We start from the raw sequence: 144,179 nt of genomic DNA, 5'->3' as shown, positions 1-144,179 counted from the left end.
TTAATGTCATTCCTTAATGTTAAAAATATGAGTATTTGTCATTTGGTATATCAAAATATCATCTCAAGTTGCCCACAAGAACCTTCATCCAAACATTTTACCTTGGTGAAAGAGTGACGACTTCTCAGGTCTGTCTCTGGAGGCATCCCAGTGCCAGAGAGATCCATCTTCAGAACAAGTGAACAGGTGATCTGGGTTGGATGGGTGAAAGTGAACTTCCCACACTGTGAGATAAGAGCCAAGGTCGTTAAACCAACATCAAAACCCTACCTCTAGGCATATCGTCCATTAACCTCCATCAAACACCTTCAAACTCCAAGCCTGTGATAAAAATCAAAGGCTTCAGTGTCAAAGAGAAGGCATAATATAACGCTCCAAATGGCTGAAACATGTAGATAGGATAAAGAGGTCAAGTAAATCTACTCGTGTATCGGGCCAGCAAATGAATGAACATAAACACTAGTCATCTGACCTACTGCTTTTTTATATGGAAGAGTATTGGGTTGGCCAAAAAGTGTGTTCAGGTTTTTCCATATCAATTTATGGCAATTCGAACAAAGTTTTGGCCAACCCAATATGACAATGGGATAATTCTGAAAAGATTTTTTGAAAATTGCTAAGTTCTTTCATTTGCAATTTCTATGTCATTAGTATTTGAAAGTTTTATTATTGGAAAGGGAGAGAGGGAAGACCATAAAAGCAGTATACAAATGAAGTTAGTTCTAAGAGGCAGAGTCCAATTTTGGCTCATGCCAAGACTCTGCTCTGTATCACAGAAATAGCAACTAGCTCTCAACAAGCCAAAACCTGGAAAGGCTTCAAGAATCTGGATCCAGTTTCAGATGGAGGACTTTTAAGAAGCCAACTTGGGATTGGGGGTGCCTCAAGCTCTAAACATCAAGGGAACTTTGTGTGCCAACAGACACCTGGGAGCCAAGGACTGGCCAGGGCTCCTCAGGAAGTTATCTGCAGCATGAAGGTAAAAAAAGGAGTCTGTGAGAAAGGCTTCTGTGATCCTGGGTTAGATAGGCTTACAGAGGCAGCACAGAAAGCACCCAGAGTGTCATATAGAAAGTGCAAGGCACATGTTTGCAAGCTGGCATTTTCATTCTGACAGTTACCACAATTAAACATGCTGCAGAACAAAAAGGTGACCTTCCTCCGGAAAAGAATGTATTCTGGATGACTCTCTGTGTAAAGTACATTCATGCTGTTTCACTAAAACAAGGTAAAACAGAAAAGCCTAATAGAACCATTGCAGGCTGCCCAAATCTAGACACTTACGTATTTATATACTTTCCAATTAGAAAACAAACCTCTAGCCAAGAGTCAAGATGAATCGAAATACACTACAAGCCACTAGTGTGTTCTGCTTAACAATACAGGCTGGCATTTAAAAATAGGCTGGTGAGAAGAGCTTTGAAAGTTTATAATTCTAACTACCACTGGGTTAGCAACAACAGACTCTGATGCATACCCTATTCATCCCCCCCCTTCCCCCCCGCCCCGCCCCACAGAGCCATACCTAGAAGAGGGAAACAGTTTCTATTTGCTTCTTATATATAATCTTAAAAACTATTTATCTTCCCCAAGTATTAATGACGTGAAACTTTAGCTTCGAAGTTACAATACTGGTATAACATTTGCTCTTCTACACTTTTATTCAAGCATTAATACCAACTTTTCCTAAGACAGAATTTAAAGCTATAATCCACCCTGACCTGTGGTGATAAAATGAAACATTTCTGTTCAGCAAAACATCTCCACTAAAATAAAAAAACAAAAAAAGCATGAGCCTATATCTTTTGTTCTTGCTAAAAGAAAAAAAAAAGGTATAATAAGAAATTGAAGAACACACAGACTGGCAAATATTAAAAATAACAACCTGCATTTTGCATGGGAAAAGTGCATTCTGACATACTGGGTATAACAATATAAACTGGTTATTATTTTTATGTAGAACAATTTGTCAACATGAATCACAGTTTTAAAATTATGCCAACTTTTTGACTCATCAATTCTATTTCTAAAAATTATCCTAAAAAATAAGCACATAAAGATAAATATATATGGATAATCACTACAGTTTTATGTATAACAAACATGTTAAAGAATGTAAATGTCAAATAAAAAAGGAGTTAATTATTATGCTGCTGCGACTGCTAAGCCGCTTCAGTCGTGTCCGACTCTGTGTGACCCCAAAGATGGCAGCCCACCAGGCTCCTCCATCCCTGGGATTCTCCAGGCAAGAACACTGGAGTGGGTTGCCACTGCCTTCTCCATTAATTATTATAAATCTATACAATCCAGTCAAAAGTTCTGCTGTAGAATGATCCATATGTATCATTTATGGAAATCTGCTAACACTACATTGTATAGCTCACCCGCCAAAAACTTCATGTATCTTCACAAGACTTACTTTCAGCTTCATGAGCCTTCAGCAGAGACACAGGCATTGTACCTTGTCTAACATCCCAAATACTCAACATTCCATCCTGGCCTCCAGTAGCTACAACGTGCTGCTGGTTGGGATGTCGATCAACACAGTGGAGTGGCACTCGGTCACCAGTCCTTTAATGGGAAATACAATGACTTCAAACAGTGGTAAAGTGTAATTAATCATTGACTAACCCATGAAACAAGTGTCATCCCATTAACTAAATGATAATTTTGTGGCTGGAGCTACTGGGTAAACTTCAATTATGTCAAAAACCTGACTACATTAAATATGAAAGTGAAAGTGAAGTTGCTCAGCTGTGTCTAACTCTTTGCGACCCCATGGACTGTAGCCTCCAGGCTCCTCTGTCCATGGGATCTTCCAGACAAGATCTCTCATTAAATATACCTCTAAATACTAGAATTCTGAGGGGGAATTAAAGGCTAGAGTTATTCATTCTCTCTTCAATTTGGACATAAATGGAACAAGAAAATTTGATGGTAAGATATGCAAAATATTTCCATTTCTTAGCTTTTCTTTTTTTTCTTTTTTCTTTTTTCCATTTATTTTTATTAGTTGGAGGCTAATTACTTTACAATATTGTAGTGGTTTTTGCCATACATTGACATGAATCAGCCATGGATTTACATGTGTTCCCCATCCTGATCCCCCCTCCCGCCCTCTCCATCCCATCCCTCTGGGTCTTCCCAGTGCATCGGCCCTGAGCACTTGTCTCATGCATCCAGCCTGGGCTGGTGATCTGTTTCACCCTTAATAGTATACTTGTTTCAATGCTGTTCTCTCAGAACATCCCAACCTCACCTTCTCCCACAGAATCTAAAAGTCTGTTCTGTACATCTGTGTCTGTTTTTCTGTTCTGCATATAGCGTTATCGTTACCATCTTTTAAAATTCCATATATATGCGTTAGTATACTGTATTGGTCTTTATCTTTCTGGCTTACTTCATTCTGTATAATAGGCTCCAGTTTCATCCATCTCATTAGAACTGATTCAAATGAATTCTTTTTAATGGCTGGGTAATATTCCATTGTGTATATGTACCACAGCTTCCTTATCCATTCGTCTGCTGATGGGCATCTAGGTTGCTTCCCATTTCTTAGCTTTTAAAAAGCATTATATATCAACTAAACAGCATACTTCTTACTTCTACTCTGTCTTTTTTAATGCTTAGTTTACATATATATTTTTCAGTTTGACACATACTATTATCTAGAGAAGGGGAGACTGCACACATAGAAAGGGGATTTCTGTTAGAAAAAGTATCTTGGACCATATTTTCCTCCCAATCACATCGAGAGTGTATTATTTCACTATTAATAGGATCATCTGATGAGCAAAAATAAGTGCCCCATTAATTAATATACACCTCAAAGAGAAAATATAAACTTCTGAATCAATACTACAAATATTTATTAAATGCAGCAAGGTATTATCAAGCCCATCAAATTATACAATTGACCTTGAACAACACGGGTCCACTTACATATGAGTATTTTTCAATAGTAAATGTACATTGCAACATGATCCGAGGTTGGTTGAATCTGGGAAGATAGAACCTTCGGTACAGAGGATTCCTGGAATACGGAGCGCTGACTATAAAGTATACATGGATTTTCGCGTGTATAGAGGTTCAGTGACTCTAACCCTTATATTGTTCAAGGGTCAACAATATTTGCTTTATCAAAGTTAATCAGAAATTACTCTTAACATGCAATTAAAATACAATATAGCTTATAAAGTTAGTTGCTACAAGTAAACAAATTTGTTTTACACTATTGAAATTACAAATCAAAACTTACAGTGATAATATCTGAGTGGGCTCATTTCCTTGTTGTCTAAAATCCCATATTTTTAACTGTCCAATTGAATTTACTGTAAGAATCTCAGGAGTTCGAAGGAAGGTTACAGCGTGGAGTGTACTGCTATCTGCATTGTCTGTAAATCAAGAAAACCGCAGGGTATGTTAACAGGCCACCACTTTTCAATGAATACCTTAAACAGCCTTCTCTGTTGACTGAAAGATTATAAGTGAAATTTTAAATAAGTCACAATTTTATTTCTATGGAAAAATATGGGAACATATGTTAAAATGGACTCTCCTTTGGTAGAAAAATTATATTACTCACACGACATCTGAACTGTTTTCCAAATAGAGGACTAAGTTTTCACATATTTCTCTGTTTCCACGTAAGAGTACTACCCTCCATTTCTGAGATAGCTGTCCAAGTCCCTTTATAATCCAATTTTATCTCCCACCACTGCTTCACCCTAGACAACCTAGACAGCATATTAAAAAGCAGAGACATTATTTGCCGACAAAGGTCTGTGTAGTCAAAACTCAGTTTTTCCACTAGTCATGTATGGATGTGAGAGTTGGACTGTAATGAAAGCTTAATGTCGAAGAATTGATGCTTTTGAACTGTGGTGTTGGAGAAGACTTGAGAGTCCCTTGGACTGCAAGGAGATCCAACCAGTCCATCCTAAAGCAAATCAGTCCTGAATATTCATTGGAAGGACTAATGCTGAAGCTGAAGCTCCAATCCTTTGGCCACCTGATGTGAAGAACTGACTCATTGGAAAAGCCCCTGATGCTGGGAAAGACTGAAGGCAGGAGAAGAAGGGGGTGACAGAGGATGAGATGGTTGGATGGCATCACTGACTCGAAGGACATTGAGCTTGAGCAAGCTGCAGGAATTGATGATGGACAGGGAAGCCTGGCGTGCTGCAGTCCATGGGGTCACAAAGAACAACTGAACTGAACTGCTTCCTCCAGAACCTTCATTCTGTTGGGCCAAACACCACAGCTTCCTACAGAGCTCATTCTGACCCTATATTATTCTGCTGACTCATCTCAAATAGATTCATCTTTATCCTTATCAGCTCTCTCTTCTGCCATGAACTTCTTCCTGTTTGCTTTAATGGTCCTTCTGTTTTTCCTAGTGTGTCTAAGCTTATACATCTTTATTTAGTATATACTTAAAGACTTTTGTTTTGTGACCCTCCTCCAAACTGTCACCAGGCCAGCAGTCTTGCAAAGCTAAACAAATGGTATTCCTCAGAACTAAAAATAATAACAATACAAAAAACTGATTCATGGGCTCAATTCATAGAAGTTCTAATTCAGGAGGTCTAGGGTGATGGGCTGTTAAAAATCTCCTCAGGCAAGTCTGTACAAAATATGGTTGAGAACTACTACACTAGTCAGACATGACTTAGCAACTAAGCCACTACCACTGCACTAAATAATCCTTCTAAAACATGATGTGGGTACATTACCCCTTTGCTCAAAAACTTTCAAAGGCTCCTCAGCCGCCTACCTAAAATATGTATTAGATTCTTCACAACCTGACTGCAATTTACCTTTCTTGTTTTGTCTCTCAACTCTCCTATACAAATACCTAAAGTCAGGTCAGACTACACTTTCTGTCATTCTCTGCACAGCCTTACCCTGCCTCTATGCTATTCCCTGTATCTGGTGTGCCACTTCTTAGTATTATTTATTGTCTAGAATCTAGATTAAATGAATTGCCCTGCCCCTCAATTCTTTATCCGAGAATTCCTTCCAACCCTCCTCCCCACAAATTTCTCTTTCTTCTAGTCAGTCCTTCATACAGGCCTTATCAACATACTATCTTGATAAAGAGATCCTGCTTTGTATATTTCTAAATCCCTCAAACATTAAACCCCTGGCATTGCACATGGGAGGTGCTCAATTACTGTAAGATAGACCAAAGAAAGATGATTTTTCTTACCTATAGTTCTTACAGCTTCCTTGTGATCAGCTCTGAAGAGATTTATCCGGCCATCTTCTCCAACTGTAACAATTTCTGGGTTGTTGCACACAACACCCGTGCATGGTGCATTGCTACAGGAAGGACTGCCTGGACCTGTGTGGTAGTGAGCTGCTGTCCACTGCTGGCTGACTGACAGGGTCTAGGTGTCAGAAATGAGGCTATGATTAATGAAAGCAAAGCTCCAAAAAATTAGCACTTTCCCCACCTAAACTATTATTTTAAAACTGTGTCTCATACCTTTCTAGAAAAATAGTACTCTCTTCCCTTTGTATTTCCAAGTATTAAGGTCTAGGAAATACTTCCATTAAAGCTCTGTATTCACCAGATTAGATTCAAAATAAACACCGTTTAATAATATCCCATACTTATCTCAAACTAAAGAAACAGTTTTTAAGTATCAGGTAATTATGTGTTCAAAGGCAACTTTAAATTCTTAAGGGAACTGACCTACATTGAAGAGATAAATCTCTGCAGGGCTTTCCAAATGACTCTGTTAAGAATAACATTTAACTAGATCTGGGTCTTATACTCACTAGGTATGCCTATTAGTAAGATGACCTTTATTAATATCCAAATCTAAATAAGCATTCTCTTCCAGCAACTTAAAACTGTTACTTCAAGTGGGGCTATTTTAAAGGATTGCCCTTACCACTGTGCTCTGAAGGTCAGCACTCTTAGCCTTTGACATACAAGGACGGCATTGAAAAAGTGTAAAGCCTTCATATAGTGTGTCTTTCCTTCTAATTAAAACCTAGGTTCTGTCCACAGAAGGAAAGCAGCTGTTCCTGCTCCCTCTCATGATGCCTGAGCTAGAAAGTGCTCTTTCTTCAAACAACCAGAGGAGGATCTTAAAAGAGAGTTACAGATAAATTACTTGCCAGAATACCATACTGTTACATTCAACCTAAGAAAATTGAAGAGTTACCCAATTTCAATGAAAGTTCACACAGAAATGGTTCTAGAATTAATCTACTAAAACATGGGTAATACAATGACATTTCCCCCTCCTTTTTATAGTTTTTGAGACTATAAAACTTAATTATTATTTGTCATTATTAAGTACAGCCTTCTCTAAACCTTCCTAAAAATAATTAAAATGCAAACTGAGTTTTCAAACAAAAGTTCTTTACCCGGTTATTTGGATGGTGGAGGAAAACTGTCACACATCCTGTTGATGAAGCAGCTACAATTCTTTCCTGGTCAAGAAACTAAACAGAAAATTCCTGCATGTTATAAATTCATAAATATCAGCAGGGAGGAAGCCCATTTGTCTAACTCAGTTAGCAGTGTAACAATTTTAAAATGCAAAGGGCCTACAGATGCTAAGCAAATAAAATGTGAAAGTCAAAACTGCTATACAAATAAAAGTATTTTCATGAAGAATAAACAACAATAATTTCCCCCTCCCCAAACCTGTTCATCTACAATTGATTTAATTTTGTACAACTACCATAAAGGTTTAGGAGAGCATAATTCCCAGGATCAGGCAGCTTTCCACAGAAGAAAATGCAGGGACTCTGAAGCCTTACAGATCAGAATTTGAAAACTTAATTCCATTCCCACCACTTATTACCAGCTTTGAAACCTTGGCCAACTTAAGTTCTCCAAGCCTTGGTAAACTTGTAAAATGAGAATTCAAAAAGCAAAAACATGTAAAGTGCCTTGTACAGTATTTGTCACATAGTCCATCCTCAAAAGATCTTAGTCTCAGTTTTCTCATAAGAGAGAACAATACTTGATTCACCAGCATCCCATGAGAATGAAATTAACTTATGTAAACACAGCCTGGCACACAGTAGATGGTCAATTAAACAAACAAGCTACGATCAACTTCACATCCCCTTCCCCAGTGCTGATTCTGCCATAACCAGCTATATGACGCTGGCAAATCATAACCCACAGAGAACTCAAGTTCTTGTAAACCCAGGGTAAGACTAGACAAACTTTAAAGTCCTTCACATCTCTCAATGTATTACTCTCAATTTTTTAAAAGTTAGCTTTTGGATATTACAACAGACGTACTTGTAAATCCATTACATCACCATGATGTTTGATACTGCACAATAATTGATGGTCTCCTTCAAATCCTCCATCAGAATCCAAGCTTCCAAAATCTCCAATAGACCACAGTGAAACATAGTTTTCCTGAAAAGCAGAAAATTTCATCTTGAGATGAAATATACGTCAAACTCCCCAAAACTGAAATGTGCACTGTCTTCAATCAACCCTGCTTTAAAAGCATCCCTGGCAAACGGCGGCCAAAAACACAAGAAACGAGGCCACTGATGGCTCTCAGGTATAAGGCGACCGAGCGTGAGACATGCATTCGCGAGACAGAGAACCGCGCGAGGAGCTAGGAAACCGGAGTTCGCGCGCTGACGGCCGGGGGCGCGGTCCCTGGAAGGAGTTGGCAGGGAATCCCGGCCGGGCGCAGGGGTACCTCATTGTCCCAAGAGCCCGTGGCGAAAGTCTCCGCTGTCTGCAGGCTCCCTGGAGGTAATGGTCGCCAACGGGTCTTGCTGATTTTCTGTGACACAAACTTAGCATAAATTTCCTCCATGCTGAGAGCAACCCAGGCAGGCACAGCACGAAGTACAGCGCGCGCCACTCAGTCCCGCCCCTTCTCGCTGAGCCCTGATTGGACCGGAGCTCAAGAAGGACGGTGGCTGCAGAGAGACAATTCTCCTCAGTCGGCAGTGCGGGAAAGAACAACCCGACCCCACAAGCAAAGAAGATACGGCGCCCTTCCTCACCCTGGCGGGTCTGAAGCAAGGCAAGAGCATGCCCGTCCTTGTGCTATAGGACCAGCTTCTAATCTGCAAAATCGGTATAGGAACACAGAGACAATACATTGGCGCAAAAAAAAATTTGTAATGTAAAGCCAATTTAAGAGCAAAAACAATATAAAAGCAATGCAAGAGAAACGAGCCAGTAGCCACACCTAAGTAGGCTTGCATTTCACCACGCATAGAAAAGATTCAAAATCCTTAAATTCTCGTGGAATTACGTCCATTAATGTACCAAAGTATTATTCAAAACCTCTCTTTCCTTTCCCCCCAAGCAAGTCCTTTTCTTCAGTGCTAACACACACTGTCAGAAACTGGAGTTGTAATTCTGAAGACCCCCCAGTTCCAATTTTGAGTCCCAAACTGACTAAAATATTCCCAATATTGAAGTAAAGAATGCTGCTTCGGTTATTATCGCAGAATCCCATGAAATAGTTAATATATAAGTATATTTTGGATTGGAAATATATACATATATACTTACATAGACACAACATTTGCCAAAGTCTGGTTAGAAGTAAAATTTGAGCATTGTTGCTGACGCAATAGCATCAATGTCCTTACATAGGTTTGTTTCCTTCCTTAAGTTTATTGGGACTAAATGATGACTGGATCCTTCCAGTCTCAGTTCTGATTAGGAGTCAGCAAGTTGGATTCTACTGGCAATGTTCCTTGTCAGTTTCACTCAGTGTCTTGCATAGCTGATAGCAGCAAAGCCGGAGTCCAGTCTAATGGTGGAATTTGTGAGGGTTAAATAGCTAAAAACGCACACTTGTCTTAGGAGAAAAACATAGTCGCCATAGGCTACTGTAATATTTTTAAGCAAGTGCATTTTCCTAAGGAGAAACGCATTCTCGGTGCTTCACCCTCCAAGCCGTGTCTCAGTATTCTTCCACTCCCCGAATTTGTGCTTTAGAGCTGAAACAAATCAGGGTCCCAAAGTCTCTGCTAACCAGACACTAAATGTACTTGTCAACTAGAGCCTGGAGTAACTCGGGTTAGAGAGGACGTTTGCCCTCCGTTTAAGATATTCAGGCTCCACCATAGGGAGCTCTGACTCTATTGGGTTGGGTGAAGGCAGGACGGAGGAAGCCCACCGTTTAACAATCTGGACAGCTATAGGAGCAGACCCGCCACTCGCAACAGCTGACCCAGCGGCGACTGCAGAGCCACTGGCAGCCTCGGAACCACACCCGCCCTGCCATCCCGCCACCGCTCTCGGTGACCAGAGCCGCAGTGAGGCACGCGGCCGACCGCGCTGGGGCCCACCCCGCCTGACCGCAGGGCAAACCCAAGCAAGGAGGCGCTGCGCAGCCCGAGGCCTCAGAAAGGCCACGCAGTGGCGGCGGTGGCGCTGACTCAGCGAGGCCAAGCCGCCAGTCTCAGGCAGCCGCAGCAGCCCCTCGCGCGGGCGGCGGGGCGCGAGGCCACCCCCGCCTCCGGCCCCACCCGGCCGCGCCCGAGGCCGCGCGGCGTCACAGAGCGCATGCGTGCCGCGGGGGATGCCGGGAGCGCGCAGTGGCGGCAGCAGCGACGACGGCAGTAACAGCGGCGGCTCCAGCGGGGACGAGAACGGGGCGGTGACCGTGTGGGAGGTGGTCTCACTCTTGGGGAAGCTGCTGGGCACCGTCGCCGCGCTGAAGGTGGTTCTGTACCTGCTCCGGGTGTGCTTAGCGATGGCCTGGAAATCCGGCGGCGCCAGCCACTCGGAGCTAATCCACAACCTCCGCAGTAAGTGCCACCCCCGCCGGGTGTGGGGCAACCGGGGAAGGCCAGGCCTGGTCCAGGTCCCCTGGGGCCTCCCGGGACGTTCTGTCTACTCCCCGTGCCTGCTGGAGGGCTTCGGCCCACGGTTGCAACCGCGGTCCCGAGCAGCAGCGCTGGCGATTGCCTCCCCCGGGACCTGTCACTCATCGGCGATGTGGACTGGAATCAGAGAAGGAGCTCGGGGCAGCTGCTCGTGGGGCGGGGGCAGGCGTCTGTCCGCGGGCCTGGGGGACGGGGCTGGGGGGTGGGCGCACGGGTAGTGGGGCTGTCACTCGAGTCCGTCGCCTCCCGGTTCAGGTCCAGCGGGCGAGGGGCGCGCCCTGGTTGGGGGTGGGGGGAGTGGGATATTGACCAGGCCTCCGAGAGGCTGGAGCTGGAGCTGGGAGGACCCCGCCCTCGACCCCCGCGTCCTCACACCTACTCTTCCCGTCCTAAATCGGTCTAGCTGCAAGCTTTCTCGCCTATTCTGCCTCCCCCACCCCCCGCCCTCCGTTTTTTCCCCTGGCGGGAGATGCCGCCGTCTGATACTGGCGAGGGGAGGGAGAGGAAGATGAGAGTTGCTGTCACTGCGGATGCTGGGAGAAATTTCTGGGACGGCTGTCCAGTGGCAAGCTTCGTAGGGAGAAAGGAGGAAGGATGCTCTCCTTGAGAGACTTGTGTTTCAGGAGCCTTCAGAGGTCCTGGAGATCCAGGGAATGATTGTGTTCTGTGGCACGTTTTCACTTTTATCAGGGCCATCGTATGCTTTAAAAGCTGTGTATGGAAGTTTTATTTACACCGTTCTCTTTGGTTATTGTATTCCTTCCTCTGATGATAATTTTAGGGTGGGATGAGTGCTGTGTCACTTTCTTTTTTTAAATTGAACTATAGTGTCGCCGTCTGGTCGGGAGACCAGAAGAACCGCAGTCTATAATACTGTCTCTTCGGAGAAATTTACAGCACTCTTTTTTGCAACTGACTTTGCAAATAATCACAATCTTGCCACGTGGTATTTTTAATTGTTATAGGTTGTTTAGCTTTTCGTGTGTCGTGTTTCGGAATTCGATTTGTAACCTCCTTGAGGGCCGGGACTTTTTTCTCTTTTTTTTAGTATCTTTGAATCCCTTCATCTTAATTATCATTACTTTTTAAAAAATAAATGCCAATTAAGTATATATTATATGCTTGGATCTATGCTAGGAATACCAAGGTTAGTGAGAGAAATAAGTAACATTGGCTGGCACATGGCCAGTACTTAATGTTAGTCATTTGTTTTTTGTGTGTTTTAAGAAACACAATGTTCCAAAGTTAGAGACTGTGTCCTTAGTGTTTAGTAAAGAATGTTTGAGGAGGATATGGAACCCCACTCCAGTATTCTTGCCCTCCAGAGAATCCCATGGACAGAGGAGCCTGACGGGCTACAGTCCACGGGGTCCCAGAGTCCGGACATGACTGAAGCAACTTAGCTATATATGTATGTGTGTATATATATATATATATATATATATGTTCAAAGAATGTTTATGTTTAAAAGCCCTGTCTAACATTGCCAGTATTCAGTTTATGGAAGGATACTTGATTGGAAATGGAAACTTATGTGCAGTGGCAGTGTTAAGAGTGATTTAGGTTCGAGTAGACCAGAAGTTCAATATGTTGTAAATATTTTAATAAAACTTCTTAAAATTATCTAGTGCCTACGCACCTGAAACATTCTGTACTTGAATTGTGATTAAGTAATTTTCCACGAGCAGGTTATCTCAGTAAACACTTGGCTGTGGCAGAAATTTGTAATCAATCAGGCTCTTGAAGACTCTCCTCTTTGGGCCAAATTTGTAGTAAGCCAAAACTAGATCTTTTCCCAGTGGTTTTGTAATTATTTTTAATGTATTTCGTTAAATGTATTCTTAGCTGAAATTTCTAAGACTGTTTTCCTGTCAGAAAATTTAATGAGAAATATTTAACATACATGGATGTTGATATTTAGTTCTATACTAGTTCTATGATTAATAAGAGGAAATAATGTAGGTAGATTGTTTAGCCTTTTTCATAACACTTTTGCAACTTTAGCTTCAACTTCTAGATGAATTAATTTGAGCCAATAGATTTCATATTTATTTAATAGTTCACTAATAGCACTAATATTTGCTCACATAAAAATTTCAGTTGGCATACATTGAAAAATTCTCACTCTTTCCTGGTAATTGCACCACTGGGTATTCTTCCTCACTTAAAGGCTTCTAACTGAATCTGTAGAAAAAGATTAAAATGTGATAACGCTGATACTGAAGTGAATATGGATCTGCAAATTGGAAGAGGAAGCAAATTACAGTTTTAATTTTTTTACTCAAATAAGGTTCATGATTGGTTTCATTTTAATATTTTATATTAATTTTATTGAAAATGCCTACTGAGGTTTTTCTTCTACAAGACATGATAGAAGTATGATTTCACAGTTGATATTTATAGATTATTTTAGATTGTAATGATACATTCATAATACCTCAGAGCTTATGTTTGTATTGATAACTGCTCTAAAGTGACTGCCAACCCTGGTCTAAAACTTGAGTATGCCTCAAAATCTGCTGGGTCACCCAGAGAGTTCATTAAAGCAAATTAAGACCAATTGCTGGGGCTCAAGATTTCACATTTCCAACAAGTTCCTAAGTAATACGCTGCTGTTGGTCTGCGGACCATACTTTGAGAATCACTGACATAGAGAACTGAAAATTACAAGACTAAACCCTGCCAGTGTTTCAGTTGAATCATTTTTATACTTTGAAATAAAATTTTAGGAAAAAAAATCTCTAGCAGAGCTGCCCAGCAGAGCTGCCTGTAGCGTCAATATCTGTGCCGTTCAGTACGGTAACCACTAGCTGCATGGGGCATCGAGTGTTTGAAATGTGGCTAGTGCAACTGCGGAACTGGATTTTTGTGTTATTTAAATGAACTTTGATGCCACATGTTGGACATCACGGGTCTTTAGAAATGGAAAATAGATACTTTATGACTATAGACTGATAATGTGCTCATGAAATGTTAATTCAAAACAACTGAGAGCCTGTTTAATCCAGGGAATGTGACAATTAATGTTTACATTAGAGTTTATTTTCTACTTTTATTGGGATAATTTTATGCCATGGTGAAAGGAAGAGAAGGGGACAGGAGTGGATGAGCTTGAGAAAGGTTGTCTGCTAGAGCAGGGATGTCCAAACCAAAGTGTTTGTGAAAGATTAATTCTGACTAGACTTCAAATGCTGTATTGGTCACTTAAAACAATGCTAATAATTGTTCTTTTACCAATTTTGTTGTTGTTGTTGTTGTTAAAAAATTCAGTCCACTCCCCTAACGCATCAGTGATTTCTAAGTATATTTCGTTTGCAACCCTGAGTATGTCATTTGCATGTATAATGTATGTATAATTTGTGGAAACAGTCAACTGACATTTGACTGTCTTCTATGTGCCAGACACTGGGGATTCAGCAATGAGAAGCAAATATCTGTTCTCTCTTGAAGCTTACTTCTTGTGGGAGCAGATAAAGAAAATATATGTCACATGATAAGTGGCAAAGTAGGGAACAAGGATAGGGAGTATGGGGTGGTAGGTTTGCAGCTATAGGGGAGAAGGCCTCACTAAGGTGTCATTTGAGCAAAGATTTGATGAAGAAGAAATTCAAGTCATGCAGATAGAGCTGGGGGACAGGCATTCTAGACGGACAAAATAGAATGTGCTAGGTTTGGATTTGGGGTGTAGGAGAAAGACTGGAGCCAAGGATATGACACAAGGTTTTAGACCTGGGCAATGGGAACGATTGACCATTTTCTGAGTTGGAAATAATAAGTGAGTGAGCTGCAGGGATTTGGGGATGGGGTGTGCTAGGAAGTGTGGGAGAGCAGGAGTTTATTTGGGGAAATGTTTGGTTTGAGTTGCTTAATAAAACCTTAAAGTGAAGACCCTTAGTAGGCATTTAAATTTTTAAGAATTTTTAGTTTTTATGTCCTTCTTTATTTCTACAAATAAATTGAAATCATTTTCTTATTCTGTTTGGAGTGTCAGTTCTTATCCACTAACAGCATAACTAGTGGAAAAGAGAATATTAGTTTTATCATGTGCATTCATGGGCTAAATGTAACCAGGTAATAAAATCCTAAGTGACTTTCTTTTGGAAATTTGGGCCTCACTTAGAATCCAAAAAACACTCCCTTGTTTTAACTTACATCATGTCAGTCTTATGGTTACATCCTAGTAAGTAAGCTTACAGTGTATTGACTAAAATTTAATAGAAAAAATTTTGAGGAAGAATTTTAATATCAGTTTGTCTACTTAAATTTAGCTAAAATTAAAAACTCAGCCCTTCAGTCATACCCACCACATTTCAAGAGCTCAATAGCCATATGAGGTTAGTGGCTAGACTACTGAACAGTGCAGATGTAGAACATTTCTATCATCATAAGAAGTTCTTTGGAGCAGCACTAGATCTAGATGATAGATTATATTACATTCTATTCAATGTGATCTTAGTTCTATTGTGCTGTCCCACATATTTTTATTAGCATTGCACTTAGTTAAGACCAACACACTTTAAGCGTAGCAGTGAAATACCAAAGATTTTCAGACAAGAGTGGTCAAGATAACAAGTGCACCAGGATCTCATATGATGATTTGATGAAATGGAGGTTGTTTGATTTAGCAATGAGAAAGCTAAAGAGAGCAGTAGTGTTTATTTTAAAATTAATTTTTATTGGAGTAGCTTTACAATGTTGTGTTAATTTGCTGCTGGGCAACAAAGTGAATAGTTGTACATATATCCCCTCTTTTTTTGGCTTCCTTCCCATTTAGGTCACCATAGAGCATTGATTAAAGTTCCCTGTGCTATACAGTCGATTCTTGTTAGTTATCTGTTTTATAGTGCGTATATGTTTTGCAGTGCGTATATGGCAATCCCAATCTCCCAGTTCATCCCCTGCTCCCTAGTAGTGTTTACATATTTGAAGGAAATCATGTAGTGAAGGGTCAAACCAGGACAGATGGGAGGCAGATTTTGACTCATTATAAGGAAGTATTCATAAAGCAATCCTAACAGAGTTTTGGCTTTGAAAAACTGTTTTCTGTCACTGGATATGTTGAAGCAAAGAATGATCGACCATTTCATTGTAAGCAATATTGTGGAAGAGATTTGTCCTCGGCTTTCACTATATAGTAGACCTCTGAGGACCCTTCCATATCCAAGATGCTGTCATTTTAATCACTTCATGGTTTGCATGAAATCATGTGTGGGGAGTGTATGTATGTGTGTGTATGTTATAGGAGAGAGCCAGAGAAGTTAACATTTGGTTACCTATATTTTATAGAGTTTTGCATGACATTTTACTTTGTCAGAAATGTAAGGAGTCCAAGGAACATGCTCTTTTGAGAAGTAGTGTCAGAACAGATAACTGTGTATCTATTAAGTGATAATGGTTTAGAGAAAGAGGTATTTTTAATAATCTCTGATATTTAGATGATATGCTTTATCATAACTTGGTATCACTTAAAATTTTTCTTTGATTATGGTTTATTATATAGCTTAAATAATATAATTTAAAGTTAATCCCTTTCAGACTTTCTGTACGGAGAGTATCTCAGGTTCTACTTACCTCCTTTCAACGCCTAATTGTTCTAGATTGGAAGTAAAAGGGAACCATTTTGTTGATTTCTTACTGTTCTCCCTGGCATTTTGTTAGTGGGGAAGATATAGAGAGTAGTTGATTAACAAATGCTCAAGTCATAAAACTAATACAATAATGTAATAGTTCTTTTTTTGATATTTAACTCTGTAACAAGTTACAGAAACTGTTTCTATGACCTGAAATCCATCTGTAGCCTGTTTTCTTATCTGTGTGTTCAGTGCTTCATACCAGCACCAGATCTGTCTTTTTTTCCCATCTCTGCCAGGATTGCTTCCAGTCTTTTGTTCTCCCAAAGAAATCTTGAAATAGTTATCGATTCTTTCAGATTGTCCCGAGATTAACTCAGTAGTTATTACAAATGCCTTTCACGGTCAACCCTTTCACCATATTTTCATTGACTGTACCCTAGCCTAGGCTCTTAGTTCTTACTTGGAGTGATATGCCTCCAAGTGTCTGATTAGTCATCACACTTTGAATTTCTGTCCCCTAGCTTCATGCTACGCCTTACACTGATTGTCTTAGTATACTACTCTCTGTTTTGTCACTGTTCTGCCAAGATTTCTGTTGCTCACTGTACCAAATGGAGATGCCTCTTGCTTAGCTTTCAGGCCTTTTAGGGGTCTTCTGCAACCTGTTCCCATACTCCAACTCCAGTCCTGTTGTTCAGACTGATCTCATTTTACACATACAAAGTTTGTCTCCTGTAACAATCCAAGTGTAAGCAAGCAATTCAGAGTTAATATGATAGTTCTATGGTCTTGGAGACCTGGGCTCCTTTTTTCTCGTTGTGACCCCGAAAGTCTTTCCCTTGTCTACAAAGTCAAAGTTAATTTGACTCTATCGATAGTTCTGGTCTTGGAGACCTGGGCTCCTTTTTTCTCGTTGTGACCCCGAAAGTCTTTCCCTTGTCTACAAAGTTGAAGTTAATTTGACTCTATCATTTCCATATTCCAGCTGGTGGGAAGAAAAGTGGGAAAAGGAGAAAACCCACATTCCTTTTAAGGGCATACATCATTTTTTCCTGTGTTCTCATTGGCAAGAACTTAATTGTAAGGCTACATTTAACTACAGAGAGGCTAGATAATGCCCCCAATTCTACCACTGTGAAAAAAACAGAGACCCTGTCACGTCTTACATCTTGCTCACTGGAGCCTCTAGTGAACACTTTTAATTGCGTTTTTGGGTCTTCTGGTGATTGTCTTCATGTCTCTAAATAATATGCTTGAACTGCTATTTCTTGATCAGCTTTAGACATCATCTACTGACTTCTTGCCAAGATGGATGAGTATTTACACCCTTTTAACTTACTCCCTTCCCCACATACAGTTATATTGTAATTTCTGCTTCCTCTTTTGTGGTTCCCTTTGTAACTTTGAGTAATATACTTTAACCTCAATTTTGTGTTCTTTAATTTATAAACTGACACTGTAACTCTTCCACTTTGTAAGAAAGGGTGCTTATTTTTCAACTTATTGGTGGCTCTTTTACATTGTCAAAGTTGATAACATTTCATTTGGTTCTGAGCAGTAAATCTTCTGCACTCTATTAATTTTTAAGGATTGAAAATTAATAACCATCATCACAAGCATTAATGACTGGGTGGGTACTTCTCTGAGTACGTAGTGTGCTGTGAGTTTATTCTCTGCTCTGTTTTCTAATATCACAGACCCCTCTCTACTGTTGAAGAGGAATAGTCAAATGTTTTTCCTTTTTTTTTTTTTTTCTTTTTTTGCTGTATGGCTAGTGGGATCTTAGTTCCCTGACCAGAGACTGAGAGTGATGAAAGTGCTGAGTCCTAACCACTGAACTTCCAGGGAATTTATGTTTTTCCTTCTTTTACACTTTTATCAGTTGCTTGAAATCATGCCACAGTTTACAGTTCTTATATAAATTATGACTCTTGTATAGGGTTTTTGTCCTTTTCCTGGAATTTATTTCCCTTTTTACCCTTCCTTATTCCTCAAGTTGAAAAGAGAAACAAATACCTTCTTAACATGGGTCTAATTTTTTCAAGTTTTTTGTTGTTGTTGTTTATAGCTTGGATTCTGCATTCTCCTTTCTGGATTCTACTAACTTCTTATTCAGATCAACATTAACCATTGTTATAATTATTTAATTGGGGCCCTTGATCCTTGGGGTGCAGGAAAATTGAGTGTGAGTGGTTCTAAAACTGCTCACTAATTCGGAAAACCTAATAGTAATTGCATGTTTGCTTGTAATTAGGCTGTACGAATGAAGGAAACGTTGCTTTGCTGTTCACTAGGAATATCGCAGGGCGCTGGCAGTTGTGTATGTCAGATTGTGAAAAATGGGAAAATGATTTAGTAGCTTAGTAAGCATAGCTTGCTTTAGGCATCTTTCAAAATATGGAATCCTGGGAAAAATCAAATAATAACCTTGTAGTGGAAATTTTGGAAATCACCTACTCATAGTCTAAGAAGTCTTTATCCTGAGCCTTATGTGTTTAGCTTCTTAATAAATTACTGGTGACATACTTTTAAAACCTGTTAGTTTTTTGGTGTGTGTGTGAATTCTGTATCCCTCTATAGATTAAGAAACCTACCAAAGAAACTCAGGTAAGTTTGACAGATGTATGTTATCTAGCTTAAGGGAAGTAATCTCTTCAATATACTTGATTTTTAGAATGTGCTGGTAGCAATGTGTTTGATTTTATGTATCACAAATGTTCATTTAGAGAAGAATGTGTGAATATAATGGTAATTGGAAGTGTTGAGTGAGGCTGCTTAACCTGAGAAAGATAAAAGCATGAATGATCATGATTTGTTTAAATGTGTAAAAAGTATTGTTTGGATAGAAAGTTCAGTATATTCTGTGTGACTTTAGAGAGTAGCATTAAGGGTTTATGTAAGTGAGTTATAAAGAGGGAGATTTCCTCTTAATATAGGGAAGTATTCTGATAATTGGGCTTCCCTTGTGGCTCAGCTGGTTAAGAATCTGCCTGCAATGCAGGAGACCTGGGTTGGGAAGATGCCCTGGAGTAGGGAAGGGCTACCCACTCCAGTATTCTGGCCTGGAGAATTCCATGGACTGTGTAGTCTATGGGGTCTACTGTATAGTCTGTTGGGCACGACTGAGCAACTTGCACAGTTCACACAATTCTGATAATGTAGCCTAAATGCGAAATGGCTGTTTCACATTGTGCAGCTCTTCAAGTAGAGATCATGGTACCAATTTACGAAGAAGTTAGACTTGATGACCCTTCTGACCTTGAGGGTCTGTGAATTAGTGTAAGTCACTAAGCTATCTGAACGTGGTAGTAGCAGTACAGTGGCGTGGCCAACAGGAATCTGACGTCTCCGTTTCAGTGGCCCTGCCCCTCATCTGCTCTGTGACCCGGAACAACTTAGTCTTTCTGGGCTCAGTCTTACTCTCTGTAAGATGGAGTAGTGATGGTGCTTGCTTTATAGGATTGTTAGAGATAACGTAAGATTGCTACATAGTTCCTAAGTTCATATCTCAAAAGAGATAGAATGTGTAATGTGCTTAGGGTTTTGTCTGGCCTGTGGTAAATATTGAGTAAATGATACCTCTCTTATTACTACTCTGCTTTTAAAACTTTTTAAAAAAATGCTTTAACTGTTTTAGTAGCCTTTACAGGTGGCTTGCCTGAGCTTATTTATGTAGAAACAGTACTTTCTAGTTGGGTTAATGAATCCAAATTTGTAATATTTTTAGTTGGAAAATGATTTGTATCTTTACCAGTCTATGACTATTTAAGTGTTTCTCTAGTTGGTATGCCTTATTTGCTAGTTTTTAAAACATTCTTTTGTTATTTGGACAGTGTGTATTTATACATTTTATAGTGTCCTTAAACTACCTTTTCTTATGCTTAGTATTTCTTATGTTGGTATTTCTTTCTAATACTGTCTGGTCAGTCAGTATTAAGTGATATCCTTTGATTCCTCAAAACAGGCAATGATCTAATTCTGCTTTTCCCTTTTTTTCCTTTTCCTGTTGCTTTTAGTTGCATTGTTTCTACTTTGTCAGAACATAAAACATAAGTATTATTATCCCACTAGTGTCTGTTTTAAAAATTGATTGCTGACCTGGGCCTTCCTTGCTTTGTGAGGGCTTTCCCTAGTTGCAGTGAGTGGGCACTGCTGTTCATTGCAGTGCACAGGTTTCTCATTGCGGCGGCTTCTCTTTGTTTTTTTTTTAAACAGCTTTTGGTCTTTTTTATTTTTTGGTCTTTAAAAAAATAATAATTTATTTATTTGTTTTTGGCTGAGCTGGGTCTTCGTTGCTGTGCAGGCTTGTCTCTGGTTGTGGTGCGCAGGGCCTCCTCTCTAGTGGCAGTGCACAGGCTTCTCGTTGCAGTGGCTTCTCTTGTGGAGCGTGGGCTCTGGGGTGTGCCGGCTTCAGTAGCTGCGGCATGTGGACTCAGGAGTTGCAGTTCCTGGGCTCTAGAGCCACGGGCTCAGCCGCTGTGGCCCGTGAGCTCAGTCGCTCTGGGGCATGTGGGATCCTCCTGGAACAGGGATCAAACCCACGTCCCCTGCACTGGCAGGTGGACTCCCATCCACTGTGCCACCCGGGAAGTCCTCCACTAGTGTCTTTACCCTTTTAGTCTTCCTTTTTAAAAAAAACAAAAAACTAAAACCAGATTTTATTCAGTAACAATTGGAATAGGGGAAAAGAGCCATCACTTTAAAACTGGTCTTAGTTATCAATACAGTGTGAGTGAGTGGGGATTTATAGTCTAGGAGCAGGGAGGGGATCAGTGGGTGGAAAATTACATCAGGAGTAATGGGTGTTCTGGCTAAACCAATTTGACAGGATCCTTCTGGAGGCAGGCCAATCCACCCTTTTAATTTTAACCTTTGCTCTACAATTGGACATGTGTACTTTTCTGAGGTATCCCTGGTAATCACTTCGTTATTTCTTAGGAAGGACATGTGTGTTTAGCATTCCCTGAGTTCTTGCACATTTAAGACTTTTTCCCTATAACCTTGATAATTCGAAGAACAGTTTTGGCTGCAGTTTTAAAAAGTCAGCTTTATTGAGACATAATTTATGGAAAAATTCACCCACTCCAGTGTTCTTGCCTGGAGAATTCCAGGGACAGAGGAGCCTGGTGGGTTGCTGTCTGTGGGGTCGCACAGAGTCGGATACGACTGACGCAACTTAGCAGCAGCAGCACCAATTTTAAGACCACGATTTGAAAATTTTGACAAATACAGTTGTATAACCACCACCCTAATGATATAAAACAGGAGTGAGCAAACTACAGCCCACAGGCCAACTCTGGCCTGCTGCCTGTTTTTAGAAATAAAGTTTTATTTGAGTACAACTGCACCCATTCGTTTATGTCTGTTGTATAGCTGTTCTTGAACTTTAGTGGCAGAGTCAAGTAGTTGCAGCAGAGACTATATGGCCTTCAAAGCCTAAAATATTTACCATTTGGATCTTAACAGAAGTATGCTGCTCTTTGATACAGACCATTTCTTTCACCTACAGAGTTTTCTCATGCCCTTTTGCAATTAATCTCCTCCTTTCACCCCCCAACCCCTAGCAACCCCAGATCAATTCAGCCTCTATGTTTTTGACTTTTCTGGAATTCAGTATATTAATAGATGGAATCACATGGGGTAAAATCTCCTTGCCTGACTTCTTTCACTGAGGTTAGTGCTCTTGAGATTTGTTCGTGTTGTTGGGTACATTTACAGTTTCCTCCTTTTTAGTTATTAACTTGCACATCCTTTCCTTGAATTTCTTGAAAATGCTGCTCCTTCATTCTTGCTTTGCTTTGAATGTTGCTCTTAAGGAAGCTAATGGTTGCCTTTTTTTTTTTTTTAACTCTTCCTAGGTAATTTGTTTTTTTTGCCTTGAGAGTTGAATTTTTTTTTCTTGTGTTAAAGTCTGATAGTATTTTCTTTTCTTCTCTCTCTCTTTTTTTTTTTGGCTGTGCCATGTGGCTTGTGGGATATTAGTTCCCAGACCAGGGGTTGAACCCAGATGCCCTGCAGTGAAAACACTTGAGTCCTAACCACTTGGCTGCCAGGGAATTCCCTGATAATTGTGTTAGTAGATGTCTTGGATGTTGATGTTTCTGGTAATATTTACTTTCTGTTATGTTTTCTTAGAACATAGTATTGGTATGTTTAAACAGCTGAAATATTTTGTTTGCATGTTGTCTTGTTTTTACAGTAGCTTTGACTGGAGTTAGTTTCTCTTTTTCCTATTTTTAAGCATTTTATGCACACAGTTCAAGAGTACTTGCAGTTTCTTTAACGGATAATGATACTGGTAATAGTGGTGAGAAAAGGGGAGGATCCGGTGTATCTTGTTGGTCCTGTTTCTGTAGGATCCTTCACTTTCTTCCTTCTCTCCCTTCATTGCCGTATCACGCGGTGTCATCCTTTCCCTGCCTGTATGGTTCTCTCTCAGGAGCAGTACTTCTTATGGTTGCCATTTCTGGCCCCACTAAATTTTAAAAATAATTCTCTAATTTAGATGGTAAAATTTGGTGACTTTTAGTGTATTTACAGGTATGTGCAACCATTAAGGTGGTCAATTTAATATTTTCATCACCTCAAAAAGATACCCTGTTTTGCCCTCCTATTCTCCTAACCATAAGCAACCACTAGTCTACTTTCTTTCTCTATAGATTTGCCTGGTTTGGACATTTCACTAAATAGAATCATACAGTATGCCATCTTTGCCCCTGAGTTCTTTCACTTCTTTAATGTTTTCAAGAGTCATTTGTGTCATATGGTCTTGCCTTCCTTTTTGAAAAACTTATTTCTCTTGGTCCCTGTAACAGTATGTCCGATTGATTTTCTTCTGCCTCTGTGGCTGCTCCTCATCATAACTTTGAAGGCTTCAGTTCCTTTGCATTTCTCTTAAATGGACACTTTTGTTTTTCTTCTTTGTGTACTTTTTCCCCTGGCCACTTTGCTTCACTTCCCTTGCTTCGGTTGCCATCTGTACAGCTAGTCATTTATATCTCTAATCTAGATTTTTCTCCTGAGCCCCAGATCTGTTTGTCCAACTGGCTGCTATGTATCTCCATTAGTATGGTCTATCGCTCCTCCTAAATACATAGCTTCTCCTTTTTCTCCTTAGCGAATGATGCGTCTCTAGGATTTCTCAGACCAGTATATGACACCAGCAACTCAAACATTATCCCCCTCCCACCTTCAAAGCTAGTCAGTCAAGTATACATTACCTACTAAATATAACTCAAGTCCTTCTTTTCTTCGTCCTTACTTTCATTATTAAAGACCAGACTGTGGTCACCTGAGCCGTCGCGGCAAGTGTGCTCTCTTCCAGTCTGGTCTCTGCAGTGTGGCCAGAGTAATTATGCTAAACTACTAACTACATCTGATCATGCCACGCCCGACTTAAAGTATTGCCTCATTCATTTCAGAAAATGGAATCATCAAGACAGATAAAGTGTTTGAAGTAATGCTGGCCACAGACCGCTCCCACTATGCAAAATGTAACCCTTATATGGATTCTCCACAATCAATAGGTAAGTTTTGGATTTTTGAAAATGTCACATATTTTACTCATTTGCTCTCTAATCTTTGTAAGTAAAAATAGACCATTTTCCATTTTTTACCTTGCTGATTCATTTTAATAAATTGTTGTTTATGAAGTGTCTTTTCTATTTTCTTAAAGGAGATATGTAAGAATTTTATAAACAATTTCTTAAAGCATCCTTTAGATGAAAACTTACAGTTTCTATTTTCTTGAAGGATATATGTAAGAATTCTATAAACATTTCCTTAAAGTGCACTTTAGATGAAAACTTAGAGTTTAAGATGTGTGCTGAGTTTTCTTTAGGGTCTCTAATGTTGACAAAGGTTGGTTTTTGCAGTAGCAGAAAATTCTAAAATTGGTATTGAAGGGGATGTGTAGCTAAGTTATTACTGACTTGTCTGCTTCACTTGCCCTGAGTTTTCTGGTTTGTGCTTGTTTTTAGAAAGTGCCATATTTAACTCCTTCTCCTGAAGCAGGCTTTGCTGAACTGCTGAGCCTTGGCAGTGGGCGCCTTTGAGGCTTAGGAGTGCCTCAGGATTCTGTCGGCCAGCTGCCATGCTGCCTTCTTTTGGAAGTACTTTAACGGTCAGCAGAGAAGATCCTGGGGAGCTTCTGAACCCCGAAGGCACCTGCTACCACCGCTCAGTGAAAATTGCTTCAGATGCAGAAGCAGGTAAATAAGTCTTGAGAAAGCAACACTGGAAAAAACTAAAAGCTAAAACTAAAAAAAGATTGTTTTAATTAACATTAGGTGATAGTGTAAAGAGTAAATGGAAGTACTTTATTGGTCTCTTAAGTTCCTCTGGTTGCTAGTTCCAGTTTTCTTTTTAAGGTGTCAAAAATATGAAGTAAGTTACTTTGCAGTGATTTTGCATATTTTATGGTATATGGAAGCTTATTTTCTTTTTGTGAATCTGAAGGGAAAAACATCATAAATTTATCAAGTCAATGAAATTCTTCCTTAACTAACTATATGGGGGAAGAAATTTTTAGAAATAGTGGGACTGTTGTACTGAGCACAAATAGCCTTTGGCATGATTATATTTTCTAATTTTAACTGTGCATGACAGTATTTTGAAGTACAAAATACTTTTATTTCTTGAGATCATAAACGTGAAAATAATTATTGTGAAAAACAATGTATGGATGCTAGAAAAGGAATGACATGGAGCGTTTCACGTGTTTTTGCAGCTGAATGTATCAGTAGTACGTGTTTTTGCAGCTGAATGTATCAGTAGTTCTCTTCTTCTTTTGCAGGATTCCAAGCAACAATCAGTGCTCCACACATGGTAAGTTAACATCGGTCATTTGGGTACAAATGGATCATGTTTTTCCTCTTCAGAGTGCTTTCTTCAGTAAAAACGGTTATAGGAACATTTTAAACTTCTAGTCATAATCAGTTTTATTATTTTATTTGTAATGAATTAATTATTAATACAAGATGTGTAGAAGGAACTCTTTCTGGTAGAAACGGTCATTAAAGTTTTTGGTGGTTGTCATTAATAGCTAATCATGTAAAAAGTGGATATACAAAGTAGTTATTTATTTAGTGATGAGTTAATTAAGGGAAAGAATATTTTAAAAGTATAGAAATATAATGGCCATGGACTTCCTTGGTGGCTCAGTGGTAAAGAACCCGCCTGCCAGTGCAAGAGACACGGATTTGATCCCTAAGTTGGAAACATCCCCTGGAGAAGGAAATGGAAACCAACTCCAGTATTCTTGCCTGGAAAATCCTGTCGACAGGCTACAGTCTATGGTGTCGCAAAAGAGTTGGACAAGACTTAGCAGTTAAACAACAAATGACATTTTTATGTTTAACATTTTGAGGAACTGCCAAACTGTCTTCCAAAGTGGCTACGTCATTTTATAGTCCCACTAACAATGTATGAGGGTTCTAATTTCTCCACTTCTTTTCAACACTTGTTATTGTATGTTTTATTTTATCCATCCTAGTAGCTATGAAGTGGTATCTCATTGTGGTTTTAATTTGCATTTTCCTAATAATAATGATGAGCATCTTTTCATGTGCTTATTCACTATTTCTATATCTGCATTTAATGAACCTCAAAGTCATAGGTTTGAAAGTAACTGCATTTCTGGAATATTTTCCAAAGTCTTAATTACAGAAGAATATGAAATGATGTCCTGGTAGCAACGAGCATATGTAGTATCCGGACATTGAATCCCAAATACCACTAAGAGAAATACTAGAGCTTCATGGAGAAGTGACTAAATTTCAGAAAGTGAAGAAGTAATTAAAGTCTACTGGGGTATTATCAGGAGGACATGGAAGCAGATTTAAAGAGACTCCCAGAAGCCAAATTGGAGACCATTTGAGAATCAAAAAATGGTAGATAATGAAGACAATGGATTGTAACAGAGTGAATTCAGAAACAAAAGTCTGTGAGTCCATAGAGACTAAAAAAAACAGAAAAAATAGCAAGATGGAAAAGATGAAAAACAGAACTCCAATTAATAAATGTGGAAAGAATAATAGAATTTTAAAAATCAGTTCTTTGTAATTATCAGTGTAGTGGTTGAATTAGACAAAGATCATCAATTAATCTAAACCATTAAGAGGAAAGTTGTTGGGGAACAAAAAACATCCTTGTAGTCTCAAATTATTATTTGACATGTTACAAAGAGATAGCTATGCCCTGAAAAATAGAGTGATCTAACAGTTGCTACATTTACTGAGTTGTCCAGCTAAGCAAGTCCAGTAGTGAGATGGCTCAATGTTGTGTGCATCCTGGTATGATGCAGTGGGAGGTGCTCTGCAAGCCCTGTGTGGTGGTCTTGCTAAAGTTCTTTGATGTAAATTTAATGATGTGGAAATTGACACATCTAGAATGTGTGGGTAGGATGTTGGACAGTTGGGCAGGCTTTTAAAAGGAGTTAGTGCTCTGACAGACAAAGAAAAGTGGTGGATGGAACAGAAGAATGGGGGAGAATATTCTGGAATTGGTAGTTGCAAAGCATGAACTTTGGATTGGAGGGAACAACTGTAAAGGAGATTTGGGGGACAATTGCCGAAACTTAAATGTGGTGTGTATGTTGATACTTTGTTGTTGTTCACTCTAAGTCATGTCCAACTGTTTTTGAAACCATCAGCTACAGGCTTCCCTCCCGTGTTGATACCAAACATGATTTTCTTGAGTGTGGTAATGAAGATGTGGTTGCAAAGAAAAATGTCCTAGTTTGCTTTTTTTGGCAGGTATATACATGCTAATGTATTTAGAAGTGTGGTATTATGATGTCCACAGCATATTTTCAGATGGTTTGATAAAATAGTATGGCACAATAGAAACAGTTGATGATGACATGAGGAGAAGAGGGTGTTATGTGTATTTCCTGTGGGTTTGAAATTTTTTGTGGGCTTGAAATTTTTCATAATTATCAAAAATGAGTTTTTTAAAAAACTTAAATTTTAGAGATGAGCATGGATTATCCAAAAGAATATTAACTATAGTGATAAAAGCATGAAAAAAGCTGATAATTGCGATTGAAGACCTTGACATTTTAAATCTGAATAGGATTTTAATAATAGCTTAGCATACCATCCTTTAAAAAAAAAACAACAAATTTTATACAAACCTAGTACTGAAAAAAAATTCCTGGATTTCTTTTGGTGTTAAGCTGGGACAGTACTGCCTATAAAATAGGGATTGACACCTTAAATCCTTTCTAGTCCTTTCATTTTTGGACTCAGGAAAGTCCAGCAGTTATAGGAGTTATTTTGTTTCTTTAATTACTTCAGCCAGATATGATACTTGTTATATTATTAATGGGTTTGTTAAACTTTCAGGGGATACTGATTGTTTCAAAATATCTGATAAAAGTTACAGACCTTCCTGAAGAAAGTTCACAAACTTTCTCTTAGAGATTCCATTCTTCATCTGCCTAAGAACAATAGCTTTGACTAAATCAAATGTTTCTAGTAGTTTCTTCAGTAAAAGATAAACCAGTGTGTCTCATAGAAACCTCCTTAATTAACACTTCCTTGTTCCACTGGTTGATGTACATAATGATAATGCAAAGATAGTATCCCCCTCTATCTTTTTGAAACATCAAAGAAAGATAAGGTTAGTGAGGGATTTTTGAAATTTTTGAAACAATCTCAAACTTACAGAGTTTGCAAGTATATTATCAAGAACCTTTCTTTCTTTACTCCATTTGAGCATATGTTCCTGAAATGATGCTCCATCACTCTTGAATACTTCAGGATGGTAGTATATTTCCTATAAAGGACATTCTCCTATACAACCACAATATAGCCATCAAAACCAGGACATGAATATTGACACGTTACTACCATTTAATCTTCAAACTCCTTTTACATTTTTCCAGTTATCCCTATGATATCCTTGGGGTGTTTCGCCTTGGGTTTATCCTGTTTGGGACTCTCTGGGTTTCTTGGACTTGGGTGGCTATTTCCTTCCCCATTTTAGGGAAGTTTTCAGCTATTATCTCCTTGAGTATTTTCTCATGACCTTTCTTTTTGTCTTCTTCTTCTGGGGCTCCTATGATTCAAATGTTGGGGCATTTCACATTGTCCCAGAGGTCCCTGAGGTTGTCCTCATTTCTTTTGATTCTTTTTTCTTTTTTCCTCTCTGCTTCATTTATTTCCACCATTTTATCTTCTACCTCACTTATCCTATCTTCTGTCTCTGTCATTCTACTCTTGGTTCCCTCCAGAGTGTTTTTGATCTCATTTATTGCATTATTCATTGTTAATTGACTCTTTTTTATTTCTTCTAGGTCTTTATTAAGCATTTCTTGCATCTCTCAATCTTTGTCTCCAGGCTATTTATCTGTAACTCCATTTTGTTTTCAAGATTTTGGATCATTTTTATTATCATTATTCTAAATTCTTTTTCAGGTAGATTGCCTATCTCCTCCTCTTTTGTTTGACTTGGTGGGCATTTTTCATGGTCCTTTACCTGCTGGGTATTTCTCTGCCTTTTCATCTTGTTTAGATTGCTGTGTCTGGAGTGGGCTTTCTGTATTCTGGAGGTCTGTGATTCCTTTTTATTGTGGAGGTTTTACCCAGTGGGGGGGGTTGGACGATTGGCTTGTCAAGGTTTCCTGGTTAGGGAAGCTTGTGTCGGTGTTCTGGTGCATGGAACTAGATTTCTTCTCTCTGGAGTGCAATGGAGTGCCCAGTAATGAGTTTTGAGATGGGTCTATGTGTTAGGTGTGACTTTGGGCAGCCTGTATGTTGATGCTCAGGGCTATGTTCCTGCATTGCTGGAGAATTTGCGTGGTATGTCTTGCTCTGAAATTTACTGGCTCTTGGGTGGTGGTTGGTTTCAGTGTGGGTATGGAGGCTTTTGGATGGTCTCTTATTACTTAATGTTCCGTGTATTCAGGAGTTTTCTGGTGTTCTCAGGTTTTGGGCTTAAGTCTCCTGCCTCTGGATTTCAGTTTTATTCTTCCAGTAGTCTCAGGACTTCTCCAACTATACAGCACTGATAATAAAACTTCTAGATTAATGTTGAAAAGATTCTCCACTGTGAGGGCCACCCAGAGAGGTTCACAGAGTTACATGAAAAAGAGGAGAGGGAGGAGGGAGATAGAGATGAGCAGGAGGAGAAAAAGAGGGACTCAAGAGGAGAGAGGCAGATCTACGCAGTACTCTGTTCCCTAAGTGTTTTCCGTACCCCAGACACCCACAGAGATTCACAGAATTGGATTGGGAAGAGAAGGGGAAAGGAGGAAATAGAGGTGTTCTGAGGTAGAAAACGGAGAGTCAAAAGTGGGAGAGAGTAATCAACACACTCCTGAATAAAAATGGGAACTGAATATCGGATTCTTAAATGTCCAAAATTTATATCACATACTGAAAAACAAAAATTAAAAATCTAGAGTAGAGGTTAGACTCTTAAAGATACAATATTAAAAAGAAAAACACAAAAAATTTTAGAGATATATATGAAATTTGGTTTAAAAATAGGGTTTCTTTTTTTTTTTTTTTTTGCAAGGTTATAGTGAAGTGAAAATGAAAATTAAGGAGTAGTAGAGGAGTAATAGAGGACTTTAAAAGAAATAAGAAAAAAAGAAAAGGAAAAAAAACAAGAAAAAAAATTTTTTTTCCTAATTTAAAAAATTGTAAAAATATATGAAAATGAAAGTTAAGGAGTAGTGGGGGAGTAATAGGGAATTTTAAAAGAAAATAAAAGAGAAAAAAATAAGAAAAAAAATTTTTTTTAATTAAAAAAAAAAAGGTAAAAATATATCTAGGAAATTCCCTGGAGCTGTTGCGGTCAGTGTGGGTTCGGTTCAGTTTCAGATAGCTCCTTGTTCCAGCTTACACTTCTCGATATCTACAGGCCCCTTCCGGTGTAGTCGGTGTTTTCTTCAGGGATTTTAATCTGTTGCACCGGTCCCTTCTGAAGCGGTTCTCTTTGTTTATTTGGCTTCTGTTTGCCGGTCTCTTCAGTGCCTAATTTCCGCCCTGACACAGGCGGGCGGAGGTGGTCTCTTGTTCAGGTATCTAGTTCCTTCGCGCTGCGCTGCGGGGACGGAGGGTCGCTACTTTCCCCATCTACGCTACTCAGGCTCCCGGCTGCTGTATATGGAGTGGGCCCTGCGTTGCCTGCGGTTCCAGTTTTTGGGTATTCCACAAAAGCGCGGACTCGGTTGCCCCTGCATTTTGTGCCTTCCCCGGCCGAGCAGCTCAGGCAGCCAGGAGCTTGACGGGCGCGCTCTCCCCGGGTGCTGTGCGCCTTCTCCCCTCCGCGGCCCCAGCCTCAGTCCCTGCCCGCGCCCGTTGGGTGAGTGCACCTTGAGTTTCGCCGCGACCCTCCCAGCGGATGTCGACCATCCAGAATCTCAGGAAGTCTTTGGTTAGAAACTGGAGGCCTGTTTGCAGTGTGGTAGGGGGTGCCGTCTCTGGGGCTGAGTTTGCCCCTTTCCCCTCCCCCTGCCTCCTGCCTGGGGCGGGGCGGGGGTGGGGTGGGGTGCGGGCTGGGCCGGTCAGCCACAGACTGGCTCTTCTCTGGACTTGCTCAGACCCTTTGTTCTGCGAACGGCCAGTTAATTTTCTCTCTCTCTTTCGCTATCCCACAGTTTAAGTTGGAATCTCACAAAAGCTTCCTCCGATTGTCCTCAGGGCACTCGGGCCTGGTCCTTACCCTCAGCAATGCCGCCTGCTCCTCTCCGTTCCGCCCCCACTTGCTGGTGGCGGATGGGGCGTCTGGGGTACTTTTCTGCTGGGAGTTGCTTTTAGGCACCTAATCTGTGGGTTTTATTTATTTTTCCCTCCCAGTTAGGTTGCCCTCCAAGATTCACATTTGAAAACTTCCCCCAGACCCGCCAGTGCGAGGGTTTCCTGGTGTTTGGAAACTTCCTCTATTAAGACTCCCTTCCCAGGACGGGTCTCAATCCCTAGCTCTTTGTCTCTCTTTTTACCTTTTATATTTTGTCCTACCTCCTTTCGAAGACAATGGGCTACTTTTCTGGGCTCTTGATGTCCTCAGCTAGCGATCAGAAGTTGTTTTGTGAAGTTTGCTCTGCGTTCAATTGTTCTTTTGATGAATTTGTAGGGGAGAAAGTGGTCTCCCCGTCCTATTCCTCCGCCATCTTCCTATGATATCGTTTATAGCAATACTTAATCCAGGACTCTTTTTCATAGTACCAGTGGTTTTCACTCATTAGGCAAGAAGCTCTTTGCAAAAGAATCCATATGAAAAATGGAAAAATTTAGTTTTCTATAACTCTTCCCAAACACAGTACCTACCAGTCTACATTTGCTTGTTGCTCCTAAATAGGTTCTGCAGAACCTTAATTACTTTCTGGAACACGGTTTCAAAAACTTCAGATTATATGAGGCTCCATCTATTAATAGCCTTCTCCACTTTTTGTGTTAATTGTGGGAAAAGGTAGCCTCAATGTCTTTAAAAGATTTTTTAAATGGAAAGTTTCCAACACCACACATGCAAATAGAATAATATAATAAACCCTCATGTAGCCAGTCACCCAGCTTCATTAATTATCAACAGTTTGCTAATCTTATTTTATAAAGTTATTTCTTTTTTACTGAAATATGTTAAAGCTATCCCAAACATAATATCATTTTACCCCTGAATAGTATAAATCTGAAGGATTAAAAGCACAACTACAATACCATATCATGCCTAACAATGTTCCTTAGTATTATCTTATACCTAGTCCATGTTCAAACTTTACCAGCTTTCATAGTTGATTTGCTTAAGTTAGGATCCAGACAAGAGCCTTATGTTACACCTTTTTAGTCTTTTTAAGTCTCTTTTCATTTTAATAGTCTCCCTTTTGAAAATACCATCTACTTATTGACAAAGTTTGTTCATTTATCCTATAGAAGTTCCCATATTCTGAATTTGATTAAATGATTCTTAGCCGTATTTAGCTTTCCTTTTTTTTTCTTTTCAAGAAAATTTCCTAATGGTTCTTCTGTTCATCACATCAGGAGGTACATAAATGTCTGTACCACCCACTTTTAGTGATTGGAGTAAACAGTATTTTCAAAGATTTTTATTAAATTGCAGTATACCCAAAAGTGGCTCAGACAGTAAAGAGTCTGCTTGCAGTGTGGGAGACCCAGATTCGATCCCTGGGTCGAGAAAATCTCCTGGAGAAGGAAATGGCAACCCACTCCAATATCCTTGCATGGAAAATTCCATGGGTAGAGAAGCCTGCAGTCCATGGGTCACAAAGAGTTGGACACAACTGAGTGACTTCACTTCTTTTTTTTTTCAAAGTGCACACATCTCAAGTGTACAACTTGATGAAGGTTACGTGTCTACATATGTGTGACCTCTACCCACGTCATTTCCCGCACTCCAGAAAGCTCCCTCAGTCAGAAAGGTTTCTTTTCCCAGTCAACCTCCATCCTGTAGGTAACCAGTAATTTTAGCTTTTATCAGCTAAGTTAGGGAGTTTCCATTCTGTCCTCCGTTTTGAATGGTAACCTGTATCTGATGATTAAAAAAATTTTTTTTTAAATTTTGACATAATTTCAAACTTACAGAAATTTTCTAAGAATAGTACAAATAATTCCCAGATACTGTTTAGCCATATTCCCCAAGTGTTATCATTGTATTACATTTGGTTTATCATTTATTCTCTCTCCTTCTCTTTCCCTCCCCCTATTTATATGGGGGGAGGAAGATATATATATACACACACACACACATATATATAAAAGAAATATACATATATTTTTATGAACTCTGTAGGTGTAATTTGTAAACAGAATGCTCTTTATCTTTAAAAATAGAACGTTCACCTAAATAACCATACTACAGTTGTCAAAATCAGGAAATTAACATTGATACAACACTGTTAGCTACTTTACAGACCTCATTAAGATGTTGTCAGTTGTTCTAGTAATATCCTTTATAGAAAAAGAAAGTTACAGATCAGGAGTTTCATTCAATTGCCATGTCTTTTTAATCTAGAACAGTACCTTAGTTTTTTTCTTTTATAGTCTTGAAAATATGAATACAGGCCAGTTATTTTATAGATTTCCTCTCAATTTAGGTTGGTCTGATTTTTCTTCTCGATTAGATATGAGTTATGCATTTTTGCCTGGAATATTGCAGATGTTGTGTAATGTCAGAGTGTCCCATTTTTGGTGATAGTAACTTTAATCATCTGATTGAGGTAGTGTCAGTCAAGTTTCTCCACTAAGAAACTTCTGACCTCCATTGTAAAGTTATTATTTTTCCCTTTTGTAATTAATGTGTCTTGGGCAAATACTTTGAGAGTGTTTCCTTATCAAGTGATAATATACCAGTTTCAGCATCCATTTGTGATTTTTGACTTAAATCAGTTATTACTGAACTTGTTGCCAAATGGCAGTTTTCTAAGTTCATTATTTCATCTGTATTTGGAACATTTGGGAACAGTTTCTCCCTATCCTCCATTTATGTGTGTGTTGAGGGATATATTTACTTACTGTCACTATGGATTCATGGATGTATATTTTTATCTGATAGTGACTGTGTTTATTGCTACTGGATCTGATGATTTTTAGTAGTGAACATACTAGGCATTTAAGGACAGCTTTGAGATACCATTTATTTTTTTTATTTTTTATTTTTTTGAGATACCATTTATTAATTCTAACCTCACATTTTGGAAAAGAAAAGTACTAAAATGTAAGTTCATAAAGAGGATGGAATAGAGAAGTCTTTATTTCTTGGTTTGGTCCAAATATTAACCAGTGACTTTATTTGATATGTAATTTACACTGTAAACATAAAAATATGTATCCTTTGGCCTCCTTACTTCCACCTCTAGCTATTTATCCTATGGATATACTTTACAAGATTATTAAAAAGATTATTATGTTATCTTATGGTATATTAATACCTTTTAAGATTATCTATTTGTTATGGAAGATTAAAGCTAACTTAAGTATCTCTCATTAGGCATATTTGTTCTTTTTGTAACTTTTTACTTTGAATTAGTTAAATTTTAAATATTCATATACTGGAGATCTAAAATTACTGAAACACTTTAAACACAAGAATTTTAATCAAACTAGAATGTTCTTGCATAGTTCCTCTGTAGGTATAAGTATGTAATATGTTATGTTTTCATTGTTTTGGTAGATGACAGTAGTGGAAAAATTGTTGAGAAGTTAGCAGCTTTATTCATATGCCATGGTATATATACTTTATAGAATCTTGGAAATAAAAATGAATACTTGCTTTGTTTTCTTTTGGCAGCATGCATATGCACTAGAACTTCTATTTGATCAGTTGCGTGAAGGAGCTAAAGCTCTTGATGTAGGATCTGGAAGTGGAATCCTTACTGCATGTTTTGCACGTATGGTAAGAGCTTTATTTACTATTCTGGCCCCAACAGAAGCATATTATATGATTTGGCTGTGTATCTTTTTCACTAGCAGTTTTTGAAGGTTTTCTTTCTTTTTAAATTCTGTTAAGATAGCAATTAGAATATATGTCACCTAGGATTTCTTTTTGTTGTGATGGTGACAGAACATTCAGTTGAACTCCGGCAGAACTAGAAGGGAATTATTTGGTTATATCATGGAAAAGTCTAGAGGTCTCTCTGGCTTCTTGTATGGCTGGATTCAGAGAAAGATCTCAAGTTGTTATGGACAGTGAGTTTCTCTCTGGTTCTTGATTTGACTTGGCTCTCCTCCACAAGTTCTCTGCATTCTCCGATATGCTTTTCTCTTGTGATCACACAGTGGCAACCAAGAGCTCCCAAACTTCATTCTTATAGAAAGAACCAAATACAGCCTGATATCCAAACAATAGGTTTATTAGGTTTGAAGGAGAGCTCTTTTTACATTAAGAAAAATTAATGCATTTTTATTTTATTTTATTATAATGCAAATTTCATCATCAGAGGCTTATCCGATAATGCCTATTCTGAGTTTAAGTCTGGAGGCCCACTCAGGCACCTTGGAGTAAAAGTTTATCTGTGCTCAGATAATCAAGTCAGGTTGATTATGAAAAATCTATACCTGAAAGCCAGCTTGGAAGGTTATGGTCTAGTTAAGTTAGGATTTATGGATCCTTTTTGACTAGAATCCATTTAATTTGCTATGAATATATAATTGGCAGGCTATTAGAATGTAAGCTCCAGAGTGGTGGGAATTTTGTCTGAGTTTTTTTCATTGATGTATCCTGAGCCTCCAGAACAGTGCCAGGCACACAATAAGGATTCAGATATTCCTTTTCAGTTGTTTGACTTGTTTTGTATAAATTTAACCCTCAGTAATGAGCTGGATGGCATCACCGACTCGATGGACATGAGTTTGAGTAAACTCTGGGAGTTGGTGATGGACAGGGAGGCCTGGCGTGCTGCAGTTCATGGGGTCGCAAAGAGTTGGACACAACTGAGTGACTGAACTGAACTGAACTGATTGGGATGTAATTAAATACTAGAAATGGTGTTTAATTAATGACTTGTTCTCTACACTTGACTGTTTATGGTTTCAGAGGCATTATCATTTTTTAAAAAGTCATTTTATTTCTGAGTTATCTTTTTGAGAATGATACTAATTAATGTTTTTCATACGTTTACCATGTGCTGGTCAGTGTTCACGATGCTTTTCATGTATTCTCTTATTAGTTCCTCATGTCATTTATGCGGTATGTACCCACTTCCTCCTCACTTTACAGCTGAGGAACCTGATTGATAGAATAACTTGTCAAGGTTATATAGTTGTAAGTAAGAAACCTAGATGTAAACCCAGATAGTCTGACTTCAGAGTCTTTATTGTGTTAATTTTGTTCTACAGTTAATGTTTATATTTAGGGTCTTTTGATATTTTTATGTATTTTTATATTTCCCATATGTGGCAGCAGGATCAGTATAGAAATTCCTATAAAATTTTTATGTATCTGTTTTATGTTTAAAGTCACACTTTTCAATGGAATTTAAATAAAAAATGGTTGCACTAATAACTACCATTTAATATTGGTAGCTAAGTCCCATTTCAGGGTTCTGGGTCTGAAAAAAATGAAGGAAGAAAGATACCATTTTTCTTAGTATTATACATTTTTATAATTCTAGCTTTGTAATTACTGAAATATCTTCATTCACTTAGGGTTATGGCTGAGAAAGTTGTATTTGCCAAATAATGTATAATAAACTGAGTGTTTAACAATCAAATTAGAGGCTTACACTGTTTATTTGTCCTGATTTCTCATTGCTGAATATGACTTTGGATAAAGAAATATTTTATTGACACCTTAGAAAAACTAATTAAAACCATCAAATTATTCTCACTTCTAGGTTGGACCTAGTGGAAAAGTCATAGGAATTGACCACATTAAAGAGCTAGTAGATGACTCAATAAATAATGTCAGAAAGGATGATCCAATGCTTTTGTCTTCAGGGAGGGTGCAACTGGTTGGTAAGTATCAGAGAGCTTTGAAAATTTCCTCTCTGGAGAATTTTTGTTTTCAGAAAAGTCCCATGCAAGCGACAATAGTATTCAGAGCTAATTATTGCTTTTTTTTTTTTAACATTCACTTTTACGTACTAAGCAAGAAAATAAACTAAAATGTTACGCTGCTTCCGCCTTGACCACGGGTGACATGACTGTTAACCGTTTCAGAAGATGTCATGTTGAGTTCTCTCTTCACTGCTTCTTTAAGAAGTGACATCAGAGTAATCAGTGTGGAATGTAGACAATGTAAGCGGTACACAGTGTGTAAGGTAAAGAAAGCCTCTTTTTTTCCTCAGGTTTTTAGACATATAAATATATGTATGAATAAATTGTACACACACACACAGTTTTTAGATTGACTCATACTCTACATATTGTTCTTTAGTTGGCTTCCCTGGTGACTCAGACGGTAAAGCGTCTGCCTGCAATGCGGGAGACCCAGGTTCGATCCCTGGGTCGGGAAGATGCCCTGGAGAAGGAAATAGCAACCCACTCCAGTACTCTTGCCTGGAAAATCCCATGGACGGAAGAGCCTGGTAGGTCATGGTCCATGGGGTCGCAAAGTGTCGGACACGACTGAGTAACTTCACTTTCCATTCAGTAGTATTTGTGGACACATTTCCATGTGAGTATGTTTTATATTGAGAAAAATAACAGACCTCAAAATATGCAGAAAACATAAATGTGAAGCTTACCAAGCACCTTTAATCACCACACTGATCAAGAAATAGGACATTATCAGCACCTTGAAAGTGCTCTGCTTTGTGTTTCCTCATTGTAACTACCTCCCTTTTCCCTAGTGGTAACTAGTATCACTAGTTTTAGGCATTTACTGCCTAATTGCAGTTCCATAAAGGATGTTTAATATCTTGAATGTTAGCTTAATGGAATCATACAGTACATATTCTATGATGAATGACTTTTCATTCATTATTATGTTTGTAAGATTCGTCCTTTTTGCATGGTGGTTGATTTTTATTGCTGTATAGCAGTCGAATGTAGGAACATTACCAAAATGTTTTTATTAATGCTACTGTAGATGGATGTTTTGGGTTGTTTCTGATTTAGAGATACTCACAGTGCTGCAGTGTACATAAGTCCAGATGCTGATATACACTCATCATACAAGCACTTATTTCTATAGATGTGTTGCTACAAGTTCATAGAGTGACCATAGATATTGCAAAAATTTTTTTTTTAAGTGACTGAACCAACTTACATTCCCATCAGTAATACATCACGGTTCCTATTGCTTCATCTCACAATCCCAATACTTGGGATGACTAAATTTTTCTCTTCACCCACTTAGTGTATGGTAGTATCTCTGTGGTTTTAATCTTGTATTTTAATATTAATCAGTGAAGTTGAACACTTTTTCATATGTTTGGCCATTTGGATTTCCTCTTTTGTGAAATGTCTATTAAGATATTGAGTTATTTATATTTTTCTTTTATTTGTAGGACTTTTATACACTAACATTTTGTCTATTTATACATATTGTAAATCACTTCTCCCACTCTGTGATCTGTCTTTTTACTCTCTTACTGTTTTTGATAATTAAGAATTCTTAATTTTAATATAGCCAGACTTACCCATTTCTTGTAGTGTTTTTTGTATCCTGTTTAAGGTACTCTGAGATCATGAAGATACATCCTTGAATTATTTCTCGGACATACTACCGTTTTAACTTTTTACATTTAGACCTTTGATCTTTTTGACGTTCATTTTTGTGTATTCGTGAGGTGTGGGGTTCCAAGTGTCTGTTTTTTCTTTGAATTATCCATTGTCCCAGCATCACTTAGTTAAGTGATTTTAAAAAGATCTGTCCTTTCGCCGCTTTAAACCTCCTATAATTCTTCACGCTGGGTAATTCTGTCAGAACAGGTGTTTACAGCACTGTTTTCTTTCAGTGGGGGATGGACGAATGGGATACGCCGCAGAAGCCCCTTACGATGCTATTCACGTGGGAGCTGCAGCCCCAGTTGTGCCCCAGGCAGTGAGTTGTTTTTTTTTTCCCTGTGTTTGTCTACTTCATTCAATTAAAGCCCTTGAACATTTACAGGAAATGACCTCTGTTGATGTTGAAAATACCATCTATGTTACACTGTGCCTTTTTTTTTTTTGGCTGATAATTATGCTCAACTTTTTAAATTGAGTTATAATTTTAATTAACTGTGTATTTTAATTAGTTAGTGGGCAGTTTTTTTCACATACAAACAGTTGTATAAATGACATGAAGATGACTAAGCCACAGCTCGCGACTGTCTTATTTCGAGCAGTATTTGATTCAACTAAGAACTAGTACACGCGTAAGATTGGGAAAATCCCTCTGGAGTTCACGACCTGGTAGGCACCTGGTGTGTTACGTACAAGACTACAAGACTACTAACACGTACAAGACTGTGTTAGCTGCATGGGTGAGACCAGGAAGTATTTGTCATACATCCTCACTGACTTCACTAGAAGAGATCCATCATACATACGTCAGAGAAATGAGTGATTTGATAGCGTGTCGTCAGCACGTGATAGATATTGAAGGGAAAAGAAAATACGCACTGTAGAAGTTCAGAGGAAGGGGAGTATGTTGTATAGAATAGTGAAGGAGATTTCATACAGTAATAAAATTTGAACTGAATCTTAAAGAATAGTAGGAAGAAAGAAAGAAAGAAATCTTAATTTGCATAGTTGCAATGAGAAGGTAGGATATTCCAGTAGTATATATTACATAGTCAAGGAAATACTTAAGTACAAAATGGAGTTTTCATTTTAGTAAGACTCTGATAAACTTATGTCAGCCCAAATAATCCTTGGCTTGGATTTCTATTACATGTGATTTTTACACAGTTCTTAACTAGATGACAGGGGGCTAAAATTGACTCTGTCTCTTTTGCCCAGTCTCATTAACTCCCCAACCTGGACGTAGTTTTGTGTGTGTTTACACAGTTATGAGGAGTTGAAAGTTTGGAGATTTGTTCTGATTACTGACTTGTTACTCACTGGCTGAATGACTTTAGGAAAATGAACTATTCTCTCTGGCCCTGTTATCTATTTTTTTAAAAAGACCAAACTAGTAGTTTTTAACAGAAGTATTAACATGATGTAGAAAGTTGTACAAGTCATAAGTAAATAATGAATTTTCTTATATGAACACATGATCAGTAGGGTTTTTTTTTTAACTTCTTAAACTTTTTTTGTTTTTTGAAAATATTGGCAACCTAGGAGGAACAATTAAAATATAAAATAGAAATGTGTTTAAATGAAAGATTCTTGGGGACGGGACTCATCTTCCCTACTAAGATCCTAAGATGACCTTGAAGGGCATTTCTGGCTTTAGCTCGGTATGAATTTGAACATTTATAGTCACATGTGGAGTATTATTTGGGGGATGGCTCTTTACATCTGATTAAATTTGAAGATAGACGTACATGCTGGAGGGGCTTTCCAGTTTTAAGGTAATAGAGTCAGGATGTTTATGCCTCCTTTGGATACCGTCTCATAACAGCTAGAAAAACAAGAAACAAGAAATATGAAACTCTATATTCAGTTATCTAGGAGATTATACTTAACAGTCCTGATTGCTACAGTGTATGAAGACAGAAAAGCAGATGGAGTGATAACTGACCTGGAAGGGTGGAGGAAGCTGAACCAAAGAGACTGCAGAGGGGAGTATCAGTGCGGAGGCCGTTTGTTTTGCAGAACTCAGCAGAAGCTTAAAAACTGGAGGCATCAGGACCTTGGAAACCAGAGACAACACTGTGGCCTAAAAAGAGGAGCTGCTGCTTGAAATTCTTTATGAGGAACAATCAGCCCTAAGCCCTAAGAAAATTTCCAAGAACTGAAAGACATGATTCTGTAGTTTAAAAACATCTATTGAGTACCTAGTATAATGAATTTTTTAAAAGGGGGGGACCCACAGTATCACCATGAAATTTCAGAATGTTATAAAGAGAATATTCTAAAAGTTTCCAGAAAAACAAAATGGATCATTCATTAAGGGTCAGTAATCAGAAAGGCGTCAATCTGTAGATAAGCAGCATTAGAATGAACAAGTCAGAGGCAAAGCATCACAATTGTGAACTGAAAATGATTTCCAGTTTCCAGTCTTGAATCCTGTACCTGCACATATCACTAAGTACATAGAAGAAAGATAATTTTAGACTTGCAAATCTCAATCTCTTTAAAAGTATTCCACATACTGTTTCACAGAATACTTCTGGAGGAATTGCTTTAAATGTCATCAGTAAATGAGGGAGTAGAGAGACAGTGGGAGAAACCAGAAAGAAGCAGCCATGGCGTCTAGGAAGGTAGGACACCTTGTTCAGGAGAGAAATGGTCAGAGTTGCCGGTGTTGTTGCAGAGGGAAGTCCCGGTATGACAGCTATGCGGCAGGCCCGGAGACTAACCAGTCCAGATTTAGAGCAGAGGAGGAAAAGAACTAGAAGGGGGCCTACAAAAAAAAGGAGAGAGCGAAGTAAAAGAAAAAAGGAAGGTGCTTATAAATAGATTTGACTGTATGAAAATTTCATCAAGAAGCTGTTGGGAGAAACAGTTACAAAGAAAATAAAGTGAGTGAAAAAAAAAGAAAAAGCTTCAGTTTTTAACTGCAGAGAAAACAACTATTCTATAAGAAAGAAAACAGTAACTGAGTACCTCTTGGCTCAGCTGCACGTTATGTTTACACAGTCATAACAGAAAACAGTTTTCATAAAAAATGATGATACTGGTTGGATTAGGGGAAAGAAGCAGAATGCAGCTGGCCCTTTGTATCCAAGGGTTCCACATTGAAGGATTCAACCAATCACAGATGGAAAATATTCAGAAAAAGTTTTCCAGAAAGTTCCAAAAAGCAGAGAACTTGAATTTGTTGTTGCAGTTTGAAGTTGTACCTGGCAACTGTTTACATGGTGTATGCCTTGTATTAAATGTAATAAGTAATCTAGAGACGATTTAAAGTACATGGGATGTATAGGTTATATGGAAGTACTATACCATTGTCTATAAGGAACTTGCATGTCTGTGGATTTTGGTGTCAGAGATAAGGTCCTGGGACCAGTCCCCCTTGGATACTGAGGGACAAGTGTTCATGTATGAGAGCTTAGTCCTCATCTGGCATGTAATTTGAAGTAGAAAAGGAAATGTTATTCAGCATGGTGACTATAGTTAATGCTATGTTAATTATTGACTATATTGACTATAGTTAATAATACTATATTATATAATTAAAAGTTGCTAAGAGTAAACCTTAAAAGTTTTCATCACAAGACAACAATTGTAATTATGTGTGATAATAGATGTTAATTAAGTTTATTGTAGTAAGCATTTTACATTATATACATATATTGAATCATTATGTTGTACACCTAAAACTAACACAGTGTTTATATGTCAATTATATTTCAGTTAAAAAAAATGACATGCTTTAGAGGTAAGCACCATAAAAAAAGATAGCTAAAAGGTTTTAAAATTAATGGATTAAAGGAGCAAGATTGAGGGAGAGGGAAGAAGCCTATTTTTTCATTGAAAATCTTGGCATTTAGAGGAATTAAGAGGGAAAAAATAAGATAGACTTGCTGACAACCAGAATTTTAATTAAGGACACCCTTCTCTGGGAAGATTTTTTTTCCTTACGCTTTTTGATTGATGATCATCTTTCAGGCTGCATTCACATTGTAACATGTGACTTAAAAATTTTCTAACCAGACGGGCTTTAACTGAGCAATTTTGGCTCTTCATTGACAGCGGCGTCCTCGTTCTAATGCTGCAGGGACCCCAGCCCTACCTTCCTTTATCACGCCATGCTGCCTGTGATCCTAAACTCAGTCATAAAGCCAGAGTTCTCTTATCTCTGGTTCAGGGATGCCTTAAATTCTTGGATAGGATAGGGATTCCTTGCTGATTGTCTACACTTCCCCTCTTCCCTCCCAAACTGCAAAGATTGATAACAGGCATACAGGAATTGAAATTTTCTGCTTTGCCTTTGGTCTTCTCAAGAGGATAGGCCATATTATGTGGTTCAACTCAAAGATTTTGAGGTTTGCAGTTGTACTAGGTACTATGTTTGATGCTAAGCGCACAAAGATGAATAAGACACAGTCCCCGTCATCAGAGAATTTGTACTGTAGTAGAGGATGTCAGTAGTAAATGAGTAAGTGGGTAATTGAGTAACAAGTTTAACAATGGAAGAGTGTATGCACTAAATAAGGTACATTTCTGCTTTCTGCCCATGGACACTGAAAGTTGTGTATAGTGATATAAAATGACTATTAATAAAAAATCTATAACTTGGTGTGTGTCCTTTTCTCTTTCTTTTAGTTAATAGACCAGTTAAAGCCTGGTGGAAGATTGATATTGCCAGTTGGTCCTGCAGGTGGAAACCAGATGTTGGAGCAGTATGACAAGCTGCAAGATGGCAGTGTCAAAATGAAGCCTCTGATGGGAGTGATATACGTGCCTTTAACAGATAAAGAAAAGCAGTGGTCCAGGTGGAAGTGATTTTATCTTCTGCTCTTTCTTCTTCCACACACGCAAGGTGAAAGGGTGTGGATGTTCAGAGATCAGACTGCAAGAGCCGCGTTTTTGGTTGTCACCTTTATGCTACTCCATTTTAACATCAGAAATTCACTACATTAAAAATGTAGAAAAGTTTTGCATGGTCTGTCCTTCTTTTGATTTAACTCATCTTTGGGAAAGTGGGGTGAGACTTGGTTGGCACAAAGGTGTTTTTCTTTTTAAAGAGGCTGTCAGTCACGCTTTCTAAATTTTACTTTATTTTCAGCCACTGTGTTTCTATATTGACAACTAATTTTTATATCTGCTATATGGTCATGGAAATGAAGGCTTTCATCTGAAGAGAAGGGATCATTTCCTGCCCTAGTTCATCTTCTATTATAGCATTGTTGTGAAGAAAGAGAAGGGAAAAGATACTCTTGTCCCAGTTTTCGAAGGTGTCAATGCCAGAGAGGACATTCTTGCTCTGAGCTTGACTTCTCTCTTTCAATCCGGTTCATAGATGCCTGACAACCTGTGTCTGTTTTATATCCTGATGTTATTTCAGAACCACAGTAAGGAAGAAGCTTACCATTTTATACAACAGACTGACCAGTTGTTGAGCTCTCTAAGTCCCTGGGGAGGGAAGGGGGTTTCTGTGAGTGCCCAGGTCTCACACACCCACCCAAAGGGCCAACAGCATGCGGCATGTCTTCAGCACAGCATGGCTCTTTTAACGCCCACTTTTGTTTCTGTGTCTCAGCATCTTTGGATATTCCCTTTGAAGCCAAGCTTTCTCTGTTTCCTGTCTTCCTTCTTCCCCTGCCCACTCTCTCCAGGGGGAGGGAGTGAGATCCATAAGTAAGACAATAGCTAAGACTACTTGAAATTACCTGCCAAAATAAGAAAGGTCTCACTGTTTCCTTGTTTTAGAATCTGCTTTTACTTGACAGAGGTACTTATTTTAAGATAATTTCTTAATAAGTAAAATGGCGATTATAGAGTTAATGTAGTTTTTCAGTCGCTAAGTAGTGTCTGACTCTTTGTGACCCCGTGAACTGCAACACACCAGGCTTCATAGAACTCTCAATTTTGTTTTCTGGAAAGAGGAAAGATACCTTTTTAATGAATGTTTAACAGCAAAAGTGGTAATGAATCTAACTCTGTTCAAAACTGAGTTTTACTTTTGATTAATTCTGACTGGCCATTTCTGTTAACCCTTATTAGGAAATGCATTTTAATTCTTCACCTAATGTAGTCGTTAATAAAGTTAAGGACTTCCCTTGTGGCTCAGCTGGTAAAGAATCCACCTGCGATGCAGGAGACCTGGGTTCGATTCCTGGATTGGGAAGATCCCCTGGAAAAGGGAAAGGCTACCCACTCCAGTATTCTGACCTGGAGAATTACATGTATAGTCAGTCCATGGGGTCTTAAACAGTTGGGCATGACTGAGCGACTTTCACTTCACCATGTAGTTATAGCTGTTTTCTTTGAATTCTAACCTGGAGCACAGCCACTTCTTTAAAAAACTTTTTTAAAAGCTAGCAGTCTTGTCAATTAGAATCAGATATAGTTACAAACTTCCTTTACTTTGCTTCTAGTATGGCTATATAATTACAAAATATTATGATTGCTGCTCTATAAATGCAGCAAACATATCACTGATATTACTGAAATAGGGTATCAGGTAAGAGTGCTTTTTGTTTTTATAACCAGATATATACAAAACGAGTTTTGTTTTTATAACCAGAAGTAGATTTAGCTTGAAGGTAATGATACTTAAGTTTCTGGGCCCTCACTTGCTTTGGGCCAGTCATGGCCTTATACCAAATTTTATATACATAGCCTCGTTTTTAGTTGACCTTTTTTTTTTCCCCTTCATAAAGCAGTTCAACCTGCCCCCACCATTACCCAATTATATAAGCTTCAGGCTTCCACTTACCTGTATTTTACCCCTGATAAGACTAAACTATTTGTATTAAATTTAGAATAATTTTAAAATCTATGGACAATTGTTCAGTCATTTACCGAATATTTAAATATATATATACTTGGTTTTCTTTTTGGCCTTCAACTTTTTAAAATACTGAGCAATTTTACATGTATGCACATAGGAAACTTTTCTCCAGTTGTACTAAGAGGATTTTCTATTTTTTTCCATTGCAAATTTACTATCTTTTCAAACACATTTTCCTACATCCAAAGATGTAGTTATAATTACAGAGATAATCAGTTGCTTAGTTGTAAATCATGAAGTTTAAAGAATATAAAACAATCTGGAAATGAAGTTAAAAAAAAAACTGACATTAAATTTGTGCTGAAAGAAATTATTAGAAAATAGAATGTTTGAAAGAGTAAAGCATCAACGGTTAACTTAAAATCTTAAGGGACCATGCATCTGCTGTTCCTTTTTGTGTTTGTAAATTGTCAGTCAAGGTCCGAGTGTGCTTAGCCAGGATTTTGAAGTGATTTTAATGAAGGGACTATTCAAAGAAATATGGGAAAAGTTATGGGAACCGGTGAAGGATGTGGCATAGCCAGGGACCAGGGATTTCCAAGGTGATGGTAGGAAGCTGTTACCTCTCTAGACCTAAAGGTGAGGAATCGGTTTTACTGGAACCCACTGAGAGCAGAGACTGGATGGGGAGTGGGGGTCTCTGACAGGAGCTGTGGCTACAGAGCGAAGCAGCTGCTCCCACATGTAGGAGTCACCTCAGCTCCCTCTACCGCTGCCCTCTTCTCTCCACCAGGGCGTCACAGCAGACAGACTTAACTTTAAGTCAGAGAGGAAGAGACCCTCAGCCAGATGTAGTCTGAAGACAGCTCTCACCACCTCCTTCCTTCCCCTTTCCTCCCATGGAGCAGGTATCTCTGCTTCTTTTTAAATTTAGGTATGAAAGAGATTTGAGAAGGTGTCTAGTTTCTATATGTCCTGTTTCTACTGCCATCAGGCTAACCTATGCTTAAACTGTCCTTGACAGGAAAAAAAATAGCATTTGTTTTAAATTGCCTTTGAAAAGTCTGTATCTAATACTTTTCTTTGGCAATTCTGTTAAATTTGTTAATTATTTTCAGTGTGATGACCTTCTAATACATCATTAATTCAACAAGTGTCTGTGTGCCCACTATGTGGGCCTTGCTGCAGGGCCAGGAATACACAGCTGTGAATTTGAAGCTGACCATTCTAGTGGAACTTACAGTTAGGTAGAGGATCCAAAAAACGAGACAAACAGGCAGTTAGTGTGTTAACTCTGGCTTGAGGGTGGTAGGGAGCAATTGTTCAAGCCAGGCAGTGAAGGGATCAGAATTCCATTTCAGAAAGATAATTTTGGTAGTAGGGTGGAGAGTAGATTGGAAAGGGATAAAGCTATAGCCAGAAATAGAAGATACCTATAGCAAATCAGGGGCGCGGTGACGGTGGGCTGAATTAAAGCAGTGGTGGTAAGGATAGAATGTGATTAAAAAATCACTTATATTTTCTCATCTCACATGGTAATTATGTAAAAAGCTTCCTAAGTCAGTTTCTTGTCAGGCTAGATGATTTTTTTCTTCAGTATTAAGGACTCATCCCAGTGCTTTCTTAGAAATATTCCCTTATTTGTCACCTGCTTTCCATCCTTCTCTAATTGAGGCATCCAGAGCTAAGGCGAGTGCTCTGTGAGAGTGAGATCCAATCTTTGCTGGAAAGATGTGATAGAAACTAGATAGGGAAGAAGAAAAAGAGAGAGGACTTAGTGGGCATGCCGAATTTTCATGTCAGATAAACCTGGAAACTTGAATGTAGACTTTTGTCCCCTTATACTTGGAAAAATACTCCTTGCAATTCTGATGGATTAATTAAAGGAGAGAGAATGCCAGATAGATAGGCTGTAGACCTAGAATCTGTGGTATTATGTTCAAGACTATAGATAGGTAATAGTTGCATTAGTTGGTTGCAACTAACTAAATGCAAATATTTATATTTTATTTTATACATACATGTTTATTTTACATACCTAGAAATCAACATTTTGTTAATCTTCTGGTAAGTTTTATTTTTGTTTTTAATAGCCACAAGGGTCAATGGAATAAGTTCATCTCTGTTTTGTGAAACAGAGGAATGTTTCAGGGTTCTTGTTCCATAAGTACTTTGTCTATTGATGTCTTCTTAAAGTGCCATGTACTCATGAAAAGGATGTTTTGAACTGACTGGGCGTTTCTAGGATTGATGGTATAGGTCCAATTGATCCTGTGTTCTGAATTGTTTCTATACTGTCCCTTTTTAATTTCTTTATCCAATTGATCCTGTGTTCCAAATTGTTCTATACTGTCCCTTTTTAATGTCTTTACATGTGTTACACAGCATTATGATAACCTTTGCATCCTTAAAGGCTAGGATATATTGTTACTTTTGGAATTCTTTTTATGTCTTTCATAATGCTTTGCACAAAGTTAATTGTACAAAGCTTGTATTACCTCAGAAAGCCCATTAATTAGAAAACATTCATAGATTTTGATTGTTATTTCCTGACAGTACATATTTTCAGTTGTTCTTGATAAAGAATTTAAAATACTAAATATTAGTGTCTTACAGTTATTAGCCTAATAATTATGTGTATAATTATTTATTATACAATAAAGTAATATGTTACATATAGTTATTAATCCAATTAATATGAAACTAAATAATCTAAGCAATCTAAATAATCTAATCTAAATAATACAAAGTCAAGTGGGCCTTAGGAAGCATCACTAAGATCAAAACTAGTGGAGGTGATGGAATTCCAGTTGAGCTATTTCAAATCCTAAAAGATGATGCTGTTAAAGTGCTGCACTCAGTATGCCAGCAAATTTGGAAAATTCAGCAGTGGCCAAAGGACTGAAAAAGGTCAGTTTTCATTCCAATTTCAAAGAAAGACAATGCCAAAGAATGTTCAAACTACAACACAATTGGACTCATCTCACACACTAGCAAAATAATGCTCAAAATTCTCCAAGCCAGGCTTTAACAGTACGTGAACGGTGAACTTCCATATGTTCAAGCTGGATTTAGAAAAGGCAGAAGAACCAGAGATCAAATTGCCAGTATCTGTTGGATCATCAAAAAAGCAAGAGAGTTCCAAAAAAACTTCTATTTCTGCTTTATTGACTACACCAAATCCTTTGTGTGGATCACAACAAACCGTGGAAAATTCTTCAAGAGAAGGGAATACCAGACCACCTGACCTGCCTCCTGAGAAATCTGTATGCAGGTCAAGAAGCAACAGTTAGAACCAGACAAGGAACAGCAGACTGGTTCCAAATTGGGAAAGGAGTACGTCAAGGCTGTATATTTTGTCACCCTGCTTATTTAACATATGCAGAGTACATCATGCAAAATGCTGAACTGGATGAAGCACAAGCTGGAATCAAGATTGCCTGGAGAAATATCAGTAACTTCAAATATGCAGATGACACCACCCTTAAGGCAGAAAGTGAAGAAGCACTAAAGAGCTTCTTGATGAAATAGAGTGAGAAAGCTGACTTAAAACTCAATATTCAGAAAACTAAGATCATGTCATCCGGTCCCATCACTTCATGGCAAATAGATGGGAAAACAATGGAGAAACAGTGACAGACTTTATTTTTGGGAGGCCTCAAAATCACTGTAGATGTTGACTGCAGCCATGAAATTAAGACGCTTGCTCCTTGGTAGGAAAGCTATGACCAACCTAGACAACATATTAAAAAGCAGAGACATTACTTTGCCAACAAAGGTCCATTTAGTCAAAGCTATGGTTTTTCCAGTAGTCATGTATAGATATGAGAGTTGGACCATAAAGAACACTGAGTGCTGAAGAATTGATGCTTTTGAACTGTGGTGTTGGAAAAGACTCTTGAGAGTCCCTTGGACTGCAAGGAGATCCAACCAGTCCATCCTAAAGGAAATCAATCCTGAATATTCATTGGAAGGGCTGGTGCTGAAGCTGAAACTCCAACACTTCAGCCACCTGATGTGAAGAACTGACTCATTGGAAAAGACCCTGATGCTGGGAAAGATTGAAGGTGGGAGGAGAAGGGGACAAAAGTGGATGAGATGGTTAGATGGCATCACTGACTCGATGGACATGAGTTTGAGCAAGCTCTAGTAGTTGGTGATGGACAGAGAAGCCTGATGTGCTGCGGTCCTTGGGGTCACAAAGTGTTAGACACTACTGAGCCACTGAACTGAACTGAACTGAATCTAATTAATATTAGCACATACATAGCAGTTTTAAAGAGCCTTTGTAGAAATTTAGTACATACTATTTTTTATCTTAAACGATCTATGCATGTAAGATAAAAATATGGTTATGTAGAATTTTAAATATTAGGAAAAATTAAGAAGGTTAATAGATTTTGGAATCATAGGATGTGACAAGGTTATACATGCCATGGCAGCAAATTTTTGGTTTTCCTTAACACCTTAAATAATTTCCTTAACACCTTATAATTCAGATCTGTAAACTTAATTTCTTTTCCTTTTGATGTGTGTGTGGGGGGGTTGGGGGAGGGGGGATACTGTTAATATAAATTGCCTTCTATTTGGTTTCCACAGTACTGTTCCTATCAAAGTAATGTACATGCATTGTAAAAATAGGAAAAAACAAACACAAAAGAATAAAAGACCCATAATCCCAGAATTTAGAGATCACCTCTTATTAACATTTTATAGATTTTTTTCTTCTTTTCTCTATATCCATAGAAGTATATACATCTCTTGTAGTCCTGAGATCATAGTTTTATTTTGTAATCTCTCTTTATTTAATAAAATATCATCAACATTGTCCCTCATCATTAAATATTTTTTAATGGTATGATTTTTTTTTCACCAGTTTTGTTGAGATATAATTGACATATAGCATCATAGTAGTTTTAGGTGTACAACATAGTGATTTGGTATATTGCAAAATCATCACAATAAGTTTAGGTCTTACATTCAGGTATTTAATCCATTTTGATTTTTTGGGATGTGGTGTTAAGATAGAGGTCCAGTTTCATTCCATTTTTATGTGGCTGTCCAGTTTTCCCAACACCACTTATTGAAGAGACTGTTCTTTCTTCATCATATATTTTTGGCTCCTGATTAATTGACCATATATGCATGAGTTTATTTCTGGGCTCGTTACTCTGTTCCATTGGTCTCTATGTCTGTTTTTATGCCAAGTACCATACTGTTCTGATTACTTTGGCTTTGTAATATAGTTGAAGTCAGGGGGCGTGACACCTTCAGTCTTATTGGTCTTTCTAAAGATTGCTTTGGCTATTTGGAGTCTTGTGGTTCTATACAAATTTTAGGATTGTTCTATTTGTGTGAAGAATGTCATTGAAATTTTGATAGGGATTGTATTGATTCAGTAGATTACTTTGGGTAGTATGGATGTTTTAACTTAATTCTTCCAGTTCATGGGTACGAAATATATTTACATTTATTTGTGTCATCTTCAGTATCTTTCGTTAACATTCTATAGTTTTCAGTGTACAACTCTTTCACCTCCTTGGTTAAATTTACTTCTAGATATTTTATTCTTTTTGCTATAATTGTAAATGAGATTGTTTTCTTTATTTTTCTTTTGATAGTTTATTATTAGTATACAGAAACAACTAATTTTAGTTAGTTATCATCTGCAAAAAGAGACAGTTTTACATCTTTCTTTCCGATTTTGATGCCTTTTATTTCTTTTTCTTGCCTAATTGCTCTGGCTAGGATTTCCAGTACTATGTTGAATAAAAGTGGCGAGAGTGGGCATCCTTGTCTTGTTCCTGATTTTAGAGGAAAAGCTTTCAGTTTTTCACCATTGAGAATGATGTTAGCTGTGAGCTTGTCATATGTGGCCTTTATTATGTTGAGGTACGTTCCCTCTATACCCAGTTTGTTGAGAGTTTTTAATCCTTTTCCCTTTTCAAAAAAATTTTTAAATGGAGAGGATATTTAGAAATGTTGTACTATATTGTTGGGCAATAAGGATATCTATTGACAAAATCCTTAGTACCTTGCAACTGGTAAATAAAATGTGGTAAAATTATTAAAAAACAATAGTATTTCTAATTCATATTTTAAAAAGTGCAAGTAAATATATGAATAGAGCATTTTGCAAGTAAACTCTTTAAAGATTAAGTATTTTAATGCTTGCATGAATTTCAGTAAAAACTGTTTTTTGAGAATTATAGTACTTATATTATTTGGAAGAATATATTAAGAGGACCCAGAACTGATAACTTATCATTTAACAGATAATTCAGTACTGTATGACAAAGACAGCTTATGGGAGAAATCATTTTTAAAATATTTTCTTGCACAATTTATAAAATTCATATTTTATAGAAAATACCATATTGTTGAAAAATCCCTTAATTCACCATGTACCTGGGAGATTTTATCTCTTTATTTATCTTCCCTTCAAATTTATTCAACAGCTTTTTAAGAAACATAAAAAAAAATTTTGTTACAGACAAGTTGCAAGAATTGTGCAAAGAGCTCCTAAATCTCTTCATCCAGAGTTAACAATTATTAACACTTTCCACATTCCTTTTCATTCCCTCTTTCTATATACATACACACGTATACATACACACATATGTAACTTTTTCCCCCCCTGAATCATTTGATATTTAGTTGCAAACATCATCCTTCTTTACCCCTAAAGTACTTGAATATTTAACAGTGTTGCTTGTTCCTCAGATTATCCTCAAATAAGAAGCTTTTCTGGTAGCTTTATTTTTTCGCTTTTAGCAACTTTATTAAGAGGTATAATTTATATACCATACAGATTACTTTAGTCTGCATTCTTATTCCTTCCCTCCTCTTACTGGCGGTTGCTGGTACAGTGCCGCACCTGGCTGAGCAAATGCTTTCTCTTAGAGCTGGTAAAGCTGCCTTATGAAATCAGCTGACAGGTGTATTACACCTACAGATGGTGCTTTTCTCACAGAGTTTGGGTTGAGATTGACCCACTCAGTGATTGCTCAACAATATACTCAACAGATACTCTAAACAAAAGACTAAATTTTTGTCCAGTTTTGTGAATATAACTATAAAGACTTATCTGAACTCTAAATATTCGTTATTATTTTACAATAAATAGTATTAGCAAGATCCTGGATCTAAAAGTTATCATTTCTCTGAATTTTTGGTCTTGAAGGAAGAAAATTACTTTTGAATTAAAAAATAAAGAATTCAGGCCCTTTAGTTTTCATTATTCATTCTGGAGTAGCATGAACAATGTTTGAAATGGCTGATTTCCATTTCTGCTTTGACCTCAATCATTTGCTTAGGGTTTTTTTGTTTTTGTTTTTTTTTAATGTAATATGTTGCTTGGGGATCAGTATATTTTTACTGATTTATTAGTTGTATCTAAACTGTTAGAAAGTCAAGTTTTATCATATGTAACTCCTGCTTATATATTTCTCTCTTTCTCCCCCCAGGGATGAACTGTAAAAGCAACATCAGCTTGACCAGTATAATAATATTACAGTGGATTGCTCATCTCAGTCCTCAAAGCTTTTGAAAATCAACAGCATCACAGCTTGTTTTGAACTTTCTTACACTATTTTCAGCATGAAAATGTGTGGATTTGTGGGGTTTCTAATTCTTCAGAGAGGCACAGAAGCCAGATTGGAAAGAAGGATGAAAAATATAAATTTGTGTATTATTACTTTAACATGCCCACGTTTTCCTTTAAATATTAAAAGAAGGGGTTCTGCAAAATGGAAAACATGGTTTGTGAATTGATTTTGAGGAGTGACTTTTCTTTTCTTAGGCACTTAATTCTGTTCTGATGTTAATTTATCGGATTGCTTTTGTGCAGCAGATAACACCACCATTCACAAGTTAAGATTCTTGGTTTTGGGGTATATGTTAGATGCTACTAAGAAAATAGAGATGAGCTTCCTTTTTAAAGCTTTTGATGTGGTGTCATAGAATAGCATGTTGTAGATACAATCAGCTGCTTTGTTACCTTAAAACTAAGCATTTGTAAATATTAAAACTTAAGGAGATGGCAGGCGATGTCCCTTAAAACACTCGGCTGTTCAGATTGGACATAACTGACATAGTTCTTCCTTTTTCTCTTTAAAAATGATAGGAGACTTGTAGCGTAGTGTTGTTTTTTCTGTTTCTAACTTGCTGCTCATAATGTATATGGATTTGACATGCTGTGTAAGCTGTGTCCTAGTTACTGAACAGTTTATGCAGTGCTGCTTTGCCAAATAAAGTTAAAAATGAAAGAGGCATTGGTGGTGTTTGAATATAGAAGAGCCGTATGTCCACCAGGTACAGCATGCTAAGATCACAGAGAAAACGTTTCTCTGACACTCCATTTTGTGAGATATGAGTAAGTTAAGAGCATTAGTCTAACGGCACATTTGAGGGATGTAACTGTGTTTCTTGGGGACAAGAACTTCACCTCATTTATTATTTTTCTTTGCCTAACATGGAATCTCTTGTAGATGTACCATGTATGCTGAATGAATGAATGAATTGACTTGATGTCAAGAAAGAGCAGATTAAGGATAAATTTACCAAAACCCATCTATGACCTACAAATAGATTTATTAATATAACGACTGTAAAATGAGTTTAAGCCTGTAACACATTGGGATCTTGCTTAAATGTTGTGATCTTCTGTTTTACAGCAGGATCTTAGTTTTTTTAAGGGCTCTAAATCTTGAAGAAATACACGCTCCAGAACCTATCAGAACCAGCACTCCCAGCAAAGCCCTTCGCTCTGTTGTGTGCAAGTGTGTATGATTCTGGCAGGCAGAGCCTTAGAGAGGTGCTGAGGCAACTTTCCCCCACCTCTTAAGTTAAAGTCTAAAATATTACTTCTTTAAAAACTTCTTTAAAAAGTTGTACTTGCACATACATCTTTGACCAGTGTCTCTTTTTGGGCAATGTCTTAGGCACAGGAAACTTGCATTAGTTGATAACCAAAACTTGTGAGTTCATTGCTGGCTTCGGTTTGCTGTGGTTAGTATTGCTTCTGGCCATGAACTCTTTTGATCCAGGACTTGCAATTTGTGATAGCTTCAAAGGTCAAGTATTCTCAAGGACTTTAAATTAATTCTTCAACTTATTCATTCATCTGTATCCTTCCTAGCCATTATCAACAATTTATGTTAAGTCTCTTTGTTAGGTCTTGGGGATAGAAAAAGGCCCTTACTCTCAAGTGTTGTGTAGTCTGCAGTCCGGTTGAGGGGACAGTTAATAAATCTGATAAGACAAACTAATAAGTGGCATCTGATTGGTGAAGACACATGCTATGCCAAGCCTTGCTCTTGGACTTCATACTTTTTGAATTAAAAAATGTTTAGGAATTTCCCTGGGAATCTAGTGGTTAAGACTCAAAGCTTCTACTGCAGGAGCCAGGCTTTGATCCCTGGTCAGGGAACTGAAATCCGAAATGCTGTGTGGCAAAAAAAAAACCCAAAAGATTTAAAAAAATGTTGAATAAGGAGGAGTGGATTTAAACAAGCGCATTGCACCATGGGTAAAGATGAATGAATTTTAACTATATGAACTTTTAATTGACATATGTTTTACTCAAAGAAGAGACCAAATAGAGCGCTACTAAGAAATCCTGCTTGAAGAGAAACTGGTTGGCCCTTGGAGCCCAAGGAAGTTTCTGTTTATATATTATAATAAAGATAAAAAAGTCTGATAATTTCCCTATGCCTAATCCGTCCACTATCACTGCTACAGCAGTCGTGTCGGTTCCCCACTTCAGGCTCTTTTTTTCTAACTGACCTGTGTTGTCCGGGGTAGGACTCTTCCATGCCCCCTTGCTTTAGTTCCTAGAGTGCTCTCCTGGGCTGTGAAAGCCTGCCTCCTTTCCTCATTCTCTCCCCACCCCATCACCGCCCCCCCATCCCCACCCCCATTTCCTGTGCAGCTTTTCTTCCCTTTCCCTTCACTTCCTTCCCTTTTTCTTTCCTAATGTGAGAGGAAGTTCTAGGGCTCCTGGATCTAAAGAACTCCTTCTCACTTGGGCGGAGTATTCAGACTGGTGATGGTAATAGTGAGGATACTTTAAGTATTAATACAAGAGGCAATGATCCAGGGACCTAGGGCAGCTGAGGACATCTGTATTTGAATTCCCACACCTTGAACATTACTGTGCCCCTTACAGCCTTGCATCACATGGAGTAATTTCTTTTGCCAGCACTATTTGTTTATTTAGGTTTGTTGGTGATTATCCTATCAGGATTTTGCCTAGAAATTAGCTTATGGATCAAAGAGGCTGCAAAATTTCCATAACACTATTGTATCAGTTTTCAATCAATAGTAAAAATGATATTTTCTTGGGGGGGGGGGAACCTGTGCTGCCACTGTCCAGGGTCACAAAAGAGTAGATATACAGCATATCACTAGCCAAAAAAAAAAATTCAAATTCAAAATTCAAGTATGGTTTCTATTGAATGTGTATCACTTTTGCACCATCATAAAGGGAAAAAAAAAAAGGGTAAGTCAGAGCAACGTATTAAGTTGGAGACCATCTGTACTAGTAAGTATTAAAAGTTGTAAAAAAAAAAAAGGCTTAAGAATAAAATTCAATTTATTAAAGAATATTGTACACATAGACATGGGACATCTTTTTATCAAGAATTTCAACACCATAGCAATACTAAATTGTGTTTTAATTTCTTCATGTATAAAAGATGTGCTGAAAGGTGCATGCCTCAACAGTTTTTATTTTATTGGATATGGCTATAGGTGACATCCTTCTATATAAAAACAAATTGCACAGCATCACATAAAGAATACAAACATCTTAAGTTCATTCATAGTCATTTCTCTAAACTCCTTAAAGAGAAATTTAAATCTTTGCTCAATTCTAAAATTCAACAAAATGCTCGAGTTTCTCAGGAAATAAAAAATAACAAATTTCTTTGTTTTCCTACCACTAACTACCCATTTCTTAATATATATCTCCAACCCAAATTAAGTCCTTTACTAAAGGAACAACCTACATCAGGTTCAGTCTAAACATAGTTTTCTAGAGGGTTTTCAAGTATCTTAAAAGATTTACCACTTATGGTAAGAAAAAAAAACTATTATATAAATAGAAGATATTATACATTCGCCTCAGTAGAGTAATTTCTAGAATGTGTATTGTCCCAGCATTAAGCAATGGTGGAAATAATATGCCTTTAAAATCCTACAGATTAAAAGGTAAAAGATGCTAAGCTAGATGCTGGTTTTCTATAAAGATGAATTTGTGCAAAACTCCCTTAAGCTCTGGGAATATATAAGCCTGGCATTAGCTGTTTGCATACTGTAACATTTTAGAGCATTAAATAAATAATGGGAAAAAACTGCATCACTCCACTGAATGGAAGAATCACTGATTCTTAAGTTGATTATTTATTCATGAATCACTGACTCTTATTTTTGCAAAAGCTGTACCCAGAGATCCATTCAGTGTTGTTTTTCCATTTGAATGTGTTTTTTTTTTCTTTCCTCAACACTAATGTTGAAAACCAGTGGCTATATAAGTGAGCTGCGATGTTCTGGACCATTGAACAGCGTTGAGCAGAGATCCGAGAAAAAACTAAACATCCTCCTTGCTCATTTTTCCCTCAGCTAGGTGTCTGTTAAGATTTTGACCTGCCAGTTTCTCTGCTTCTGCTTTAATTTTCTATCTCACTTGATGACCCTGTTAGAGCTACTTGTAATCCAAAGTCTGAGTTACTCTCCTTTGGGAGAATGAAGCAGCCACATGACATGATGTCAGGCAGCCAGTGGAAAGAACTGATATTTACCTTCCTGCAGGCCTCACTGACCTGATCATTAGGCTTATAGCTTAGATATTCTTGCCACGGACAACATCTCATTGAAGGTGTGTGCTCCCTTGAGATCCATCCCCAGAAACAGGTTTTGAAGAGGAGAAGGGAAAGGAGAGCACTGGAAGCTGAAAATGAGGAAGGAGAAGGCCACAGGACAAGGGACGCGGGTGCGATGAAGTGCCGACGGCTGGCTTCTGTGAAGGAAAGTGTTAACACCGCCATGGTCAGGCACCTCTAGAGACACTGAATTTTCTGCCCTGGCTAACTACAAATTCCTATTTTTAGAGCTAGCTTACATAAATCAGAATTGTAAAAGTCTGTAATCATGTGGACTCCTCTAAATTTCAAAATGTGTCACATACTTCCCACGGAAAATCAATACGTAAAAACAAAGGTTGAGTATTTGCAGAATCTTCCAGGGTTTTCAGTAGTTTTCTTAGCTTAGTTAAAAACAGAAGAGGTAATAAATATCAGGACCCAAACTATGTATAAATTATAAGTGAAACATGTCCTTGCGCTCAGCTATTTAGATTCCACTCTTATAGGTACATCCCGTTTATGAGGTAGTCAGATTCCTCAGATGTGATGGGACGAGCTTGTTTAAGTTTCTGTTTCACCAGTCGTAGCCGACAGGCAACCATGAGAAGCAGCAAAGCGGTGATAGCCAAACCCAGGGCCAGAGGAAGCACCGCACCTGCACAGGGCCAGAAATGAACAAGGGTGAGTCAGTGACGAAGAACAATAACAGCTACAATCTACTATATGACAAACACTTTGCGTGCACTGTTTTATTTCACTTGAACAACTAGTAGGCACTTGTACTACAAGTACTATTAATACTACAAGTAGGTACTTGTACTACCTCTGTTTGGCAGATTAACTGAGCTACAGAAAGATGAAGTAATTGGCCTAAGAGCACACAGCTTGTAAACTGAAGGTCTAGGTCTCAAACACAGACTTCCTTAAAGCCAACTTGTGTGGCAAGTTCCTATGAAATGCATATGCCATCAGCGGGTATGTTGCAGTCAGACTCCCCTATATCCAACTTTAACAGACATCCTGTAAACAGATAACTGCAAAGACACTGTAGCCATAGGATATATTTTCATTGTAGCTTACATTTATGGATTCGTACATGATCATTCTCCATTAAGATAAATATGGACAAACTCCTGATTCCTAGCTCTGGTTAGGACTTAAAGACATTTTTATTTCCTAAAGCCAGAGAACCTACTCTCAGCCTGTAGAACCATTATTAAAAACTTCAGGAAGTGACTCCCCTGGTGGTCTAGTGGCTAGGACTGCGCTCCCAATGCATGGAGTCCGGGTTCAATCCCTAGCCAGGGAACTAGATTCCACATGCCAAAACTAAGAGTTTAGGTGCTGCAACTAAGACCTGGTGCAGCCAAATAAATACTTAAAAAAAAAAAAAGTAAGCAAAAAAATCACTACTTCTCCATCACGGGTTCTTTCCCTGTGGGGTTGGTCCTAGACACCTAGACTAGAAGCATCTTTTAGAGTCATCCAGGAGTCTCAAAGGAACAGAGTGTACCCCAGATCAGTCTGTCTTATCAAGCTCAGCAGGGTCTATTCTTAGTCCGATCTGCTCTGTAGTCAGGCCAGGCTTGGAGATGGTATGGTGGAAATATTTTTAGCTACAGGGGCCTTGCCAACTGGTGGAACTAGAGGAGCTGAAATCTCCACTGCATAAACTGACTTCATAATATTTTCTTTATTTACTCATTCATTTTGCATTAATAGCCATGTGCCTGACACTGGTAATCAAAGATAGTAATGAGTGCTTTATACATGAAGTACTTTAATTCCCACAACCACCATATGAATTCGTACTATTTTTATCCCCATTTTACAAATGAGGGAACTAAGTTATCGAGGATTAAGTGACTTGACTAAGTATGATACATGGTACAGACAGTATGGTTTCAGAACCACTATATATACCACTTCTTCAAAAGTTAAATGAGATCGTTTTCTAATGACTTCAAATCTGAGTAAGAAAGACATTTAAATGAAAAGATACAATAAAGTATTATAGTTACTATGGTAGAATTATATAGGAAGTGCAGATATAAAAAGGAGTGGTCCATGCATCTGATTCATGCACGATTTACATGTATGATGGAGCTTATTTGAAATGGGCGAGAGAGATTCTATTTTGACAGTTTCATATTGAGATGCCTAAGGCCAATCCAGGTAGAATTTTCTATTAGGTTCTTTGATTAGTTGGGCTTAAATATGTGAAAGGCTGGGACTTCTCTGGTGGTCCAGTGGTTAAGAATCGGCCTGCCAAATGTAGGAGACACAGGTTCGATCCCTGACCTGGGAAGATCCTCCATGCCATGGAGCAACTAAGCCCGTACACCACAACTACTGAGCTCGTGTGCCGCAAGTACTGAAGCCCACGTGTCCTGGAGCCTGTGCTCCGCAACAAGAGAAGCCTTCACACCCCAACTGGAGAGTGGTCCCTGCTCACCACAACTACAGAAAGCTCGAGCACCGCAACAAAGAGCCAGCACAGCCAAAGTAAGATAAACAAATAGAAATTAAAAACAAAACACACGAAGCCCTTTAGGATTAAGGTGGTGGTCGCAGCTACAAAACCGGGTGAGACTTCCAGAGAGAAAGGGGAGAGAGAAGAGGGCCAGGAACAAGGCTCTAGGAGACATCAACACTTAAGAGGGCAGGCAAAGAAGAGAGCCAGGAAGCATAGAAAGAGACATGTCAGAGGGATGGCTGGCAACCAACCGAGCGGGCAGTCCTGGAAGCAGAGGGCCGAGGCTATTTCAAGAGGAGAGTGGTCAGCGGAATCGAATGCTAAGGAGAGGTCAAGTGAGGCGATGCCTGGAGCGGCCACTGTGCTTAGCAAATGGGAGTTCATTTACAGGGAGACTGAAGGCTGAGGGATGCCGTTTTCTTTCCTGTGTGTTTTGAGAGAGCTGAATGTGTCTAGGGGAATGAACCAGTGGAGACTATAAACACGGGGAGTTAATAAATGATGGAAAAACAAACTTGAGGGGATAAGAAGCTGCAAGGTCCTTATCAGGGACTTTGACAGGTCCTTATCAAAGTCAGAGCGGGATACTGACCTTGGAAAAAGGGGAGGGAAGGAAGAGAGGGTGGGGGGCTTCCCTGGTGGTCCAGTGATTAAGACTCCATGCTCCCAATGCTGGGGACATGGCTTTGATCCCTGGTTGGGGGACTAAGATCCCATATAGAGCACAGTGGGGCCAAGAAAAAAAAGAGAGGGTGGGTACTGACAGGTACTGGGTGCAAGTAACCAAGGAAGTTCACTCCCGATGGTGGTGCTTTAGTCACTAAGTCGTGTCTGACTCTTGCAGCCCCAGGGACTGTAGCCTGCCAGGCTCCTCTGTCCATGGGATTCACCAAGTAAGAATACAGGAGTGGGTTATCATGCCCTCCTCCAGGAGTACTTCTCAACCCTGAGATCGAATTTGAGTCTCTTGTGTCTCATGCATTGACAGACAAGTTCTTTACCACTAGTGCCACCTGGGATAGCTTTGATTTTCTGAGCTTAAAATCATTCCCAGGTATAGCTGGCCTCCTCTCCAAGACAAGAGGAGCTGGAGCTGAGTACACACTAATGGCATTTCAACCTCTGGTATATTTGTGGAATCCTAGGTAAAACTCCTGAAGAAAATTCTCAAGAACATTCTGGAATTGTCTGGGTGCAGGAGGAGGGGATGACAAGGTTGCATCAGTGACTCTTGATACAAAACAGTGTTTTGAGTGAGGCCAGTATTCCCAAGGGCTTCCCAGGTAGCTCAGTGGCAAAGAATCTGCCTGCCAATGCAGGAGACGCTGGAAGCGTGGGTTCGATCCTTGGGTCGGGAAGGTCCCCTGGAAGAGGAAATGGCAACCACCACAGTATTCTTACCTGGAAAATCCCACGGACAGAGGAGGCTAGGAGGCTACAGTCCATGGGGTTGCAAAGAGTTGGACACGACTGAGCACACATGCACAGTATTCCCAAAGAGAATTGTAAAAGATAAAAGTCTGTGTTAAACCAACCTTCTAGAATTTGACTCTCGAGCTGGTGCATACATTCTAGTTTCCTAACGGTAACCCAGAGGGAAGAAGTTCTGAAAGGGCTCAGTTTGGCCCTGAAGGTGTCAGTTTCCCTGCATCTTCTGGTACTAGTCACAAAGATGGATAGGTTACAAAGGATCTGGATAAAAAAGAGACTTTGGTCAACCCTAGGAACCTAAAACCACTTCTTACAAACTGGATCCCAACACCCAGCCCCAGTTCTGCTTGTTCAGGGAAGGAAATTGATTACAGGCTGCTTTTCTAAATGCATGTGACTTGTTTGAAGATGAACACCAGCGTTTAGGCTTCAGGAGAAGAGAGCTGTGATTGAAGACCCCAGTCCCAAGAATGGGACTCAGAGGGAGCTATGGCAATCATAAGACAGCATATAATCTAAGGGGATTTTCTGTTTGCCAAAGTCAGATACGGGCTTCCCAAGTGGCTCAGTAGTAAAGTATCTGCCTGCCAATGCAGGAGACGAGGGTTCAGTCCCTGGGTCGGGAAGATCCCCTGGATAAGGAAATTGCAACCCACCTCCAGCATTCTTGCCTGGGAAAGCCCATGAACAGAGGAGACTGGAGGACCCTGAGGTCACAAAAGAGTTGGATACAATTTAGTGACTAAACAACAACAAAAAGTCAGGCATAGGGTTTCTCTATTGTCAGAGCTGATTCCCGGTTAATTAATCAAGAATGATTTATTAATCACTTTGATGACAAAGAAGATGAAGTCTCCCATAAAGTACTTGCTAGGATACTGAAAGTTATTTTCAACTTTTAAATACTCAGTTGGCATACTTTAATGCTTTTAGTTCAGGTAATTTAAAATTCCCCACCCTCTTCTAAGGGCTTCCCAGGAGGCGCTATTGGTAAAGAACCCTCCTGCCAATTCAAGAGACATGAGATGCAGGTTCGATCCCTGGGTCAGGAAGATTCCCTGGAGAAGAGAATGGCTACCCACTCCAGTATTCTTGCCTGGAAAATCCCATGGACAGAGGAGCCTGGCAGGATACAGTCTCTGGGTTCACAAAGAGTTGGACATGACTGAAGCAACTTCACACACACACACACACACACACACACACACACACACACACACACACACATACTTCTAAAACACACCATGATAGTTTTCTCAGGAATGAGCTAAGTAGATGGACTTCTGTTCATAAGACTGGGAGTGACACTCAGGTGTGTAACAATTAGGACAGGCCCCGGGCAATCAGAACCGAGGGTCTCTGGACACATCTGGCCGTGGAGGCAAGGGGCGAGCCCCGTTCTCTGTGTCTGTTGGCAGGGGGCAGGCTCTTCTTTTTTCTGTATTTTCTGACTGCAGCACTGGGTCTCAGTTGCTGTGAGCAGAGGCGGTTACTCTCTGGTTGCGCTGTGAGGCTGTCACGGCTAACGCCATGGCAGGCAGCCTAGATTAGGAGTAGGCCTGGTTTCCCGGGGTAACATAATTATCAGGCTACCTGGAGCCAGCCAATCAACATATGCCTAGCCAGAAAAAAGGGAACCTATCAGGGGAAAGCTGAAAGCCCCACGCTGGGCCAACAAAAATTACCTTGCAACTGTGTAACCAATCGGCTTAAACCAACTACCCACTGTGTAACCAATCCGATTGCGCCAACTACCTGCTGCTTATTTTGACCTAATAAATACCCTAGAGCACAGGGGCTCGGGGCCTTTCGTCCTCACACACCTGGTGAGGGCGGGAGGCCCTGGCTCGAGTCAGTAGTAAATTCCCCTATTGCGAGTTGCATTGTTTCGAGGAGTCTTCTTTCCCGAACGGGGACTCGGACTACGGGCAGAACAGCACAGCGCTGGCTTCGCATTGTGGTGGCTTCTTTTGTTGGGGCACACAGGCTTAATTGTTCTACAACGTGTGGAATCTCCCCGGATCAGGGATCGAACTGGCGTCCCCTGCATTGGTAGGCAGATTCTCAACCACTGGACCACCAGGGAAGTCCGACAGGCTCTTTTTATTCAAATATCCTGGGACAGCTAAGTCCAGCAGGCCCACAGACTGGGCAGAATCTAGATACTTGATATCTGGATATTTTATTATTTAAAATTTATGCATTATTTAAAATTTATGCATTATTTAACAATGTTATTTAAAAATTAGATGTGACCATTGTTATGAGACCACTTCTGGGGTAAAAAGAAAGTTTTCTCAGTGTTTAGATCTGTAGTTTAATAATCATATTTTGTTCTCCTAAATTGTATTTTACTAATTTGTTTGTGAGATTTAGGATCAAAATCTACCTTTCTACAGGACTATGTTGAAAGTGTTTTCTGTCTACTTAAAAATAACCAAAACCATGAAATTACAGTATTCTTCTTCTACTTACTAAATATCCCCTCTACCTCCTGCACCCTTTACCCATTCCTGTGTCTTCCATCTCTTGTCACTGAAGCACTTGAAGAAAGAACTGTATACTCTAACACCTCTGCCCTTGTTGATCACAAATAACAGTCATAAAAGCCATTATTCATATGGCTTATCACATGAGCCAAGCAATATGCTAAAAGCTCTATAGTGATGTCCTATCTATTCTTCCTAACAGCTCTGGGTATAGTTATTATACCCATCTGACCAATGAGGAAATTGAGACCCAGAGAGAGAAGATAACCTGGTCATGGAGTTAGTGATGGAGCAGGGGATTTGAACCTTGGCATCTGATTCTAGAGCCCATGTTCTTAACCACTGTGTCCTGAGTAGTACTCATTCCACAGAATGTCACGCCTGGGAAAGGGAATGTAGTGATCATCCACTCCAGTCAACTTATAGAACAGAAAGCTGAGGACCAAACCTGTGAAGATACTAGTTCAAGAGCCCCAAGATGAAGTGTGATATAGGAGATGAGAATTTACAGTTTTTCCGACCCATAGATCCCCGTTCTTGTCATGAACTCTTGTAAATTTGCTTGATAACCTCAGTTACAGGATACATGGTCCTGCAATTGTTCCGACTCTGCAATGAGTTTCCAAGGTGAACATTTACCTGCTTCTGGGGCTGGGTGTTCCCTTCCTCCTCGATTGCTCTTTGACTCAAAAATATAATTTTCCTCTTTTCTATTCTTCCCTGAGGAATCACCATCTTTGGAAAATAATAAAACATACTGAAGGTTCATCAGAAAACTTCAGGAAATAGACGTGAAAATACAGCCATATATTTTTTTTAGGAAGAGCTTAAAGAAAGGACTTACAGGCTTTATTTCCCCAATAAACATAGGCCTGTGTTTGATGCTAAAACACAAGATAACCAATGTGACCAACTGAATAACGCAGAGGTGAGGCTAGTGGAAAACCATTGGACAGAGATGGGAAACAAGCTCACGGCTCCAGAGCTTTCCCCTCACCCTCCACCCCTACTGCCCCACCCAGAGAAGGAAGGAGAAAGCTCAGCTAGAAAAGCCAAGGGTTAGGGTTGGACTTTATACCATAGAACGCAGAAACAGTCCAGAAACATTTTTTTCTTTAGAAACTGAACAGTGAGCACATATAAATCACTCACACAAGCTACTTCACTTTCTTACCTCAACGCTGTTTGGCTGGCATTAATAACTCTGTTGCTTTTTTTTTTCTGGTTAGTCTCAGAGAGGTTCAGTGCTTACCTGGGTTCATTCGAGTAATCAGTGAGTCATAGGGTTGAGATTCAAACTCAGATGTGTCTAATTGCTTATTGGTGGAAACCAGCACTTCTGATTTAATGATAGCTTGCTCATTGTTTACCTGTTCTATTCAGTTAAAATATACTCCTGAGAGTAATAGAGGATTAAATCTTAGAATTTTCATCTTAGGTTCTGATGAGCCAGAGCTGTGTCATTCTATTATCTGCCATCTAGGAATTCATAGCACTTGTGTGCTTAATGATATTGATAATATCATAATGAATGAGTTAGTGGAGTTACCCTCACACGGAAGTGTAATTTCAGGTGAGACTTTTGCAAAATAAAATGCTCATTGGAAATGAATCAGAAGTGATCTGCTGACATGAGGAATTTTATGAAGAAACAAACAAATAAAAAACTTTAAAGCTTCTTCAGCATATTGAAAACCAGAGACATTACTTTGCCAACAAAGGCCTGTCTAGTCAAAGCTATGGTTTTTCCAGTGGTCATGTATGGATGTGAGAGCTGGACTATAAAGAAAGCTGAGCGCTGAAGAATTGATGCTTTTGAACTGTGGTGTTGGAGAAGACTCTTGAGAGTCCCTTGGACTGCAAGGAGGTCCAACCAGTCCATCCTAAAGGAGATCAGTCCTGCGTGTTCATTGGAAGGACTGATGCTGAAGCTGAAACTCCAATCCTTTGGCCACCTGATATGAAGAGCTGACTCATTGGAAAAGACCCTGATGCTGGGAAAGATTGAGGGCAGGAGGAGAAGTGGACGACAGAGGATGAGATGGTTGGATGGCATCACTGACTCAATGGACATGAGTTTGGGTAAACCCTGAGAGTTGGTGATGGGCAGGGAGGCCTCGTGTGCTGCAGTCCATGGGTTGAAAAGAGTCAGATACAACTGAGTGACTGAACTGAACTGAACTGAACTGAACTGATGGGACTGGATATCATGATCTTAGTTTTCTCAATGTTGAGTTTTAAGCCAACTTTTTCACTCTCCTCTTTCACTTTCATCAAGAGACTCTTTAGTTCTTCTTCACTTTCTGCCATAAGAGTGGTGTCATTTGCACATCTGAGGTTATTGATATTTCTCCCGGCAATCTTGATTCCAGCCTGTGCTTCACTGAGCCCAGTGTTTCTCATGATGTACTCTGCATATAAGTTAAATAAGCAGGGTGACAATATACGGCTTTGATGTACTCCTTTCCCAGTTTGCAACCAGTCTGTTGTTCCATGTCCAGTTCTAACTGTTGCTTCTTGACCTGCATACAGATTTCTCAGGAGGCAGGTCAGGTGGTTTGGTATTCCCTTCTCTTTAAGAATTTTCCATATTTTGTTGTGATCCACACAGTCAAAGGCTTTGAGGTAGTCAGTAAAGCAGAAGTAGCTGGTTTTCTGGAACTCTCTTGCTTTTTCGATGATCCAGTGCATGTTGGCAATTTGATCTCTGGTTCCTCTGCCTTTTCTAAATCTAGCTTGAACATCTGGAAGTTCACGGTTCATGTACTGTTTAAGTCTGGCTTGAAGAATTTTGAGCATTACTTTGCTAGCGAGTGAGATGAGTACAATTGTGAGGTAGTTTGAACATTCTTTGTCATTGCCTTTCTTTAACAAATAGATTCAAGGGGTTAGATTTGATGAACAGAGTGCCTGAAGAACTGTGGATGGAGGTCATGACATTGTACAGGAGGCAGTGATCAAGACCATCCCCTGGCAACCCACTCCAATATTCTTGCCTGGAGAATCCCATGGACAGAGGCACCTGGTGGGTTTCAGTCCATGGGGTCACAAAGAGTCAGACACAACTGTGTGACTGCCATTTTCACTTTTTCACCAGTGCTGAAATTCCTCATGGCCCCAGTGGTTCTATGAATAGGGGTTTCCTCTCGGTGTTTCACTGGGTGAGAAAACGGAGCATTTAACTTATCTTTCAGATACTCTGTTTTATACTCAGCACAGTTCAATGACTGCCCAGTATCCATCTTCACACACCCTTTTTGCATTCCCTTTACATCATAATTCCTATTTCTGTTCTTGCTTTTTAGACTAATTCATTGGTACCCATTAAATAACCACCAAATCTCATTGTATAGTCACCCACATATTTTGATCTCTGTTGCTTCCAAGGTAGGGTGTCTCCGATGGCTCAGCAGTAAAGAATCCACCTGCAATGCAGGAAATGCGAGTTTGACCCCTGCGTAGGGAAGATCCCCTGGAGAAGGGAAGGGCAACCCACTCCAGTATTCTTGCCTAGAGAATCCCATGGATGGAGGAATCTGGCGGGCTACAGTGGCAAAGAGTTGGATACAACTTAACAACTAAACCACCATTATCTTCAAGGTATTAGTCATTTTTACATTCACCAATTCATTGTAAAATCCCCTAGTAGATAACAAAGTTCATCTTCCTAATGACTTATAGGATTTCTACAGTGATTAACAAGGTTTGGATTAAACAAATCCGTGGTGGGGTGAAAAATCAAATAAAACAGAACTGCTTATTTTGCTTTCTGAAAGACTGATTGTCTGTTATACAAGAAAATATCATATGACAGTGATAATGACCTTTAATTAAGACTCTTTTAGAGATGTCATTTGTAAGGGGTCTAATGCTCAGAATGCCACCACCGAACTTAAAGCTCATAGAGAATGTAAAGACAAAGCAAATAGGTCTAAGAATATTCCTACATAAATTATTTTTATGTATTTAATGAAGAATGTAAACCTTCAGTGTATCTCTCACACACACTAGTGCTGCTCACAGAAGGTGCCGCCACTTACGTTTGATGTGCTATCCCTCTGGTTCTGAATGTTCATTGTTAAAACTGGGAAATAAGATGGAAAAATGTATCTGGGTGGAAATGTCACTCTGTTGATTTGTGAGCTATGAATGTTCACCTTTTAAAAATAATTTAAATGTATACACAAATGATTAATATTTAAGTTGATATAGCAGCAAAAAAAAAAAAAAAAGTGAGCCATCCTGTACTTTGGTTGTTGCTTTAATAAAGGATTTGCACAGGTGTAAAAAAAAAAAAAGACCATCCCCAAGAAAAAGAAATTCAAAAAGGCAAAATGATTGTCCAAGGAGGCCTTACAAACAGCTGAGAAAGGAAAAGACGTAAAAGGTAAAGGAGAAAAGGAAAGATACACCCATTTGAATGCAGAGTTCCAAAGAATAGCAAGGAGAGAGAAGAAAGCCTTCCTCAGTGATCAATGTAAAGAAATAGAGGAAAACAACAGAATGGGAAAGACTAGAGATCTCTTCAAGAAAATTAGAGATACCAAGGGAACATTTCATGCAAAGGTGGGCACAATAAAGGACAGAAAGGGTATGGGACCCAACAGGAGCAGAACATATTAAGAAGAGGTGGCAAGAATACACAGAAGAACTGTACAAAAAAGATCTTCATGACTCAGATAACCGCAATGGTGTGATCACTCACCTAGAGCCAGACTTCCTGGAATGTGAAGTCAAGTGGGCCTTAGGAAGCATCACTACGAACAAAGCTAGTGGAGGTGATGGAATTCCAGTTGAGCTATTTCAAATCCTAAAAGATGATGCTGTGAAAGTGCTACACTCAATATACCAGCAAATTGGAAAACTCAGCAGTGGCCACAGAACTGGAAAAGGTCAGTTTTCATTCCAATCCCAAAGAAAGGCAATGCCGAAGAATGTACCAGAATACTTGGGTATATTTAAAGGTGTCTGCTGATTGTAGCTCATTAGATGATATTTTCCAAAGAAGTTAGGTCAATGAAAGAGGACCTACTCCCTTCAAAATAAGTTTGTGGAAATGACCATCTGATTATCTTCATTTGTGACAAGTACATTTCTTTAACTAAATATTCCATTCATTTGAGAATCCAGTTGATTCCCACCACCACACAGGAAGACAATAAACTATTCAAAACAAAAACATGAAATATGGAGCAGGTGAAAAAAAGAAAGAAAGAAACCCTTTAAATATCCTTTGTGAGAATCCTCTCTGAATAAAATATTTTCCATGATAACCCAAAGGTCGAAGTTGCTCACTCATTATCTCCAGAGATAAGTCCAACAGCGAGGCTTTGGCATGTTTAGCATGGGAATTCGAGAAAGTACGGGCAAACCCCCTCACCCCCATACAGAAATTGTGGATTCACCTAAGTCCATGCTTTAATCTGGAACCTTAAAAAAATGTGGCTAACCTGCTGGGATGAACATGTATTCTAGTTTAAAAAAGAAATCCAGATTCAGGGTCAGGAGGGAGGCTCAAGAGAGAGGGGACATCTGTGTACCTGTGACTGATTCATGTTGATGTATGGCAGAAACCAGCATAATATTGTAAAGCAATTATTCTCCAATTAAAAAGTTACTAGACTAGTCAGAAAATGGAAGAAGTTTGTCTGAGTGTGTAATAAAAAATTTAATTATTAAAAAAAAGAGCAACCCAGATTCAGTGTGAATGGGGATACCCAACCATTTTTCTAGCTAATCTGCAGAACTGTAACCAGATTTCTTTCCTTCAGCTGGGTCCACACAAGAGGACAGCCTTGTTCACAGACAGCTTGGACCACACAGAGAACAGGCCTCACAGCTGCAACCACCCCGGGAAACAGTCCAGCCATTGTGCGTCTGCATCACGAGCAAATGCCAGCCCCCCTGCGGCTCTGAGTACAGAGCATGCGTTCACCGGTGGGACTGAATATTCGCCCACGCCCTTAACTTCATCCTTAGGAACATGCTTGGGATAAATTCCTAACAGCAGGCTAACTGGGTCAAGGCATACATACAAGGCTTCAGAAACTGCCCTCTGGAAGACTGTACAAATTTGAATCCCACCAATAGTAGGTGAGACACTTCTCTATACACTTATAAATATTATGTTTTCACCTTTGCCAATGTGGTAGATTAAAAAACTTCATCTCATTACTTTCTATACTACATTATTAGTATTAATCTTAGTATCTCTTTAGCACGTCTTCAGGGAGCTAAGTCTTATTTATCCTCCCAAGCCTGTGCGGGAAGGAGGGAACAGAAAAATCAATTTGTCTATATTTACTGTACTAGCTGATGATCCTTGTAAAACATTGGCATAGGTCACAAACCATAATGCATTAAAATTTGTTTTAATGACTAGGTTGGGTCTTCGTCACTTTGTGCACGCTTTCTCTGGGTGTGGTGAGTGGGGGCTACTTTTTATTGTGGTCTGTGGGCTCTCATTGCAGTGGCTTCTCTTGTGGTGGAACACAGGCTCGAGGCGTGTGAGCTTCAGGAGTTGTGGCTCTTGGCCTTTAAGATGAGTAGGTTCAGTGGTTGTGGCTCAAAGGCTTAGTTGCTCTGCAGCATGTGGGATCTTCCCAGACCAAGGATCCAACCCATGTCTCCTGAGCTGGCAGGTGGATTCTTATCCACGGCATCACCAGGGAAGCCTCCAACAGTGCATTTTTAAATCTACTGATGTTAGGCTGAATATAACATAATTTCAAATCACAGGTAGTCAGAGGCTGTAGATTCCAGTCTGGTGGTTCAGAGATGATGGAAGAGGAAGGAAATGGGGGCTGCTGTCCAAACAGAAACCACACATTGTGGGAGGCCCTTTCTAACACTTTCAAAGCTCTGTTCTTTTCTTCCCATTTTCTTTACCCTGGACTTTAAAAAAAATATTTTGGCTATCTTAGTACCCAGACCAGGGACTGAACTTGTGCCTAACCACTGGACCGCCAGGGAATTTCTACCCTGGATGTAATACTTTTGTGATTTTGATGGACATTTATTAACATGAAAATATTCATAAGTGAGAAAAATGTTTTGTAAGATAATATCCTAATTTTGTTATAAGTGAATAAATGTACGTGGGTCTGTATATACATTTTGTTGTGGATCACTAAAAACTGTGGAAAATTCTTCAAGACATGGGAATACCAGACCACCTGACATGCCTCCTGAGAAATCTGTATGCAGGTCAAAAAGCAACAGTTAGAACTGGACATGGAACAACAGACTGGTTCCAAATAAATAGGGAAAGGAGTATGTCAGGAGTATATTGTCACCCTGCTTATCTTATATGCAGAGTACATCACTCGAAATGCCGAGCTGGACGAAGCACAAGCTGGAATCAAGATTGCTGGGAGAAATATCAATAACCTCAGATCCGTAGATGACATCACCCTTATGGCAGAAAGCAAAGAAAAATTAAAGAGCCTCTTGATGAAAGTGAAAGAGGAGAGTGAAAAAGCTGGCTTAAAACTCAGCGTTAAAAAAACCAGGATCATGGCATCTGGTTCCAGCACTTCATGGCAAATAGATGGGGAAACAATGGAAACAGTGAGAAACTTTATTTTGGGGGGCCCCAAAGTCACTGCAGATGCTGACTGCAGCCATGAAATTAAAAGACGCTTGCTCCTTGGAAAAAAACCTATGACCAACCTAGACAGCATATTAAAAAGCAGAGACATTACTTTGCCAACAAAGGTCAGTCTAGTCAAAGCTATGGGTTTTCCAGTAGTCATATATGGATGTAAGAGTTGCACTATAAAGAAAGCTGAGCACAGAATTGATGCTTTGAACTGTGGTGTTGGAGAAGACTCTTGAGAGTCCCTTGGACTGCAAGGAGATCAAACCAGTCCATCCTAAAGGAAATCAATCGTGAATATTCATTGGAAGGACTGATGCTGAAGCTGAAGCTCCAATACTTAGGCCACCTGATGCAAAGAACTGATTCATTGGAAAAGACCCTGATGCTGGGAAAGATTGAAGGTGGGAGGAGAAGGGGATGATAGAGGATGAGATGGTTGGATGGCGTCATGGATTCGATGGACATGAGTCTGAGCAAGCTCTGAGAGTTGGTGATGGACAGGGAAGCCTGGAGTCCATGGGGTGCAAAGAATTGAACACGAGTGACTGGACTGAACTGAACTGAACTGAACTGGGAGAAAATGCAACAAATTGTTAATGGTGAGATTTGCTAGATGATTTTACTTCTTCATATTTTTCTGTATTTTCCAAATTTTCTACAGTAAATACATATTACTTGAGTGATTAGGAAAAATAATATATAATAGAAATAATAACTGCATATCATCTCACTGCATCTATGAAACTCCATTCTTTACACCTTCACAGCCAAAGTCAAAGGTTTATTATTAAAAAGGACAGAAACAGAGATGCAGGGACTTCCCTGGTGTTCCAGTGGTTGGGACTCTGCTCTTCCACTGCAGGGGGCACTGGTTCCATCCCTGGTTGGGAAAAAAGATCCCCGTGCTGCTGAGTCATAGGATGGATGACTCAGCCCCCAGCCCCCAAATAAGGAGAGCTGCAAATACATCTCAGACTGGGTGTCAACTTCCATTCACAGTGGTGGCAGCCTGGAGCATTACTTGCAAAAGGATCCTGAAGCTGTCTTCCCTCACCCCCTGCCCCCGCAGGAGACAGAACTGGGATCATAGAGCAGGATCTAGCATGGATAAGGGCTGATGGAGGCCTGCGTGAGTCTACGGTTATTTATCTTCCCTGAAACAGACACCAGGCTAGACAGAGCCTTCGGGGTTACCAATGAAGCCCGAATTAACCAATGAGGAAACTGAGGCTCAGAGACATGGAGCAACTCCTCGGGGTTCTAAACACAGAGCTGGGACTAGACCTCAGGAAGGAGACTGGCCTTGGGTCTCCACTCTGCTTTCAGCTAATTCATTCAAGTTCACGAGTGCCTCTCCATCAAAGTGACGGAGCAGGAGTTCACCCGCTGTGGCCTCTGAGAACTTCGTGAGGTCGGTCAACTTCATCCCTGCTGCCAGACACCTGGTCCCCCCAGCTCTGCTCTTAGGTTCTCCATTTTCATACGGAGAAAATGTACTAAGACAAAGTCGAAGCATTGGATGAAGTGACAAAGTTCTCCCATTAGGTGGCGGTACCAGCAAGGGATAGATAAAGCAGGTCTCTGAAGGGCACTTGCCTAATGGTTTAGTTATTAAGATTCTGCCCTTCCAGCGCAGAGGCTGTGGGTTCAATCCCTATTTGTGGAACAAAGATATCTGTGGTATGACCAAGGTTTTACTTTTTTGTTTTGTTTTTGTAAATCTTTTGTAGAGTATTTTGTAGATATATTTGTATCAAAGCACTTTAAATTAATAGATAACTTTGTAGATAAATTTACAAAGTAGATTAGAAGGAAATATTGAAAGTTAATGTCAATAAAAGGGTGGTATTTTAAGTTATTTCCATTTTCACTATTTGCATCTTCTGGATCTTCTATAATGAACAAAATAGTTTCATAAAGAAGTTACTGAAATAGTGAGAGATTATTTTGGTAATATTTTGTCTGCGCAGTTTGGCCTCTTGTCTGATTGAGAGAAGATAATGGACCAGCGTGGAAGAGAAAGGAGACAGGCAGACCCTTGATACTGCTTCTTATTTAAATATGAAGGGTGTGCTCACAGGGGGGTCTGAGGATCAAGGTGCTGGGTGCTTTCTGTCTTTCCATCAGTCACCAGGTCTTTGGGAAGGTTATAAACTAAATGGCTGGGAAAGCTGATGTGTGGGGGCTGTTTGGCACTCAGGAGACAGGAGCCCTGCCAGGAGTGCGATCCCCACTGTGCTGCCAGCGTCGCCAGCCTTTGGCCCTCAGGAGCAGAACCTAGCTCACCCAGCGCCCTCTAGTCCAGATCCTGGCCCACCTGGTAAAACGATATTGGGGTCTGTCTCACACAAAGGCCTTTGCTATGGGCTTTCCTAGTGCTAAAAAACCCGCCTACCAATACAGGAGAAGTTAGAGACGCTGGTTCGATCCCTGAGTCAGGAAGATCCCCTGGAGGAGGGCATGGCAACCCAGTATTCTTGCCTGGAGAATTCCATGGACAGAGGAGCCTGGTGGGCTACAGTCCATGGGGTCACAAAGAGTCGGACACCACTGAAGTGACTTAGCACGCACGTGCGCAAAGGCCTTTGCTACTTTCTTTTTTCTCCACGCTACCTACTCTGGTCAGTTGTGGCGTTAACCCTGCCCTCAGTTTGAAGCTCAGTCCTTGGTTTGTCCCTTTCTGGGCTTCCTTGGTGGCTCAGTGGTACATAATCCGCGTGCCAATGCAGGAGACACAGGTTTGATCCCTGGGCTTGGAAGATCCCCTGGAGAAGGCAATGACAACCCATTCCAGTATTCTTGCCTGGGAAACCCCATGGACAAAAGAACATGGCAGGCTACAGTCCATGGGGTCACAAAAGAATCAGACATGACTTAGCAACGAAACAACAACAGATTTTGGTAAAATGTATGCAGAGTTTGAGTTCTGAAAGACATTTACAAAAGCATACAGAAATGTGATCATCTATATTTCTCTCTCCTATGTCATATAACTATCCAAATATAAAAGTGTAAAAATTTTTAGAAGAGAATCCTGTAATGCTTTAGGAGTGTGAATGTATTTTAAAACATTATTAGCCATCTCTAAAATAAAGATGATAAATTTAGTTAAATTGGAGGCATGACACTGAATTACCAGCACATCATGCTACTTTTTCAACATAGTACATTATTTTCTTTACATTCACTTGCTTAGTGTGAAGAGGATTTACTTAAACATGTAAGGGTTATACAGTTTCACCTCAAAATAACCTAAAGTTCAGCACTTAGGACATTAGTTTCCTTTAACATAGGCGTTAAAACTTTTAAACTCCACCTTATTTACAATAAATGTATTGATACCTCTGCAGAATGTATTTTATTCAGTCACTTAAGTCGTGTCCTATTCTTTGCAACCCCATGAAGGGCAGCCAGGCTTCCCTGTCCTTCTCTATCTCCCGAGGTTTGCTCAAACTCATGTCCATGGAGTCAGTGACGCCATCCAACCATCTCGTCCTCTGTTGTCCCCTTCTTCTCCTGCCCTCAACCTTCCCCAGCATCAGGGTCTTTTCAAATGAGTCAGCTCTTTGCATCAGGTGGCCAAAGTATTGGAGCTTCAGCTTTAGCATCAGTCCTTCCAATGAATAGTCAGGGTTGATTTCTTTTAGGACTGACTTGTTTGATCTCTTTGCTATATTTATGCGTATTTATAAATGTATTTAATAGGTGTTCCTTGCTATAAATAGTCAGCAAAAAGTCAGTTTTTTTTTTCTTTTTGGTCAAATCATTTGCTTTAAATCTGTCCTTTCTTTTAAGATATTTCCTTAACACTCTTCAAATAGAAGCTCCCTTTGAGCCAAGAGTCATTATAGAAAAGGAGACTCTTTGAGAAAATCGGCTTCAAGTCCTTACCTGGCATCTCAAGATCCATGTGACTTTCTGGTCCCCCAAAGGTGGAATGATTCTTCTTCTCTGTGGTTGATAGTTCAGGTGTCTGTTTTGGGGTGGCAGATTTCTCCGACTTTTCAGGCGACACGCTCCGGCCTGCCTCTGCGCCTGGCCCTGGGGTTCTAGGCTGTGCCAGGGTCGTGTGGGTCTCCATCTCTCGGCCAGCGCTCACTGAGGGTGAAAGAGGTCCTGTCAGTTAGGTTCCTCCCTTGACCTTTACCTAAAACCACCACATTTGCAATAGATTCAAAACATATCATCTAAGATATTTCAGAGCCTCGTTGACAAACTACTAGCTCTTGTTTCCAAATAAGTCATCAGTTCTCTTCCAAGAATTAGCTTTCTGAAATTTCTCATAAAGAAATATACAAAGTACCCTTCAACCTAAGGTTCTGAGATTAGTCATCCTTCCTCAAGTTCTTCATTCAATACTTTCTGTTCTTCAGTAAACGTTTCACAGCCCTTCTTCCTTTCTTGCGGTGTTTATGTACACATTGCTGTTGTTCAGTTGCTAAATCATGTCTGACTTTATGTCCCCATGAGCTGCAGTATGCCAGGCTTCCCTGTCCTTCACTATCACCCTGAGTTTGCTCAGATTCATAAGAATGATTTACAGCTCTGACCTAGCGACACCCTAATGTCATAACTTTTCTAAAAAAATGTATCAAAACAAAACATTAACTCATTTCAGTTTTCTTAAAAAGTGTATGCGAAACAAACTTTTTAGGATGAGGAAGACTGTTTCAGAAAATTGAAAACTATCTCTTAAAATGCCAAGTAATACCAAAATTTGACATTTGTAATTTGCATTAAAGATTTACAGTAAATGCCCATTGAATTTAAGGCATAGCTTGTTCAAGTGAAGTTATACTGAAACCAGGCAGAAAAAGAATACTGCTGAGTGTGCATTTACTGTCAGAATACAGACATCCCTTCTACCCCCAAAATGTGATGCAGGTGACTCACGATTTTGACAGAAAGCTTCATCAGACCCGTCAGGACACTGCTCCACTCCGTCACAAGCCAGAGTGATGTCAATGCAACAGCCATCGTCACAAAAGAAGTGGTAGCGTGAGCAGACACTCGAGCATCCTGTTTATAAACAAATCTCAAGTCACAGGAGTGCAGGAAAGGAAAGTGCTTCCACCGCGTCAGGATTAACCGAGACTGTGTGAACGATAGATGGCTTTGGGTAAGGAGATGCAGGTAATGAGGGGACACTTAACAGGCTGTGCGGCAGCAGTAGGTTCTGGAAAGGTTAGGGGGTTTCTTCTTGACCTTCCTGACTGAACTCTCAGGAATCACCATGGGCTTTTCGTCTCAGGGTCCTTGTCCAAGCCAACAGTGCTAAAGAGGTGCGAGCAGAAAAGCAGCAGCTGTGGTCTTCCCCACCCAGCTCTGGGTGTCCTCCTTCAGGTGACTCACTCTGCATTCATGTGTTCACCCATCACATCCTCGGCAGGCCCCTAGCACTGGTTCATCCTCTGCACAGCCCTTGGCTGGCTGACCTTATTTTATCAGAGACACTAGTTTTTTTTTTAAGTGTACCATTTTTAAAGTCTATTGAATTTTTACCATATTGCTTCTGTTTTATGTTTTGGTGTTTTGCCCCGACGTATGTGGGATCTTAGCTACCCGACCAGGCATCAAACCTGTGCCCCCTGCATTGGGAGATGAAGTCTCAACCTGAAATCTGAGCTGCCAGGGAAGTCCCTCTGGGGTTTATTTTGTGTGTGTGTCATTTTTGATGATTTAAATTTTTTAAATTAATTAATTAATTTATTCTTGGCTGTGCTGGGTCTTCCTTGCCGCTCAGGCTTTTCTCTGGTTTCAGGGCCTGGGCTTCTCACTGAGGGCTTCTTTGTTGCTGAGCATGGGCTCTAGGGCGTCAGGGCTTCAGCAGTTGCGGCTCAGCACAGGCTCAGTCGTTGTGGTCCACGGGCTTATTTGTTCCACGGCATGTGGGACCCTCCTGGATCAGGGGTCCAACTAGCATCTCCTGCCTTGGCAGGTGGGTTCTTTACCACTGAGCCACCTGGGAAGCCCAGAGACACTGCTTTCCACATGCTGTGTGTGTCTTGCACTCATGTTTCCTAAATAATAATTTTTACTGAGATCAACTTTCTACTATTGAACCCTCTTTGCTGGCCATCATAGATCTGTGGTGCTGTAAAGAAAAAATAGAATCTTTAGCTACTAGCTAGTGAGAATTTATTATCTACAAATAATGAAATTCCCTCCATTTTGGAGCGGTGGTGGTGGTTCAGTCGCTGAGTGGTGTCCAACTCTTATGATCCCATGGACTGTAGCCTGCCAGGCTCTTTTGTCTGTGGGATTCTCCAGGCAAGAACATTGAAGTGGGTTGCCATTTCCTTCCTCATTTTGGAGTGCTCAAGAGCTTTTAACCCTCAGAGCTACAAGTATTTTCTTGAAAGGCATTCCCTGAGCCCCCAGCTCTGGCGTAAGCCAACTAATAACCGCCGACACTGGTGATACAGACAAAAGGTATCAGGTTAAAGGAGTCACAAGGAGTCTATACTCTCCAGGGATAGATGGACTAGATAACTGTTTCAGAACATAGGAGAGCAACCATGATGATATTTCTGAGCGTAGAATACACATCCAAGCGGGTCTTGGAAGCATTCTACTGGAAAGAAGTTCAGTTAAAATGCTGGGAAAATGGAGAAGGTAATGGCAGCCCACTCCAATACTCTTGGCTGGAAAATCCCATGGACGGAGGAGCCTGGTAGGCTGCAGTCCATGGGGTCGTGAAGAGTCAGAGATGACTGAGCGACTTCACTTTCACATTTCACTTTCATGCATTGGAGAAGGAAATGGTAACCCACTCCAGTGTTCTTGCCTGGGGAATCACAGGGAAGGGGGAGCCTGGTGGGCTGCCGTCTATGAGGTCGCACAGAGTCGGACACGACTGAAGCGACTTAGCAGCGGCAGCAGTGTGATTGCTGGGTAATATGATAGTTCTATTTTTAATTTTTAGCTCTTAACTAGTTGCATAGTACATAACCCTTCTTAACTATAATTTCTTCATTTGAAATTCCATTAAGTTCTAAGTCCTTTTCCTGAACTATTTTTATGCTCTCTCAATATAAATTGTTACTAATTAGAAAATTAAAACATGTATTTTAACACTTAAAAAAAAATGCTGGGAAAAGAGTCCATCTGGGTGGAAGGCAATTTGAGGATACCTAGATTCTGGAGGAAGAAGAGGTGAAGAAAATAAATGGTGGCAGGGACATCCCTCGTGGTCCAGCGGTTAAGAATCTGCCCGCCAACAGGGGACGAGGGTTCGATCCCTGGCCTGGGAGGATCCCACTTGCCACGGAGCAGTTAAGCCGGTGCGCCTCAACTACTGAGGCTGTGCCCTCCAGCCCCCGAGCCATGACCACTGAGCCCCTGGCTCAGAGCCTGTCCTTTGCAGCAAGCGAAGTCGCCGCAAAGAGAAGCCTGTGCCCCGAAGCTCGAGTAGCCCTCACTCTCTGCCATTGGAGAAAACCCTCATTCAGTAAGACAGACCCAGCGCGGCCTAAAGACACAAACGTGTGTGCTGTCTCTCAGTCGTGTCTGACTCCTTGCGACCCTCTGGACTGTAGCCTGCCAAGCTCCTCTGTCCATGGGATTTCCCAGGAAAGAATATGGGCGTGGGTTGCCATCTCCTCCTCCAGGGGAATCTTCCCAACCCAGGGATCGAACCCGGGTCTCCTGTGTCTCCTGCCTTACAGGTGGATTCTTTACCCATTGAGCGAATACAGAAGCCCTAATAAATAAATAAATAAGCAAACACTTGTTAAGAAACGGTGGCAGAAAGAAGGGGACAAAGCGAGTCAGCAGTTCTGGCTGAGCACCTGGGCCTAGAAAGGAGGATCTGCTTCGGTCACGGGGAAGGGGCTGGGAGGAGAAGTAAAGGGAAACTGCAGACAGCAAGTCAGGATGCAGCCTCTGCTCACATCTTTTAAATGTATGACATGAAAATCCTAACCACCTCAAGGCTTTCCTGACTCCTTGGTCACTATGGAGAGAGATCCATATGAACAATTTATCCATGTGTTTCTGGATCAGTGGTCTCCGGACTTTTTTGACCATGTATATCTCCCATCTATAAATCATATGTATGTGCCACTGTAGTAACATATTTTAATACATGTTATAAAATAGACTGAAAATTTAAAGAGGATTAAAAGTGAACACAAATATAAGTTCTGACATTTTCTTTTCCATTTTATAAAATGCCTTGACTGTCTGCGGGGGATCCTGTACGGAGACCACACAACTGGGTTACCTTGGGGGTGTCTGTTGGCCTGCTCTCTGAGTAGATTATTGCTTGTTTGTTTTTCTATTCATTTTGGCTAGATCATTTTTTGCAAAGCCTGAAAACATGTGGCCTCGACATCCAAATCTGAATCAAGTTAGCACAGAAACAAGGGTACATGCCTGTCTGTTTACTCTAGAACTTGCATCTTTGATTACCAGAAAGCAAGCTAGCGGCAAGATCCGTACATGTAATCAAGGGGACAGAAGCCCAGTCAATCCCCATCTCTCAGCTTCAACGTCTCTATGTGGTGTCCTATGGCTTCCCAGGTGACTTGGTGGTAAAGAATCCACCTGCCAATGCAAGAGACTCAGGTTTGATCCCTGGATCGGGAAGATCCCCCAGAGAAGGGAATGGCAACCCACTCCTGTATTCTTGCCTGGAGAATCCCGTGAACAGAGGGGCCTGGCGGGCAGAGTCAGACATGACTTAGTGACGAAACGGCAGCAGCAGCAGCATGCGGTGTCTTGTTAACTTTAATTCAGTTTGCTATTCCAATCTAACCAGTGAGTGATTCCAGAAGGCAGTTAACACAACATAATTCTTTTTATTTTCTGTATAAAGCTGCATACATAAGATCTCTCTCTCTTAAAGTTGCTCAGTTGTATCAGACTCAGTGTGACCCCCTTGGACTGTAGCCCGCCAGGCTCTTCTGTCCATGGGGTTATCCTGGCAATAATACTGTAGTGGGTTGCCATTCTCTTCTCCAGGGGATCTTCCCGACCCAGGGATCAAACCCTGGTCCCCCACATTTCAGTCAGATTCTTTTTTTACCATCTGAGCCACCAGGGAAGCCCTACATAAGACCGATTACACCCGACTGGCCTTTCAGTAATAAGAGGTAAATCATAGCACCCTCTGCAGCTTCAAACACACTTTCGTCATATTGAGAAAGGCCAGAAATGTACAACTAGCAACTTGGCTACTCTCTAGTTGCCTTGGGAGCCCAGAAGACTGGCCAGAGTGAATAAATCAAAGCAACAAGTAGCTGGTTGATGTCAGCCCTTCGCCTCCATCAGCTCAGGCCATTTCTCCCTTTGCTAATTTCTGTGGGGCTGACAGCTGCCCAGGAGCACTTCGGTCCCTGGCTAGGGAGCCCTGTTCCCAGGAGCACAGCCCTCCAAGCTCAGCACCTCCCCACTGGCCATGACCTCAGCTGGACCGGGTGCCATTGTTTTCTACTCCCGCCTGCCCCAGTGCACAGTCAGCATTGCCAGGTTTGTTTTAAGAAACTGGCTCTTCTGTATCGCTGCAGTAGGTCCACAAACAGGGCCTTGCTCCAGTACGGACTGGGATGCTGCTGGCTCATTCCCCATCGCCAACTCACGGTCGTCTACTGGATCGGAATTTGGGGTACCATTTGCAGCCACTCTTCCTTCCTCCAGGTCAAACTGAACTGTGGTTGAACAGCAGTGAGCCAACCTGATTTTTTGTTTTTTTTTGTTAAGATTTACTTGTTTATTTTTGGCTGGACTAGGTCTCCATTGCGGTGCTCAGTCTTTAGTTTCAGAGAATGGGGGCTACTCTCCAGTTGCGGTGTGAGGGCTTCTCATTGTGCTGGCTTCTCTTGTTGCCCAGCATGGGCTCTGGGGCACACAGGCTTCAGTAGTTGTGGCATATGGGGCTTAGTTACTCCGAGGCATGAGCAGCCTTCCTGGACCAGGGATCGAACCTGTGTACCATGCATTGGTAGGTGGATTCTTAACTGCTAGACCCCAAGGGAAGTCAGCCCACCTCATTTTGAACGTTGCTAGTATCTGTATCTTGCTAGCACTGTTTCTTTGTGGAAGGCAAATTACAGAGGTGGCAGAGTTCTTAGAATTCTAAAGTCTCTTTCCTTCATTTCTAATATGTACACAGACCCGTCTCTCTGATGGAAGACAAGGTCAGCCAAAGTACAAGCAAATCCAATGATTTTATTCTTTCTCCCGACTGCTTGCTTGATTATGATCCAAATATGGAGGAATCAAGGATATAGGAGACAGTCTACAAGTTTGCTAGAGCCAGGGTTAGTGAAGGGTCACTAATCAGGGCCAGGGATCAGGTCTGTGGAACTCAGCACCCATGCTGGCTTCCTTGCACACAGTTACCATTCAGGGCAGATGCCGAGAAAGTATCCCCCGACCAAGCGACAGGACTCTAGACACACACACACGATCTCTGCAAAACCTCTATAGCTTTAGTGCTGCCAAGTTCCATGTACATTTTTTTTTTAACTTAATGAGCTAATCTTAGAACTGTAGATGTTTGGGACAACTAGAAACAGATAAATTGGGAGAAATGAGCTTACAATGAGCAGCAGGATGTGGGAACCATTGTGTCTATGTCAAGCTATGTTATCAACATGTCTGTGCTTCTCTGTAAAGTGTCCATGAAAAGTTTTCAACAGTCCTTTGAAATTGACACATGCACTGTACATGTTTTAATTTATTATTTTTTTAAATTTGCTTTAAATCTACCTCTTAGCTGCATTCTTTGAACATAGTATCAACTAGCCCAGCCTCCTTTAAACAGGAGGGTGGTCTCCACCCTCTCCTGGGAAACTCAGATGTCTTTTATGAAACTGAGTCAAGGGAAGATGGGGCAACTCTAAGGTCCTGTGACTCACACAGTCTATTGTCATCCCTGGAGTGTGAAGTGCTCCCCTGTTCTACTCCGGCAGTGTCGCTTAACATGAAATATAGTGGAGCCTAGTTTTGTAATCATGTTTTTAGTTAAGATTTTCCCACTCAGCAGCAGCCACAAATAAAATGGAAGGGCCCATTATATTGCACTCTTAGAATATAAAATGGCAAATTTTTTTTATGTTGACCCTTTTAAGTTTTTTACTGAATCTGTTATAATATTGCTTCTGGTGGTTTTTTTTTAACATAATTTTATTTATTTTTGACTGGGCGGGTCTTCACTGCTGCTCGGGTCTTCACTGCTGCTCGGGCTTTTTCTCTAGCTGCGGTGTGAGGGTTCCCCGTTGCAGCAGCCTCCCTTGCTGAGGGCACGGACTCTGGGGCACGCAGGCTTCAGTAGCTGCTGCATGCGTGCTGGGTGGATGTGGCTCCTGGGTACAACTTAATTGCTCCACCGCATGTGGGAATCTTCCCGGACCAGGGGTAGAACCCGTGTCCCCTGCATTGGCAGATGGATTCTTTACCACTGACTGAGCCACCAGGGAAATCCCTGCTTCTGTTCTGTATTTTGGTGTTTTGCCCTCAAGCACTGTGGGCATCTCAGCTCCCCGGCCAGGGATGGAACCTGCAATCCCTGCCCTGGAAGATGAAGTCTCAACCACTGGACACCAGGGAAGCCCCTAAAATGCCAGCTTAACACCACCCTTCCATCCACAGCCTGGCTTCTGCTGGCCACCGTGAACGCGAGGGAAGGACTTTCTTCTCACCTCCAGTGGAGAAGGCCACGGGAAGCACGGTCACTGAGACGTTGTCGGAGCTCCTCTGCCCAGCAGTGTCCACCACTGTCAACTGAAGGGTGTATGTTCCTTCCCGCAGGTGGGACAGCTTCAGGGTTCCGGACTGAGGCACCTGATACCCAGACAGGAAACGTCACAGTTAAGAACCCGAAGCACAGACTCTGACGTCCTCCTGAGCTGGAAATCAGTGCCATCCTTGGAGCAGTCATGTGACCCCCTTCTCCACTCCTAGTCCTGGGTCTCAGAATACTGAGCACACACAATCTTGGCAGGCTGTCCAGGAGACCTGAGTTCCGGTGGGTTTGGGGCCTGACACCCCCTTTCTTTGGGAAACTTCCCTCCCCCCCCACCCACGTGGTTGCAAGGGAAGGGTCATTATGACTCCTCCATGTGGCCACAGGGGCGCGGCTAAGCCAAGGGGAGCGGGTGGCCAGGCGGGGGTGAAGAGCGGATCTGCCCGGAGGAGGTGGCGGGGCAGACTCTCGCTCTCTCCAACTCTGGCTTGGAATCAGGCAGCCCGCGCCAGGCGGCAGCCACGCAGCAGGTGACGCCAGTGTTTTTTGCTTCTTGGGACTTAGACAGGAACGCAGGGGGACTCCGGGGCGGGCGATGACCACACCGGAGCGTGCTGACGGGAGCCCCGCAGCCTCGAGCAAGGTGTGTGAGAGAGAGGCTCTGCCCTCCGCCCCAGCTGGTCTGCCCGAGCGCAGACCTAAGGCTGCCGAAGGCCAGCAGCCCGGGGGTTTGCTGCCCCGAGTGCACCGGGCAGATGGGAGGGCTGAGTCAGTGCACTTGTGACTGGGGGACGAGTGAGGCCCAGATGAAGTTAGTGGGGATGTTATGAGACCAGGGAAGCACTGAGGCTGGGTGCTGGGTGGGGCATCCACACAGACATCAGCCTCACCCAGGCCCTGGTCAGATTTTTGTGAAGGCGAGTGAGGTACTGGGCTTCTGGATGTCAACACACAGCATGCCAGTGTCCAACTACACCTCAGCGGGCCGGGCCTTCTCCGGGAAGCCTCTTCCCAACGCTGGGGCTGGAAGGACAGAGCACCCCCCTCTAAGGGGCCAGTCCATCCACCTGGGCTCTGAAGGCTCCCTCTGGCCTTCCAAGGTACCTCCTTTCTGAGGCAGGAAAGACTGGATCCAGATCCAGACCTGGATGCACTCTAATTTTGATCTTTTCAAATGAAATATCCCTTCCCTGCTTTCTTTCTTTCTTTTTTGGGGGGGTGTGTGTGTGTGTATGTGTGTGTGTGTGTGAGTTGACAATCTTTATTAAACACAGCTCTAGTTGTCCTTATTCATTTGGCAGGATTAATATGGTTTTTCAAAGCAATTTTATTTATATATTGGTTGTACTGGGTCTTTTTCTTGTCTTTTTGTACTGTTCGTGGGGTTCTCGTGGCCACCTGATGTAATGAGCTGACTCCTTGGAAAAGACCCTGATGCTGGGAAAGATTGAAGGCAGGAGGAGAAGGGGAGCTCAGAGGATGAGACGGTTGGGTGGCAACACTGACTTGATGGATATGAGTTTGAGCAAACTTTGAGAGACAGCAAATGACAGGGAAGCCGGCGCGCTGCAGTCCATGAGGTCTCAAAGAGTCGGACACCACTGAGCCACTAAACAACAACAACAACAACAACGGGGTCTTTGTTGCCACTCAGGCTTTTCTCTAGAGGTGGTGCTCAGGCTTCTCCCTGCGAAGGCTCTAAGGCGCATGGGCTTCAGTACTTGCGGCTCGAGGGCTCAAGGAGCTGCACATCACTCCCCTGGGCTCTCGAGCATAGGCTCAGGAGCCGTGGTGCATGGCGTGTGGGATCTCCCCAGACCAGGGATCAAACTTATGTCTACTGCATTGGCAGGTGGATTCTTCACTACTGAGCCACCTGGGAAGCCCCTTAATACGGTTTTTAATGACCCAAATTTCCCTCTGGCCCTTATGGGGCCAGAGCACTCTAGTAAATATAGCCGAGGTATGTAGAAGTTTGTCTCAAAAACTTTCTCAGATATATAGAGTTTGGAAACTCTGCTTAGAGGGGAAGGATAGGTCTGTCAGATTTTGCACTTTAGCTATCCACAGGCATGATGACGATCGACTATCTGCATGGGAAAGCTCTGCGAGCCGCTGGGTTTGGACACCAACAGAAAAGGGAGATGCTGACAACTGTGAACAGAGAGTCGATCTTGCCTGAAGGGCCTCCCAAGAAGGCTTTGCAATTGGCACCAGTCCACACCTGCAGGCCTTTCCTCTGTGAGCAGAAACTAAGTATAGTAACTTAATACCAAGGACTTCGTGTGAGATTTATTTCGATAACTGCAAAAGTCAACAAGCTCCTGTTAGTCTCCTGTGAAAATCCTTCTACGAAAGGCTTCTTGCCCCTTCTTGTGCAGCAATTTGTTCAGAGTTTGCTGTTTCACCTGGTCTCCCAGACCCAGAGAGAAAAGGAAGCAAACACTTTGTCTTTTGGATTTCCTCATTTCACATTGTTTTTTTCCCTCTGTGGTTTTACTTCCTGGATACAGAAAATTCTTTCAGGTTTTTAAGCCATAAAAGGCAAAAACACTAACTTGATTTGATTATTTTTTTAAGCTTTTTTTTTTTTCTTTTTTGGCATTAGTGATCTTAGATCCCTAACCGGGGATTGAATGCCCTGCATTGGGAGTGCAGAGTTTTAATCATTGGACCACCAAGAAAGTCCCTGATTTAATTTTTTAATCTCTTTTGTGACATAGCTTGACATGTGCTTTTTCCTTTTAATTGAGGTATAGTTGACTTACAATATTAGATAAATTTAAGGTGTATAACATAGTGAGTCAATAACTACTCCATTCACAGTTACTATAAAATATTGGTTCTATTCTCTGCCCTGTATAATACATCTTTGTAGCTTATTTATTTTATACAAAGTGATCTGTATTTTTAACTCCCTGGCCCTTTTTAGTTTATTTAGCTAACTAACAAAGGCTATCTTTCCTCAACATCAATATAAGAATATATAGAACTGTAAGATAGATGATTTCCCTCCAAGCATCCAGGTGTTTCTAGATGTCTCCTCACATTTATGACATTGGGAAGGATTTACCACACACAGACATACACACAGATTGTATGCAACATATCCTATTTTTGTTTGTTTTTTTTGGCCAAGCCCCAGGGCATCTGGGATTCCCGAACCAGGAATCAAACCACACCCGGTGCATTGGAAGCTCTGAGTCTTAGCTGCTGGGAAGTGCCACAACACACCCAATTTGTAACTTGAAAAGTACATTACCTTTAATAAAACAAAGAACTTCTAATCTCTGCCCAGGATCTGTTCTGTAGTAACAGAGGCTTTGATGGTTGGCCTCTGGCTAAATCAATGTATAACTCAGTCTGCTGTTCTGGCTCCACTGCACCTCCCTAAAATAGTAATTTAGTGGCAAGGGACATACATTTGCATGTGTTTGCATACCGCACATATATACATACATGATTATCAGTACAACACTTGGTTACAAAATGAGTACTACCTCCCTATTCCTCTCACCCCCACAGCTGCTTCTAAAGTATATAAGGCACTGGGCATATTGTCATAAGCAGTGACAAGATAACATCACACAAAATATTTCAGTAAGAAATTCTATTGAACCAATGAACCCAAAGGCATGCTAGTCTGCCTCGTGTCAACTTACAAAACCGAGAACCCTGTTAGTGGTTTGAAGGCCACCATTAAGATCCTTGTTGTAATCCAATGCCATCTCCCAGCACACACACAGGCTGAAGGAGACACAGGGGCAGCTAAACTGACCAACAGAGGCCAGAACATATACTGCTATTATTAATACAATTGTCTAGATATTTCAGGTGAACATGCTTAGGTTCTGTTCTTTAGTTACGTGTTCCTCTTTCTATTTACTTTTCATCACAGATATGACCCAAAATTTCATAAAAGAAGCAAAATGAATTCAATTGCCTGTATTTTCCTAGTCAGAAAAAGAGTAGTGAAAGTGTTAGTTGCTCGGTCGTGTCCGACTCTTTGCCTCTATCGCAGTCCAATCAGAGAAGAATCATCTTCTTACAAACTTAGGGCTAGGAGCGCGAAGAAGCAGCATATAAAATCCAAGAGGCTGAGCAAAGTTAGCTGCTGACAGTGTGTAAAAACACATACAGACATAGCAATAGAGGACATGGGGATGTCTCTAGTGGTCCAGTGGTTAAAAATCTGCCTGTCAATGCAGGGTACACAGGTTCAATCCCTGGTCCGGGAAGATTCCACTTGTCACGGGGCAACTGAGCCCTCATGCCGTGACTACGGCAGCCCATGAGCCCTAGAGCCCGTGCTCTAAGATGAGAGAAGTGGGAAGCCTGGGCACCACAACGAAGAGCAGCCTTCACTTGCCACAACTGCAGAAAGCCCTTGTGCAGCCATGAAGACCCACCGTAGCCCAAAATAAAGGGTCTGCCTGCCAATGCAGGAGACGCAGGCAATGTGGGCTTGATCCCTGGGTTGGGAAGATCCCCTGGAGGAGGGATAGGCTACCCACTCCAGTATTCTTGGGCTTCCCTGGTGGCTCAGATGGTAAAGAATTTGCCTGCAATGTGGGAGACCTGGGTTCGATCCCTGGGTTGGGAAGATCCCCTGGAGGAGGGCATGGCCACCCACTCCAGTCCTCTTGCCTGGAGAATCCTCATGGACAGAGGATCCTGGTGGGCTAAAGTCCATGGGGGTCACAAAGAGTGGGACACGACTGAGTGACTGAGCCCAGCACGACACAGCATGTGATTCCAAAGCCCATGCTCGGAGTCACTGGAGACTCTGGCCTCCCAGTTAGCAGAGCTTTAAGCCTCTGGGTTCTTATTCCACAATCATTTCTTAGAAAGACCTGAACCACAGCTCATGCACAAAGCAGCTACCTGTTGTGGCCTGAAAAAGTCACATACTCCTTACACACACACACACACACACAAAGTCCTTTAAAACCTCTGAAAGTTCTCACCCACCCCCATCCTCACCCCACTACCCACCCCAAAATAGAAGTGCCAGGACCTTTGAAGGGAGAGTACAGGAAGTTGGGTTTAAATGCAAGAGGACCTGGAAGCCCAGATTGACTGCAGATTTTGTGATGCCGGAAGCCTATTGTGCTGTAAATTTATTGTCTCTGAAGTTGAGTGTTCCTGAACAGGAAAGAGACTTGAAAGCTCCTGCTGCTATTGGAGTAGCGCTTTCACAACTCAGCTTACTCAGATTTATTTTTTCATGAGGGCTTTTTTCCCCCCAGGGAGATTATTTTTCAACCTTCCTAATAAGTACTTTTTCTTAAAGAAAAAAAAGAAAAAGCAGTTAAATATGGAAGGCCTTAAGCTACTGTGTAAAAAAAATTAATGCCTAAAGAGTAGTCTACCTCAAGGCTCCAGGTTAACTCTGAAACAAAACAGGTATGAATTATTCATCTATTATGCTCTCATGTATCTTACTGTTTAACTGGAACAGTAAATCCTAGGATTTGCTGTGGGTTGGGGGTGGGTTGTGTTTTTTTTAACTGACTGACATCACCCTTCATTCTTGAAATAAGATACAAAGAAATCCTTAAAGCCACCACAGAATATTCATATATGTGCACCAACTTAACCCCAGATGTTTCTTAGGAAATTTGCAGCCTCGATAATCTTCTGTGTCTCAAAAATGCCCTGTGGGCTGCTGTAACTTTTTTTGTCCTTTATTAAAATCTTCAGGTGGATAAAATAGCTGAGAGGCAGTAATGTAGGTGAAGTTTTGCCGAGGTCCCTATCTGTTTTGGTGCCCTGACATATGGTGTTTTTTTGTTTTTTGGGGTTTTTTTTTGCTTCTCTGCCCCCACCTCTGTCTTTGCTCTCACCCCCAGGAAACCACTATTCTCTGGTTTTTCAGTGTTAAAACCCACACTTCTGGGGGGCTTCCTTGATGATCCAGTGGTTAAGAATCTGCCTACCAGTGCAAGGGTGCTCAGTCGCTCAGTCGTATCCAACTCTTTGCAACCCCATGGACTGTAGACTGCCAGGCTCCCCAGTACACGGGATTCTCCAAGCTAGAATACTGGCGGGGATTGCCTTTCCCTTCTCCAGGGCCAATACAAGGGACACAAGTTCAATTCCTGGTCTGGGGAGATCGTGCGTGTCTCAGAGCAACTTGGCCCGTGTGCCACAACTACTAAGCCCGTGTCTAGAGCCTGCAGGCTGCAACTACTGAGAACACACATCAGCGACTGAAGCCCGCACACCCTGGAGCCCATGCTCAGCAACGAGAGAAGCCACTGTAATGAGACGCCCAAGCACCGCAAGGAAGAGGAGCCCACAAATAAAATAAATGCCTTAAAAAAAACAAAACTGCACTTTTCAAAAAAGTCCTGTTTAGAAAGAAAAGAGAGAGAGAAACACTGTCCAAAAACCAGTGGAAAAATGATGATCCTCAAGAAAGGAATCAGTGGAACTCTTTTTCCTTGGGTGATTACAAAAGGGGACTGTGTGGGACTTATAAAAGTGCCATTGTTACTTCTAAACTTACCAAATCTGTTAAGTAATTCCAAAAGAAACATATTATCCTTGGATCCCCAGAGGGGTGTGTGTGTGTGTTGGGGGGGGGGGGTCGGGGAGAGTGTCTGGAAACCAGTGGAAAACTGGTGATCCCCAGGAAATGAATCAGTGGAACTGTAACTGTTTCCTTGAGTCAATACAAATGGGGCCTGAATGGGACTTACAAAAGTGTCACTGTTACATTCAAACTCACTGTTTGTTAAGGTTACTAAATTTAAGAAATTCTGAAATAAACACATTATCCTGTATCTCCAAAAGGGGTGGGGGGGCACCATACTGTTTTGACTCAGACTGATCTGGGGTGGCCTCCACCTGCAATCGGGGGCTTTGGTTCCAGAGACTGAGGCCGGGGCACGCACGGCAGTGAGAGCTGAATCCTAGACACTAGACCAGAGGTCAAGGACAAGGCCCTGGCCCTTTGGCTTGGCAGAAAAGAACTCCCACAAAGACAGGAAGTAGTGAAACAAGTGTTTATTAGGAGGGAAAAGAATCCAGTATATGTGGACAGACACACCGGCGGATTCAGAGAGAGAGAGAGTCAGGCCCTAGTGGCAGTCTGAATCGCTTTTATGAGACATTTCTTCCTTTGGGTGTCCTTTGGCCGATCATTTTGATTTGCCTGGTTCAGAATCCATATTAAGAATATTTCAGCATCCTCCCATGCGCGCACACACATCTCTCAGGCAAGATGGATTCCACTAAAGAGGACTATGGGTAGACTTGACATCACTCCCCTTTTGACCTCCAAGGGTCTTTCTAGTTGGGAGAGTCTGCTTAATTTCGAGAATGAGAAATATGTAATACGTGGTCTTTAATCTTTTATCTGAGCAGGGGCCCAGCCTCCTCTCTCGATGGTCCCGTTATAATATTTTGGAGTTTCTGTCCACAGGAAACAAACTGCAACGCTCACCCTGAGTGTGTGTGTGGGGGGGGGGCGGGGGGGGCATGAGGTGGGGCATCCATCTATCTCCTACCTCAAGACCAGAGTTTGGAGGATTTCCTTCACAGGCACTGGAGGTGTGAGGTTTTGTTCCCTGTTAAAGGCCTTCTGGGCACTGTTGAACACAGGGAGTAAGTATTTGGGGTTCCTTGGGAGAATCTCTAAGAGAACATTACCCAGGCACCAACAGAGTCTGTCTGGGTGCAAGACAGGGCTAGCAGAGACCACGTGGATAGCATCGAAGGAAAGACGATCTCAGAATAATCAGAATAAGATGCTTTTTCACTGTTTACTCTGTGCTGCTCACTGGCCCAGGGGTCTTATTTGCCTTTGCATTTCATCCTTTCACCACAGTAATGATGTTAGGAGAAGCACTGACTGAGGCCGCCCACTCACTCTGGCGGTGTTCGACAGTAACCACTTGCAGGAGTTACCCCTCGGCAGTAAGGCACGTGGAACCTACTGAACTACCTCCAACTGAAAGAATTCGGCAGGTCAGAAGGAGAGGGCAGGTGCCAGTCCATACGTCCGTGTGTGTGTGTGTGTGTGTGTGTGTGTGTGTGTAGAGAGGCAGATGCCAGTCCATACGTCTGTGTGTGTGTGTGTGTGTGTGTGTGTGTGTGTAGAGAGGCAGGTGCCAGTCCATACGTCCGTGTGTGTGTGTGTGTGTGTGTGTGTGTGTGTGTAGAGAGGCAGATGCCAGTCCATATGTCCGTGTGTGTGTGTGTGTGTGTGTGTGTGTGTGTGTAGAGAGGCAGGTGCCAGTCCATACGTCCGTGTGTGTGTGTGTGTGTGTGTGTGTGTGTAGAGAGGCAGGTGCCAGTCCATACGTCTGTGTGTGTGTGTGTGTGTGTGTGTGTGTGTGTGTGTGTAGAGAGGCAGATGCCAGTCCATACGTCTGTGTGTGTGTGTGTGTGTGTGTGTGTGTAGAGAGGCAGGTGCCAGTCCATACGTCCGTGTGTGTGTGTGTGTGTGTGTGTGTGTGTGTAGAGAGGCAGGTGCCAGTCCATACGTCCGTGTGTGTGTGTGTGTGTAGAGAGGCAGATGCCAGTCCATACGTCCGTGTGTGTGTGTGTGTGTGTGTGTGTGTGTGTGTAGAGAGGCAGATGCCAGTCCATACGTCCGTGTGTGTGTGCGTGTGTGTGTGTGTGTGTGTGTGTGTAGAGAGGCAGATGCCAGTCCATACGTCCGTGTGTGTGTGTGTGTGTGTGTGTGTGTAGAGAGGCAGGTGCCAGTCCATACGTCTGTGTGTGTGTGTGTGTGTGTGTGTGTGTGTGTAGAGAGGCAGGTGCCAGTCCATACGTCCGTGTGTGTGTGTGTGTGTGTGTGTGTGTGTGTGTGTGTGTGTAGAGAGGCAGGTGCCAGTCCATACGTCCGTGTGTGTGTGTGTGTGTGTGTGTGTGTGTGTAGAGAGGCAGGTGCCAGTCCATACGTCCGTGTGTGTGTGTGTGTGTGTGTGTGTGTAGAGAGGCAGGTGCCAGTCCATACGTGTGTGTGTGTGTGTGTGTGTAGAGAGGCAGATGCCAGTCCATACGTCTGTGTGTGTGTGTGTGTGTGTAGAGAGGCAGGTGCCAGTCCATACGTCCGTGTGTGTGTGTGTGTGTGTAGAGAGGCAGATGCCAGTCCATACGTCCGTGTGTGTGTGTGTGTGTGTGTGTGTGTGTGTGTGTAGAGAGGCAGGTGCCAGTCCATACGTCCGTGTGTGTGTGTGTGTGTGTGTGTGTAGAGAGGCAGATGCCAGTCCATACGTGTGTGTGTGTGTGTGTGTATGTGTGTGTGTGTCCGTGTGTGTGTGTATCCGTGTGTGTGTGTGTGTTTGTGTGCGCACGCGCGCGCGCTAAGTCGCTTCAGTTGTCTCCGACTCTGTGACCCGCGGACGGCAGCCTGCCGCGCCCCTCCGCCCTGGGATTCTCCAGGCAGCAAGGCTAGAGGCGCGGCCACGCCCGCCTGCAGGGGCTCCTCCTGATCCGGGTGTCCAGCCAGCGTCTCGATGCCTCCTGCATTGGCAGGCAGGTCTTCACCACTACGCCCTCCCAACCTCCCAGAATCCTTCTCGCTGGACTCCATCTTGGCTGAGAACTGCGTGCGCCACCAGGAAGGACCGGTGAGTCGGCGTGATTGGCCAGAGACGACCTGGAAACGAATCCCACCACCGTAAAGGCCAAGACTGTGAGCCAAGCGGCAGAGCAGTTCCCCCGGCGCCCCTTATCCTGCTGATCTCCGCCGGGCGCCCTCCCAGGGAGTTCTCTTACTTGGTCAGCACCCGTGTCTCCTTGGAACGTTTCTGCCCGAGTGTTAGACAAGAGTCCAGCCTTGGGCCATGGAAGGCTGTCCCTGCTCATGCAACGGCAATACCTTGAAAGAGGGCTTTTGTTACCTCATCTGGCAAAGGGAAGCGGCGAATCGAGGATTCCAAAACCAAAGCCAATCAGAGGCTGTGTTAGATTTTCTCTTTCATTCACTGTTGTTGAATCACTCAGGGAGGAAGGAAATAGTTGAAATGTGATAGGAAGCTTTCTCAGTTATTAATATCCTTTCTCTTTTTAAAATTTAGAAACAGTCTACTACACTTCTCTACCCCTACCCCATGGACTAGAATATCTAGGGTAACTTTTATTAAAGGGATTTACAGTTTGTTTCATGAAGACAAGATATTGTCCAGTAGCCAAGAAAAAACAATAGGTGATATGTGTCTAGGATCTCCTTTGATGAGATGCAAAGTAATTGTCAGATAGCTCTTAGCGGCCCTTCCTAACATCAGTGTGAGGCCAGAGTGTGGGACAATGCTAACCTGCTCATCTTGCTAGGAAGGATGATGAAAATTTGACGGTTAAAACGGAAGTTTTTCAAAGGTTAGCAAAATAGTCAATTTTTTTTTTTTAAAGATCAATCAGTGAGTGTTAGCATCCTAGTGAGTACAAAGTATAGTTCTAGGCTTCAGGAGATAAAGGGAAAAAATATTAAGAAAGGAAGAAAGAAAGGTGAGAAGGAAAAGGAAGGAGAGAAAGAAGAAGAAATGGAAGAAGGAAGAGAGGAGTGAGGGAGGGAAAGAGGAAGGGGGAGAAATCCTGGCAGCATCCAGATGACTGAAAGCCCTATTCCATTCATCACTCGGTCCCTAATTGAAAATAATTCTAAAGGAATCCTTCATAATCCTTATAAATTCTATTGTGATAGTATAGATTTTATATGTTTTCTTGACCTGTTATCAACAAACATAAATGAAAAACAGAAGACAGATATAGTTATTAATAGCCTTTACTCTTCAAAGGTCACATGGGTTCTCTGGAACTTTGTGTATTGGCTAAACAACCCAGGCTGCCTTAAAAACCCTGTTAACTAAATGTTTAGAAAGTCTTTCGATATGTTTTTTAATACTCTCCTTAACATATATGATTCTTTCCTTTTGTGGTCATTTTCAGTTGACCCAGATTCCCAGGGAATATGATTGAGGATCGGTAAACCACAAAACATCTCCTATGTGAGACATAAGACAATTTGAAATTCGACATTTATTTTGCGTTCTCTTTCCCCTAGGATAAAAAGTCAGTATTCTTCTTTCTATTTATGTTCCTTTCCCAGAAAACCTTTTCTCTAAACCTCAGTTTTAAAATACTATTTTAATCCATTAAAGGGGATCTAAAAATGAGATTAATGAGGAGACCAATCATTCAGTCACACGAAACTTGAGTTTTATCAAGAGGGACCCATGTATCTGTTTGCTCAAGACAGTCTCAGTTTATCTCTGTGGTCCTGGTGTAATTATTATTTCCACTTCCCAAACATGTTTCAATGTAGATAATACACCTATCTGTTTGTAAAAATTAATTATTTATAACAGACACACCAGTGTGCAACTGGTTTTAAGTTAATAATGAAGTTATTAGTGTAAACAATATCCATCCTTTAGTAGGCTTCCGTTACATGTGGCTCCACATCCAATGCAGGAGACATGGGTGGGGAAGACTCCCTGGAGAAGGGAATGGCAACCCACTCCAGTATTCTTCCTGAAGAATCCCCATGGACAGAGGAGCCTGGTGGGCTACAGTCCATGGGGTCACAAAGAGTCAGACACGATTGAGCGACTAACATTTTCACATATGGTATTTTAAGACAGTTTAGCTCAATTTTCCACATCTGATGAATGGAAATCAATCTACAGATTTATGAATTTCAAATCTCCCTGAACATTGTCATACTCTGTATCATATTCTACATTCTGACTTCAGATTTAATGTATTACATTAAATAATCATGAAACTCAGCAACATATAATGGACTATCAGAAAAAAGTGTCTTCTTACATTTGAGAATGTGTTACAGAATACTATTCACTTAAATGGATGTAGAATATCCTGTTAAGAGTGCAGAAAATATGTGACTTTAAAATCAGAAACCTCTTGGGAATTCCCTAATGGTCTGGTGGTTAGGGCTTGGCACATTCACGGCTGTGGCCTGGGAACTAAGATCCTGAAAGCCGCATGGGTCTGCCAAAGCACAAAACAAAACAGCTCCTCCTGGTCATGGCTGGTCATCTCTTACTCACTTCCTTCATAAATGAGGAAACCATATGAGCTTTTCCATAAGAACATGAGCTTTTCCTGATGCTTAGCCAATTTAAAGTGCTGAGAACAATACTGGACACACACTAGATGCTAAAATAAGGTTAGCTATTAATTTTACCATAATGAAGGTGGCAGCATAATCCTTCTTAAGGTGGAGAACCTCATTTATTTTTGTTTTTTGGAGACCTGAATGGGTGATTTGGATGTGAAAGCATAGGTCCTAGAAACTGGTCATAAAGTATTGCAAAAGAAAGTAAGGATTGACTATTGTACCATGGAAGATGAGAAAAGGGGGTGAGGATTCTGCAGATAGTGAAGAGAGGAGAGGGGAGGGCTCAAGAAGGGCTTGGCATAGGCACTCAGCGGAAAGCCTGACCAATGAGAGCTGAGTTAACTTTGAGGGCATTCGTGAATGTCTCATGAATATATATTATATATAAAATATATAATAAAATATAATATATAATACCTACATTATATATAATATACATTATAATAACATACTATTTTATATTATATATTTATATATAATATATTTTATACATTTATAGTATATTATATATGTATATATATAATTTATATATATTTATATATTATGTATAATATATATTTATATATCATGTAATTATAAATATATCAATATATTAATATACATTTATATAGTATATAAATATATAATATATATTTATATCTATTTATATATGTATATATATTGCATACATATATACACATATACATATTAATATACATATACAAATATATGCACATTTTAACATACATATAAATATATATAATAATATATATTATATATACATTCTATTAACATATAATATAATGTATAATATTGTATATTATAATATTATATATATTATATTATTATATTTATATTATGTATAAATATATAATACATATATAAATACATAATATATGAAAATATAATTATTTATAAGTATATTATATTAATATATAAATATATTTCTATATTATTTATATACAATAATTTACTATATTATATATTATTATATAATATAATATATTAACAACAAATTATTATATAAATTATATTATAATTTATATTTTTATATTATACTATACAATTAATTTAATTATATTAATTGATTATATAATAATTTAATTATATTAAATTATATTCAATAAATTATATAAATAAATTATTATATACAGTAATAAAATTATTAATATATTATTATATATTGTATAGAATATATTTATTTATATATAATTATGTATAAATAATTATTCATAACCACTATAAGACAGTTGCAGTTTGAGAGCAAATAGCTCCCCTATTACGGGATTTGTTGCTAGATGGTGGCTTTATAGTTTTAGGTCTACGTGCTATCACTGTTATAACTTGACTGGGGAATTGGTCCACAATTTCCTCTTTTTTCTTTCCTTAGTTCTCCTGACCAGAGATGGAATCCCCACATCCTGCAGTGGAAGTGCAGAGTCTTAACCCACTGGACTGCCAGGGAAGCCCCACACATTTTCCTCTTTAGTCAGCCTTTTGGATGCCTAATTTTGTTACTTCTTCATAAACACCTTCAGTAAATTTAATACTGGATCATAAGCATTATTTTTATCTAGCATTCATACACACAATTCATAATCTACAGAACAGAGTTTTCATAGCAACTGTGAAAATCTAGGTGATCAGAGACAGATTTGCAATTGCTTGAACAAATATATCCATGAGTGCTGTAACTCTCACAGAGGTCTGATCAGTGGCTTGTTCATGTACCTTTTCTGATCAATCTTGAAAGTAAAAGTCAAAGTGTTAGTCACTCAGTTGTGTACAATTCTGCGACCCCATGGTCTGTCCATGCAATTCTCTAGGCAAGAATGCGGGAGTGGGTTGTCCTTCCCTTCTCCAAGGGATCTTCCTGACCCAGGGATTGAACCTGCATCTCCTGCACTGCAGGCAGATTCTTCACCAGCTGAGCTATCAGGGAAGCCCTCTGATCAATCTTAATTCTCAGAAATTTCAGTAAAAATGTATTAATTTTGCAGCTGACACAATGCACAGGAGAATAATAAACAATGGGTTGGCAAAATGTTCATTTGAGTTTTTCATCAGGTTTAACATCTTACAGAAAAACCCAAACAAAAATTTTTTTAAACTTTTAATTTAATATTGGGGTATTTAGCCAGTTAAAAATGTGATAGTTTCAGTTGAACAGTGAAGGGAGTCAGCCAGACATGAACAAACTTTTTTGCCAAGCCCAATATAATGGATGATACTCAAAGTTCAAAAATTATTTCTGTTGTAGTTGAAAACTACACTGAAGTATAAAAAGGATAAACACATGGCCTTGCAGTCAGGTTCAGTAAATCAATTTACACAAACGTAAAATGGGGGAGACCTCAAGATGGCAATTGTGTGGAAAGATAAAGTAGGCTTTAGGTGTTCCTTCTACTGCAAAGCTCAACATGAACCTACCCTGGAGCAGGAAACAGCAACCCACTCCAGCATTCGCTCGGAAAATCCCATGGACACAGGAGCCTGGTGGGTTACAGTCCGTGGTGTCACAAAGAGCTGGACACAACTCAGCATGCATATTTGTAGTTTCTGATGGAAAGCTCAACATGAACCTATAGTGAGAAGCAGATACTAAAACAGTTTATGTAAATGAATCTTCATTAATAGAAGTGAGACAATGTCTGGATCACAGGAGGTAATAGTCTGTCAGGAAGAACCACAGTTAAAGTATGGGGTTCAATTAGGGGGGTCAGATTTTAAGAGGGGCATGGATGAACCTGAGAAAATCTAAAAAAGGCTGGATGGTGGACAGTCTAAGAGCCAATTCATATGAGGAATGTTGTAAGAACTGGGAGTGTTGAGTTCTGAGAAGACCATTTTCAGTGGTGACATTCATAAAAACAACAACAAAGTTTAATTGCTACTGCATAGAATAAAAAGATGAGTTCAGTGCTTTTCCAAAAGGAAGACCCAATATAGATGCATTGAAATAACAGGGAGGCACATCCTATTGGCCCAGAAATGAGAGCTGATTAAAGATGTCACAGGACATGATGCGAACTAGCGAGCTTTCATCTCTGGAAATACCAGGGAGACTGGATGACCACTAGAAGGGAGGTGAAAGCAGGGGCTCTCGTATGGATAGGAGACTGGGTAAGATGCTGGTCGAAGGTCTGGTCCAATTCTAAGACTGTATAGTCTTTGGAAAAATCAACGTGCTTATATCAGTCTTGAGGGGCTAGCTGATTACTGTTCTTGTTTTCATCCTAAGAGAACAGAAATCAGTGTTTCCTCACAGTGAGAAGAGCCTGTGAACATGTAGGAAAGAGAAGACAGCTGCCTGCAAGCCAAGGAGAGAGGCCTTAGAATAAAGCAGAACTGCTGACACCTTGACCTTGGACTTCCAGTCTCTAGGACTGTGAGAAATGCATTGTTTAAGCCATCCAGTCGGTGGTACTCTGCTATGGCAACCCTGGCAAACCAACACAGATTTTTCTCCACCTTCTCTGACTGGAGTGGTTTGGATGAAGTTTATCTGCCTAAGCCAGGAAATACTCTTATCTACAAAGAGGCTCGGCAGGAAAAAAAAAAAAGTCACTTTCCTAACAACTGTAGACTCTGTTGATACAGCGATTCAATGTCTGGGTATTTATCTGAAGGAAACAAAAACACTAACTTGAAAAGACATATAGGACTTCCCTGGTGGTCCAGTGGTTAAGAATCTGCCTGCCATGCAGGGGACGAGGGTTCGATCCTTGGTCCAGGAAGATTCCACGTGCCATGCGGGCACAAACTGAGTCCACCCCGCAACTACTGAAGCCGGGTACTCTGGAGCCTGGGCTCCACAACAAGAGAAGCCCCTGCAAGGAGCACCCTCGCGCCGAAACTAGAGAGCAGCCCCTGCTTGCCACAGCTAGAGGAAACCCGTGCACAGCAAGGAAGACCCAGAGCAGCCAAAAATAAAATAAATATAGTTTTAAAAAGATATATGCACCCCATATGCACTGCAGTGTTACTTAACGATAGCCAAGATATGGAAACAAGCTAAACGTCCATCAGCTGATAAAAGCATAAAGAAAATACGGAATACAAAAAGAAGGACATCTTGCCATTTGCAATAACATGGATGGCCTTTGAGGTCATTATGGTAAGTGAAATAAACCAGACAGAAAAATTAAATACTGTATGATCTCACACTTACATGGAATCTAAAACCAACAAAAAAGCCCAAACCAAACTCAGAGATATAGAGAACAGACTGGTGGTTGCCAGAGGCATGGGGTAGGGCTAGGTGAAAGGATTCAAAAGGTATACATTTCCGGTTATAAAATAAATAAGTCGTGGGATGTAATGTACAGTATGGTGATTTTAGTCAACAACACTGTGTCATATTTGAAAGTTACTAAGAGAGTAAATCATAACAGTTGTTACCACAAGAAAAAAAAATTATAACTTTGTGTGGTGACAGATGTTAACTAGACTTACTGTGATGATCATTTCACAACATATACATATATCAAGTCACTATGTCCTACATCTGAAACTGATATAATGTTGCATGTCAGTTACATCTTAACTGAGTGTAGGTAACCAGTGGACAAGAGGCTCATTCCCATCGGCTGCAATTCCAGCGCAGGTAAGCCTTATGAAAATCAGTGAGGAGCACTTGATTAGGAGCCCTTGATGTCAAACTCCCCTCACTTAATTAACTCAACTAACTCAGGTAGGCCTAATGCTAAGTGAGACGCTTGCTTTCTGGAGCCTATGAAGAGTAAGTTCATTGTGTTGTTGTTTTCCCCTTTATGCTCTTTTGTATTTTTCATATTTTCTGCTTGGGCCCCAAACTGAAACAAAGAAGAAAGGAAAACATATAATGCTTTTAACATTTCTTAAATGTTTTAAAAACATGTTTTATGCTGAGTCCACAAAACAAAGCATGAGTCTTTTCCCTTGAAGCAGCTTTTACGTGCGCTGGAGAAGTTGACAAAAAAGCAAGAATGAAGGTAAGCTTTAAAACACATGGCCAGGGTCTTCCCTGGTGGTTCAGGGCCCGGGTTCCATCCCTGGTTGGGAAGCTAAGATCCCACAAGCTGAACGGTGTGGCCAAAAAAAAGAAATAAAATAAGAAGAAAACACATGGTCAGGATCACTGTTTACTCAGAAGAAAAGTAAATTCGTATAATAAGACACCATTTCAACAATCATTTTTATGCTTTCTCCATTTGACACGTCTGTCAATTTACAGATATTCGGGAAACGTAAGTAGAAAGATCACTTTGCTGAAACATTAGTTTTCTTTACAATTACAACATGAATTACCTTCATGTCCACTGTCGGGTCACCTTGCAGCAGTGTCCACTCATACTGGACGATGGCGTGGTCATCTGTGCTTTCTCGGCCGTCCAGAATCACGCCATCTGTGGGCAGATGCAAAACCACATCCTGCCCTGCCTTGCTGAGTGGAGGCTCGTCCTTTTCTGTGAAAGAAAATAAATAATTCATAAGCGAGATGATTCCCTATTTTTTCTCATTTATTATGAGAGGTATTTTTGCCAAGAGGATGTATAGCAACTGAAAGTTATTTTCTTATTTTCATTGCAATAAATTAAATCTGGAAAGTTAAGGTAAGTTCTTGGATTCACATAAAATTCACATAGAAATGCTTGGAATCCAATTTTCATCTAGGAAAACAGAAGTTCACAGCTTCTTACTAGTTTTTATAAGGGAAGCCGACACAGAATTTGAGATATCCTAAAATATTAATAGCAAACAAGTGTGTACTTATATTTAGCTTTTCTCCTTCATGGTAAGTCTCACTGTGTCCACTAAATATTAAACATGATTAACAGCTGCTCCAGGGATGGTTGATAGACGCCATCAGATACAGAAAACATTCTTAAGATCAGAGTTGTGGATATTTTACTTGATTTAAGCATCTTATTAGTAAACTTATGCAAATCCACATATATTTTGATGAAGCTTAGTAATTTCTTTCTTGATGTGGACCATTGTTAAAGTCTCCATTGAATTTATTACAGTATTTCTTCTGTTTCATGTTTTGGTTTTTTGGCCATGAGGCATGTCAGATCTTAGCTCCCCGACCAAGGATCAAACCTGCACCCCCCGCCGCCCACCGCCCCACTGGAAGGTGAAGGCCTAACCACTGGGCAACCCGGGAACTCCCAGAAACAGTAATTTAGCTGGGAAAAAACTCTGCAGGCTTTTGTAATACATCCTTGTTGGCATCCACTATCTCTTCCTCCTCTTGAAGAAGGGATTCACAGGGCCTGGACTCCATCTGAGGTCTGTCTGTGCTGCTCATGCACGGCCACCTCTCCAGTGGACTCTGAACTCTGTGCTTAGCGCCTATGGGAATGACAATGGAAGGATAAGACCCCCTCTGGGCAGGGGAATCTTGAAGATCACATCCAGGTTACTCATTGCCTAAGAGGAAACATACCATAATCACCCCTGTCTCCGGACAGGTCATAAATTTTTTCCCGTATCTCTCAGGATGTAATCACAGGCTTATCAATTATTAACTGGTTTGAATGTGACCATGGGCTTATTGATTATTAACTCTTTGGAATGTAACTGTGGGCTTATTGATAATTAACTGTTTGAACACATAACATGTAAATGGTGGGGTTATTGTAGTTGTATTTACCCTTCCTTTGTTTATGTAAGTCTCAAGGAAATTGGGGTGGTGGTTGGACACGTACACAAGGGGTATAAAAGATTTTCACAAATGCTGGTCGGGGTCCTTGGCTAAGAGGAGACTCTGCCTTGGGCCTGCTGGTGTAATAAACTGCACTCCACTATCTGCATTGTCCTTCTGAGTGAGTTTGTTTCCTGGAAAGCATGGCTATAACATTTGGTGCATGGGCTGGGAATCTCCTCACTTTGAGGAGACAGGTCTCATTTGAGGCCACCCCGAGGCTTTGTGGCTTGAATCTCCTAGAGGGGGGAAGGCGCCTCACCCCTCTGGAAGAATTCAGCCTTTCAAAGCCCGGTTTCTTCGTTTTGACAGATAGTGAAAGGCAGCAGGGAACTGAGCACTCAGGTGAGGAGGAACCCACCCGGCATGGTGGAAGAGGGGGCCTGATCACCCCCCTGGGAGGAACTAGAAGGAGCGGGGATCCACAGGAGCCTGGAATAGGTAAGCAGCAACGATTGCTTGGTACATAGGTCGACGAGCGTGCTAGGGTTTAGGAAGGAAATTGGTGAAGGTCATTTAGGAGGTGTGTCCACGTGGTCTCAGGGAAAATTATTACCAAGCGATCGCCAGGGGATTTTTAGGATAGGAAACTGGTCCTTGTATGCTCATATTCTGCCCTCCCCCAGGAGGTGTCCCATCTGCTGTGAAATTCTTGACCCCCTCGGAATTGTTAGGCTAGAAGGAGGGGGATACAGAAGTGAGTATAAATTGGCTTTTCTGGAGATAGCCTGGGACATGGGCTATTTAACCCATCTGTGTTTTCATCTGCACCTGATCTAGCCCACCAAGGCAGAATGGACTTCAAGGGAGAAACAGTCTTGGACCATGTGATGTTCTGGTTCAGCTGTGCTGACTGGCGGGTGAAGACATGCCGATCCCCCTTCTCCTTCTGGGATCTGGCAGGTAAGGCTCTTCTCACCCCAATTAGGAAGGAGGCAGAATGGCAATTTAAGTGTCATGGAGTGGAAATATCAGAAGTACATAGGATACTGAGAACTTCGTAGACAGAATGAAAAGGAAATGTAGAAGAAGGTCCGAGAAGGTAAGCAAGATGGGGGGAAGTGAATCTAAGGCAACTGTATTGGAGTGCATGATTAAAAATTTAAAGAAGGGATTAGGAAGAGACTATGGGGTGAAGATGAAGCCTAACTGCCTCCACATACTCTGTGAGGTCGAATGGCCCCCTTTGGGAGCAGGATGGCCACCAGAGAACACCATGAACTTAAAAATGTGAGGCTGCCAGTGTTAATACCATGACAGGCGTCCTGGACCTAAGTTTTAGCTTCCCCCGAAATGGTAAGATTCCCTAACCCCATCAGGTAACCTGGAGCCAGCCAATCAATATGCGCCCAGTAAGAAACAAAGGGAGAGCTGAAAAGCCCGCGAACGCCCAGGTTTGAAAAAGCCCGCAAAAGTCTGTACCAATAGAAATGCTTTGCAAACATGTAACCAATCCGCTTAAGCCAGCTACTAACCGCTTATGCATATTTATAAATTTGTGTAACAGCTTGGGCTCAGCGCTTTCTGACCCTGCACCACTGTGATGGTTGTAGCAGAAGGCCCTGACTCGAGTCAGTAATAAACTTCCCTTTTTTTGCGAGTTGCATTGTCTTGGAAGCCTTCTCTCTTCCCGCTCGGGGATTTGGACATCGGGCATAACATTTGGGGGCTCGTCCGGGATCCCTTGACCGGGAGAAGAGAACACTTACAGGACAAAGGGGAAGGATAAATAATAACACCAGTGCTCAGGAAAGTCCAGAGTAAATCCAAGGCCCTGCTGGGGAGCAGGAAGGTATCTGGCACAGAAGAAAGGCTTTCTATAAAGGGGGGCTAGCCGGCATAAGACCGAGGCCAGCGAACGCGCTGGGAGGCAGCCGACTCCGCAGGAAAGAAAGGTCCTCTCCCGTCCCCGAGTCTGGTGAACAGCAGACGCCATTAGGTAAGGTGAATCTGCTACTGGGAGGCAAGAAAATTCAGGGGGCCCGAAAACCCAGCGCTGTGTTGTCGGCTGACGTTTGTTTGTCCGTGTGTTTGTCTTCGGCTCTCCGTGTTTTTGTGTGTGCTGGCATTGTCTCTAGTCTTGTACTCTTCTGGTGCATCGTTCTTTTCTCTCTTCTGACTTATTCCCCTTCTCTTCTTCTCTGATCTGCCCTCAACTCCTTTTCTTTTTGGGAGTTTCAGTGAACAGGCAAACGGTTGTGGGGGCAATTGATGAATCCTGGCCAGGGCTACACTCTGGCGGTCTCTGAAGGCCCTACAATAAGTGAGCCTCAGTAACTAGAGCCTGACCGGGTGAAACTCTCCTTTAACATCCCTAACTGAGGACGTGGCCTAAAATTCTTCTTGTGGGCACGGGTCAGGCACTTAAAGGCCATTAGGGCGCCTGCCACTTGAAGACTCCCGTGAGAGGATAAGGGGGTCACGGAACGGGCTAGAAAGCCCTAGGGTGCCCGCCCCCAGCAAGAAAACTTCCGTGCAACGACGCAGGCACATAAACAGTTCCAAAAGCATGCCATAAGTCCAACCTCTTGGCCGCCACCACTCCCAGTAGGATTTTTGGTGGTCGTTCTCAGTGACTTCCTCTCTCTCTCTTCCTTACCACTTATTCTTTGACCATGGGTCAGGGAGAATCTACCCCACTTTCTCTCATGACTGGCCATTTTTCGGATGTCAGGGCCAGGGCCCATAACTTGTCTTTGCTAATCAAGAAAAGTAAATTAATAACTTTTTGTTCTGCAGAGTGGCCCGCCTTTCGGGTTGGATGGCCTCCGGAAGGCACCTTTCAACCGTCCATCATACAGGCTGTGAAGGAGAAGATTATGGCTCCTGATCCCTGGGGCCATCCGAGTCAGGTCCCCTATGTCATGGTCTGGCAGGATCTAGTGGAAAATCCGCCTAAATGGTTAAAGCCTTTCGTTCACAAACTTCTTAGTTCCTCCAATTCACAGGTCCTGGTGATGGAGACCCTCCCGGAGGAAACCCAAAAGAAAGAGGACCCAAAACCAGTCCTTCAGGAATCATCTTATCCAAACCTGATAGATCTAGAAACGGAGATAAGGCCTCCGCCATATGTGCCCTCCTTGCAACCCCCTCCGAGGAGAGAAGCTCCCACAGGTGAACCGAGAGGTTTAAGAGGGTCAACGGGAACCGACCGTGAGGGGGGACCGGCATCGGGGACCTGGGGAAAAACTAAGGGAGATAAGGGTAAGCAAGACCCTGGGGACCCAGAGTTACCTTCATCCACTGTTCAGGCGCTCCCCGTCCAAGTGTGACCAGCTAACCCGGACGGAGAGTGAACCTATCAGTACTGGCCCTTTTCCACGAGTGACCTGTACAATTGGAAGACCCAAAACCCTCCTTTCTCAGAGAAACCCCAAGGCCTCATTGACCTCTTAGATTCCATTTTGTTCACTCACAACCCCACCTGGGATGATTGTCAGCAGCTGTTGCAGGTGCTCTTCACCACAGAAGAATGGGAGTGAATTCTGCCAGAGGTGCGGAAACGGGTCCCGGGAGTCAACGGGAGGCCAACCGCCCAGCCTCATCTCGTGGACGAGGGGTTTCCTCTGTTGCGGCCTAACTGGGATTTTGAGCGGGTGGAAGGTAGGGAGCGTCTCCGAGTGTACCGCCAGACTCTAATGGCTGGCCTGCGGGCTGCAGCAAGAAAGCCGATGAATCTGGCAAAGGTAAATCTAGTAAGGCAAGAGCCCACTGAAAGCCCGGCAGCCTTCCTAGAGAGGCTGATGGAAGCTTTCAGGCAATATACACCTATGGACCCCCAGGCTGAGGAGTCACGTGCTGCAGTTCTGTTAGCGTTTGTAAATCAGGCAGCCCCAGATATTAGGAAGAAATTACAAAAGGTAGAGGGATTGGGAGAACAGACAATACAGGATTTACTGAAAGTAGCTGAAAAGGTATTTAATAATAGGGAGACCCCAGAAGAAAGGGAAGAACGAATTCGACGGGAGGAAAGGGAATTAGCTGAGAAGATCAGGAAAGAAGATAGGGAACATAGGGCGAAGGAAAACCGGAAGAACCAGAGAGAGCTGGCAAAGATTCTTTTTGCGGGGATGAAGGCCGGAACAGAATTGAGGGAGCCTCGAGACTCCCGGACGGGAGAAAAAGAAAAACCAAAAAGGCAGGCCCTAAGAAGGATCAGTGCGCCTACTACAAAGAACAGGGGCACTGAAAAAACCAGTGCCCTAAGAGGGACTCAAAGTGAGGAATGACCCAGAGAGAGAAAATCCCCCCCTGGAACTCGAGTTCTATATGCAGGGGAAGACAGTGACTAGGGGAGTCAAGACTCGGCACCCCTCCCCGAGTCCTGGGTAACCATACATGTGGAGGGGAAACCCATTGGCTTCATGGTAGATACTGGCGCCCAACACTCTGTTTTAAATAAAAAACTGGGACTAATGTCTAAGAAAACCAGCTTAGTGCAAAGAGCCACGGGGACAAAAAGATATTGTTGGACCACAGAACGGAAAGTAAATCTGGGGACCCACCAGGTGTCCCATTCGTTTTTGGTGATACCAGAATGCCCAGCCCCTCTACTTGGAAGAGACTTGTTGACTAAAGTTAATGCTCAGATCCATTTTGACCCTGGGGGTATGTCAGTCACGGATGGACTTGGACAACCGATACATGTCTTGTCCCTAGCCTTAAGAGATGAATACAGACTTTTTGCGCCTAAGCCCTTGGAGACCATAGCACTAGATGTACAACCGTGGGTCCATAAATACCCATTGGCCTGGGCAGAAACGGCAGGGATGGGACTAGCCAAACAGAGACATCCGGTCGTCATCGAGGTAAAGGCCGAGGCAGTTCCTGTGAGGGTGAAACAATACCCCATGAGCCAGGAAGCTCGGCGGGGGATCACTCCCCACATTCGACGTCTCATGGATGCCAGAATTCTCAGGCGATGCCAATCCCCTTGGAACAACCCCTTACTGCCGGTGAAGAAGCCGGGGGGACAGATTACAGACCTGTCCAAGACCTGCAAGAAGTCAACAAATGGGTGAGTGACATACACCCAACTGTCCCTAACCCATATACCCTCCTGAGCAGTTTGCTGCCTGAGTACACTTGGTACACTGTGTTGGACTTGAAGGATGCCTTTTTCAGCCTACCCCTGGTGGCCCAGAGCCAGGAGATATTTGCCTTTGAGTGGACTGACGGGGAGGGCCAACCGGTAGTACAATTAACTTGGACCCGCCTCCCACAGAGGTTCAAGAACTCCCCTACCTTGTTTAATGAGGCTCTGAGTGAGGACCTCTACGAATATCCGGCTTGCCACTCAGAGGTCATTCTGCTACAATATGTAGATGATCTCATGTTGGCTGGAACCACAGAGGAGGCATGCAGCCGTGCCACCGGGGACCTCTTACAGACCCTAGGCATCTTGGGGTATTACGCTAGCGCAAAGAAGGCACAAATAGCCCGACAAGAGGTCACCTATTTGGGGTATAAGATCAGGCAGGGACAAAGGTGGCTAACTCAGGCCATGAAAGAAACAGTATTGCAGATACCAGAGCCCCAAACCCCTTGCCATGTGAGAGTTTCTGGGGACTGTTGGATATTGCAGACTGTGGATTATGGGGTTTACTGAGAAGGCCCGGCCCTTGTATGAGGGAAGTAAAGAGACCCCAAACTGGACTTGGACTGAGCCAATGAAACAGGCTTTCCAGACACTCAGACAGGCCCTACTAGAAGCCCCAGCCCTTGCCCTGCCTAACCCAAATAAGCCATCCCAGCTGTTTGTAGATGAAAAGCACAGAATAGGAAAGGGGGTCTTGACGCAACGATGGCGACCGTGGAAGCGGCCGGTAGCATACCTTTCGAAGCGATTAGACCCGGTGGCCGCTGGGTGGCCCCCTTGCCTTCGCATCATTGCAGCTACAGCCCTCGTCCGCGATGCTGACAAGTTGACATATGGACAGCAACTCTTGGTTTACACCCCCCACGCTGTTGAAGGTGTTCTAAAGCAGCCGCCAGGAAAGTGGATCTCCAATGCCCGCTTGACACACTACCAGGCCTTGCTGCTCGATGCTCCACGGGTGCGTTTTCAGACCCCTTGCTTCCTTAATCTGGCCACGCTTCTACCTAATCCAGAGAAGGACTGCCCTCTCCTTGATTGCAGCGAGATACTGGCTGAGGCCCTGGCGGCACGAAAAGACTTAACTGATGTACCCCTAAGCAACAGTGAGCTAGTATGGTTCACTGATGGGAGCAGCTATGTAAAAGATGGGCAAAGGAAGGCGGGAGTCACCATAGTTGATGATTCAGGGCAGACGATATGGGCTGAGACACTTCCCCCAAACACTTCTGCACAAAAAGCAGAATTGATTGCCCTAATACAGGCTCTAGAGCAAGCCAAAGGGAAGAGAGTCACCATTTTTACTGACAGCCGATATGCTTTCAGCACTGCCCATATTCAAGGTCCCATATACCAAGAAAGGGGATTTCGGACAGCTGAGGGAAAAGAGGTCACAAATCTGCCCGAGATTCGCAGGCTCCTGGAAGCTGTCCAACTACCCCGGGCAGTAGCTATAGTACATGTCCCCGGTCACCAGAAAGAAGACCCTAAGGCACGGGGCAATCGTGCCGCTGATGCGGCCGCTTGAGAACCGGCTAGCCGGGACTATGCTGCCCTCATGTTAGCCGTGGGACTTCCACCTCCTGGTATGGGGACTCTGCCACCAGTTCCCGACTATTCCCTCCCTGATCTCGCCTGGATCAACGAGGATACCACCCTCCAGAAGGATGACCAAGATGGATGGTACCGAGACCAAAACAACAACCTGATACTGCCTGCCACCCTGGGTCATCACCTATGTGAACACCTGCACACAACTACACACTTGGGAGAAAAAAGGACCCTAACACTTCTCCAGACGGCCTGCCTGAGGTTCCCTCGACAAAATGCAACTGTACGAGAGATAATTCAAGCCTGCGAAGCGTGCCAGCCGATGAGGGCAGAGAAGAAGCAGCACTCGGGAACGAGGTACCGAGGGGAGGAGCCAGGGCAACACTGGGAGATAGATTTCACTGAGGTAAGGCCAGGCAAGTACAGGTACCGCTATCTGTTCGTTCTGGTAGATACCTTCTCGGGGTGGATGGAAGCTTTCCCCACTAAGGGAGAGACAGCAATAGTGGTTGCTAAAAAGATCTTAGAGGAGATAGTGCCTAGGTATGGGCTGCCAGTGACTATGGGTTCTGATAACGGACCTGCCTTTGTGAGCCAGATTGTACAAGGGCTGGCCCAAGCTCTGGGGACGAAATGGAAGTTACATTGCAAATATAATCCCCAGAGCTCAGGACAGGTTGAGAGAATGAATCGGACCCTAAAAGAAACTTTGACAAAGTTGGCAATAGAGACTGGCAGGGACCGGGTGACCCTCCTCCCCTTTGCACTCTTTCGGGCGCGTAACACCCCTTATAAGCTGAATCTTACTCCTTTTGAGATTCTGTATGGAAGACCCCCTCCTGTGTATCCTATTTTCGAAGGAAAATGCCTGCCACCCCCTACTTTGGGACAATTCCAGCAAACTCTGATGGCATTAAGTAAGGTGCATAACCATGTTTGGAAATTGATTCGAGAGATACACGAGGGCCAAAACAAGAGGGCCCTCCCCTCACATAATATTGGCCCAGGTGATTGGGTTTGGGTAAAACGACACCAATCTAAAGTATTAGAACCTAGATGGAAAGGCCCTTATGTTGTTCTCCTTACCACTCCTACTGCTGTCAAGGTCGACGGGATTGGACCCTGGGTTCACTGCAATCACGTGCGGCAAGCCACACCGGAAGAACAGGAAAAAGCGCGAGCAGAATGGAAGGCGAGTCCTCACCCGTCAAATCCTTTGAAATTGAAACTCGCCCGCCGGGAGGCCTCCTAATTCTCCTGCTGATGGCAGCTCTCATCGACCCAGGAGCGACCAGTCATAACCCCCATCAACCTGCTAAGATCACCTGGAAACTCAACGATGGGCAAACTCATGAGCTGCTCAATGAGACCTCAGGAATCCACCCTCCGAACACCTGGTGGCCGGACCTGAACTTTGACCTCTCAAGCCTCTTCGCAAAGCAGGACGGTGTCTATGATAAGTACTATAGGGATGGGATAAAAAACCATAGGTTGGGGTTCTGGGCTTGCCCTGGCTATGTAAGAAATAACTGGAAAACCTGTGGTGGCATAGAAAGCTATTATTGCAGGAGTTGGAGTTGTGTGACCTCTTGTGATGGACCCCAGAGGTGGGATGTCGGAAACAGAGATCTAGTTATCTTCACCTTCAAGGACCGTAGACACCAGGGGCCTCAGGTACGAGTATAATTTAACCAGGAACGGGCGAAAAAAGAAAACCGCTGGACCTCAGGACTGATTGGGGTTTTCAGCTTCATGTAAATTGGCCCGGCCTCTACCCAGGTGAGCTTTTAATCATTAAACAGGTTATTGAGCCAGTGCAGGTACATAGTTTAGGTACCAATCTGGTCAAAACATTACAGGGGCACAAGGCGACCCCCAAGTCAACCACCTTCAGACCAAGCTCGCCGGGAACATTTAACATCTCCTCTACCCCGAGCCTCAGAGGCAAACTGACGGAAACCCCTGGCCCTCTGGCTGTTACCATTAGTTCAGCAATTCAGGACCCCCTATGGGCCTTAGTGAATGCAGCCTTTACAGTCTTAAACCATACCAACCCTAATGCGATCCAGTTCTGTTGGCTTTGTTATAATCTTCCCCCACCCTTCTATGAGGCCACAGGCCTCAATGTCTCTTACCACTTGTCTTCAGGCCGGAACCCACCCCAATGCCGATGGAAAGAACGCAAGATTAGTCTCACAATGAATGAAGTTTGGGGACAAGGACTCTGGGCACAGTGCCACGTGATAAAACTCTCCTTTGTGCCCGGACTATTAGTAACCTACGCTTACACGGCAAAAATTGGATTGTGCCAGAGGTTGGGGGTCGGTGGATTTGTTCATATACTGGGCTAACCCCATGTTTAAATGTAAAGGTTTTTAACCAGAGTCGAGAATTCTGTGTCCTGGTTGCTGTAATGCCAAAAATCTTATACCACTCTGAAGAGGTTATGTACTCACATTGGGACCGGGAATTGCTAAGACAAAAGAGCCAATCAGTGCGATCACCATAGCAACCTTGTTCAGTCTTGGGCTGGCAGGAGCAGGGACAGGGATAGCTTCACTATCTCTGCAAGGCCAAGGGTTTTCCTCCCTACGAGCCGCCATAGATGAAGATATAACTCTCATAGAAAAATCAATCAGCCACTTAGAGAAGTCTCTGACTTCCTTGTCTGAGGTGGTCTTGCAGAATAGGAGAGGATTAGACTTGATTTTTCTCCAACAGGGTGGGGTCTGCGCGGCTCTGGGAGAAGAATGTTGTTTCTATGCAGACCATACAGGAGTGGTAAGAGAATCTATGGCAAAAGTGAGAGAAGGGCTGGTGCAACGAAAGAGGGAACGGGAGGCCCAACAGGGATGGTTTGAGTCTTGGTTTCAACTCTCCCCCTGGCTGACCACCTTAGTTTCCACCCTCCTGGGCCCGCTTATAGTGCTATTATTAACACTTACATTTGGCCCTTGTATTTTAAACTGGCTAATGTCATTTATTAAAGAACATCTAAATACTATTCAGATTATGGTATTGAGGCAGCAATATCAGATGGTAGCCCAGGATGAAGAGAAAGATTCCTCTACAGGAACAACAAGACAGGGGGGAATGTGAGGCTGCCAGGGTTAATACCATGACAGGCGGCCTGGACCTAAGTTTTAGCTTCCCCCGAAATGGTAAGATTCCCTAACCCCATCAGGTAACCTGGAGCCAACCAATCAATATGCGCCCAGTAAGAAACAAAGGGAGAGCTGAAAAGCCCGTGAACGCCCAGGTTTGAAAAAGCCCGCGAAAGTCTGTACCAATAGAATTGCTTTGCAAACATGTAACCAATCCGCTTAAGCCAGCTACTAACCGCTTATGCATATCTTATAAATTTGTGTAACAGCTTGGGCTCAGCGCTTTCTGACCCTGCACCACTGTGATGGTTGTGGCAGAAGGCCACTGGCTCGAGTCAGTAATAAACTTCCCTTTTTTGGGAGTTGCATTGTCTTGGAAACCTCTCTTCCCGATCGGGGATTCGAACATCGGGCATAACAAAAAATAGTGGAAGCAATCTACACAGTAGTCACAGGAGAGCCAGGACACCTGGATCAATATCCATCTATTGACTCATGGCTAGGGTTAGCTTGAGACCCTCCTACTTGGACAAGGTTCTGTACCAGAAGGCAAAGGGAAAAATATTAATGGCACAAAAATTGACTGATGATAAAAAAGGAAATTCTCCAGGATTTGGATGGGGATGACCTGACCCCTCCCCCATGCTGGAGAATGATGCGCCTGCCTCCCAGTGCTTCACCAGGACGGGAGGCCACCTTAATGACCGATCAAGGGCCAGGTGAAGTTCCTGCAGCAGCCGCTGCTCTTCCGCCAGCTCTCCCGGAGTTCATAGAGTCGCTGTTTTGGCAGGCTCGATCCCGGTGACAGAAGCCTCTGGCCAACACTTCCCGGATCCAGCTCCAACTGAACCGCCCAAGCTATACCCGCCTCTCCCGGTGAGTACTGACAAGAAGGGGAGGGAGACGTTGGAATTAAGCAGAGACTGTGCTCTGCCAGAGAGTCAGAGGGAACGAAAGAGAACAGACAAAAGATTTACAGGGCTAGCTGCTGCTCTGGAAAAGTCTATCTCGGGCCCTCCAGAAAACCTCATCTGCCCCAGGGACAGGACAGTCCTTCAGCGGGTCCCAAGGGAGGCCCCGGGTCTGTTACAACCAAACCAGTGTGCCCGGTGCCGAGGTTTGGGCCACTGGAAGAATGAATGCCCTAAGGCAAGGAAGGAAGAGGAAGCTCCCGCAGTTGTGGGGCTTGCTGACTTAGAAATTAAATAGGGCTGCCGGGGATCAGAGATAACAGGTCCCCGAGAGCCCATGGTGACCTTAAAAGTGGGGGACCAAAACACTGACTTCATGGTGGATACAGGAGCAGAACTGTCGGTAGTAGCAAAACCTGTGGCACCACTGTCCAGAAAGACTACCGATGTAACTGGGGTATCAGGAGAAGAGATGATTAAATCGTTTTGCCAGCCCAGAAAATGTCAGATGGGGGGGGCACCAAGTGATTCATGAATTCCTCTGCATTCCTGAGTGCCCAGTACCCCTGTTGGGAGGAGACTTGCTCTCCAAACTAGGAGCACAGGTGACTTTCTCCCCTGAGGAGAGGCCCACCTTCTGGACGGACTCTATGGCTTATTTGCCCTCTCTCTCAATACCCCCCCCCCAAGATGAGTGGAGGTTGCATGAGCCTCTGACGGCAGAACCGGGTGGGCCAGAAGAGCATGAGAGAGCTAACTCAATTATTCCCTGAGGTCTGGGTGGAAGACAACTCCCCCTCTCCCCAGGCTGGCTAAACATCACGCCCCAGTGATAATACAACTCAAACCAGGCACCATCCCAGTTAGAAAGCGCCAGTACCCGCTACCGATAGAGGCCTGGGCCGGCATACTGCCCCACATCAATAGATTGAAACAAGCAGGCATTCTCGTAGAGTGCCAGTCGGCTTGGAATACGCCAATCCTGCCAGTCAAAAAAGAAGGAGGATAGGACTATAGGCCTGTACAAGATCTCAGGCTAGTGAACCCGGCTACTGTGACTTTATACCTCACTGTTCCAAACCCCTATACCTTACTTAGCCTCCTCCCGCCGAGGACTAAATTTACACTTGCCTAGATCTCAAGAATGCCTTCTTCTGCATATGCCTCGCCCCAGTGTCACAGCCCATCTTTGCCTTTGAATTGGAAGATTCAGTCGGGAGCACCAAACAACAGCTCATCTGGACTCCCCCACAAGGGTTTAAAAACTCCCCAGCCATCTTTGGGGAAGCCTTGGCTTCTGACATGGACTCATTCCATCCGGAAGAGTATGGATGTCAGCTCCTACAATACGGGAATGACCTGCTGCTGGCTGCCTGAGACCAAGGGAAAATGCTGGAAAGGGACAAATGCACTGCTCCAGCTGTTGATGGAAGCAGGTTACCGGCTGTCGAAGAAGAACGCACAGATGTACAAAGAGGAGGTAAGGTATCTGGGGTTTGTTTTAAAGAAGGGCTCAAGGTTCCAGACCCTAATTGGGTCCTATATACTGATGGCACTAGCCTGATAAAACAAGGACAACAGCTCTCGGGTATTCCAAAATGGAAGGGGCCATCAAGACTGAAAAGGGATGGTGGGAATTGCCAAGTGGCAAATTATTGGTACCGGAGGAGCTGGCACACACTCTGGTAAGCCAAACACACCAAGCGACCCACCTAGGCCATGCTGCCTGCTCACAGGTGAAAGGTCGGATGTATTGAGGCCTGCCCTGAAAAAGTGCCGCAGACAGGTTCCGGAGGCTGGCTAAACTTCCGGGGACTGACCCCCCCCCTGCAGCCTGGTACTACCAGGAACAGACACAGAGCCCTTGGACACCCACCGCCGCTGTAGCCCGCGCTTTCTTCCTTATATAGAAGGACCTGACCTGGACGCCTGGCCTTGATATAAAACCTCTCCCCACCTCTCCTTCCTCGCAGACTCCCTTTGTCTCCTCACTCACCCGCCCCTCCCCGGGAGTTCTGCCCGAGAGCGACCGCCCAATAAAGGCCTTCACCACCGGTCCTTAGAGGTGGCTCTTTCTTCCCGCGGCGTTTTCTAACATCTGGCGCCCAACGTGGGGCCCGAGGTGAGAGCCCTCCGGCACTCGCCGTTGAGGCCCCCTCGAGCTCCACCGCCGCGGTAGCCCCGGACCCAGGCGACAGACCAAACCCCCGGACGGCAGGATATGGGGTAAGTCCCTTCGGCTTTGGGGCCTGCCCTCCCTGGCGACCACCTCCTAGGGCCCCGTAACGGGTGCGCACTTACTGGGCCCTCCCGGTCACCAGCTGGTGGGGAGACGTCCTCAGCGGCTGAGTAGACCTCCAGCTCCGGCCTCCGGCTTCTGCCTTCCGGTCACCAGTTCGTGAGGGAGACGTCCTAAACAACTGAGTAGACCTCCGGCTTTGGCCTTTCCGGGCCCCTGCAGTCGTGAAGAAGATGTTCTCCTACACGGACCTCCGGCTCCCCTTGACTCGTCCGAAGACGTTCGGAAGGCGGGGGTTGCCTCCATGCCCCGTGGTCGCCATGGGATCGACAGCCTCCAAACCCGATCCCCAATACTCCACCCCCTTAGAGTGCCTGCTGGCTAACCTGTGGACCCTAACACTAAAAGGATATATCCGCCCCAAGCAGCTCACCTTTCTGTGTTCACAGGCCTGGCCTCAGTATTCCCTAGATAATGGCTCACAATGGCCAGCTGCAGGGACATTAGACTTTGACGTCCTCCGTGATTTAGATAATTACTGCCGGAGAACGGGAAAATGGTCTGAGGTCCCCTATGTCCAGGCCTTTTGGACGTTGCGCTCTCGCCCCACCCTGTGCACCACCTGCGCTCCTAGCCAGATCCTACTCACCATGGCCCCCCCGACTCCACCGTCCCGGGCCAACCCAACTACCCCCGCCTCCGAGTCCTCTGCTTTCTCCGTTCCCCCGGAAGATCTGGTGGCCCCTCCTCCCTATGCCTCTCCGGCTGTCCCCACCCCTTCCTCTCCGGCTGTCCCCACCCCTTCCTCTCCGGTTGTCCCCACCCCTTCCTCTCCGGCTGTCCCCACCCCTTCCTCTCCGGTTCCCGCCCCATCCCCCTCCACTCCGGCCCCTTTTGTTCCTGCTCCTGCCCCCGAGATTCCACCACCGGCCCCAGACCCTCCGGCCCCTTACCCTATTTTGTACCCCCCCCCCTTTCCCCAGTCACTCCCTCCGCTTCTCCGGTTAGCTCCCACACTCGCTCCAAAGGCTCCCATAGCAACCCTCCAAGAGCCTCCGCTCCCCCTCCCCCAGCCCCGCTATTCCCCCTGCGGCAAGTAGCCGGAGCCGACGGACTGGCCCAGGTTCACGTCCCCTTCTCTCTCCAAGACTTAGCACAGATTGAGGCCAAGCTGGGATCCTTTTCCTCCAACCCCACTCAGTATATTAAGCAGTTTACTAGTCTGACCCGCGCCTACTCCTTAACATGGCAGGACGTATATGTCATCCTGGGGTCTACCACCACCCCCGAAGAGAGGCAGGCCATTTGGACGGCAGCCAGGGCGCAGGCTGATCAGCGTCACTGTGCCAGCCCCTCCCCCGAGCGTCCCCCGGGAGCTCAGGCAGTTCCTGACACCGACCCTGATTGGAACTACAAGGAAGGGGGTGGCAGCCAGCTGCGGGTACGCTATATGATAGAGTGCATTCTCGATGGGATGGAAACGTCCTCTCATAAGGTTGTAAACCTCCTCAGACTAGATGAGGTGACTCAGGAGCCCGATAAAAACCCAGCCATGTTTCTTAATCGGCTGACTGAGGCCCTTGTTCAATACACTAGACTGTCCCCTGCGTCCCCCATCGGGGCAGCTACCTTGGCCAATCGTTTTATCTCCCAGTCTGCACCTGACATCCGAAAAAAGCTGGCCAAGGCTGAGGACCCCTCAGACCCCTATTCGAGACCTGGTAAAAATGGCCTTTAAGGTTTACAATGCCCGTGAAGAAACTGCTGAGACCAGTCGAAAGGCAAGGCTCAAGCAAAAGGCCGAATTTCAGGCGAGCCTCCTAAACCAGCAAACCCAGGCCTTGGTAGTGGCCCTGCGGCCGGCGGCAGGCTCGGGGCCCCGAAACCCCCCTCCGGGGGCCTGCTTCAAGTGCGGCCAAGAAGGACACTGGGCCAAGATGTGCCCCAATCCGCGGCCTCCTTCCAAGCCGTGCCCGTTGTGCAAACAGCGAGGACACTGGGCTGGGGACTGTCCCCAGGCCTCTTGGGCCCTGACCTCTAGGGGCCGGAGACCAGAGCGCCCCAGGGAGACCTCCTGCCCTCCTCCGGCCTTAGAGCTGCTGAGCTTCGATGATGACTGACGCTGCCCAGACTCGGGAACCCCGATAACCCAAGCCGAGCCCAGGGTAACGCTCCAGGTAGCGGGTAAGTCTATTAACTTTCTAGTTGATACAGGGGCTACCTATTCGGTCCTTCCCTCTTTCGGGGGCACTTTACGTCCTTCCCAGGTTTCGGTTATGGGCATTGACGGCCAACCCTTGTGTCCGCTCCAAACCCAACCACTATCCTGTCAATTAGATTCCTGCCTATTTACCCACTCCTTTCTGGTCATCCCCTCCTGCCCTACTCCTCTCTTGGGAAGAGATATTCTCGCTAAGCTAAAGGCCACTCTTCACCTAACTCCAGAATTGGCTCCCACGTCAGGGGCCTTCCTGATGCTACTTGTTGACCCTCCAACCTCTTCTGTTAATCCTGAGGTCTGGGACACCCGAGTCCCGTGGTGGCCCGGCACCACCCTCCAGTCCTCATCCAGCTAAGGGACCCCACCTGTTTCCCAGCCCGGCCCCAGTTTCCTCTATCTACCCATAACCTCAGGGGGCTAAAACCCATCATCGACCGCCTCATGGGACAGGGTCTCCTGATCCCCACAACTTCCCCCTGTAACACGCCTATCCTCCCTGTCGAAAGGCTTCAGGAGACTACCGGCTAGTGCAGGATCTCCGCCTGATCAATGCGGCGGTGGTCCCTGCCCATCCACTTGTCCCTAACCCCTACACCCTCCTTTCTTCCATACCTCCCGAAACCTCTCACTTCACCATTATTGACCTCAAAGATGCCTTTTTTACCATCCCACTCCACCCCGACTGCCAATTCCTCTTTGCTTTCACCTGGACTGACCCCGACACCCAGTTGACTACACAACTCACATGGACCGTACTCCCTCAGGGGTTCAGAGACAGTCCCCATTACTTCGGGCAGGCTCTGTCCCGGGACCTGGCCAGATGCTCGCTCTGTCCTAGCACCCTCCTCCAATATGTAGACGACTTGCTCCTCTGCAGCCCCTCAGAAGAGACCTCCCGACGACATTCTGCGACTCTTCTTAATTTCCTCGGTTCCCAGGGCTACAGAGCCTCACAATCCAAAGCTCAACTGACTCAGACTTCTGTTGTCTATCTAGGCCTCCAAATCACCCCTACCACTAAGGCCCTGACAGCAGATCGGTGTAGCCTCCTCAGGTCCCTCTGCCCTCCGGCCAACGGAGACCAGATATTGTCCTTCTTGGGACTGACGGGATTCTTCCGACACTGGGTCCCAAATTACGCCACTCTGGCCAAACCCCTATATGCCACCGCTAAAGAAACTCCCACGGGACCGCTGTCTTCCCCCACCGAAGTGGCTCGGGCCTTCCATGCTTTATGCTCAACCCTATTGGCTGCACCCCCTCTCTTTCTTCCCAATCCCAACTATCCATACCATTTATACACTGATGAAAAGGGAGGGATAGCCTTTGGAGCCTTGGTGCAGCCGATTGGCCCCGAACTGCTGCCTATTGCTTACATATCCAAACAACTTGACCCCACAGCCAGGGGATGGTTCCCCTGCCTGCGGGCACTAGCAGCAGCGACGACATTGTACGCTGATGCTAAAAAGCTGATTCATGGTCAGCCCCTGACCATCTTCTCACCCCATTGCCTTGGTGATCTTCTAGCCTCTAGATTTCTATCTGACCTCAATGAATCCAGGCTCCAGCAGTTTCACCTGGTATTTTTGGACAATCCGCAAGTTTCCGTGGGTCGTTCTCCACAATTAAACCCGCTTTCCTCATTGCCCTCCCTCCCCATTTCCTCAAAACCCCCAGCCCAATCATGCCCAGAGGTCCTTGAGTCCCTTATGCAACCACCTCACAACCTGTTTTCCCAACCTCTACCAGATCCAGAGCTAACTTTGTTCGTCGATGGGAGCTCAAAGCGAGATCCCGACGGGAACCGAAGGGCGGCTTATGCTGTGGTAACCACCCAAGAAGTCCTGGAGGCTCAGCCCCTGCCAGCCGGGACGACCTCTCAGAAGGCTGAACTAACAGCCCTAACTAGAGCCTTATATCTAGCAAAAGGAAAAAGGGCCCATATTTACACAGACTCCAAATATGCCTTCTTGATTGCCCATTCTCACACGGCAATCTGGAAAGAGCGGGGCTTCCTGACCACTAAAGGATCCCCCATCTGTAATGCCCCCCACATTACTTGACTGTTAGATGCCTTATCCCTGCCCAAAGAGGTCGCTATCATACACTGCAAGGGACACCGGAATACTCAAGACGCTGTCGCTCTGGGTAATAATATGGCAGACCAAGTGGCTCGACAAATCACCTTACAACAAGCCCCCGAGCCCTTGCTGACTTTGAGATCCACCCTCAACCCAGATTATTCCAGCAAAGAAGCCAGAGCCTTGCTGGCACAGGAAGGGGCTCAGAGGCACCCATCGGGATGGATATTACTCCATAATAAACCGGTGCTTCCCGAGCGCCAGGCTAAGACCATAATATCCCAAATCCATAATACCCTCCACATCGGACCAAGGGCTCTCTTTTCCTTTCTCAGCCCTGTCTTTTCTCCCCTACATCTCAGACAGACCATATGTGCTGTCCACCGCTCCTGCCTAACATGTGCTTCCACCTCTCTTCAAGGAGGACTCCGACCCCCACAAGAGACTCACCAGCTAAGGGGACATATGCCTGGGCAGAATTGGCAGATAGACTTCACCCACTTGCCCAGACATCGAACCTACCGCTATCTGCTGGTCTTAATAGACACCTTTTCAGGATGGGTCGAGGCCTTCCCCACCGCCCGAGAGACGGCAGCGGCGGTGGCAGAGGTCTTGACGACCCATCTCATTCCCAGATTTGGGTTGCCAAACTCTCTCCAGCCTGACAATGGGCCTGCATTCATCTCACAAATCTCCCAGCAGGTGGCTACGGCCCTGGGCATCGACTGGCATCTCCACATTCCCTATCGGCCCCAATCGTCAGGCAAGGTAGAGCGGGTGAACGGTATCATCAAGACGCACCTGACCAAGCTCGCCTCAGAACTGCGGCTGTCTTGGGTCGACCTCCTCCCTCTGGCACTCACTCGCATTCGCACCACACCACACTCCAAAACAGGTTTGACCCCTTTTGAACTGCTCTATGGCAGGCCCTGCCTCCTGACTCACCTCCCAGAGGGAGAGGCTCCCCCACTCGCGGGGTACCTCCCCCTCTTCTCCCTCTTACGAGCCTTGCTGAGAGAACACGCAGACCGGGCCCTGCCACAACCGACGGACGACGAAGGGCCAGCTCAGCCTCTGGCCCCGGGAGATCAGGTACTGCTAAAAGCCTTAAATCCCCGCCCGCTACAACCTCACTGGACGGGGCCCCATACTGTAATCCTCACCACCCCCACGGCAGCCAAACTTCTGGGACACGAGCCCTGGTATCACCTAACCCGGCTCAAACGAGCTCCCCCGGGTCTCCCGGAGACATGGGTGGCCGCAGTCCAGGCCCCTCCTCCCAATTACTCCTACCGCTCCACCCTCACGGGGCCGACCAAACTGACCATCACCTGAACCCCTCTGTCGTCGATCCCAAAATAATTGAGAGACCACCTCCCGATATCCGATGCTGACCTGGCATCACCCACTGTGGCTGCTAACAGTCACAGCTCTGGCCATAATTTTTGCCATTGGATTAGCGGCCGCGGCCCCCCGCGATTGGTCCTCCACTCTTCGACTGTCCCTGGCCCTCACATATCTAGCCATCTGCTTCCTACTCCTGGGGTGCTATTCCCTTGGGACACCCTGACCTGGTTACCAACTCCATCCATACGAGACTCACGAGGCTGGTTGTCCACCATACCCCTTCACCCCTACCTCAAAACAATGCGGGGCTCTCTGCTCTGGGTTACTCTGGGGGTATTGGGGGTCCTGGAAAAAGGGGGGCACACCAACCAAAACCCCCATCAGCCTTTTCAAGTCACCTGGATCTTAAAAAATGGAGAGACCTACGAAGAGCTAAACCAGACCACAGTCACCCAACCAAAAGATAAGTGGTGGCCGGACCTATACTTACAAAGTTAATCGAACAATCAGGATACTCCAAGTGTAGGGTCAGGTCCCTCGGGTTTTATGCCTGCCCGGGACACCAGCGGGGAGACATAAAGACCTGTGGGGGAATGGTGAGCCGCTACTGTAAATCCTGGGGCTGTGTCACTTCCAATGATGGGTACTGGAAGTGATCGGTGACCAAGCCAGATCTGATCAATATGTCCTTCACAGGCCCTCCCCCGAAATCAGGTTGGCAGGGGCATCCCTCCAACCAAGGGCAATGTAGCGACCAGGTTCGACTATCATTTACACAGCAGGGACGGACTGAAAATAGATGGATTTCTGGACTGTCCTGGGGGGTAGTGATATATGATACCTATGGCACGGGAAGCAATAGCGCAACGTTGTATGTCCAGCAAGTCCTGCAACCCGCCCAGACCCCTGCTGTGGGGCCCAACCAGGTTATTTCACGCCCCAGCCCCTCACCACAAGGGACAGATGCCACGAAGGTTGTGACCTCGCTTGCCCCTACCCCCTCTCTTCAGCTAACCCGGACAGACCCACTGGAAACCCAAGAACCCCTGTGGGACTTGATCAAAGAAACCTACGGGGCCCTCAACCACTCCAATCCTAATGCAACCCAATCCTGCTGGCTTTGCTACACCTCACACCCACCTTACTACGAGGCCGTGGGCTTAAATGCCACCTACAACTTATCCACTCTCTCCAACCCCCCGCAGTGTTCTTGGGGAGATTGCAAGGTGGGCCTTACCATAAAAGAAGTATGGGGTTCGGGGACCTGCTTGGGCACGATTCCTACGGATAAACAAACCCTGTGCGCCCAGACTGACAATGACACCAATTTCACCAATAAGACATACGTCATACCCGAAATCGGGGGGTGGTGGGTATGCCCACAGACTGGGCTGACGCCCTGTCTCCATTTGGCTGTCTTCGACCAGAGCAGGGAATTCTGTGTCATGGTAGTGGTAGTACCCAAAATTACATACCACCCAGAAGAGGTCCTCTACAACTTTTGGGACCGAGACACCCCAGCTCCTAGGCGAAAGAGGGAGGCCGTTACAGCTATTACTCTAGCAACGCTGTTCACCCTGGGGGCAGCCGGAACGGGTATGGGCATTGCTTCCCTCACCACGCAACATCAGGGCCTGATCACCCTGAGAGTCGCCATTGATGAAGACATTGCACGAATAGAAAAGTCTATGATGGCCTTAGAAAAATCCCTAACCTCTTTGTCAGAAGTGGTGTTACAAAACAGACGAGGCCTAGACCTGATCTTTTTACAAAAAGGGGGCCTCTGTGCAGCCCTCAAGGAAGAGTGTTGCTTTTACACAGACCATACAGGGGTAGTAAGAGAATCCATGGCCAAGGTAAGAGAAGCACTAGAGCTCAGAAAGAGGGAACGGGAAGCCCAGCAAGGTTGGTTCGGATCATGGTTCCAGAACTCCCCCTGGCTGTCCACCCTGCTCTCGACCTTAATGGGACCACTTATAATCCTCTTGTTGCTCTTAACTTTCGGGCCCTGTCTCTTAAATAGTCTCTTGGCCTTTATCAAACAACGGCTCAACACGGTCCAGCTGATGGTGTTGCAACAGCAGTACCAAGGGCTTCCAACAAACATTCCGTGACAAAATTAGCGGCAGACACTCCCTGCCATCCCGGCCACACCCTACCCCTCGTCGCCCCCGTTCAGCAGGAAGAAGCCAGAGAGAACCGGCGCCCCTTGTCCTATAGCAAAAAGGCCGGGATGAAAGGTTGGGTGTGTTGAGGCCTGCCCTGAAAAAGTGCCACAGACAGGTTCCGGAGGCTGGCTAAACTTCCGGGGACCGACCCCCCCTGCAGCCTGGTACTACCAGGAACGGACACAGAGCCCTTGGACACCCACCGCCGCTGTAGCCCGCGCTTTCTTCCTTATATAGAAGGACCTGACCTGGACGCCTGGCCTTGATATAAAACCTCTCCCCACCTCTCCTTCCTCGCAGACTCCCTTTGTCTCCTCACTCACCCGCCCCTCCCCGGGAGTTCTGCCCGAGAGCGACCGCCCAATAAAGGCCTTCACCACCGGTCCTTAGAGGTGGCTCTTTCTTCCCGCGGCGTTTTCTAACAACAGGTTAATGCTGCCTCTCAGGTATTCAGACAAAAACCTCCGGGTATTCAGCTGAAAGGCACACTGCCCCTTGAACACCTGGGAGTGGACTTCACTGAAATGAAACCTCAGTGACACTACCGTTACCTGCTGGTCATGGTATGTACGTTCCCAAGATGGGTAGAAGCTTTTCCGACCTGGACTGAAAGAGCATCAGAAGTAGCCCGGTGCCTGCTTAGGGAAATGGTTCCCAGATTTGGATTTCCTACCAGCATTGGATCAGGCAATGGCCCGGCTTTTGCAGCTGATTTAGTACAACAAGTAAGCAAAACTTTAAACATCAAATGGAAACTGCACACTGCATATAGGCCCAGAGTTCTGAGATGGTGGAATGAACCAACCGGACACTTAAAGAGACTCTCCAAGTAGATCAGAGAGACTGACTGCTCCTGAGTGGACTTGCTTCCGATGGCTCTGCTCAGACTCAGGATGACCCCACAGACCCAAGGCTATTCTCCATATGAAATTGTGTATGGGAGGCCTCCTCCCATAGTAAAACAGGTGTAAACAAATTTGCCTCAGGTAAGGGGAGATAGGATTTCACAGCAGATGGAACTGGGTAAGGTAATAAATCGGGTAACTAAGTTCGTACAAGAAAGGGTGCTGTTCCCCCTTGGGGAACAGATTCATGAGTTTACACTTGGTGACCAAGTATGGGTCAAAGATTAGAAACATGATTTGCTAGCCCTTTGGTGAAAGGGCCCTCATGTTATTCTAACTACCCCTACTGCAGTTAAAGTTGCAGGTATTGTCCTTTGGATCCATCATACAAGGGTGAAGAGAGCATACTACGCAGACCCAGAAAACGCTGAGTGGACTGCACAGAGGGACCCCACTGACCCGCGAGAGACTAAGACCATCCTTAAGAAGAAGGAAAAGAAGATCCTGGATGAGCCCCCCCTCAGGATGAAGCCGCACAATCAAGTCCTACTGCTTGGCCTCATCAACGTGATTTTGAATTTAACTTCCGACAATGTTTTCATCTCATGGGCACATTCCTACCTGGACTTCCACAACACCTACAACTGCTGGGTATGTGGGGCTATGCCTCTGTCTGTGATGGATGGACTTCGTTGGTGGGTGTCACCGCTCTGCCAAGGAGATTTTAAACCACTCTGCTCTTTTCTGGGATGACAAAGAGACTTTCCTCTCTTGTCAATCATAACCTCTCCTTGCTGTCTTGGTATAAGACCTACAGTCAATAGACTTGGGTCATGGGGTTACATTTGATATAAATGCCAGTGTAACAAAAGCCTAACCTACAACAAGACCTAGTAAATCTACCTTATTTACATGCTAGGTGGACAAGATCTGTGTTTCAATGGTATGAGTATATTGCTGCCTTTTTCGTACCCTCTATAGGGACAACAAATATTATGATGAAAGTAGAGGCCTTGACTAATTTCACAAACAGGCCCTCCTAGATAAAACAGAAGACATCCAAGCCTTAAATGAAGAGCAAATCTAAATGAGAAAAGCAGTAATTCATAATAAAATGGCTTTGGACATACACACAGCTGCTCAAGGAGGGACCTGTGCTATAATTAAGGTTGAATGTTGTGTATACACTCCTGACTTATCTGACAATGTATCAGCTGCTTTAGATGACATGAAAAACGTCTAATGATAATATTCCCTTTTGGACTTCAGTCCTCTCCTGGGTAAAGGGAGACTGGTGGAAAACCATTGTAACTGTTGCTATAGTAATCTTAATCATACTTCTTTGTGGGCCCTGCTTCCTACAATGCCTTGTGAATTTTGTAACCCAGAGGTTGATAGCATTCTCTCATATGGGTGGCAGGAGGGCTAAGGTACAATATGTCTCAATGAATCATGCTTGTTATGGAAACTAAGAGCATCAAGAGGGGGGAATGAAGAAGGAATTCATAGGGCCTGAACTCCATCTCAGGCCTGTCCGTGCTGCTCATGCACGGCCACCTCTCCAGTGGACTCTGATCTCTGTGCTTAGCGCCTGTGGGAATGACAATGGAAGGATAAGACCCCCTCTGGGCAGGGGAATCTTGACGATCACATCCAGGTTACTCATTGCCTATGAGGAAACATACCATAATCACCCCTGTCTCCGGACAGGTCATAAATTTTTTCCCCGTATCTCTGGATGTAATCACAGGCTTATCAGTTATTAACTGGTTTGAACGTGACCACAGGCTTATTGATTATTAACTCTTTGGAATGTAACTGCGGGCTTATTGATTATTAACTATTTGAACACATAACATGTGAAAGATGGGGTTATTGTAGTTGTATTTACCCTTCCTTTGTTTATGTAAGTCTCAAGGAAATTGGGGTGGTGGTTGGACACGTACACAAGGGGTATAAAAGATTTTCACAAATGCTGGTCGGGGCCCTTGGCTAAGAGGAGACTCTGCCTTGGGCCCGCCGGTGTAATAAACTGCACTCCACTATCTGCATTGTCCTTCTGAGTGAGTTTGTTTCCCGGAAAGCGTGGCTATAACACTCTAGCACCAAAACTTGATCAAAATTTTGGCCTGGATTTCCTTAACTTATTTTAAATGATGTGCTAAGACAGTGCTCTCTTTCTGCACAGCTGAAGTTGCCTCCAAAGTAAACTTCTAAGGGCCAGTCCAGATACTCACTGCCTTGAAGAGGAAAAGTTAAAACTTTACATAACCTTCTTCTGTAACTCAGCCTCTCTAACTCAGCTTGCCCCTTGCAAACTCTAGATCATGTAGGTCACATAGTCTCAGAAAGTGGGGACTTGCAATACTAGGAACTGGAGCTTATCTCGCTCACGTCCTGCTCTTTGTAATCACTCAGCCCCTGCTAACCTGCTCAATAATGCCTATCCAGGTCAGGCAGCCCCCTCCCCATCTTGACCGCTGTTCCCCCAGGTGCAAAACCCCTTAGTTTAAACCAGCCTTTTAACAGCTAGTGTTGCCCACTACAGTCTGTCTATAAAAAACTCTGTAATCCCTTTGTTCAGGGCTCAGAGCTTAGAGTGTTAACTCCTCTGCGCCCGCTGGCATAATAAACCTGGGTTCTCCAAATGTCCAAGTGTGGTGCTTGTTTTCTCGAGTACTGGTTTCTGCAACAGCCTGACATTTGAAGCTAGCGGTAATCCTATTATTTTCTCAGACTGCAAGGAGATCAAACCAGCAAACCTGAAAGGAAATCAACTTTGAATGTTCATTGGAAGGATTGATGCAGAAGCTGAAGCTCCAAAACTTTGGCCACCTGATGCGAAGAGCTGACTCATTGAAAAAGACCCTGATGCTAGGAAAGGTTGAGGGCAGGAGGAGAAGCAGACAGCAGAGGACGAGACGATTAGATAGTAACACTGACTCAGTGAACATTAGTTTGAGCAAACTCCAGGAGATGGTGGCGGACATCCCACCATTGCATGCATGGATGCGTGTGGCAATCCATGGGATCACAAAGAGCTGAACATGACTCAGTGGCTAACAGAAGGAATTAGCACACTTGCTGTTGCCGAAGGGTACATATTCCTGTTGAGAAAATGAGTCCCATTTTCACAGTCATGTAAAACAATGAGGACTACTAATCAAATTATGCCACACAAGTAACCTCTGCCTTAGAAGACAATTGGTCTGTTTTTTCCCCCTTGAGCAAAGGTCCAGGGCCTGATGACTTTATTCTGCTTCTCCCAGGGAAGCAGAGAGATGACAACTGCATTACTAATAGGCCCTCTTTTAGTTTTATAGAGAACTTTCCTTTACTTCTGCAAGGTTCATCACTTTTGACACAATGGTTTACTACTTTACAATTCTGGAATCTTTTGTGCCTTGCTGCAAAGCTTGTGGGATCTTAGTTCCCCGACCGGGATTGAACACTCACCCATTGCGAAGTGGAAGAAGAGCAGAATCCTAACCCCTGGACTGCCAGAGAAGTTCCAGGCCCTCAAAGATTTAACCAAAAATATTTCAGATGGAAAAACCAGGTATGCCTGGAAATATTGCACATATTGTAAAACTAATCCTTGCCCTCCTGGAAGAAAAAAAAAACCATCACTCCAGTCATTTACTTTTCTTTAGGGAAGCCTAAAGATATGGTTTATGAACGCAGTAAAATCTTCATGTCCTCTAAATTGGTCGCTGTATCAGAAATAATGGAGCTGTATTTCCTACTCAGTTTAAGTCCAGGCAAATTACACTGCATAATGTATTTAAAAATCAGTCAGAGCTGGGAATTCCCTGGTGGTCCAGTGGTTAAAAGTCCGCTTGCCAAGGCAGGGGGCACTGTTCGATCCCTAGTCTGGAAACTAAGATCCCACTGAAGGAGGAAACAGACAGAACAGGCTCTGTCTTGAAAGCAGGACTCCATCTCGGGCTGGACTGTGGACTTTGAGCTATGTGCCTGGTATCTCTGGAAATGACATACCAACTGGAAAACCAGACCCCCCCCTGCCCCCCCCCCCCCCGCCATGGAAGAGCCCCAGGGCTCGTACCTAGACCCTCCATCGCCTAAAAGAATACCCTAATTGTCTGTGTAACCGAATAGAAACATAAATTCTATTACACTTACAGGGTATGACTACAGGCCTATTGATAATTGTCCGCTGTTAACTACGGAGGCCTAAGGCATATGAATCACAGGTTAACTTTGTGTCTTTCTTTTCCTTTGTTCAGACTAGTTTCAGGGAATTTGGGGAGGTGGGTTTGGGCCTGTACACTTAGGGTATATAAAGTTTTCACAAAAACTGGTCCGGGTCCTTGGCTAAGAGGAGATTCTGCCTTGGGGCCCGCTGGTGTAATAAACTGAACTCCACTATCTGCATTGTCCTTCTGAGTGAGTTTGCGTCCCAGAACACGTGGCTACAACACCACAAGCAGTGGGGCAACTAAGCCCATGAACCACAACTACCCAGCCGCAGTGCGCTAGAGGCCGAGCTCTGCAACAAGAGACGCCACTGTAATGAGAAGCCTGTGCACGGATACCAGACAAAGCCCACGTGCAGCAACGAAGAACTAACGCAACCATAAATAAACACATAAATCAATAAAATCTTAGAAATAAAACAACCCAGAGCGATTTGGCTTAGGCGACTTAGGCCAGAAACAGGTCTTAAAAATAAACAAATGACAACAAAAAGAGGAAAGGAGTGTGCAATCATTCAAAAAAAAATTTGACTTGATGAAGAACAAGCTTAAATGTCACTTTGAGTTTTTGTTATACAAATGTAATAAGCCAACGTGAAGTCCTCTGGAAACACTGATTTCTTTTGAAAATTAAGCATATTTGGAACGATCCACAGAGATGAAATAAAACTCATACCCATCTTGATGGAGCATATCAAGGTGGCACTTTATGCAGAGAGGTATATTAACTACTCTGTTTTTCGACATGTTGCTCTCAACAACGCCTTAATGACAAGAAATAGGAATCTGGGTCTTACTGCGTGGGCACCAATAATAGCCAAGGCTGAAGATATGGAAGTGGGGCCAGACTAAGAGAAGAGGCTTAGATATTAAAGGTCAAAATCCATCTTGATTTTTTTAGTTTGTCTGCTTTTGTGATCTTTTTTCTTCATTGTACATTTTTCTTAATTGTAACATGTCAGGAAAAAATTATTTACCTCTCCAATATGACTATCTTCATTTTTGGTGTGTATTGTTTGTTTTTCCCCATCTGAGCTGCTGATAATAGTAATTAATGTTGGTGATGGTGGTGTTTAGTTGCTCGGTCGGGTCCAACTCTTTACCACCGCATGGACTGTAGCCCGCCAGGCTCCTCTGTCCATGGGATTTCCCAGGCAGGAATACTGGAGTGGGCAGCCATTCCCTTCTCCAGAGTATCTTCCCCACCCAGGGATCGAACCTGGGTCTTCTGCATTACAGGCAGATTCTTTACCACTGAGCCACCAGGGAAGCCCAATAACAAGTAACAGACACTGTTTATTGGGTGATTTCTTTGTACCAGGCATCACATGAAGCATTTCTGAGCCATAAATTCACCCAGTTTTCACAAGTCTCTGACGAAACCAGGTCAGATTGGCTAACTTAGTTGCCTAAGACTACACAAGTGATAAATTTGTCAGTTGAGATGTCAGCTCAGATCTGTCTAACTGAAAGGCTCCTCTTATCCCACTATACTTTGGGAGCACTCACATGTATTCTAGTTACAGTAAATATAAAGTTACATCCTGAATTTAACCTAACTTATTGATGTATTCTTACTTATTGACATTTATTCATATATCCTACCATTGCTTGTGTCACTGTATAAACTTGACAGTTGTCATTTTAAGTCCCTAGCCTCTACTATTGGACATTACTTTGTTACCAATTATCTTCATCATCATACATAATGCCACAATAATTTTTTTGCTTATCCTTTTCTTTAGCGTGGATCATTTTCCTTAAAACATATCTCAGGAGAATGAATATTTTAATGTTCTCTGATATCTTTCTTGATTGATTTCCAAAAGAGACATTTCAATGTACACTCTCAGTGACCATGTATGATTATAAGTTCTCCACATGCATACCAGTGTAACTCTTAAGTAAACTTATTATTGCCAGTGCAATAACAGTGCGCGTGTGTGTGCTAAGTCGCTTCAGTTGTGTCCGACTCTTTGTGTCCCTATGGACTTGTAGTCTGCCAGGCTCCTCTGTCCATGGGATTCTCCAGGCAAGAATACTGGAGTGGGTTGCCATGCCCTTCTCCAGGGGGTCTTCCTGACCCAGGGACTGAAAGAGTCTCTAAGGTCTCCTGCATTGGCAGGAGGGTTCTTTACCGCTAGTGCCACCTGGGAACAGCAAGCTGGTATTATTTGCATTTCTCTGATTACTTCTAAGGTTGAACATTTTTCCATGTTTATCCATTAAATATCCTCTTCTGAAAACTGTTCATATCCTTTGCCTACTTCTTTTTGTTTTTCTTACTAATTCACATAACCAGGTCTCCTGCATTGCAGGCGGATTCTGTCAGCTGAGCTACCAGAGAAGCCCCTGATTCACATAAGCTTACTATTAATAAAATAAATACATTGGTCTCATATCTTCCCAGACTCCTATTTGCAATTTGTTTCTTGACATAATGAAGTTTTTAAAAACATGTGTATACTACATCCTTTCTCTTTGTGATCTCTTTAATTGATTAGAAAGTTATCTTCCCCCCAGATGTGTGATAGTGAATTTGTTTTCTTCAAATCTTCTATGTATGGAGTAACCTATGGCCTAATTTTTTAAAAAATTATTTAATTCTTTAACCCATTTGGAATTTCTGTGTGATCAGAGTTGCAGGTCTCAATGTATTCCCACTGGTTATCTCAATAGTATTACATAATTATTTGCAACTCTTTTGTGATATTTATTTATAACACAAAAGGGAGAGGTTGAAAATGTGAGAAACAGGCGATAGGTCAGGCACTCACGGAGGGATGAGCTTTGAACCTTCCCAGGTCAGTTCTTGCCTTTGCCCTTGGAGTAGATGAGAGAGAGGATGGGAGTGACTATGTGTGGGTTTGCAGAGGGGATGGCAGAGTGCTGGCCAACAGTGACTTTCCTTAATACAGATGCAAGCCTGACTTCTCAGATTACCCAGCGTTTGCCCAGAGATCCTGGTTTTCAGGCTGAATATCCAGTGAAAAGAGCATAAAGGTGCTGGCCCTTGAGCTCTTGGAGAGTGTATTCTCCGGGTTCTCTGAGGTCCTAACCACTGCACTCCCTCCTTCCTGCTGCTCCTCACTTTCATCAGAATACATAGACCCCCAGTCCCTCCAGTCAGCCACACAATCCAGCCAAGGTCCCATAGTGACATCAGGTATGTGGGAACCACCTTTATAATTCACAAAGCATGTCCACCCTTGATCCTCATGACAGCCCAGCTGGGAGGCAAGGTCAGCACTCGAGTCCTAAGAGGATGAACAGAGACCCTCATGGAGAAAAGCTAGCTCTCAATTCAGGATTCAGGACCACAAGCCCCCTGCCCTGCCCTTTGCACATGACTGCAGGAAGATTGCGTCAATTCAGCACACCTCTTTCTCCAACATCCTCCACTCCTTCCCACCTTCTCCCATCATCCGAGGTAGTTGCTTAGTCAGTCTCACCCTGGAAACTCGACTGAGGGCACCTCTGCTTCCAGGTGGCCTGATGCTGTTGGAGAAAGCATTCAAGCTGCCCCACAATACAGCTCAACTCACAGAGCACAGCTCACGACTCACACAACACAGCTCACAGCTCACAGCTCCACAAAACACAGGTCACAACTCACACAACACAGCTCACAACACATACAACACAGGTCACAACTCACATAACACAGCTCACAACTTACAATGCACAGCTCCACAAAGCAGGTGCTATGAGACCTTTGGGCAGGTTACTTTCTCTTACCAAGACTTCGAATACCCTGGGGATTACGAGAGAACCTAGATTTGGAAAGGACAGATTTGTGAGGACAGAGTGAGTTCACGTGTCTAAGGAGCTTATAGAAGTGCCACTTATCAAACTCAATAAATATCCGCAAAAAACAGGGCTGACGGGGTCTGCTGTAACAACAAATGGCTGACGGGTCTGCTGAAAGTGTGTACTGTGCAATTCCACCTGGCCCCCTGCTCTTTTTTCATGATCCTTGTATTCACCTCAAATGGACCCTAAAGCATTTTCTGTAAATTTCGAAGCCATTTTCCTGCTCCTTTAGCCTTAAACAACATGTGCTCACGAGCTCCAGAAAAACAAACAAAACATTCATGAAGGAACCACTTAGACTCAGAAGCACAGAGAACTTCAGGAGGTTAAGGATCTGGGCAGGAAAAACACAAGACATCGGGTAGAGTGACCTTTCCCCTCTCTGCGGACAGAAGGAGGGCATTTGGGCCAAGCAGTACACTTCTGTGTGTCCATATTCCTGGGATCCAAAGAATTTGTGAGCAGAGCAGCTCTTTTCCTGAATAAGGACCAAGCACAGTGGTCATCTGGGTGTATCCTTGAGCATCTCCAAAGTGGATTACTAGACAAACTCCCCCCACCCCCCCCCCCCGCCCAGAGAAAGGAAGTTCAAAAAAGGAAGTAGAAGAAAAAATGATTCAGAAACTTCTACGATAAACTAAAGTCCCCCCTGCCCCCCATGGCGGATATATTCTTTCCTTGTTTCCACTTCCCTTTCTGTTTCACTAGTTTATAAGAAAGCTCCATTTGGCAATGTTGGTTTCCTCCAATTGTGCAGTGAGAAGGGAAAGGGATTTTGTTTCATTGGTGCTGGGATTTGTTTTTGAGTCCCTGCTTGGGCAGAGGAAAGATGTGTGTGAAACAGCCATGGGTGGGCTCAGGGAGGCACGTGAACGTGCCTCCTGCCTCCACTTCAGGGAGAAAACTTTGGGGTCCTTTGCAGTGTGTGCCTCAAGGCCTAGAAATCTCAGGTGACCTTAGATGTTTATTCCACTGGAGGTGGGAAGGGAGGTGGGCCATTGTGGACACAGATTTCCAGATCCTTCTCTTTGGACCTAAAGGTCATGGAGACTCCAGCTTTCCAAAGTGGCTGAGGCTTCGCCCCTCTAGTCTTGTTGTGGTTTCACTCTTGCGTCATCATAAAGCAAACAGCAACAGACTGCAACCAAACACACGCAGCTGAACACAGGCAGGCCCAATCAAGCTTTTATTTCCTGAGACCTTGTCTCCAACTGCCACATTTTTTTTCTTTTTTTTGCCTCCTGTTTGGGTCTTAATTCTCATTCTGATCATCCCCAGAATAAAAACCATCAAACGAAAAGCATCCTTTTTAGCTCCTCTTCGAAAGAGAGGTGCTTTAAACTTTATTTTCAATTAATCGAGTTCCTTTTCTCCCCACTCCTTAAAAAAGAGAACCACAGTTCATAGAAAATAATTAGACCCACTTCAAAATAACCTGACCTGTTCCCTTCCCAATTTTGTCTGATGAAAGCAACTTTAGGTGGAATCATGAATCCTGAGAGCCAAGCTAAGAAATAAGGGTGTGCTGTGAGCAATCTGGCATCTAATTAGATTGTGCTCTTGTAGTTACTTGACACAAACCATACCTTATAAGAACCTCTGAGACTGAAATAGACTTTCCCCCCTGAACTTTTCTCTTCCATTAAAGCGAATTTCCGCGAATCCTTTCAGATCAGTATTCCTCCCTAAACTTAGAAAAATTCCAGAAGCAGTCCACTGTGCCCGCTTCCACCCAATCTACTGGGGGTTTCTCAAAAACCTTCCCTAGGACTGAGACGTCAAAGCCGGATGTTTCATTTCTGATTTGACTGAAGAGGACCCAGCGGTCCTGCCTAGGCAGGTCTCCCAGACGCAGCCACCAATAGGTACAAGGACAGACAGCAGGGCCCGAGCGACCAGGCCCGGGCCTCGGGTGGAGTGCTTACCCAGCCGAGGCGAGGCCCAGGCGAGGGCCGGGGCGCCGGCTTCCAGGCCTTCCTGCTCGCCCTCTGGGGCGCGGCTGAGGCTGTAGCTGCTGTAACCTCGGTGCAGCGCGAACTTGCAGACGCTGCGGCCGCGCCAGGTGCAGTTGAAGAGATAGCAGCCGAGCGCGGCGGCCGGGGGCGCGAGCCGCCGGGGCAGCTCCACCACGGCCACGGAGCAGCGCGGCTCGAGGCAGCAAGCCTGCAGGCACTGCCGCCAGTCCCGCACGGCCGCCGGCGCGCTCAGGAAGCTGGCGCCGGCCGCGATCGAGTCCTTGGTGCGGATGATGGCGTCGGGCCTGGCCCTGTAGCCGCCTCCTCCGGGGCCCGGGCAGCCTTCCTGGGGGTCGCCGCCCGCGCGCAGCTCGAGCTCCAGCTCCTCCTGCGGCCTTTCTTGCTGCAGCTGTCGGCGGAACTCCTCCAGCAGCTGCTCCACTCCCGAGAGCTGCGCGTGCAGCTCGGACAGCGGCGCGGAGGGCGAGCCGGCCGCGCGGCCACCGGGCAGCCACAAGCACAGCAGCAAAAGGCCGGGCAGGGCCCGGCGCGGCGGCGGGCGCCTGCGCCCCGAGCCCGCGCCCTCCCGGGCGGCGGCGGCCATGGCGGGCGGCGGCGGAGGAAGTGAGGCGACGCTGGGCGTCCGAGTGCGAGGGAGACGGAAGGCGGGCGAGCGCCGGCCCCGGGATTCTCCGGCGCTGCCGCGGCGGGCCCTGGGCACCGGGGACCTCAAAGCGCGGCCTGCCCGGGGCCCCGCTGCGCCCCCGAGGCCGCAGACGCGCGGTCGCCGGCGGGAATCGCAGCGGCTGGAGGCATAGCCGGCTCGTCGCCCTGGCACCGCTCCTCGTCCCTTCCCGGAAGCCCGGGTGCGACGGCGTCTCTCTGCCAGGAGCCCGGGTCAGATCGAGGGCGAGAAGGAGGCCGCGTCTAACGGATCAGCACTCCGTGGTGAACAGCGGCCGAGGGAGGTGGGGCGTGTCAAGCCCCGCCCCGCCCCGCCCAGCCCCTCCGGGCCCGCCCCTGCAGCCTCGGCCCCACCCCCGCACGCTCGGGTCCCGCCCACATTCCTTTTTTTTTTTTTTTTTTTTTTTGTGGGCGGTGGTAAAAGTAGCCGTCAGATATGCAGATGTCACCACCCTTAGGGAAGAAAGTGAAGAAGAACTACAGAGCCTCTTGAAAGTGAAAGAGGAGAGTGAAAAAGTTGGCTTAAAGCTCAACATTCAGGAAACTAAGATCATGGCATCCGGTCCCATCACTTCATGGCAAATAGATGGGGAAACAGTGGAAACAATGGCTGACTTTATTTTTCTGGGCTCCCAAATCACTGCAGATGGTGATTGCAGCCATGAAATTAAGACTCTTGCTCCTTGGAAGGAAAGTTATGACCAACCTAGACAGCATATTAAAATGCAGAGACATATGGCTGATTCATGTCAATGTATGACAAAAACCACTACACTATTGTAAAGTAATTAGCCTCCAACTAATAAAAATAAATGGAAAAAAATAAAATAAAATGCAGAGACATTACTTTGCCAACGAAGGTCCGTCTAGTCAAGGCTATGGATTTTCCAGTTGTCATGTATGGATGTGAGAGTTAGGATATAAAAAAAGGTGAGCGCCAAAGACTTGATGCTTTTGAACTGTGGTGTTGGAGAAGACTCTTGAGAGTCCCTTGGACTGCAAGGAGATCCAACCAGTCCATTCTAAAGGAGATCAGTCCTGGATGTTCATTGGAAGGACTGATGTTGAAGTTGAAACTCCAATACTTTGGTCACCTGATGTGAAGAGCTGACTCATTTGGAAAGACCCTGATGCTGGGAAAGATTGAGGGCAGGAGGAGAAGGGGACAACAGAGGATGAGATGGTTGGATGGCATCACCGACTCGATGGACATGGGTTTGGGTAGACTCCAGGAGTTGGTGATGGACAGGGAAGCCTGGCGTGCTGTCGTTCATGGGGTCAAAAAGAATCAGACACAACTGAGTGACTGAACTGAACTGAACTGAAGGTAGCCATGGAAAGAAGGTGGTGCCCCAGAGGGGTCCAGCGCCTCTCCCACCGGCCTCCACTTCTGGGCGGACATTCTGGTCCAAACATGCTGGGCTTTTTTTTTTTTTTTAATTAATTAAAAAAATCTTTTTGTCAGTTAGCAATTTATTGCCTTTTGACTCCAGGTGCATTTCAGTACACCCTCGGAGATAAACACAGGTATTCTTTTAAATCATTATTCTTTTTTTCTAGTGGCAGGGAGAAGACATGATTTTATTTTATGTTTTACCTTTTTTTTTCTTGAGGTATAATTGCTTTATAGTATTGTGTTAGTTTCCGATACACACCAAAGTGAATCAGCTATATGTCTGTACGTGGAAGCAACCTAAGTGTCCATTGACAGATGAATGGAAGATGTGGTGCATATATATAAGGGAATATTGTTTAGCCACTTAAAGGAACAAAACTGCATCATTTTTGAGATGTGAATGGACCTAGAGTCTGTCAGACAGAGTAAAGTAAGTCAAAAAGAGAAAAATAAATATCACATGTTAAAAATAAGTATCCTATATTATATTAAGAATAAATATCACGTTATAATATCATTATTGACCAGCCAGATCTGCTCTGTTGTCTTCTCAATGTGACGCGGGCTCCTGGAGAGGAGGGGAAGGGGTGTCTCCACAAATCCTTGTGACCTCAGGGCCACTCTAGAGAAGGGACGTGCTCCACTGGGGAACCATCTGGCACCATCTTCAGCCATGCACCTCCAGTGTCCATGACTGTTTTTACCTTAGCTCCCCAAGATGCACTTGGTAACAGAAGACAGGCAGTGCTGTGAAAAAACACAAACAGTGGTCACATTCGTTCAGTTTTCTACAAACTTAACTAGAAACCTGAGCACAGTCACTTCAGGGGAGCTACAAAGTTCACCCTACGGTGCGCACAGAGGCCTTTAGCTGAGGTGTTATAAGATTGAGAGGGATTGTTTTATGCGACCTAGTAAAGTATGGGCTACTTTATGACCTATACCCCTGTGAAAAAGTCCAACCCAAGGAAGGCTACACCTGAAAGTTTTAGCTGCCTGCAAGCTGCTGCTGTGCTGTTTACTTCTGAGTCTGTTTCTATTGATTCATTTTTCTCGTGATATTGAATCACATTTTCTTGTTCTAGCACATCCAGAAATTTGTTTTTTTTTTTTACTAGAAACTTGAGGATTGTGAATTTTACATTTTTAAATGTCTAGATTTTTAGGAGGGTATGAATAAATGATTGGATAGGAAAATAGGTCTCTGCTGTAGTTTCTTTTCACAGCTGACAGTTAGGAACCTATTGCTTTCAAATAAAGAACAGAGTAGAAGGTGAAATTGGAAACTAAACATAGAGAAAAAAAGAAAAAAATTAATCTAGTATTTTATTGCCATTTGACGAAAAGGAGAAATTTTAAAGTTGTGTGTGTGTGTGCGTATTTGAGTGACATTGAAGCTTAAAAAAAAAGCCTCTTAACCCCAAATGCTGTGTCTGGGCTGGAGCACTTTGGGCTGCAGTTTCTTCCATTATGAGATATTTACCCCACATGACCGCAGCCACTTTCAGATGCCCTGAGAGTCACATAAATTCCAGTTTTGTTTAAACCTCAGAGCTTGAAAAAGCTTGCTATGAGGAGAAAATTCCACATGTAATAAGAATGGCTCCAGAGGTATCATCAAACCTTCTAAAACTATTATTATAATGATTAATATTAAAAACCAACATGTATGATATAATATATCAACATGTATGATATAATAACTAACAATTGTATATGATTTCTTGGTTTGCAAACACTTTCAAACACAGGATACCTCACAGCCTTCACAAAACTGTTAGATGAACAGGTGACATCACTCGTCTCAGAGACAGTGAAGAGTCAGCACAGAGTGCAACCCACCTAGCTCACTTGGTCCACCGTGGTGGGGGAGGGCAGTGGGATGAGGAGGGGGAGGAGGGTGGGGCCGCATTGCTCAGTGGCATCAAGTCCAAGCCCTTACAGCACCCACATAGTTTTGCCACTTTGCTAACTTCTCAATATTTTTGAGAGAAGTGGAAATGACTTTTCTTTCTTTTTTTTTTTTTTAACCATTAAGAATGGTTATTTCTAGGATCAAGATAGGAGCAGTGAAGGGGAATGTTCACTTTCTTACTTTATAAGGCTTTGTATTGATTGAATTTTTTGCTATGACTTGTGATAAAGGAAATCAATCCTGAATAGTCATTGGAAGGACTGATGCTGAAGCTGAAACTCCAATCCTTTGGCCACCTGATGCGAAGAACTGACTCATTTGAAAAGACCCTGATGCTGGGCAAGATTGAAGGCAGGAGAAAAAAGGAACGACAGAGGATGAGATAGTTGGATGGCATCTCCGACTCAGTGGACATGAGTTTGAGTAAACTCTGGGAATTGGTGGTGGATAGGGAGGCCTGGCATGCTGCAATCCTTGGGGTTGGAAAGAGTCGGACGTGACTGAGTGACTGAACTATGATAACGGAAGTAATTTATTTATCATTTATAAATATATTTATAAATTATCATTTCTAAAATAAATAAACTCATTTCCATTATTTTGGAAATAAGATAGCTTTGATTTGAAAGCCTAAACATCAAAACCTTATGAATGGACAGAAGAAATTTTGTGAGGATATAGATGTCAGGACTGTGATCTGAATAGATGGAGAAGTTTCTCTGTTTTATAAGATCATTAAGGGTAAAAGTCCAGCAAATTGAGAGTTGCACATTATGCATCAATTTATTGAAGGTTGGAACGAGGTTGTCGTTCTAGTGATTGTCTTAAATGCTTTACAGGCAATAAACAAGTTAAACTAGTGCATGTAAGATCTTTACAAGGGCACCTGGCACATGGAAGATGCTCAGTAAATAATAATAATTATTATTTCTTGTTCTACCTTTTAAGTATACAGGAAAAAACCAGGTTCCAGAGAAATGAGGGAGTTTCCCCAAGATTAGAAGATGTGCAACCAGCTGAAGCCTGAATCCCCTACAATCTGCCAGCCCAGCAGTCATATTGTTAAGGTTCTTCCCCATCCTCACCCCCTTCACAGCGTCTGCTCTGTCCACATGCCTGGAGGAGCAGCCCCAGCTCCCAGGTGACCCAGCTCGTCCACTGCTGATGGAACCATAATGAATTCCTGGCCCGAGCCCAGCAACCAACACTGTCTCCCAAGGGCAGAGAACCCAGGAACAATGAAATCAGTGAGGGAAGTGAAGCTGGGAGGCCAGTGGTGGTGGTGGGGGGCACATGGTCCTGTGTGAGGTGATGGAGCAGAGAAGCTGCTCAGCTGAGGGGGTGCAGGGGCACCTGTAGAGCATGGGGTACACGCAGTCCCGAGAGAGTGAAGGCAGGGGCTGCCTGACAACTTTCTCATCCCAGCAGCTTCCCTGGGCACCTCCCTGGCCTCCTCCTTGGATTCTCTGCACAGACTTGCATATATCATTGCTTAGTGATGGGGTTTGTCATGGTAAAATCTTTGTGGATTGGGCTTCCTTGGTGGTCAATGGTTAATAATCCACCTACCATTGCAGGGAACATGGGTTCAATTCCTGCTCCGGGAAGATCCCACATGCCACAGAGCAGCTAAGCCCGTTCACCGCAACTACTGAAGCCTGAGCAGAGTAGAAATGGTGTTCAGCAGCAAGACAAGCCACCAACACAAGAAGCCCAAATCAGAGAGTAGCCCCCACTCACTGCACACAGAGAAAGCTCACACACATCAGTGAAGACCAGCGCAGCCAGGAAAAAACAAATCTCTCTGAGTTGCAAACAACAGAAGCCTACTGCACAGTGGCCTGAGGAAAACACCAGGGAGCTCTGGCATGGAGAGATGCCACTTATGGGCAGGGCAGGAAGCGTCGCCAGCCAGAAAGAGGGCCAGGATCCCAGGGCGGAAACCCGCAGCCAGGCAGCTGGTCCCCAGAGGCTGCTTTCCTCCCGGGCCAGATGGTCTTGCATCTCCACCCCTCTGAACACAGAAGTCCTGTTTCTCTCAATGGCTGATGTTTTCTGCCCTCCATATACAAAGCCTGTGGTTACCATACATTAATTTCCCGTAATGCACAGAAACTGCGTCCATGGACTGTGGTTCGGGAGGAACTGTTAGGAGTCCAGCTGGGCCCTGGGTGCCCAGGTGCCGTTACTGAGGTGCAGAGGGCATGAGCCACAAGCGTGGCTAGGAGCACTGCCTCTCCCCGCTGAGGGCAGAGTGAGAGAAAAGGAGCAGTGAGGGGCCGGGGGAGGCCCCAGAGGTTGTCTTCTACTTGACTAAGGCAATGCCTAGCGTTTGCTTAAACACTTCTATTCATTTTTATTGCAAATTTAGAGACACTTTAAAAAGGACTGTGCTAGGACTGCCAGTCAATACTGAGTTCAGCACAAGCATTGATCATTGACTTACCACAGCCTCACACACCAGGTACCAGTACTGTCCCCATCTCGTCCTGGCTGGGAGCGCAAGACTTCACATGTCCAGGGAGTCCGTCTTCAGGTCAGCCTTTCTCCTCACTAGATGCTCTTCCTTGTGTTCAGTTACAGTCACCTGTGTAGTGTCCACACACTTTTTGTAGTTTATTTTCTTGAGGTCTGTTTGAGCAATCTATAATTTGTCTCAAGTGATGGTTCTTCATATATTTAAAAGCTGCCATTATAGCCTGCAAGCAACTCCGCCTGTGAGATTCAACAGTGTTAAAAGCACTGTGAGCCTGGGGCAAGCCCAAGAGGACTCATCTATAATGTGGAAGTGATTGTGTAACCTTACTTCCCAGGGTTGTCAAGACGTTTAAGTGAAAACACCCGCCACAATGGCCAGCCCCAGAGAGAGAGGGTCAGTACCTGTTGGCTACTCAGCCCTGCTGTCCGTCCACAGATCCATACATCCTAGCATGAACCCTTTAGATCTTGATCCTGAAACCTAACACCTTCTATCCCACCTGGCTTTGAATCATCTGAAAAGTGTCCTATGTCCTTGTCCAAGAAATTGATTTAAATGATGGACTGTAGGAAAGCCAAGGAGGAAGGCTTGAGGTACTCCATTGAGACCTACCCCAAAGTTAACATGGATTCACTAATTTGAACCCTTTGGCTATGATTATTAGGTTACTCATCCACCCAGGTGCCCTTGCTCAGCCAAATTTCTCCATCTTTTCTGCAAACATATCATGAGAGCTTGTCAAGTGACTTGGAATTGCAGTACGCTATATTTGCATACTTTCCAGTTTACAACGCCAAGTTAAACAGATGGATGCAAGTCCTTGGAAAACGTAGTAAGCGACTTGCCGTCCTGATGAGCACCGTTTTCCTGTGAGTTCTCCAACAGGCCCAGAAAAGCTCTTTGTACAATCTTTCTTAATCCAGGGTTGTTTTTAGGTACAAGTTTTGCAAAATCTATCTTTTGAAAAGTTAGATTGGCTTTTGTCCATTTCTGTTGTCTGAGCAGTTTTGATAGTGTCTGTCTAGTTTTCTATTGCTATTGTAATAAATTAGCACAAAGTGTAGTGACTCAAAATAAGAGACTGTTACCTTATAGTCTGTAGGTTAGGCTTGGACATTTTAGAGGTTTTTTCATACACTTTGCCAAAATATCCTCCAGGACCAGGCTTTACTCCTGCTAACCTTAGGTCCTCCATATCCAGCCAAACTGAGGACTCACATTTTATAATATTTGGTCAATTTTGAAAAATTTTTGAAATTGTTGAAATTAAAAATATTCTCATCTTCCCAGTAATTCTAACTCCAGGAAGTTATTCTGCAAATACATTCATATAAGTTTGGAAAGATGTATGTACAGATGGTTATTACAGGATTTTTTCTTTTTTCTTTTTTTTTTTTGCGAAAGCAAGCTAGAAACACCCTGAATATACCCAAGTGAGAGACGCTTAAATAAATTTTGGTAGAAACATGCTTTGGAATACTCTGCCCTGTGTATCTCCCAAGAACATCATTAAGTGACTCACAGAAGAGGCAGCAGCGTATGTACAGTGAAATCTTATGTGTTAAAAACATACCTACTCTCCTTCCTTTTTTAAAGGAAAAATTGCATGCTATAACCTATATTAAGTTTGTTTTTCTATTCAGGTTGGGAAAATAGGTATATTTGAAAACCACAATGGAAAGAAAGACTGGTTTGCAGGTACCCCTATTTTTATCAAGGAAATAATTTTAATGAGCCCTGACTCTTGTATGTATGTATGTATGTAAATAATGTTCATTGCAGCACTGTTTATAATAGCCAGGACATGGAAGCAACCTAGATGTCTATCGGCAGATGAATGGATAAGAAAGTAGTGGTGCATATACACAATGGAATATTACTCAGCTATTAAAAAGAATGCATTTGAATCAGTTCTAATGAGGTGGATGAAACTGGAGTCTATTATACAGAGCGAAGTAAGTCAGAAAGAAAAACACCAATACAATATATTAATGCATATATATGGAATTTCGAAAAATGGTAACAATGACCCTATATGTGAGACAGCAAAAGAGACACAGATGTAAAGAATAGACTTTTGGACTCTGTGGGAGAAGGCGAGGGTGGGATGATTTGAGAGAATAGCTTTGAAACATGTATATTATCATATATGGAATAGATCGCCAGTCCAGGTTCGATGCATGAGGCAGGGTACTCAGGGCTGGTGCAATGGGATGACTGAGGGATGGGATGGGGAGGGAGGTGGGAGGGAGGGTCAGGATGGGGAACACATGAACACCCATGGCTGATTCGTGTGAATGTATGGCAAAAACCACCACAATATTGTAAGGTAACTAGCCTCTAATTAAAACAAAAATAAGTAAATTTAAATAATAAAATAAAAAATCCCAAATTAAAAAAAAATCATTCTTTAAAAAACTTTCATTTTATTTATTTATTTATGGCTACACTGGATCATTATTGTTGCATGCCAGCTTTCTTTAGTTGTGAGAAGCAGTGGCTACCCTCTAGTTGTGTGCTGGCTCCTCAATGTGGTGACTTATCTTGTTGCAGAGCGTGGGATCTAGGAGCCAGGGCTTCAGTAGTTGTGGCATATGGGTTTATTTGCCCCACTGCATGTGGGATCTCCCTGGACCAGGGATCAAACCCGTGTCCCCTGCATTAGCAGGCGAACTTTAACCACTGCGCCTCCAGAGAAATCCTCAATCCTATCATTTAGTGATTCTTGTGTCCCAGTGGTTATAACTGTGGTATTAATCTTTCTCTTATTTTCAGTGTCAAAAGTACTCAATGAGTAAACTTAGCAGAATCTTTCAGTTTTTTATAAGGTATTTTCTAACTTGAAAGTACTCAAAGAATAATAGGAAAATAGCTAGATTTTATGTGTATTTCATGCCTTGACTAAAAGTACCATTTTGTTTTGTTTTTTTTACTGATGTTATTAGACTGATAATTGCTTTGAATAAGATTAAATTTAATAAGATTTGTTTTCTTCATTCGGTATTACATTTATAATGCAACATTTTAAAAAATTCCAATAAATTGAATGGAATGTTCAAACAAGATCTAAGGTAAGTATAAGAATTCTGTTTATTTTCAAAGGTAGTGAGAATGATATGATTTTGTCCTAGCACTTTGAACTACACAAGGCCCAGAATGTACTTTATAGTTAAAGATTTGCCATACGTTATCATGAGGGGATGCTAAGGAATTCAGTTTAAGGTGATGAAATCACTATCTGGTTCTCATTTTCTGTCCCAGAACAAATTCATAAATCCCCTCATAAGGATGCTCCTGTTTAATAAACGCATGCAACTAGTATTTAGAATGGAAATAATACAGGTTGAACTGTGTATATTTACTTTCTAAGGCAAGGTAAGAAATTAGAATATATGTTAAAAGCTGGAAAGTATATTATTTTTAGGTCAAATAAGTTGAATATGGGAAAGATCTGTTCTCTAGTTTTGTGCTCTTACAGCTTACTGAAGGATGTAAATGTATTTATCTATACGCCTATATATTTAACAAATAGCAAAATGTGTGTAACCTATGTGTATGCTATGTTTGCTGCTAAGGTTTCAAATGATAGGCTACTAACCTCCTTCAATAGTCAGAACTACTTGAGTGTGAATTTGTCATCAACTTATTCTTTTTTCAAGTAAATAATGTATTAATTTATTAAATCTGAGTTTAGCTAAAAAGTATATATATATATATATATATATATATATATATATATATATACACATATATATATATATTTTCCTTCGGAGTTTCCGGCTGACCTAGTGGTTAGGTTCCTAGGCTTTCACTGCCATGGCTCGGCTTCAAACCGTGGTTAGGTAACTGAGATCCCACAAACCACAAGGTGCAACCAAAGAAAGAAAAAAAAAATGTCCATGTCTCCTTTACGTGGAGCTCAGAGTTTGCATTTAAAATATAAGCTACTACATATACACACTGCTATATATAAAATAGATAAACAACAAGGACTTACTGTAGAGCACAGGGAACTCTACCCGGTATTTTGTAATAATCTCTCTGGTATGTATACGTATGTATAATATACAACTGAATCACTTTGCTGTATACCTGAAACTAGCAAAAGATCATAAATCAGCTACACTTCAATAACATTGTTAAATTAAAAATAAAATATAAGCTACTATTAGCACAAAGAAACAGTGAATTGTGTTACCATGTGCATATTTAGTATTTTAAAATATGATGTTTATAATAAAGTATTTTGAGTCCATCAAGAAGAAAAAGGGCCGAGGTGAATAAAGAAAAAAAATTGCTTAAGGAAAGGTAGACAGCATTTCTGCAAAGGGAGAGATTTGGGGTACTCTAGTCAGAAGGGAGTAGAGGGCTTCTCTCTGGGGGATCCTGGAGAGTTTAAAAGTAACTGAAGCTTCTTCAGTCAATGAGGAGAGCTGATATTTGTTGAGCATCTCTTGGGCACCTAGTGAAAGCGAACGTCATGTCTGACTCTTTGCAACCCCGTGGACTATACAGTCCACGGAATTCT

The 144,179-nt window shown here is 42.9% G+C and overlaps 3 protein-coding genes, 1 non-coding gene and 1 pseudogene across 10 annotated transcripts in view; 2 read left to right on the top strand and 3 right to left on the bottom strand.

The window, feature by feature from the left end:
* Positions 1–10,095, bottom strand: part of NUP43 (nucleoporin 43) — a 14,818-nt gene extending 4,723 nt beyond the window's left edge. The window contains exons 1-9 of one of the 3 annotated variants that reach the window (XM_065931152.1): positions 9,524–10,095; positions 9,007–9,069; positions 8,694–8,780; positions 8,276–8,398; positions 7,384–7,461; positions 6,212–6,392; positions 4,259–4,394; positions 2,420–2,571; positions 102–224 (exon numbers count right to left, since the gene is read on the bottom strand). In XM_065931152.1, the coding sequence (XP_065787224.1) occupies positions 102–224; positions 2,420–2,571; positions 4,259–4,394; positions 6,212–6,392; positions 7,384–7,461; positions 8,276–8,398; positions 8,694–8,780; positions 9,007–9,036 (910 nt within the window). In that variant the 5' untranslated portion in view covers positions 9,037–9,069; positions 9,524–10,095. Of the gene's footprint in view, positions 1–101; positions 225–2,419; positions 2,572–4,258; positions 4,395–6,211; positions 6,393–7,383; positions 7,462–8,275; positions 8,399–8,693; positions 8,920–9,006; positions 9,070–9,523 lie in introns of those variants that run through there. The other 2 variants (XM_065931151.1, XM_065931150.1) reach the window with 2 other exon arrangements.
* Positions 10,096–10,524: 429 nt separating this feature from the next.
* Positions 10,525–53,584, top strand: PCMT1 (protein-L-isoaspartate (D-aspartate) O-methyltransferase). Of its 4 annotated transcripts, XM_065931154.1 has the most exons (9): positions 10,525–10,770; positions 23,843–23,947; positions 25,216–25,247; positions 34,674–34,778; positions 36,718–36,838; positions 38,785–38,870; positions 43,187–43,356; positions 51,066–51,209; positions 52,784–53,584. In XM_065931154.1, exons 1-9 carry the CDS (start codon positions 10,542–10,544, stop codon positions 52,794–52,796), a joined length of 1,005 nt encoding a protein of 334 aa, XP_065787226.1. In that variant the 5' UTR covers positions 10,525–10,541; the 3' UTR covers positions 52,797–53,584. The 4 variants fall into 4 exon arrangements, with proteins under 4 accessions (XP_065787226.1, XP_065787228.1, XP_065787229.1 ...); XM_065931156.1 differs by lacking the exon at positions 51,066–51,209 and having other exon boundaries at positions 10,526–10,770; positions 43,187–43,403; XM_065931157.1 differs by lacking the exon at positions 52,784–53,584 and having other exon boundaries at positions 10,526–10,770; positions 43,187–43,403; positions 51,066–51,184.
* A 2,309-nt stretch (positions 53,585–55,893) lies between these two features.
* On the bottom strand, positions 55,894–134,121 carry LRP11 (LDL receptor related protein 11). Of its 2 annotated transcripts, XM_065931128.1 has the most exons (7): positions 133,148–134,121; positions 100,232–100,389; positions 82,823–82,964; positions 76,071–76,196; positions 75,069–75,275; positions 64,217–64,312; positions 55,894–57,836 (listed from the first exon to the last, which is right to left on the bottom strand). In XM_065931128.1, the coding sequence occupies exons 1-7, from the start codon at positions 133,779–133,781 to the stop codon at positions 57,682–57,684; spliced, it is 1,518 nt and encodes a 505-aa protein (XP_065787200.1). In that variant the 5' UTR covers positions 133,782–134,121; the 3' UTR covers positions 55,894–57,681. The 2 variants fall into 2 exon arrangements, with proteins under 2 accessions (XP_065787200.1, XP_065787201.1); XM_065931129.1 differs by lacking the exons at positions 75,069–75,275; positions 76,071–76,196.
* Positions 121,625–124,664, top strand: LOC136162906 (uncharacterized; annotated as a pseudogene).
* Positions 128,608–128,678, bottom strand: TRNAY-GUA (transfer RNA tyrosine (anticodon GUA)). The gene has a single exon. It is a non-coding gene; the product is annotated as a tRNA-Tyr (tRNA).
* Positions 134,122–144,179: the final 10,058 nt, after the last annotated feature.

The sequence above is a fragment of the Muntiacus reevesi genome, chromosome 3 (genome assembly GCF_963930625.1).
Source record: "Muntiacus reevesi chromosome 3, mMunRee1.1, whole genome shotgun sequence".
Lineage (NCBI taxonomy): Eukaryota > Metazoa > Chordata > Mammalia > Artiodactyla > Cervidae > Muntiacus > Muntiacus reevesi.
Note: the sequence above shows the minus strand (reverse complement) of the source record. Positions and strands in the feature narration are given on the sequence as shown.

Coding starts and splice junctions, on each gene's coding strand:
- LRP11 (XM_065931128.1), bottom strand. CDS start 133,781: ATGGCCGCCGCCGCCCGGGAGGGCGCGGGCTCGGGGCGCAGGCGCCCG. Junction 76,197..82,822: donor CGTGGCCTTCTCCACTGGAG/GTGAGAAGAAAG, acceptor GTTTATAAACAG/GATGCTCGAGTGTCTGCTCA. Junction 75,276..76,070: donor TGAAGCTTTCTGTCAAAATC/GTGAGTCACCTG, acceptor TTTCACCCTCAG/TGAGCGCTGGCCGAGAGATG.
- PCMT1 (XM_065931154.1), top strand. CDS start 10,542: ATGCCGGGAGCGCGCAGTGGCGGCAGCAGCGACGACGGCAGTAACAGC. Junction 36,839..38,784: donor AGGGAGGGTGCAACTGGTTG/GTAAGTATCAGA, acceptor GTTTTCTTTCAG/TGGGGGATGGACGAATGGGA. Junction 38,871..43,186: donor CCCCAGTTGTGCCCCAGGCA/GTGAGTTGTTTT, acceptor TCTTTCTTTTAG/TTAATAGACCAGTTAAAGCC.